Source organism: Ovis aries, chromosome 2 (genome assembly GCF_016772045.2).
Source record: "Ovis aries strain OAR_USU_Benz2616 breed Rambouillet chromosome 2, ARS-UI_Ramb_v3.0, whole genome shotgun sequence".
NCBI classification, from domain to species: domain Eukaryota; kingdom Metazoa; phylum Chordata; class Mammalia; order Artiodactyla; family Bovidae; genus Ovis; species Ovis aries.
Window position 1 is genome coordinate 9,050,545 of NC_056055.1, and position 121,896 is coordinate 9,172,440.

The 121,896-nt window shown below is 44.7% G+C and overlaps 2 protein-coding genes and 1 long non-coding RNA gene across 9 annotated transcripts; 2 read left to right on the forward strand and 1 right to left on the reverse strand.

Annotated features, from left to right (window-relative positions):
- Positions 1 to 17,600: 17,600 nt before the first annotated feature.
- Positions 17,601 to 121,275, reverse strand: TMEM268 (transmembrane protein 268). 7 transcript variants are annotated; one of them, XM_060408846.1, is made up of 11 exons: positions 120,969 to 121,067; positions 119,800 to 119,886; positions 117,798 to 117,984; positions 112,466 to 112,575; positions 110,126 to 110,233; positions 109,243 to 109,392; positions 105,643 to 105,753; positions 103,600 to 103,680; positions 102,534 to 102,719; positions 95,687 to 95,905; positions 17,601 to 17,669 (listed from the first exon to the last, which is right to left on the reverse strand). In XM_060408846.1, exons 3-10 carry the CDS (start codon positions 117,904 to 117,906, stop codon positions 95,726 to 95,728), a joined length of 1,035 nt encoding a protein of 344 aa, XP_060264829.1. In that variant the 5' UTR covers positions 117,907 to 117,984; positions 119,800 to 119,886; positions 120,969 to 121,067; the 3' UTR covers positions 17,601 to 17,669; positions 95,687 to 95,725. The 7 variants fall into 7 exon arrangements, with proteins under 7 accessions (XP_060264829.1, XP_060264828.1, XP_042098756.1 ...); XM_060408845.1 differs by lacking the exons at positions 17,601 to 17,669; positions 120,969 to 121,067 and adding exons at positions 92,644 to 95,158; positions 121,227 to 121,275; XM_042242822.2 differs by lacking the exons at positions 17,601 to 17,669; positions 120,969 to 121,067 and adding exons at positions 92,644 to 95,578; positions 121,227 to 121,275.
- Positions 78,911 to 81,008, forward strand: TEX48 (testis expressed 48). Its single transcript, XM_060410774.1, has 3 exons — positions 78,911 to 79,013; positions 79,242 to 79,364; positions 80,456 to 81,008. Exons 1-3 carry the CDS (start codon positions 79,010 to 79,012, stop codon positions 80,713 to 80,715), a joined length of 387 nt encoding a protein of 128 aa, XP_060266757.1. The 5' UTR covers positions 78,911 to 79,009; the 3' UTR covers positions 80,716 to 81,008.
- Positions 83,483 to 86,229, forward strand: LOC105606607 (uncharacterized). The gene is made up of 2 exons (XR_003588053.2): positions 83,483 to 83,697; positions 85,898 to 86,229. It is a non-coding gene; the product is annotated as an uncharacterized LOC105606607 (long non-coding RNA).
- Positions 121,276 to 121,896: the final 621 nt, after the last annotated feature.

Here is a 121,896-nt window from a genome sequence, read left to right on the forward strand (position 1 = left end):
TGTCATTCCCCTTCTCCTCCTACCATCAATCTTTCCCAGCATCAGAGTCTTTTCAAATGAGTCACATCAGGTGGCCAAAGTATTGGACTTTCAGCTTCAGCATCAGTCCTATCAATGAACACCCAGGACTGATCTCCTTTAGGATGGACTGGTTGGATCTCCTTGTAGTCAAAGGGACTCTCAAGAGTCTTCTCCAACACCACAGTTCAAAACCATCAATTCTTTGGCACTCAGCTGACTAAAAGAGCTCCCAAGGCCAAAGTTGGAACATTCAGCTGCAAAATAGGAAAGTTAGTATTGGAGTTGCCTCAAAATATAAGCTAATATATATGAGTACATACTGATATGAATAAGTAAATAAACAAATGCAGGAAGATAGACATATCTCCCATAGTAAGAAATTCCAGATGACCCACATGGATACTGTGCCCTCAAGGAAAGTGAAAGTGAAAAGTGAAGTCGCTCAGTCGTGTCCGACTCTTTGCAACCCGTGGACTGTAGCCCACCAACCTCCTCCGTCCAAGGGATTCTCCAGGCAAGAATACTGGAGTGGGTTGCCATTTCCTTCTCCACAAGTACAAGTGGAGCCCTCAAGGAAGTAGAGCATAATTCCATAACACTTTGAGTGTGGGCTGAGCAAAGCAGCTTCCTTCTGGACAGCAGAGTATCAAAATGGGGGGAAATGGTTAACTTTATAGGAAGCAATCTGACAAGCATTATCTCAGCCAAGTGATCAAGCTTAGGGTCATCAGTGATAAGTCACACTGATAAAAGGTACCCTTGATATAATGAGAACAGTGTATCACCTCTACAGTTTTCCTCTCAAAACCTATAACCCCAGTCTAATTACAGAAAAACAGATAAATCCCAACTGAAGGAATATCTATGAAAAAAACCTGACCTCAGAACTATCTATGTCATCAAAACTGAGGAAAGTCAGAAACTGTCACAGGAGAGAGGAGCCTTAAAAAACAAAACCAAAAAGAAAAACCACGAAATGTAATGTGGTATCCTGAATGGGGTCCTTGAACAACAACAAAAAGTCCTTAGGGGAAAACAGAAGAATTCAAATTATAGAGGACTTTACTTAATATTGTTTCAATACTCTTTCATAGTTGCAATAAATGTACCATACTAAATCAGGAAAACTGTACTATCTTTGCAACTTCTCTGTTAATCTTAACAAAAGAGGTTATTTTTCAAATTGAATAGGAAAAGAGAGCAACTGTGATATATTCATGCAATTAAATACTATTCAACAATTAAAAGAAACAGATTAATAATAACTGTTATAACATAGCTGTATCTTAAGGATATTGTACTAAGTAAAACAAGCAAAACACACCAAAATTACATACTGTATAATTCCATTTACAAGGGATTCTAGTATAGGCAAAAATAGCCTGTGGCAGTAGATGTGAAATCAGTGGTTATTTGGGGAATACCAGGCAGGCAAGAATTGACTAGGAGGAGACATGAGGAAATTTTCTGGGTTGATGGAAATGTTTGGTGTCTTGATGTATATTTATCAAAATGTCTTGAATGGGATACTTAAGATCTGAATTTAAAATATATATTAAATATATACTATAAGTTTTAAATATATATTGTAAATACATTATTTATATAATACATATTCTATAATACAGATTTTCTATATCTATCTATAATATAGATGTATAATAAAATAATATATTTTAATTTATAAAATATTATAAATTAAAATATATAAAATATTTTAAAATTTAAAGTATACTAAATCAATTTTAAAATACATTACAATTTAAAATATATAAACATAATTAAAATTTTAAAGTATATAAAACCAATTTTAACTATTAAATTGTGGAAGGCAGGAAAAAAGAAAGTGAGAGAGGGAGAGATGAAAAAAAAGGAGAGAGGGAAAAGATATTTTTGAAGCCTAGGACATTTGCATTATAAGAAAAATTAAAATTGTGTAAAAATTGTGTTTAATTCATTCATTTAGACAAAAATATTTGTTTTTAACCTTCCAGACACAAACATAACAAAAATGGGATCATATTGCTCATATTAGTTTGTAGTCATTTCCTAAATTAACCATATAGCTTCTAATTTTCCTTCAATAACACAACACCTACTGGAATATAAACATTGTACAATACAATTTTATCATATAACCTTGTAGAGATATGTGGCAAAACCTGCTGGCTCCGTCGTTAGTGATATTTCAAGGGGCCCTTGGGCAGGAATAGTTTTAAAGAAATCAATGACTAGATAAATCCATGTCCACGTGGATTCTTTCCTAAAACGGACTCGCTTGAGAATGCATCTTCAGTCAAGGCAACGCTCTGGGCTTATCTTTTGGGTCCCCGCTTTCCCTTTCAAAGTCACTCTTTTCTCTCTGTCAATAGAAAGACACAATTTTCATCCATCCTGAGTATGGTGATGATGATAATGGTGGTGGTGTTAATGATGCAGGTTGTCAAAAGAGAAAATTCTAAATGTTGGAGTCAACTTTGCAATAATCAATGGAGCTAATAAGTGCATAACAAATCCCTTTACAAGTCAAGTGGTTTCAAATTCTTGTTTTCAACAAAACTGAGAGTGAGTTGTCAACTGAGAGATGATTAAAAATAAGGTTTGATGGTAGACTGTAATTTTTCACATTCCCTCAAAAGAGTCCAGGGAATTGAGTAACATCGCTCTAAAATAATTCCCTCCATTTCCATTTATTTATGGAACAAGGTTTTTCAGTGCCTGAATCTATGAAAATAAAATCAGAAATACAATTGATGTTATGCTTATACTTCCTATCACTAATAGTCATACACAGATACAGAAATTAATTTTTTAAAAGCTTCATCCTTCTTGTTAAAAGATACATTTTTGTTTCATATTTGCCAAAATTTATGCTATGCTTTTACTATTTTAATTAATTGTATAGCACCAATAGCTACAACGATAATTCAAAGAAACATTTTAATACTTAAATTAAAATTTCTATTTCTATAAATGTTATTTATAGAGACACAATAAAGTAAAAAATCTTTAGAGGAAGTAGAATGAGAAAAGGAATGATAGAAAATCTCCAGCTGTTTAAAAACTTGTTTACTTTTTAGATGGAGGATGGTGGCTATCATTTTGCAATGGTATTTACATTCCATTGGGCCTATCTTAATAGGTAACACAAGAGTTTTATTTTTTACAACAACATTTACAGAAAGCCAGAAATTTTATTCTTAATATTCCTATATGACTGTGATAAAAAATAAAAGCTAAAAATTTCAGGGACAATGTAGAACTGTACAAAGTAGTCTATAATTTTTCAAAATTCTTTTAAAGGATATGTGAGCAAAAATGTTTGAAGACCTTATGCCTGCCCAACACATATTCACTCATTCTTCCTTTTATTCCTTATACCAGAACTGCTGGCAATATGTCCAGCTGGAAATCCACCGTTCCAAGTCTCCCGGCAAATATGTATGGACAAGTGACTGAATGCCAGCTAATGACACATGAAACTTTGCCATTCCCTCTTTTCACATGAGGTGTGGATACAATGGCTGGAGCTCCAGCAGCCACTTTTGACCTTGCACTAAGAACTGTAGCATTGAAAGACAGAAGGAACCTGGGTTCCAGATGACCGTCACTCCTCTTTACCAACACCAAACTCCCTACATCCAAGCTTCTTGTAGGAGAGAAAAATCCATACATGCCTAAGACACTATTATTTGAGGATTCCTGTTATAAACAGCCAAATACGGTCCTGCCTGGTAGAGAGGCTACAGCATGTTTCATATAATCAATCAATTATTAAACATTCAGGTTTTTCAGATTTTTCTATTTATTATAAACCATACTGTGATCCTTCTTAGATATATCTTCAGACACATACATAGTAATATTTCTAGGAGACAGTCTCAAAAAGTAAATTCTGGGTCAAAAATGTCTTGATACACACTGCATTTTTCTTCACAAAGGTTAATTTACACCCCATCAATGGTGCAGGAAATGCCAAGAATTCAGCATAGCTTCATTATCATTGGATGGTCTTTTCTCTTAAATATTGCAATGTGATAGAGAAGAAAAAGTTTATGTGTACTCTTTGTTAATAAAGTTATGCTCTTTTCTAGTGGCATTTCTTAATGACATTTTTTTTTTTAATTTAGAAACAGAGTTTAAACTATTTTGCTCCAAATTAAGTTAACGTTGGGTAACTAGAGGTAAGGCTGCCTTTGAGGTATCCATTTATATAAAGCTCCACGGCAACGGAGTAGTTGTCTGTCTTCTACTGTGTTCTGTGCCTGACACATAGTAGGCACTCACTAAATAATCGCCGGATATACAAAAGCTGCCCTGTCACTCTGTGACTCTGAGCAGTTAATTTTCTGCTCTGAGCCTCAGTTTTCTGTTTAATAAACTAATGGGATTAGATTAGTCAGCATCATGGTCTTTTCCAACGATTCTTTATTCGAAGAAAGTCACATCCAAGTAATGCCTACAGGGTGTCAAGTGGAAAATACTCCCTTCCTTCAGGGCTATTTATATTTGTTGGAAAGACCCAGAGGCACAAGGGGATAAAATAAATAGAAACTAAGAATTTGCATTCTTTTTTGTTCCTCTTCCATGGTTCAGTTCAGTTCAGTTCAGTCGCTCAGTCGTGTCCGACTCTTTGCAACCCCATGAATTACAGCACACCAGGCCTCCCTGTCCATCACCAACTCCCAGAGTTCACCCAATCTCACGTCCATCGAGTCAGTGATGCCATCCAGCCATCTCATCCTCTGTCGTCCCCTTCTCCTGCCCCCAATCCCTCCCAGTATCAGAGTCTTTTCCAATGAGTCGACTCTTTGCATCAGGTGGCCAAAGTACTGGAGTTCCAGCTTCAGCATCAGTCCTTCCAAAGAACACCCAGGACTGATCTCCTTTAGAATGGACTGGTTGGATCTCCTTGCAGTCCAAGGGACTCAAGAGTCTTCTCCAACACCACAGTTCAAAAGCATCAATTCTTTGGCGCTCAGCTTTCTTCACAGTCCAACTCTCACATCCATACATGACCACTGGAAAAACCATAGCCTTGACTAGACAGACTTTTCTTGGCAAAGTAATGTCTCTGCTTTTGAATATGCTATCTAGGTTGGTCATAACTTTCCTTCTACGGAGTAAGCATCTTTTAATTTCATGGCTGCAATCACCACCTGCAGTGATTTTGGAGCCCCCAAAAATAAATTCCCTGGTGGCCCAGACAGTAAAGCGTCTGCCTACAATGCAGGATACCCGGGTTCAATCCCTGGGTCGGGAAGATCTCCTGGAGAAGGGAATGGTAACCCACTCCAGTATTCTTGCCTCCCCCCTGCCAAAAAAAAGGGGGTTCAAAGAAATATTTATTAGGAGCAACCCCACGTCCAAGGAGCAATGGATGCACAGGCGCAGGAGGGCCAAGAGGAGCTACTCCACGATCAAGGTCAGGAGGGGCGGCGGTGAGGAGATACCCTAGTCCAAGGTAAGGAGCAGCGGCTGCACTTTGCTAGAGCAGCCATGAAGAGATACCCCACGTCCAAGGTAAGAGAAACCCAAGTAGGATTGTAGGTGTTGCGAGAAGGCATCAGAGGGCAGACACTCTGAATCCATACTCACAGAAAACTAGTCAATCTAATCACACAGACCACAGCCTTGTCTAACTCTTCCATGGTGGTAGAAAACAAAAGCATTACAAAGGCAGTAAGAAACATCAGGAATAGCCCTCTTCTCCTGAAATCCTCTCAGGACTGGGAGTAGACCCAAACTCCAGCCTAATCTCATTCTGCTGGAGTCCAGGCTTTGAGAAGCCTGGGTTTAATTGGGCAAGTATGAGTACATGAGAGGTAATGATCCAAGTCCCGCAGGACCAGTTGAGATAAGGTATATGCCCTGCACATAGAAGCAGCTCAGTCAGTGGTAATCCCCGCAGTGGGACCCAGCCCCAAACACCATAAGCGCCAAGCAGTGGTGGCAGTTGGTTTTTTCCTAGAAAAGCCCCCACAGTGGGACTGGTCAGGATTCTGGCTTCATACATTTCAGATTCCTGTTCTCAGCGCTCCTGGAGAGTCTGAGAGTTTCCTAAAACCCTTTCAAAAATTCCTTTGCTACTTAAATGAGCCCGAGTAGATTCTGCCATCTACAACTTAGAACCAGGACCACGAGAGCTCCTGTTGGCTGCTAGTTTTAGTCTAAATCTCCAAAGTGAAAAGAGAAAGTGAGAGCCGCTCAGTTGTGTCCGACTCTTCGTGACCCCGTGGACTATAGAGTCCATGAAATCTTCTAGGTCAGAACACTGGAGTGGGTAGCCTTTCCCTTCTCCAGGGGATCTTCCCAACCCAGGGATCAAACCCGGGTCTCCCTCATTGCAGGCAGATCCTTTACCAGCTGAGCCGCCAGGGAAGCCCAAAATCTCCAAAGGAGAGCTTTATTGAAAAGAAGCTCTGGTCTACATGCTGTTCAGCTCCTATCCCAATTCTATCGAATACAGATTCAAACTCTGCCCTAGTCAATACCTGTGTAAATTGTCCTTTCATAAACCCGTTAGAAACAGAGGCAGTCTGTTGAAGCCCAGTGAAAGATGACCAAAGGAATGAGTGGGGAGGAGGAGATGAGGTCCGAGGCCACCACTGGAAATCCAAGTAGCCTGAGACCCATCGTTTCACTACTGTGAGCCTGGGTTCCCCAGCCTGCGAAATGGGAGGACAGCATCTGGCACAGGGAACTGATGTGAGATCAAAAGAGCAGTAGATATGAAGATCCCTTGTCTAACTGTAGCTCTAAGGAACAACTTAAATAGTGTCCTTTCCCATCTCTCTCCCACAAAAGGCAGGCACTGGATCTTCGCGATCAGGTCTCTCAGACTGGGGGAGGGGGAGGCGGGGGTGGGAGGAGGGGCTGCAGGGCCAAAACATGGGTCATATCGCCCTCTGGTGGATTTAAATGGAAAGGATATGGTTTTCAAATGGGCGACAAAGCTACAAAAACAGAACTCACCGAATCCTAAAATTCCAGAAGTGAAAGGGATCTTTGAGACCACTGAATCTAACATGCCCATTTAAATATGGGACAATAATAAAATTCCGAGAGGAAAAATTCCTTTCCTGAGGTCTTACCAAGAACAAAGCTCAGAGCCAGGGCCAGGCCCCAGCCCCTAATGCACATTCAAAGCGAGAACATTCTCTCTGACAGAAACACAGAAACCCTGAGTGGTCAGGGTCCGCATGACCTTGAACTCTCGGCACAGCTCAACGATGTTGTCAGCAAGTAGCACTTTAGTTGAACTCTGCCCAAGATTGGGTAATTTCCCCACCCAGTTTTATTGTCCAAAAGTTGTCACTTCTTTTTAAAACCTACCATGTCAATGTTTTGATTTCAGTACAAACAGACCAAGCTATAGCTATGGCAACTTCTTAGAAACTTAGAAAATATTCTCAAGCATGACTGGGTAATTCTAAGAGAAAAGAACAACAGAATGTCTAACTTCTCCAGGAACTACAGAAACCTTTTTTTTTTCCAGACCAATCTCTCCCATAGGTGGTTATCTATGAAGATTGAACAGTCCAAAGAAATTAAACACAAATTACCTTCACCTTAACACAACTGCCAGCCTAAGTCTGACTCATATAAGTCCCCACATTCTTCAGTTCAGTTCAGTTCAGTCACTCAGTCGTGTCCGACTCTTTGGGTCCCCATGAACCGCAGCACACCAGGCCTCCCTGTGCGTCACCAACTACCGGAGTTCACTCAAACCCATGTCCATCAAGTGGATGATACCATCCAGCCATCTCATCCTCTGTCATCCCTTCTCCTCCTGCCCTCAATCTTTCCCAGCATCAGGGTCTTTTCCAGTCAGCTCTTCCCATCTGGTGGCCAAAGTATTGGACTTTCAGCTTCAGCATCAGTCCTTCCCATGAACACCCAGGACTGATCTCCTTTAGGATGGACTGGGTGGATCTCCTTGCAGTCCAAGGGACTCTCAAGAGTCTTCTCCAACATCACAGTTCAAAAGCATCAATTCTTCAGCACTCAGCTTTCTTTATAGTCCAACTCTTACATCCATACATGACCACTGGAAAAACCACAGTCAAGCCTTGACTAGACGGACCTTTGTTGACAAAGTAATGTCTCTGCTTTTTAATATGCTGTCTAGGTTGGTCATAACTTTCCTTCCAAGAAGTAAGCGTCTTTTAATTTCATGGCTGCAATCACCATCTGCAGTGATTTTGGAGCCCAGAAAAATAAAGTCAGCCACTGTTTCCACTGTTTCCCCATCCATTTGCCATGTAATGATGGGACCGGATGCCATGATCTTAGTTTTCTGAAAGCTGAGTCCTAAAGCCAACTTTTTCACTCTTCTCTTTCACTTTCATCAAGAGGCCCTTTAGTTCTTCTTCACTTTCTGCCTTAACGTTGGTGTCATCTGCATTTCTGACGTTATTGATATTTCTCCCAGTGTTCTAATGGTGCCCAATTAGCCATCTTAATAAATGCTAAAAATATGCAGGCCGTGTTGGATCTTTGCCATGGAGAAGCATTCCATTGAAGGCAATTCTTAGAAGTCTCTCTCTCTCTTTGTTTTTTTAACCTCTAAATCCCTTTGGGATCTGAAGACTTTGTTGAAGACAGGGCTCAAATAAGCCCCCAGAGCTCTGTTCCCAGAGAGAGCAAGTGGGTCTTTGAATGACTCACCCACCCCTACCCCCAGCAGTCTCATGGGTAGCAAGGGAGCTTGGCCAGCAAGTCCTGTCAGTCTTTCAGGGTTAGGGAGAGAATCTAGTGGACTTCATCCCAGATCACACATTTTAATCCCCCACAATGCAATAGCCTGGGTATTCCTACCATGCCTAGACAGGGTCCTGAAGTTTAATCTGATTCAATCTTCTATTTTTACTCAGCAATAGCAATATCTGGTATTGAGTGTTTACAGTAATGCTGTTCTAAGAGGTTTACACGGCTTAACCCAGCTCCCACTAAAACTCTATACAGAAGGTGCTATTGATTATCCCCATTTTAGAGAAAGAAAAACTGTGACTCACAGAAGTTAACTCATCTGAGATCAAACAGCTAATAAGTGAGAGTCAGAATTTGAAGCCAAATTCAAATTCACTTGATTTCATAGCCCATTCTTTTAAATCCAGCCCCACTTGGAAGATAATCTTTACCATCTCTTAGCTAACTCATAGCAGGGAGTGGACCTCAATCCAAAATTGAAGGTGAGAATCACAAAAGCTCTGTGTGAGTTTGAGCCCAGTCCTCCCAAAGGCGCTTCTAAACTGAATTTTCCAGCTCCTTTCCAGCATTTTCATCCTCACTCTGCTTCCTTCCAGCAACACAGGTGTGTACCTGTGATCACAGTCAGATAGAAAGTGATACCATGTTGTGAGCACACTTAGTGTCTCCTCTTTCTGAAGGCAGTATGATATTTTTAGGAAAAATGGAGGTTTTGCAGTCAGACAGACCAGGATTTGAGACCCAACTCTGCCATCTCTACTACCTGCTTGTCCTTGGATATTTACAGGAATCCCCCCGTATCCATGGGGGGATGCCTGACACCACAGACAGAAACCTGTTTTCTGCTCAGGTCTTCCACCCACAAATTCAATGCCTTTTCAATCTTAACTAAGCACTCACCACACACTCTGGCTCTAACCCTTTGCAGTCTGAGGTGCAACAACAAAACTAGCACAAGTTTCTTTTTCCTTCCTCACAGTATCAGAGATGGGAGGCTCTTTCCTTCCATGGATCTTAGCAGTGTCAGCATATGATTTCTTTTTTCCTTACTAAGCAAGGAACTTTCTCCTTTCACCTGTATGTAGTACTTCATCGCTTCTCTTTGGCAGATCCAAATGGCTGGCATTACTCCTCTTACACTTTGGGGCCATTATTAAGTAATATAAGGGTTCCTTGAAATAAGCATTATGACATCGTTGACAGTCAATCTGATAACCAAGAGGGCTACTAAGTGACTAATGGGTGGGAATGGAAAAGGTTGGACAAAAAGATGAATCACCGTCTGGGTGGATTTACCTCCTAGGTAGGTCAGGGCTGACAGCTCGAGTTTTTATCACATTACAGTTTAAAACTTATGAATTGTTTACTTTTGGAATTTTCCATTTAACATTCTTGGATCATGGTTGATCCATGGGTAACTGAAACGTCTGAAAGCAAAACTACAGATAAAGTGGGGACTACCGTATTCCCTCTAAGTCTCATTCTTCTCATCTTGGAAAACATGAATAATAATATCAACACTATACTGCTGATTTGAGAATTAGTTCAAACCTATCTATAGTACCTAGCAGTGTCTGGCAGGTATATAGTAAGCATAGAAGACACAGTAGCAATTAGCAATTAATTAGCAGGCAATCAGCCCACCCAGTTGTTGTTCAGTTGCTCAGTTGTGTCCAACTTTCTGCAACCCCATGGACTGCAGCACGCCAGGCTTCCCTGTCCTGCACTAGCTCCTTGAATTTATTCAAATCAACGTCTATTGATTCGATCATGCCATCCAATCATTTCGTCTTTTGTTCCCCCCTTCTCTCCCTGCCCTCAATCTTTCCCAGCATCAGGGTCTTTTCCAATGAACTGGCTCTTCACATCAGGTAGCCAAAATTTTGGAGCTTCAGCATCAGTCTTTCCAGTGAATATTCAGGGTTAATTTTCTTTAGGATGGACTGGTTGGATCTTCTTGCAGTCCAAGGGACTCTCAAGAGTCTTCTCCAACATCACAGTTCAAAAGCATCAATTCTTCGGCGCTCAGCTTTCTTTATGTTCCAACTCTCACACCCATACATGGCTACTGGAAAAACCGCAGCTTTGACTATATGGACTTTTGTAGGCAAAGTGATGTCTCTGCTTTTTAATATGCTGTCTAGGTGGGTCATAGCTTTTCTTCCAAGGAGTGAGTGTCTTTTAATTTCTTGGCCTGCCCAATGCAGACACTTATTTTCTTCCTTTGCCAACCCCGGTAGCCATAGAGGTGGTGATGGACCTCAGGATAGGAGGGGACACACCCCAGGGGCAAGAGGCATTACACAATGAAAAGTGCATGGGCTTTAGACTGATTCCCAATTCTGCCATTTTAGCCTTGATTTTGCTCAGTCGCATTTCCTTCGCTATAAACAGAGGCAATAAATCTTCATTATATATTATGTGTCCCTGGGATACTTACTATCCAGTCAGGAAACCAGGAAACAGACATAAAAACAAAAGGAAGATTGGAGCATCTCAAATAAAAATTTTAAAGGTGCTTCGATGACATAAGTTACTGAGCTAAATATTCTAAACTGCTTTTATCTATTTTAAGCAATGAGATATTTATCAGAAACACTAATAATACAGTAAAATATAAGCCCTCTGGATGTCCTAAAATTGGGGGGTTAGTTAAGATATCTAGATTACTTCAAACCAAAAAAATCCACTTTAATTTTAATCAAATAATGTAGAATTATTTTCAAGTATATTTTACATCACTATACATTCTTTACGGAGAAGGCAATGGCACCCCACTCCAGTACTCTTGCCTGGAAAATCCCATGGACAAAGGAGCCTGGTAGGCTGCAGTCCATGGGGTCGTGAAGAGTCGGGCACAGCTGAAGCGACTTAGCAGCAGCAGCAGCACACATTCTGTAAGTTTTTTATATTGTAAAAGCATTCTACATACATACCTTTGCAATAAACATGGAGAGGCATGTTTGAACAAAGAATGTTCAAAGTAACATTGTTTGTAACAGAAACTGTAAAGGATTCAAGTGTCTACCAAACGAGAAGGATTAAATTTAACAGTTTTTATACAATAAAAATACTACATAGAAGAAAAAATGAAATTATAGCTATTAGCAACATGGATGAATCCTCAAAGCATAATATGGAATGAAAAATGGCCAACTCATGGAACAATATAGGGAACAATACATGTAAGCATAATGCCACCTTTATAAAACTCAAATCAAGCAACCCTAATGTTTAGGGATATATACAGAAGGAGTGAAACATATTTTTTAAAAAATTTTTTTTAATTTTATAGTAGTGATTACTGCTGAGAGAAGGTTGAAGGAATAGAATTAGGAATAAATGTATGGGTTAATCCAATAGTTTTAAATTGGGTGGGGGTCACCCATTTGAATATGACACTTATTAATTTATAATTATAAATTATAATTCATAATTATATGTAACTAGGACTTTCCGGTGACTCAGACGGTAAAGCATCTGGTTCCAATGCGGGAGACCCGAGTTCAAACCCTGGGTCAGGAAGAAAACCCTGGAGAAGGAAATGGCAACCCACTCCAGTACTCTTGCCTGGAAAATCCCATGGGTGGAGGAGCCTGGTAGGCTACAGTCCATGGGGTCGCAAAGAGTCGGACACGACTGAGCAACTTCACTTCACTTCACTTCATATATAACTAAATTTATATTTATAGATATATGCCTGTATATATAATATTAGATATAATAATGTTATATAATAACACTTTTAAACCCATGGTATTCGATGTTGGACTAGCAATCTGATTCCTGTGCCCCTGATCCTGTATTGTTGACACTTTAGGAATTTTTTTTTTTCTTATGTCTATTCCATGAGTAGATTGTAAAACTCAGTTACATCTTTAAAAAGATATCCACTGGCTAAGAGGAAGGCCATAAACTAAATTACAGGAAGAAAGCAATCCACAAAGGTGACTCTATCCATCCCTCAAAGGTCAAGTGACAGAGGGTGGAGAACCGAACGGCACTGGAGACCAGCGATGACAAATCAGTGCCCAGAAGGAGACTCTGAGTTAACACCCACGCCAGGGCTATCAAAACTAGTGTATCTCCACTGGCCACAACTGGACAGAACTGCATCCTCAAAGAGTTTAATGCACCCTCCTGTGCTATATGCAGATCAAAGAAAAGTCGTTGAATTCATTTGCCAAGGCTATCATTGAAAGAAAGAAACTACTACAAATGCATCATAGACTGGGTAGCTTAAACATAAGTCTATTCTCTCACAATCCTGCAGACTAGGAGTCCAAGAGGAAGGTGCTGGCAGAGGTGTTTCTTCTGAGGCCTCACTGCATGGCTGAAGATTGGTATCTTTACCCTATTTCCATAGCCTTCCTCTGTATGTATGTGTTCTAATCTCTTTTTATAAGGGAACCAGTCCTAATGAGATTAGGGCCCACTTCAATGACCTAAATTAGCTTTAATTACCTCTTTAAATATCCTATAGGCAAATATGGTCACATTCTGAAGTAGTGAGGATTAGGACTTCAATATACGAAGCTGGGGAGGATGCAGTCACCAGGGGTTCTTTGGAAAACTGTTGCTATTGTTCAGTCGCTAAGTCGCGTTCAACTCTCTACGACCCCTACACTGCAGCCCGCCAGACTTCCCTGTCTTTCACTATCTCCTGGAGTTTGTTCAGACTCATGTTGATGATGCCATCCAACCATCTCAACCTCTGTCACCCCTTCTCCTGATGACGGGCTTCATTATATTTCAGATCAGGCCAGTGTTGTCCAGGAATACTTCGCATAGTGATGAAAATGCTTTTTCTCTGTGCTGTCCAGAAAGGTAGATTTGTGTAGTTTGCTCCTGAACACTTGAAATGTGGTGAGTGTTACGGAGGAACTAAATATTCTATCTTGTTAACTTTCAGTTCAGTTCAGTTCAGTCGATCAGTCGTGTCCAACCCTTTGTGACCCCATGAATCACAGCATACCAGGCCTCCCTGTCCAACACCATCTCCCGGAGTCCACCCAAACCCATGTCCATCGAGTCGGTGATGCCATCCAGCCATCTCATCCTCTGTTGTCCCCTTCTCCTCCTGCCCCCAGTCCCTCCCAGCATCAGAGTCTTTTCCAATGAGTCAACTCTTCGCATCAGGTGGCCAAAGTATTGGACTTTCAGCTTCAGCATCAGTCCTTCCAATGAACACCCAGGACTGATCTCCTTTAGGATGGACTGGTTGGATCTCCTTGCAGTCCAAGGGACTCTCAAGAGTCTCCTCCAACACCACCGCTCAAAACCATCAATTCTTCAGTGCTCAGCTTTCTTCACAGTCCAACTCTCACATCCATACATGACCACTGGAAAAACCATAGCCTTGACTAGACGGACCTTTGTTGGCAAAGTAATGTCTCTGCTTTTGAATATGCTGTCTAGGTTGGTCATAACTTTCCTTCCAAGAAGTAAGCGTCTTTTAATTTCATGGCTGCAATCACCATCTGCACTGTTAACTTTAATCAACATTAATTTTAATTTTACTTGTCATGTGTGGCTAGAGCTACCATTTTGTACCTTTTCAGAATTGGACCAAGCATGAGTGCAGGGGAGGCATACATCCGACAGGCTAGAAAAGATCAAAATATCAGATCATAGGGGCTTTTTAGAGACCATTTAGGCAACCCACCCACAGCCCAGAGACCTGTACCCCAGAGAGAAACCGCATTTGGTCCAGGGTCCTAGAGGAGCATGAGAATCCTTGTGGCAGATGCATCTGGTGTTCTCTCTTCTCTTCATTCAAATTCTCCTTTGACATCCTCAGAGCATTAGTTCCAGACGCTTGTTGTTTGTCCCCTTACCAATATCTAGCAGCCCTCGGGGCATCCTGCAAAACACCAGCTCCTTCTCATCTGAAGATCTTTACACTTGCTATGGCTTCTACTTGAGGCTTAACCCCCCCCCCACACAAATCTTTGTGCAATGACCTCCTTCTTGCCAACCAGGCCTCAAACCAAATGTCACCTTCCTTGAACACCCTGTCCAGATTAGCAGCCCCCTCAATCCTATTGCGAAGTTTTATTTCTATCATGATACTTCACTCCATATTATATCATCTTGTTTATTGATTTTTGTTTGTTTGTTTATTGCCATTTCTTGCTCCCCACTCCCACCATACTCTTGGCTTTATAAGATTAAGAACCCTGTCTGTCTTGCTCACTGCTTTTACCCCCAATTCTTAGACAAGGGATAGATGCTCAATAAATATCCCATGAAGGATGGACAATGGATGAACAGATGGATCTTTGTCCTCCTAAGAGAAGGCCCCTGCCATGCTTTAAGTCCTATGAAGCAATAAAGATCTGCATAACTATGCTGTCATCCTCTGCCCCCTAGAAATCCAGCCAACAGGATTGAGGAGACCATGTTGCACCCAGAACATCCAATAAGCCATTCACAGGGTAACTGATTATTTGTATAGAGCCCTGCTCTTTGCTCACTTGCACAGACTCATTCCAACTGACAGCATCTTCATGAAAGCTCCTCCTCTCTGGAGCACAGAGGGGGTGACCATGAATGGTTCAGAACCTAACAGTGTAGGGGGCACAGCTTGGTGCCAGGCCCAAGAACTATAAAACTGCTCTTTCTTACTGATAAAATATTTCCACTCTGATAGTGTTCCCAAGGAAATAATCCCAAAGTGAGCAGGGCTTGGTGAAGAGAGACACTATACATGACAGTATACAGAATTAAAAACATCTCAAACACTCAGCAACAAGGAAACAGCCATGCAGTCCCTGTGGCACATCGTACAGGTGCACAATCCCTTACCCAAAGCCCTTACAGCCTGATATATTTTGGAAATAAAATGGTTCCAATTTTAGAAAAACTATAGATTGCTTCTACTCAATTGCATATACCACCCAGCCAAGTACGGGGCAGCCCACACTCAAACACACTAACACTGTAGCAAAACAGATGCATAGTCACCCTGAGTGGAATAAATGATGAATCCAGAGAGCCTCAGACCAATTAAGGTGCAGTTAGGAAAAGAATTTTCCCAGCAGAAGAATTTCTGGTTTATGGAGTATCGTAGACTTCTGAGAATACACAGAACTATACAAACACGATCTTCATGACCCAGATAATCACGATAGTGTCATCACTCACCTATAGCCAGACATCCAGGAATGTGAAGTCAAGTGGGCCTTAGGAAGCATCATTACAAACAAAGCTAGTGGAGGTGATGGAATTCCAGTTGAGCTATTTCAAATCCTGAAAGATGATGCTGTGAAAGTGCTGCGCTCAATATGCCAGCAGATTTGGAAAATTCAGCAGTGGCCACAGGACTGGAAAAGGTCAGTTTTCACTGCAATCCCAAAGAAAGGCATTGCCAAAGAATATTCAAACTACAACACAATTGCACTCATCTCACACACTAGCAAAGTAATGCTCAAAATTTTCCAAGCCAGGCTTCTACAGTATGTGAACCATGGACTTCCAGATGTTCAAGCTGGATTTAGAAAAGGCAGAGGAACCAGAGATTAAACTGCCAACATCCGCTGGATCATGGAAAAAGTAAGAGTTCCACAAAAACATCTGCTTTATTGATTATGCCAAAGCCTTTGACTGTGGATCACAACAAACTGTGGAAAATTCTGAAAGAGACGGGAATAACAGACCACCTGACCCGCCTCTTGAGAACTCTGTATGCAGGTCAAGAAGCAACGGTTAGAGCTGGACGTGGAACAACAGACTGGTTCCAAATCGGGAAAGGAGTATGTCAAGGCTGTATATTATCACCCTGCTTATTTAACTTATATGCAGAGTACATCATGAGAAATGCTGGACTGGATGAAGCACAGCTGGAATCAAGACTGCAGGAAGAAATATCAATAACCTCAGATATGCAGATGACACCACCCTTATGGCAGAAGTGAAGAACTAAAGAGCCTCTTGATGAAAGTGAAAAGGAGAGTGAAAAAGTTAGCTTAAAATTCAACATTCAGAAAACTAAGATCATGGCATCTAGTCCCATCACTTCATGGCAAATAGATGGGGAAACAGTGGAAACAGTGAGAGACTTTATTTTGGGGGATACAAAATCACTACAGGTGGTGATTACAGCCATGAAATTAAAAGACGTTTGCTCCTTGGAAGAAAAGCTTTCATCAACCTAGACAGCATATTAAAAAGCAGAGACATTACTTTGCCAACAAAGGTCCATCTAGTCAAAGCTATGGTTTTCCAGTAGTCATGTATGGAAGTGAGAGTTGGACTATAAAGAAAGCTCAACGCCAAAGAATTGATGCTTTTGAACTGTGGTGTTGGAGAAGACTCTTGAGAGTCCCTTCCTTGGGCTGCAAGGAGATCCAACCAGTCCATCCTAGAGGAAATCAGTCCTGAATATTCACTGGAAGGATTGATGTTGAAGCTGAAACTCCAATACTTTGGCCACCTGATGGGAAGAGCTGACTCATTGGAAAAGACCCTGAGGCTGGGAGGGATTGGGGGCAGAAGGAAAAGGGACAACAGAGGATGAGATGGCTGGATGGCGTCACTGACTCAATGGAAATGAGTTTGAGGAAATTCTGGGAGTTGGTGATGGACAGGGAAGCCTGGTGTGCTGCAGTCCATGGGGCCGCAGAGTCCGACACGACTGAGCGACTGAACTGAACTGAACAGCAGTAGATGAAGAGTCCAGAGCGCAGCAGAGGATGCGCACTACAAACCACGTGCCAAGAGTGTTAGCGGACCCCTGCTGAACATCAAAAAGATGTTCTCAACAGGGCCCATATTCTTTCTCAGAGGCTTTATCCCTCCTGAAGTAAGAACTCCAGGGCCTCCATTCATGAGGTCAGAAGCCCTGTTGGACATATCACTGACCTGTGATTTTTTTTCTGGTGCAGATGGAGCGGCCAGAAGCAAATGATGCTGAGAAAGTTGTTCTGATCTGGAATCTGGAAAACAGGAACATTCTTCCTGGTTAGGTTTTTCAAACCATCCTTTCAAAATGCATGGGCTTCCATGTATTTCTCTCAGCCTCCCCTTTTCTCAAGAAAGTGAAATTCCACAAGCTTATTTTCCCTGTTGCTGTAGTTTTCCTGTTTAACAAAATTTTAAGTGTACAACAGGTCTGTACAGCAGATCTCCAGAATTTATTCATCTTGTATAACTGAACTGCATACCACTGAATGCCATGTTTATTCCTTTCCCTGGCCCCTGGCAATCTCCTTTCTACTCTGTGCTTCAGTGATTGACTATTTTAGATACTTCATATAAGTGGAATCATGCAAAATGTAACCTTTGACTGACTAATTTCATTTAGTAAAGAATCCTCCACCCTCATTATTACATATGTCAGGATTTCTTTCTTTTTCAAGGATGAGTTATAGTCCATTGTGTGTATATATCCCTCATTTCTTTCTTTTTTCATTCATAGATAAACACTGATTTTTTTTCCCATAGCTTGGTCATAGCGAACAAAGCTGCAGTGAACATCAGAGTACAGATATTTCTTTGAGGTCCTGATTTCAATTCATTTGGATATATAACGAGAAGCGTATTGGTAAATCATATGCTAGTTCTATTTTTAAAATTTTAAGGAACTTTCATACTGTTTTCCACAATGATTGCACCAGTATACATTCCCACCAACACTGGACAAGAATTCCAACATTTCCATATTCTTCCCAACACTTATCCTTTGTTTGGGCTTTCTTTTGATAAGCACCTTCCTCACTGGTGTGAAAGGATATCTCATCGTGGTAATGATTTGCATTTCCCTGATGACTAGTCATTTTGAACATGTTTTCATACACCATTTATTCATTTGTATGTCTTCTTTGGATAAATGTCTATTCAAGTCCTTTGTCCATTTTTTTTTTAATTTTTTAATTTTTTTATTTTTTTTTAAATTTTAGTTTTTTATTTTTTAAATTTTAAAATCTTTAATTCTTACATGCATTCCCAAACATGAACCCCCCTCCCACCTCCCTCCCCATAAGATCTTTCTGGGTCATCCCCATGCACCAGCCCCAAGCATGCTGCATCCTGCATCAGACATAGACTGGCGATTCAATTCACATGATAGTATACATGTTAGAATGTCATTGTCCCAAATCATCCCACCCTCTCCCTTTCTCTCTGAGTCCAAAAGTCCGTTATACACATCTGTGTCTCTTTCCCTGTCTTGCATACAGGGTCGTCATTGCCATCTTCCTAAATTCCATATATATGTGTTAGTATACTGTATTGGTGTTTTTCTTTCTGGCTTACTTCACTCTGTATAATCGGCTCCAGTTTCATCCATCTCATCAGAACTGATTCAAATGAATTCTTTTTAACGGCTGAGTAATACTCCATTGTGTATATGTACCACAGCTTTCTTATCCATTCATCTGCTGATGGACATCTAGGTTGTTTCCATGTCCTGGCTATTATAAACAGTGCTGCGATGAACATTGGGGTACATGTGTCTCTTTCCATTCTGGTTTCCTTGGTGTGTATGCCCAGAAGTGGGATTGCTGGGTCATAAGGTAGTTCTATTTGCAATATTTTAAGGAATCTCCACACTGTTCTCCATAGTGGCTGTACTAGTTTGCATTCCCACCAACAGTGTAGGAGGGTTCCCTTTTCTCCACACCCTCTCCAGCATTTGTTGCTTGCAGATTTTTGGATTGCAGCCATTCTGACTGGTGTGAAGTGGTACCTCATTGTGGTTTTGATTTGCATTTCTCTAATAATGAGTGATGTTGAGCATCTTTTCATGTGTTTGTTAGCCATCCGTATGTCTTCTTTGGAGAAATGTCTATTTAATTCTTTGGCCCATTTTTTGATTGGGTCGTTTATTTTTCTGGAATTGAGCTGCATAAGTTGCTTGTATATTTTTGAGATTAGTTGTTTGTCAGTTGCTTCATTTGCTATTATTTTCTCCCATTCAGAAGGCTGTCTTTTCACCTTGCTTATATTTTCCTTTGTTGTGCAGAAGCTTTTAATTTTAATTAGATCCCATTTGTTTATTTTTGCTTTTATTTCCAGAATTCTGGGAGGTGGATCATAGAGGATCCTGCTGTGATTTATGTCGGAGAGGGTTTTGCCTATGTTCTCCTCTAGGAGTTTTATAGTTTCTGATCTTACATTTAGATCTTTAATCCATTTTGAGTTTATTTTTGTGTGCGGTGTTAGAAAGTGATCTAGTTTCATTCTTTTACAAGTGGTTGACCAGTTTTCCCAGCACTACTTGTTAAAGAGATTGTCTTTACTCCATTGTATATTCTTGCCTCCTTTGTCAAAGATAAGGTGTCCATATGTGTGTGGATTTATCTGTGGGCTTTCTATTTTGTTCCATTGATCTATATGTCTGTCTTTGTGCCAGTACCATACTGTCTTGATGACTGTGGCTTTGTAGTAGAGCCTGAAGTCAGGCAAGTTGATTCCCTATCAAGCTACCAGCCACATTTTTCACAGAACTAGAACAAATAATTTCAAGATTTGTATGGAAATACAAAAACCTCGAATAGCCAAAAGCAATCTTGAGAAAGAAGAATGGAACGGGAGGAATCAACTTGCCTGACTTCAGGCTCTACTACAATGTCCATTTTTAAATTGTGAGTATTTCTGGTCTTCTTGCTATTGAATCAGAGGAGTTCTTGGGCTTCCAAGGTGGTGCGGCTGGGAAAGAATCCACCTGCCAGTGCAGGAGATGTAAGAGACGTGGGTTCGATCCCTGGGTAGGAAGATCCCCTGGAGTAGGAAATGGCAAACCAATCCAGTATTCTTGCCTGGAGAATCCCGTGGACAGAGGAGCCTGGAGGGCTACAGTCTGTGGAGTCACAAAGTCAGACGCGACTAAAGTGACTTAGCATGCATGCAGAGGAGTTCCTTACATATTCTTGATATTAACCATTGTCAGATATAGGGTTTGCAAACACATTCTCTCGTTACATAGGCTGCCTGTTTATTGCTTCCTCTGCAGAGGCTGTTTTGCCTGATATAATCCCTCTGCTTATTTTTGCTTCTGTGGCCTGTGCTTTTCCTGTCACATTGAGGAAAGCATTGCCAAGACCAGAAATTGCCATGAAATCAAGAAACTTTTTCCTTATTTTGTGCTTTTAGGAGTGTCACAGTTTCAGATCTAAGACTCTGATTCATTTTGAGCTGATTTTTGTGCATGGTGTAAAATAAAGGTCTAATTTCCTCCTTTTACACGCAGATATCCAGTTTTCCCAACAACATTTGTTGAAGAGCCTATCCTTTCTCCATTACGTATTGTTAGCACTCTTGTCAGTTAGTTCCATTGATCTATTTGTCTGTCTTTACACAAATCACTGACATACTGTGCTCATGGATCAGGAGACAACACTGTTAGTGTCCATTCTACCCAAAGCAATGTATTTAAGTTCAGTATTCTTCCCAAGAAAATCCCAATGGCACATTTCACAGAAAAAGAAAAAACAATCCTAAAATTCATATGATACCAAAAAAAAAAAGAAAAAGACTCTGAATAGACAAAGCAACTGCCATTGGTAGGAAAAGTTATTTTAGAAACATACAATAGATAGTTGAGCTCAAGATTGGCAAGTGAGGTAGAAATCTGACCTTGAAATAGCTAAACAGGTTTTGGGATCTTGGACAAAACTTGTTGCCAAACTAGGCCTGTTTCCTCATCTATAAAGTGAGCTTGTTGGATAACGTGACCTTGAAGGGAACTTCAGGAAAAGTCTGAGTAATAGAAACCCCAGTGGTATTATGTTTGCTGCTGGATATATGAGTTTAGCTAGGTTTTGTTGAAATTATAGTTAACTTTATTGCATAGGTGCTTCTGAAACAACAAGGATGATCACTTTATTTTACAGAGAAAAAGAACAGGACCCAGAGAGGCATTAAATCTTTTGGAGGAAAAACAAACTCCAACCATCTCTTGCCTTATCTCCAGAGATACTCTAAATTTGTTTGTTCAGCGACATAATCGGTAACATCTAAAATTAGCACCTTCGCTTCTTCCCTCTCCCTCTTCATCATCTCTGAGAGGTCCCACAGATTGGAGAATTGCTTGTAATGATGATGGAATAACTCATTTAAAACATCACAAACTGAGAAAACAAGTTTACTGCCTTATCTTTGAATGGTTTGGGTGTGAAAGGAAAATTATGTCTTCCACCAAAGAGGGGAAAAAAGCAATTATCTGAGATGAAAACCCTCAGCCCATCAGTATGCATCTGGAAGATGGAATTCATAGATCAGAGTCAAAGTTCCAGGTCTAGATGGAAAAAAATAATGTCCCTGCATCATTAATTTCAATAGAATCTAAAATAATGGAATGCAGCCAGGCAGAAATACAGTGAAATCTAATGTTCCCGTTCCCTAAGTCACCTGCTCTCAGAGTGCAGTGAGGCAAAAGACGCACTCGCATTGACAGCTGCCCAGAAACTGTTTTCAAAGCCTCTGGGCTTTTTTCTCTTTTGACCAAGATATATTTCAAACATTCAGAAAAATGCCGAGAACTACAAAATAATACTCAAATACTAACCCAACTTTCATAAAATTTGACATTTTGCCATATACACTTCCAGGGCATTTTAAGGCAATAAAATGTTACAGACACAATTGAGACCCTTCCCTCCCATCCTCCTTCAACCATCCCCAAGTTAATCACTGTCCCAATACTGCTATAGACAGTTCCATGCGTATTTTTTGTATACACTACATGTGTGCTGTTTTGTATGTTTTGTCTTATTGTGATAAAACACTCATAGTAAAATTTACCATTTTAATCATTTTTAAAGAGTAACCCCCAGTGCCACTTAGTATGACCCAGTGTTATACAACCATCACATTATCTAACTTCAGGACATTTTCATCAGCCCATAAGGCACATTGTGGCTTTTAAGCAATCACTCTCTCCTCTTCCAGTCCCTAGCAAACATGAATCTCACTCACACCTCTACAGATTTGCCTATTCTGGACATTTCCTACAAATCGAATCATACAATGTACGATCTTTGGTCTTTTGAGTCTGGTTTCTCCCACTTAGCATGATGTTTTCCATGGATCGGTACTTCATTCTTTTTATGGCCAAATAATATTCCATTTGTGGATATGCTGTAATTGTTTATCCACTCATCTACTGATGGGCATTTAGATTGCTTCTGCTTTTGGGCTATTATGAATAATGCTTCTCTGAATATTCATATGCTAGTTATTGTGTGGACAACTGTTTTCAGTTCTCTTGGTAGACACCTAGAAGTGAAATTGCATATGGCAAGCCTATGTTTAACATTTTGACGAATCGCCTGTTTCCAAAACTCTACATGTTTTTATGTTGGTATCATCCCGCATCTACTTTTTTCATTCACTGTTACGTTTTGGAGAGTCTTCCGATGTAATATTTAGCTATGGTTCCTTTGCCAGTACCCTCTTGCTGGGCATTTAGGCTGCTCCCAGTTACCCTACATAACACTGCCGTAAGGAAGTTTCAAAGGTTTCAGGCTATGGACCCACCTGCAGAGCAAAAGACTCTCACAGATGACTCACTGTATCTGTTCTTAGTTGACAGCCCCCCAAGTCTTCCAGAGCCATGTTTCTGTGTTGTGAGCAGAGAATCAGGGTGAGCAAACTGAAGGGATGCATCAGAACATGCCCCCCAAATGACTGAAGCTCTCAGATCAGAGGGTGGTCAGCGTATTATCAGTCCCAGTTATTGGCCGCCTTCCCTGGAGGCAGATTACCCTTCCCACTCATTGCCCTGCGGCCTGTAGTGCATCCTTTGAGGAGGCTGGTACAGTTCCTGTCCCCTCCCCACCCCAGAAATCAGGCGTGGCCATGTGATTGGTGTACCTGGGCGTGTGAGCAGTAATGGTGTAAGTGACATAGGAGCAGGAGCTTTGGGAGCCATCCCCTGCCTCTTCCCCCGACCAGAACAACGGCATATCACAAATGAGGAAACTCACTTTCTTCATCTGCAAAATGGGGGTGAGGGCCCCACAATCTAGCAGAGGCAGCCACCTCTATGATTCTGCTTCTCTGTTGACGCACTCACATGGCCTCTGCCTATCACCCTTCCATAGGCAATTGTTTCCTGAAAAAGGGAGAACAGGAGCAGAGAGTAGAAACAGAAGCCCTCACCACCTGCTATGCAGGGAGCTTCCTGAACCCCATCAGTCCCATTTCTGTTATAGTTCAGGAAGCCAGCAAGGTGCATTCTGAGGCCTCTCTGTCCTTCCCTGGGCACCCAACCCTGCTCCTCTGCCAGACTCACAGACTTCTGAGGAGACTGGAGCAGGGGTTCCCTGAAGCCTCCACAGAAGGAGGCATGCTTTTGCCAGTCCCCTTGCCTGACAGAAAGGTCCTTCACTGAGTTGAAATCTGCTTCTTGGAAAATCCACCCTTGACCTTTACTTTTCCCCAGAGAACCCTTCACTTCTCTGGAAGAAAGCACAGAACTTGGGGTCACAAACTTGTATCTGCAACAGACCTCAAAAGCTTAAATGACCTAATTCTCTGTGCCATGTAACACGAAGATGATAATGCTGTTATCATTATTTTATTATTTCAGATCATGACTACTGGAAATTTACTGTATACCAGACAACATTTTAAGCACTTGAAAGTAAAGTGAAACTTGCTCAGTTGTATCCGACTCTTTGTGACTCCATGGGCTATATATAGTCCATGGGATTCTCTGGGCCAGAATACTGGAGTGAGTAGCCTTTCCCTTCTCCAGGGGATCTTCCCAACCTAGGGATCGAACCCAGGTCTCTCGCATTGCAGGAGGATTCTTTACCAGCTGAGCCACAAGGGAAAACCAGGAATACTAGAGTGGGTAGCCTATCCCCACCCAGGGATCGAACTGTGGTCTCCTGCATTGCAGTCAGATTCTTTACCAACTGAGCTATCAGGGAAGCCCTTAATTTAAGCACTTGATTAGAAATAATTCACTTAATCATCAAAAACAATACTATAAGATAGATGCTATTATCCCCCACTATACAGAGTAGGGGATCAGAGATGTTAAGTGACCAGCCCAAGGGCACACACCATGGATGTGACAGAAAGCAGGCAGGATACCAGTGTCCGTCTCTCCAAGTCATTAATGAGATTAACAAGGGTAATCTTTACCAACCAGCTTAACCTGGTGGCTCAGACAGTAAAGAGTCCACCTGCAATGTGGGAGACCTGGGTTCAGTCCCAGGTTGTAAAGATCCCCTGGAGAAGGAAATGGCAACCCACTCTAGTATTCTTGCCTGGAAAATCCCATGGTTGGAGGAGCCTGGCAGGCTACAGTCCATGGGGTTGCAAACAGTCAGACTTCACTTCACTTAATCAACCTTTACCGAGCCCCTATTGGGCTCAGCACTTGTGATATGCAGATTAATAGCCCCTCAGAGATATCCTGCCTTAATCCCTAGAACCTATGTATATATATATCATCTTACCTGGCAAAAGGGACTTTGCAGATGTGCTTAAGGACCTTGATATGGGAAGATTATCCTGGATGGTCTGGGTCTAAACTGTATCATCGGTCTAACCACACGGGCTCTTGAAGGCCAAGAATCTTTCCCAGATGAGGTCAGAAAGAGATGTGACCATGGAAGAAAAGGTTCTCAATAAATGGAATCTCCCCTCCCCCTTTATAATCTTTAGAGTTTTCTTTTTAATGCTTTGTCATCTCCACTGGCAGTCATTTCTTGGAAGCCTCGCCAGCAGCCCAAGCTACAGAGATTCTAAAGTCATTGGTCTGGAGTGCAACCACGACACTGACATTTTTAAAACTGCTCCGGGATTCTAACTGGCAGCCAAGTTTGCAAACCCTAGGTCTGCAGCAGTATCATCCAAGACACAGACGGCTGACTTTCATTCCAATCCTGAATTCTCCGAAATCAGACACAGACAGGGCTTCCTCCAAAATACATTAATGAGCAAAAAGGCTTTGTGTGTGGCATTCTCTCTCTCTCTCTCCTCTCTCTCTCCCCCAAGTCTTGCATAGTACCTCTTAGAGTCAGCAATTCCCAAATTCTTACAAGTAAGAAATTCGTGGTGCCACGTTCCTATATGAACAAGAGCGTGCACTTTCACTGTTGCCTCTTCTACACGAGGCTCTTTACACTTGCCTTCCATAACTGTACCCCACTGCTGGCTCAAGGCACCCAGGTTTCCATTTTCCAGACCAAAATACCTGGACTCAGAGGGACAAGCACAAGCATGCTGGAAGTCAGGTCTCAACCCCCAAACCTGACTTGTTCAGTCCACTGATGTCTCCTGAGCAAGTTCCTTACCTCTCTGAGACTCACTTTCTCTGTCAAACAGAGGCTGTTGGCAGTACCTCGAGGTTAGAAGGAAGCAAATGCCACCAAGAGCCTGCAAGTAAGTGGGACCAGCACTTGGCCCTGCTGCTCGACCCGAAGCCTAGCTCTTCACACGGGGGCTCTCCCCCCGACGGAGCCCAAGAGCAGCTCTACAGAGCAACAGAAAAAGGTAGACGGTGGTACTGGGTTGTCCTGCAGTCGGTTCCCAAACTTTACTGTGAGTCAGAATCCCCCAGAGGGCTTGTCAAAGTGTAGATTGCTGAGTCCACCCACAGGGTTTCTGATTCAACAGGTCCAGGGCGGAGCCAGAGAATCTGCATTTTTGACAACTGCTGGGTGATGGAACTGCTGGTTCTGTTCTGAAGGCCTTTTGAGGGTGTCGAGGAGGGAGGGAGTCAGCGCCTCTCAAACACAAAATTCCTCCAACTCCTCCTTCAGCGCTCCTCTCTCTGTAGAGCTCTGTCCTTCGTGAACCTGCTCAGATCTCTGCCCTCTTTCCTACTCATTCTCATTTTGCTCAAATCCTAGAAGTGGAGAGTCACACTCCTGTCCCTTCGCCAGCCCCTCAAGTAGCGCAGCCTGGCCCGGGGGACTTCCGCCTTGCTCCTCTCCACTCCGCACAAGGAGCGGCACCGGCCAAGGGCGCTCCTTGTAACAGACAAGGGGCAAGCAGGGCCAGCCGTGTGGTTTTTATTGCTTTTGACCTCACGTATACCACCACCGCTCAGTCAGTTAAAATGTGTGGTGCAAATATTGTGTCAGACACTCACTGTGGATCCAGCAGTGCACGGGAGGGCCTGCTTCTGTCCTTGATGAACTCACAGTACAGTGGGGCTGGGGAAGGCGCAGGGAGAGACCACTGCGAGGAAGGAGCAATGGCAGGGGCCATTTCTATAATAGGATCTGTGGGAGCCCAGAAGCCAGAATCAAAGCAGGGTGGGCTTCTCAGGGGAGGTAGCATTTAAGCTGACACCCGAAGGATAAATAGGAGTTGATCAAAGAGGCAGGAGGAGAAGTTTCCAAGCAAAGAGAAATGCATGTACAAAGGCCCAGAAGCAAGAGAAAGAGACAGAATATTCATGTCACCAAATCCACCCATGAAGGAAGAGATGAGCCGCCTGTGAGGATGAGAAGAATGTGTGTGTAAACAACTGGCTCTCCAAAGCACAAGGGAAGATGACCTGCCTTGTGCTGTCATCTGTCAACTGAGTCCTGTTTGGAAGACAGTAATACACAAAACAAGCCTCCCTGGTGGCTCAGTGGTAAAGAATCTGCCTATTAATGCAGGAGATTCTGGTTCAATCCCTGGGTTGGGAAGATCCCCTGGAGAAGGCAAACCACTCCAGTATTGTTGCCTGGGAAATCCCTTGGAGAGGGGAGCCTGGCAGTTGCAAAGAGTTGACATGACTTAGCAACTAAATAACAATACACAAAATGGTATCCATCAATATGGACCACTGTCAATGAATGTGTGTCCTCTCCTCACCTCACCAGAAAGGGAAGCCTGTGGAGGCTTTAGACACACAGATATACTGGTCCTCCCTGCAGCCCAAGAGGGCCTTTGTGAGCACAACTTTCTATGCTTCCTGAATGAGGAGACCAAGGCTCCAGAAGGTCACACAGTTTGTCCTGGGTCACACCCAGGCAAGTGAGGAGCTGAGGTTTGAATCTACACAGGCTGGCCCAAGTTGTTTTCACTTAGCCTCTATGCCTTACTGGCTCAAGAGAATAAAAAGCACAGGCACGTTTTCTCCTTCTCCTCACTTCAATTCCACCATCACCGAGAATGCTGACAAGCAAGGCCGCGGGGAATGGAACACCACCCCAGGCCCCCAGAGACACCCGGACCACACGGGGCTGCGTCTGCACTGGGACCGATCCCTCGGCATCAGGTACACGTAAGGGCATCATTCTTCCTGAGGTGGCTGGTGTCACTCTGAGTTCTGGTATGGGACAAAACTAGGTTCACATTCTACTTCCAGTCCCTACAAGCTGCATGCTCTCTTCTTCATAAACCTCCATGTCCCACCTATGAAGAGATACCACGCTCGCCCCAGGGGTATCTGCTGGGAGGAAGCAAGCAGGCTTATGTGCACCGAGCATGTGCCCAGCACAGAAGCAGAGCCCAGGCAAGGACACGCGGGAGGCTTTCATCCTCAGGGGTTGACTGACCCAGGGGTGTCTGAACTCACCGAGCTGAAGGCCGCCAGTCCCCACTATGGAGACGTCACCAGGATAACCACCACTCTGTGGGCACCAGTCTGGTTATCAACTGGTGTCGCAAACAATCCCATGAGACCTGTTCCCATCTCATTCCTGCCTTATTCAGGCTCCTTATTTCAAATAATGCCGGTTAGAACATAGTAAGGTCAGGTGTTCATCAGAACTGCCATAACAAAGTACCAGAGACTGGTACTGGGTGAAACAGCAGAAACGTATTTCCTTACAGTTCCAGTAGCCGTAAAGCCAAGGTGAAGTTGTGGTAAGCTGGTTTTCCTGAGGCCTCTCTACTTGACTTACAGAGGGTCTTCTTCTCCATGTGTTCGTATTGTCTTCCCTCTGCATGCATTATTACGTAAATATGTGCAAATATTTTTTTTTAATTTTTTTAAATATGTGCAAATATTATGTGAATGTCATAATGTCCTCTTCTTATAAAGATAGCAGTCATATGGAATTACAGCCCACCCTGATGACCTCATTTAAATTAATTATCTCTTAAAGACACTGTCTTTAAATACAGTCATAATCTGATGTACCAGGGCTTAGAACGTTAACACATGAGTTACATACGTGCATCTGGTACAGTGCTTAGCATACAGGAAGCACTCAGTAAGTGGTGCCAAAGGTGAGGGTGATGCCAGAGATGATGACACTCTCCTGACTGGGAACTGCTCCAACAGGATGACAAGCCATCAGTGCCCATTAGGAAGCCCCTCTGAGTTTGACTGGGACTGATCCTTCGGTATCAGGATCTGGGAAGACCTGGATTTGGGAAGCCATGCACCGAATGAATTTGCACATCCACTGACTTTGTATTCAGAGTCATGTGGCTTCACACCCTCATGATAACATTCACTAGCTGGAGACTCTGAGCAAACCCACTTAGTTGAGTCTCAACTTCTCTCACGCAACAAGGTAACAACTGCCAAGGGCCTGGCAGTGAGAGAGCCCCAATGCATGCTCTTTCCTCCATCTGTGAGCAGGAAGACCAGTTTTGAGTGGCATTTGAGCTGTCTACCAGTGATGACTTTGGTGAAGCCACACCCAGGTGCTCAGATGCTTCAGCTCTTGCCTGGGAATGACCATCCCAATCCCAAGAGTTGTCATAAGGTGGGAATGAATCAAGGTAAATGAAAGTGCTTTGCTACCTGCAGAGCATCCTGTACAGGTGAGATGTCAGCCCCCTTTTGAGACACAAGTCTTCAAAGGTCTTTGTGAGAGGGTGCTCACACCCACACACCCGATTCCAAGAAAAACACAAGAGGTGGGGGCCGTGTGGTTTCATCCTTCATGACTCACAGAGGCCACTCCTGCTGGGTATTCAAATTCTGTGGCTAGAGGAGCTGTGCTTTTTGACTATTCACCCACACCCACTCCTCTCTTGTCCACAGGGAGGGAGTGGAAGGCCAATGTGACTTGGAAATTTATCCCAAGGCTGTGAGATTCTTTGGGGAGGCAGGTGTTGGATGTAAATAAGGAAGTCAGGAGGGGGCATGAATTTTCTGGTCAGTAAAGGAGGAGACTGATGCTGAAGCTGAAGCTCTTATACTCTGGCCACCTGATGCAAAGAGCTGACTCACTGGAAAAGACCCTGATGCTGGGAAAGATTGAAGGCAGGAGGAGAAGGGGATGACAGAGGATGAGACAGTTGGACGGCATCACCAACTCGATGGACATAAGTTTGAGCAAGCTCTGGGAGTTAGTAATGGACAGGGAAGCCTGGCGTACTACAGTCCATGGGGTCACAGAGAGTCAGACACGACTGAATGACTGAAATGAACTGAAAAGAGGAGAGGATGTTGACAGCAGGAAATCCAAGTAGAAAAATCCAGGAGATGGCAGGAGATACTAGGTTGGGGTCAGGAGATAAATAATAAAGAAAGATGTTACCTACAGTAAGGCTAGAATTGCAGATAGGAGAGGGGGGAGAAGAAGAAAGGAAACAGGAGGAAAGGAGCGGAAGGAGAGAGAGTAAAGGGCAAAGCCTCAGAGAATGCCAATATTTAGGATCTTAGGGAAAATAGGAGCTAAAGGATTAGACAGATAAAGCTGTCAGAGAGAAAGAAATCCACGCCAGGGTTGGGAGATGTCTCAGTCAGCATAGGTTGCCAGAACAAAAGACCATAGCCTGGGAGGCTTAAATGATAGAAGTTTATTTTCTCACAATTCTAGAATCTGGAAGTCTGGGATCAGGGTGCCAGCATGGTTGGGTTCTGCTAAGGACTTTCTCCCAGGCTTGAAGACAGAACCTTCTAGTTGTGTCCCCACAGAGTAGAGAAAGAGCACTAGTTCTCTAGTCTCTCTTCTTTAAGGGCACTAAACATATTGGAACAGTGCCCCACCCACGACTTCGTTTAACTTTAAGTACGGCCTTAAAGGTTCTATCTCCAGATGTAGTCACACTGGGGCTAGGGCTTCAGCATATGAATTTAGGAGGGAACCCCATTCAGTCTGGGCTTCCCAGGTAGCACTAGTAAAGAACCGCCTGCCAATGCAGGAGATGTAAGAGATGGGATTTTGATCCCTAGGTTGGGAAGATTCCCTGGAAGGGGAAATGACAACCTGATCCAGTATTCTTGCCTGGAGAATCCCAGGGACAGAGGAGCCTGGTGGGCTACAGTCCATAGGGTCACAAAGAGTCAGGGATGGCTGAAGCAACTTAACATGCACCATTCAGTCTATTGTAAGAGAGCAGAGGGGACATGGACTAGGGAAGACAGCAGCCCAGCCAGGGGGCATCCTGGCATCAAACCGGGCCTAGAAACCACACTACTAAGAGTCTTCACCTGGTAGCAAGAACCCTGTGTGCAGACCTGCCTGGGCCATCCTGGAGGTGGACTGGACAAGCCCCTTTCCCTGTCTGGTCCCAGTTTCCCTGTGTTTACAGTACTGGAGGGGATGCTAGTCTCCTAGAAGGCTCTCAGTGCAAGGGGTGAATGCCCCTAGGGCTCAAAGAAGAGTCAGATACTCTTTAAACAGGCCCATTCAAGGTAAAAATAAGGGTTGGGGGATGATACAAAGGTCAGCGGCTTGAGACCCTCCCTAAAAGCAAGGGACTCTTGACTCAGCCTACCTAGAAGCAACATTAGAAGTAGTTGCCTCCAGCAGACTTTGTGCTTGAAGAAAAGAAAGAGGGGGTTGCATTTCTCCCACCCACCCAACTCCATCTCACTCTGAAACAAGAAGCGGAGTAGTGTTTAACTTCAGATTAAATTTGAGAGCCATCATTTTTAAAAAGCTGACTCCTATTTATATGCATGTTTAGCTAAGAGACTGGCTGTTTCATGATGTGATTCTGTGGGTCTCAGATTGTCATCCATCCAGCAGAGTCTGTCTTGGTGCCCACAACTATAGACTCAGGTCATGGAAGGGCTCCCTGCAATAGGAGAGAGAGGGTAGGAAGAGCTGAAGTTGGGAGAAGCATAAAGGGCAGGAGGAGCACAGAAGAGGGTTATATAATTGAGCCTGGATGTTGGCAGGGGAGAGGTCTGGGAAGCCTCATGGAGGACGTGATTTCTGAGCTGGGAACTGGAAGAGTTCTACAGGTGAAACAGGGGGCAGAGGGAGGGCAACATTCTAAGGAAAAAGCCTAGGAGTAAGATCAAAGAAGATGCCTTTGAACCTGTTCCAAGTTCAGGAAGGAAAAAGGACAGGCCAACAGAGCCAGAACACGAAGAACCTAGAAGGCTGTGCTGAAGAGTGCACTCCTTCCTGAGGGCAATGGAGAGTCAGCAAGGAATCTAAGCAGGAGAGTGACAATCTGACTTGATTCGTTCTCTCTTTGTATTTTCTGAGGAAGTGGAATTGCACCTTGGATGCAGAAAATATGCTCATGGTATTCATCATCCACTTTCCCTCTTCTGTTTCCACCTTTGATTTGCTTTTTGTTGAGACAGTGGAATTTTACAGTTCAGTTTCCGCAAATCTGCAAGGCGCACATAAAATGAGGTTACAGCAGTTGTTTTATAGAACAGAATGAAGAGCAAAAATCACCTATCTCACTTTATAAAGCTACTATAACCCTGATACTGAAACCTGACAAGGATGGTGTCGTAAGATAAAGTATAAGACAAATTTCAGTATGGCCACAGAGTTTTTTAACTGTTATACAAAATGGTGTCAATTTTAACTCACCAAGCAATGTGTAAAATATATCATATTCAAGTATTACAAGAATATTCCTTCAGACAACCTGTTAATGTGCTATACCGGGAATGGACTGAAATGTGTTCCCCTAAAATGCATCATATAGTGAAGTCTTGACTCTCAGCATCTCATAATATGACTATATTTAAGACAGAGTCTTCAAAGAGACAATTCAGTTAAAATGAGGTCATTAGGGTGGGCCCTAATCTAATAGGCTTCCCAGGTAGTTTGAACAGTAAAGAATCTGCCTCCAACACGGGAAATCTGCATTTGAACTCTGGGTCAGGAAGATCCCCTGGAGGAGGAAGTGGCAACGCACTCATCAGTTCTTACCTGGAGAATCCCATGGACAGAGGAGCCTGGTGGGCTATAGTCTATGGGGTCACAAAAAGTTGGACATGCCTGAATGACCAACATTTTCACAATCCAATAGGACTGGTATCTTTATACAATCTGGATATCTGGACACAGATACAGAGGGAAGAGGCTATGAAGACACATGGATAAGAAGGCCATCTGTAAGCCAAAAAGAGAGGCCTCAGAAGAAACCAACCCTTAAACTGAAGAAAGCAGGGAAAACCACTAGACCATTCAGGTATGACCTAAATCAAATCCCTTACGATTACACAGTGGAAGTGACAAATAGATTCAAGGGATTAGATCTGATAGACAGAGTACCTGAAGAACTATGGACGAAAGTTCGTGACATTGTACATGAGGCAGTGATCAAAACCATCCCCAAGAAAAGAAATGCAAAAAGTCGAAATGGTTGTCCGAGGAAGCCTTACAAATAGCTGTGAAAAGAAGAGAAGTGAAAGGCAAAGGAGAAAAGGAAAGATATACCCATTTGAATGCAGAGTTCCAAAGATTAGCAAGGAGATATAAGAAAGCCTTCCTCAGTGATCAATGCAAAGAAACAGAGGGAAACAATAGAATGGGAAAGAATAGAGGTCTCTTCAAGAAAATTCGAGATACCAAGGGAATATTTCATGCAAAGATGGGCTCAATAAAGGTCAGAAAGCGGTATGGACCTAACAGAAGCAGGAAGTATTAAGAAGAGAAGTTAGGAATACACAGAAGAACTATGCCAAAAAGATCATGACACAGACAACCATGATGGTGTGATAACCAACCTAGAGTCAGACATCCTGGAATGCGAAGTCAAGTGGGCCTTCGGAAGCATCACTACGAACAAAGCTAGTGGAGGTGATAAAATTCCAGCTAAGGTATTTTAAGTACTGAAAGATGATGCTGTGAAAGTGCTGCACTCAATATGCCAACAGATTTGGAAAACTCAGCAGTGGCCACGGGACTGGAAATGGTCAGTTTTCATTGCAATCCCAAAGAAAGGCCATGCAAAGACTGTTCAAACTACTGAAAAACTGCATGCATCTCACACACCAGCAAAGTAATGCTCAAAATTCTCTAAGCCAGGCTTCAACAGTATGTGAACCTGAACTTCCAGATGTTCAAGCTGGATTTAGACAAGGCAGGGGGAACCAGAGATCAAATTGCCAACATCCGCAGGATCATGGAAAAAGCAAGGAGTTCCAGAAAACATCTATTTCTGCTTTATTGACTATGCCAAAGCCTTTGACTGTGTGGATCACAATAAACTGTGGAAAATTCTGAAAGAGATGGGAATACCAGACCACCTGGCCTGCCTCTTGAGAAATCTGTATGCAAGTCAGGAAGCAATAGTTAGAACTGGACATGGAACAATGGACTGATTCCAAAATTGGAAAGGAGTACGTCAAGGTTAAATATTGTCACCCCATATATTTAACATATATGCAGAGTACATCATGCAAAATGCTGGGCTGGATGAAGCACAAGCTGGAATTAAGATATCTGGGAGAAATATCAATAACCTCAGATATGTAGATGACACCACCCTTATGGCAGAAAGCGAAGAAGAACTAAAGAGCCTCTTGATGAAAGTGGAAGAGGAGAGTGAAAATGTAGGTTTGAAACTCAACATTCAAAAAACAAGATCATGGCATTCAGTCCCATCACTTCATGGCAAATATATGGAGAAACAATGGAAACAGTGACAGACTTTATTTTCTTGGACTTCAAAATCACTGCAGATGGTGACTTCAGCCATGAAATTAAAAGATACTTGCTCCTTGGAAGAAAAGCTATGACAAACCGAGACAGCATATTAAAAAGCAGAGACATTACTTTGCCAACAAAGGTCCCTCTAGTCAAAGCTATGGTTTTTCCAGTAGTCATGTATGGACATGAGGGTTAGACCATAAAGAAAGCTGAGTGCTGAAGAATTGATGCTTCTGAACTGTGGTGTTGGAGAAGGCTCTTGAGAGTTTCTTGGACTGAAAGCATATCAAACCAGTCAATCCTTAAGGAAATCAGTCCTGAATATCCATTGGAAGGACTGATCCTGAAACTGAAAACTCCAATACTTGGGCTACCTGATGTGAATAATTGACTCACTGGAAAAGACCCTGATGCTGGGAAAGATTGAAGGCAGGAGGAGAAGGGGACGACAGAGAATGAGATGGTTGGATGGCATCACGGACTCGCAGACATGAGTTTGAGAAAGCTCCAGGAGTTGGTGATGGACAGGGAAGCCTGGCATGCTGCAGTCCATGGGGTCGCAAAGAGTCAGACATGACTGAGCAACTGAACTGAACTGAATTATACCTTTTTAAAAAATGTACAAATCATAAGTGTCATTCAAAGAATTTTCACCAAATAAACATATCTGTGTAAGCAGCACCATCCCAGAGGCCTCATGACCCCTTTAAAATCAATAGTCTTGTTATGGTCGAATTACACTGCCCCCGTACCCACCCCTGCAAAGGTGGCTCAGATGGTAAAGAATCTGCCTGCAATGTGGGAGACCTGGGTTCAATCCCTGGGTTGGGAAGATGGCTACCCACTCCAGTATTCTTACCTGAAGAATTCTATTGACAGAGGAGCCTGGCGGGCTACAGCCCATTGGATCACAAAGAGTCAGACACAACTGAGAGTCTAACATTTTCACTTTGCAAATTCATATGTTGAAGCCTTAATTTCCAATATTACTGTAGGGAATAAGACCTTTAAGAAGGTAATTAATGTTAAATGGGGTCAAAAAGTAGGGCCCTAGTCAAACAGGACTGGGGTCTCTGTAAGAAGAGGCAGAGGTGACTTCCCTGGTGGTCCCATTGTTAAGACTTCGAGCTTCCAATGCAGGGGGCACAGGTTTGATCCTTAGTCAGGGAAATAAAATCCCACATGTTGTGAGGTGCAGCCAAATAAAGAAGAAGAGCCAGAGATACCAGGGAGGCATGACAATGAGAAAAAGACATGTAAGGATACAGCAAGAGGCAGCCACCTGCAAGCCAAGGAGAAAGGCCTCAGCAGAAACAAACCTGCCAATGCCTTGATCTTGGACTGCCAGCCTCCAGACCTGTAGGAAAATAAACTTCTGTGGTTTAGTCCACCCTGTCTGTGGTGTCTTATTATGGCAGCCTAAGAAGATTAATACAAACTTCTCTCCTAGTTTTATTACTTTTTTATTACCCACACTCGGTATATATCAAAGTCCTTAAAATAATTACCTACCAGGGCATGAGGAGGAAAGTAACAAAAAATTGTCTGGCACAAAGTACATAATACTGAGCAAAACAAGACACAGAATGAATTTAACTAAACGTACAACACAGGCGCCCGAGCTCTGATCAAATCTATACGCGCACGTGTTTTAATTTCATCTAAGTGGCACATGCAAAAATATTATTCAAAGCTGTGTGTCAGGCACAGTTCCACTTTATTTCATTTAATTCTTACAACTGTTTGAAATCTACCCTTGTTGCCATATATATATGCCATCTGTGGACTCTGATTAATGCGTAGGGCTTTATAGTGTGCCGACACTCTGTTTTACTTTCCTGTTCCCACAGTGTACCCCAAGGACCTCCCGGTCACCTTGTTACCAAAAGCAATGCTGTGATGAACACATTTGAATATGTTCCCTGAGGGACCTGTGTAGAAACCTGGGATGCTCACCAGTAACAATGCTGAGTCCATCCGAGCTGATACATTATCTTGGCTAAATTCTGTCTGATGGCTCTCCAAAATCACTGCCTCGGTCTACACCCACACTAGTGGTGCGCAAGAGTCCCTAGATCCTCATATCCCTGTAAATGCTTGGCATTATCCAATTATTTCATCTTTTCCAGTGAGTGTAAAAGTTTACCGTTGTATTAACTCTTACCTCCAATTATTAATGAATATACTCGCAACCTTCTCTTGCTGTGGATTGCTTATTTGTACATATTGCCCAATATGCCAGCAAATATATAAAACTCAGCAGTGGCCACAGGACTAGAAAAGGTCAGTTTTCATTCCAATCCCAAAGAAATGCCAAAGAATGTTCAAATTACTAGACAATCGCACTCATTTCATAAGCTAGCAAGATTATGCTCAAAATCCTTCAAGCCAGGCTTAAGCAGTATGTGAATCAAGAACTCCCAGATGTGCAAGCTGGATTTAGAAAAGGCAAAGGAACCAGTGATCATACTGGCAACATCCACTAGATCAAAGAAAAAGCGGGAATTCCAAAAAAACTATCTACTTCTGTTTCACTGACTACACTAAAGCCTTTGACTGTGTGGATTATAACAAACTGTGGAAAATTCTTAAAGAGATGGGAGTACCAGACCACTTTATCTGCTTACTGAGAAACCTGTATGCAGGACAAGAAACAACAGTTAGTCCTGGACATGAAACAATGAACTGGTTCAAAATTGGTAAAGGAGTACATCAAGGCTGTATATTGTCACTTATATGCCACTGCTTACTTAACATATATGCAGAGTACATCATGTGAAATGCTGGGCTGGATGAATCACAAGCTGGAATCAAGATTGCCAGGAGAAACAGCAAAAACTTCAGATATGATACTACTTTAATGGAAGAAAGCTAAGAGGAAGTAAAGAACCTCTGGATGAAGGTGAAAGAGAGTGAAAAGGTTGTCTTAAAACTCAGCATTCAAAAAACTAACATCATGGCATTCAGTCCCATCACTTCATGCCAAACAGATGCGGGGGGGGGGGGGGATGGAAACTGTGACAGGTTTTATTTTCTTGGGCTCCAAAATCACCATGGACAGTGACTGCAGCCATGAAATTAAAAGACACTTGCTCCTTGGAAGAAAAGCTATGACAAACCTAGACAGCATATTCAAAAGCAGAGATAACACTTTACCAACAAAGGTCCATATAGTCAAAGCTATGGTTTTTCTAGTAGTCATATATGGATGTGAGAGTTGGACCATAAAGCTGAGTGCTGAAGAACTGATGCTTTTGAACTGTGGTGCTGGAGAAGACTCTTGAGAGTCCTCTGGACAGCAAGGAGATCAAACCAGTCAACCCTAAAGGATATCAACGCTGAATATTCATTGGAAAGATTAATGCTGAAGCTGGAGCTCCAATACTTTGACCACTTGATGTGAAGACTCACTTCACTGGAAAAGACCCTGATGCTGGGAAAGATTGAGAGCAAGAGGGTAAGGTGTGACAGAGGATAAGATGGTTAGGTGGCATCATTGACTCAATGGACATGAGTTTGAGCAAACTCAGGGAGATGGTGAAGGACAGAGAAGCCTGGCGTGCTGCAGTCCACGGGGTCACAGAGAGCTGGACACATCTTCGTGACTGAACAACAGCAGCAACATTTTGCCCAACTTTCCATTGGGCTCCCCATTTTTTCTTAAAATTTTATATAATGTCTTATATACTCCAGGTTTTAGATGCGGCATCTGTGTGTGACATCTGTTTATAGGAGTGTCTCAGTCCCGGCGCTGTTCGCATTTTGTCCTGAGTCCTTCACTGAGGCACTGGAGCACGCTTAGTAGCATCCCTGGCCTCTGTGCACTAGATGCCAGTAGTGCCTCCAGCTCTGTTGTGATATCAAAACCATCTCCAAACATTGTCAGTGTCCTGGGATGGCGGGCAAAATCAACCCTAGCTGAGAACCACTGATCTATAAGTCATCTTCCCACTGGGTTATGACTATCTAATCCCACTGATTAAAAATCCAAAATTTTGACTAAAAATAAACTAATTTTTCACATTAGACTTTGCATTTGGGGATCCTGTTTGAGAAGACTTCCTTATGCCTAGGTTTAAAGAAATATTCCCTTACATTTTCTTCAATCTGTTTTATTGACATTTGAATCTTCAATTTATCTGGAGTCTACTTGTGTGCTCTGGGTAGGAATCCAGTTCTACCATGATACATATAATCAACCAGTTTTCAAAGGCATCTGCAAGTCTGTGAGATCTTCCCCATTGCTCTGTGGTGCCGTATTTATCGTGTATCAAGTTCCCATATATGTGTGCTTTGCTCCTGAGCTCTCCATCCTCTTCCATGGATCTACTGACTTTCCTTCTGTGGAAACCACATAGCTCTCTATTACTCTGACTTTTTAAAATACACTCCCAGAGATACTGCATTTTTTAAATTTTTTGACGTGTACCACTGCTATATTTCCACTCCAGTGTTCTTGCCTGGAGAATCCCAGGGACAGGGGAGCCTGGTGGGCTGCCGTCTATGGGGTCGCACAGAGTCGGACGTGACTGAAGTGACTTAGCTTAGCAGCAACTGCTATATTTATGTATGCATGTATTTTTGGCTGAGCTGGGTCTTTCCTTGTTGCACGCAGGCTTCCTCTAGTTGTGGGGGAGAAGGGGGACCCCGCCACTCTCTAGCTGGGCATGGGCTCCCCGCGGTGGTGGTTTCTCTTGTCGTGGAGCACCTGCTCTAGGCACACAGATTTCAGTAGTTGTGGCACAGGGATCTCAGTGGCTGTGGCGCACGGGCTTCATTGCTCCACAGCATGTGGAATCTTCCTGGACCAGGGATGGAACCCATGTCCCTTGCCCTGGCAGGCAGATTCTTATCTGCTATACCATCAGGGAAGTCCTACTACAACTTTTTTTAATATTTTAATATCTGGAAGACACGTCCCTCCTCTTTTTAAAAGTTGCCTCAGCTGTTTGCAGACCTTTATATTTATTAATTTGAGAAGTTTAAGTTTCTCAACATATATGGAATTTTAATTGCAACTGCATTTTTAAATTTTTAAATTAATTTGAAGTAGCTGACATGTATACAATGTTATTTTATCACGAACCTGGAGTATCTCTCCATTTATTTAAAACTTTCTTTTATGTCCTTTAATTGAATTTAATTTTTTTCCATAGAGAACTCTTTTATTCCTTGATAAACTAATTCCTAGGAATCGTTTTTGTAGCTACTATGAGTGGCAGCAAATTTTCTTTTATGTGTTTTATGGCTGGTGTTTGCTAGAGTGGAAACAAGCTGTCGGCTTTTAGTAGCTGGTCTTGTGTCTGACAGTCTTGCTGAATCCTCGTTAGTTTTATTCAGTTGGCTTTCTTTGTCAATGATCACAGCACTTGTGAATAATGAGCACTTTATCTTTTCCCTTCAATCTTCACACCTCTGTATTAGTTTGCTGGGGAATCTATAACAAAGTGCCATAGGCTGAAGAGCTTAAACAGCAGAAATTTATTTTCTCACAACTCTAGAGGCCAGCAGTCCAAAATCAGGCATCAGTAGGGCTGGTTTCTCAGCTTGTCAACAGCCGTCTGCTCCCTGTTGTCACATGGTCTTATCTCTGTACCTGTGTCCCAGTTTCCTCTTTTTATAAGGACACCTGTCCTACCGGATTAGGGCCTGCTCTAATGGCCCCATTTTAACTTCATTATATTTTTAAAGACTTTTTCTCCAAATACAGTCACAATCCAAGGCCTGGGGGTTAGCACCTTAACATATAAATTTGGGGGAACACAACTTCTCATTTCTTATTCTTGGTATCAGCTGCAGGGAAAAACCAAGGTGCCCCCATAGTTCTCTGCATCATAGCCTAGTTGTACCAGGCAGGCACTGGGGCTCTGAGGCAATGAGTGGGAGAGAGGAAAGAGCAGAAGTCACATCTGTGTGGTGAGACTTTGCATCCCCGTCTGCCTCTGGCTCATAGTCCCTCCACATGCCAAGTCAGGATGTCCTCCCCGGAGCGTCTCACAGATTTAGACTAGTTCTTAAGTGCCTCCACGCTTCCCTCTCCTTCCATAGTGTCCCCAGAGTTCAGGTTGTAGGGCAGGGGTTAGGATACAAGGGCCAGTGGGAGTGGTGTGAACCATCCAACCAGAAATCCCTGTGATCTGATCCGGCTTTAGAAAGATCTCTTTGGCTAGTTTAAAAACTGAATTAGAAATGGGGAATCTCAGAGACTGAGAAACTAGATAAAGGGCTATTGCAATAAATGAGCTGTCAACTCCTAGACAGAGGTAGGGTGCTGGGAATGGAGATGGTGTTGATAAGACTTGGTAATTCTTTACATGTAGGATAAAAGGCAAGAAAGAAGTCATGAATGAGTCCTAGGTTTCTGGCTTGGGCAACTGAGTGGATGGTGGTAACTTACACTGTGTATCACAAGACAGTCTGGGGTCAGGGAAAGGACTCAAGGAGGACTCAAGGAGATTGACATGCCCACAAGACATTCAAATTGAGATGTTTAACACAGAGTTGGGGCTATAGGGCTCGTGGTCAGGAGAGAAATATGGACTGGATGGCCTTGGATGTCATTAGCCCATGAGCGGGAATTGAAGCCATTAGACTAGATGAGCGGGGTGAACTTCCAGGGATGGTGTGAGGAGGGAAGAGAATAGAGGGTCAAGGACCTACCCTTGAGTATTACAAGTAAGGGCAGGTCTGAAGAAGAGATAGCAAGAGGCTGAAGAAAAAGCTGCCAGAGAAATAGATGCTTTTGTCCCCCTTGGCAGTCAAGGAAAGAGCACGTGTTAAGAAATGTGGCCAGGTGAGAAATCAGGTCAGATGAGGCCTAAAAGGTATTTAGGGGCATGAAAGTCATCAGTGACCTCTGCCCTCGATAGAGGAGGTTATCATCCTCATCACAGTGATAACAATAAAGGATCTTATTAACAATGATATCACTCTAGAACTATATGGCCTTTTTATACTTCTACAAGTAGTTTATATTCAACAACTTCCTTTTGTTTTAGGAAAACTGTGTCCCATAATATAATTTTTGAAGGAACTGGGGAAGATTTTCTAGAGAAGAAAAGACTAGGGATAGGGAAGGATGTTTGGACCACGAGCTGTCTTAGAATTCACAAAAGGCTGTCGAGAGCCTGCTCTGGGGAAGCCAGAACCAATTCACACATTTGCAAAGCCAGAGCTGTTCAACAACAGAATGTGCTGCTCCCAAGCTGGAGAGAACACACCCCCCACCCTTCACCCCACCCATTCCAGCCTCTCAAGCCCTCTCAAGTTTGTGGTCTTATTTTGCCCTCACAGCAGTTCTCTGCCAAGAGAAGTGAGTTTCCCTGTGCTTATAAATAGGGAGGCTGAGTTTCAGAGACGTTCAGCACAGTTCAGTTCAGTCGCTCAGTCGTGTCCGACTCTTTGCAACCCCATGAATTGCAGCACGCCAGGCCTCCCATCCATCCCAGGCCTCCCTGTCCATCACCACCTTCCGGAGTTCACTCAAACTCACATCCATCGAGTCAGTGATGCCATCCAGCCATCTCATCCTCTGTAGTCCCCTTCTCCTCCTGCCCCCAATCCCTCCCAGCATCAGGGTCTTTTCCAATGAGCCAACTCTGCATGAGGTGGCCAAAGTATTGGAGTTTCAACTTTAGCATCAGTCCTTCCAAAGAACACCCAGGACTGATCTCCTTCAGAATGGACTGGTTGGATCTCCTTGCAGTCCAAAGGACTCTCAAGAGTCTTCTCCAACACCACAGTTCAAAAGCATCAATTCTTTATCGCTCAGCTTTCTTCACAGTCCAACTCTCACATCCACACATGACCACTGGAAAAACCACAGCCTTGACTAGATGGACCTTTGTTGGCAAAGTAATGTCTCTGCTTTTCAATATGCTATCTAGGTTGGCCATAACTTTCCTTCCAAGGAGTAAGTGTCTTTTAATTTCATGGCTGCAGTCACCATCTGCAGTGATTCTGGAGCCCCCAAAAATAAAGTCTGACACTGTTTCCAGAACCAGATGCCATGATCTTCATTTTCAGAATGTTGAGCTTTAAGCCAACTCTCCTCTTTCACTTTCATCAAGAGGCTTTTTAGTTCCTCTTCACTTTCTGCATAAGAGTGGTGCCATCTGCATATCTGAGGTTATTGATATTTCTCCCGGCAATCCTGATTCCAGCTTGTGCTTCTTCCAGCCCAGCGTTTCTCATGATGTACTCTGCATGTAAGTTAAATAAGCAGGGTGACAATATACAGCCTTGATGTACTCCTTTTCCTATTTGGAATCAGTCTTTTGTTCCATGTCCAGTTCTACAGAGAGGTTAAGTGATATTAAAAAGATCACACAGCTAGAATGTGGATGGAGTGGGACCTACACCAGGTCCTCTCATTCCAAGAGCAGCATTCTGGCCATGCCGGACTTAAGTGGCCTCTCAACAGGGAAGCCCAGAGAAGAGTCAATGCCCTTGGGAAGGAGGAGGGCATGTCAGGGCTAGGGCCCCTACTAGACGAGGGTATTTCTAGCTGAGCAATCAGTGACTATGATTTTCTGCATTGGATGGGATAATGCACTCTTGACAGATGAGAAACTAAAACACAGAGGCTAAGAGACTGATGTTTAAAACTGAAGATGTGTCTCCTGTTAATGCAGACCAACAAAAGGCTGTGGGCTCCCCATGGGGTGCAGGAAGTGCAGGAGATGGGGTTCCATCCTTGGGTCAGGAAGGTCCCCTGGAGGGAGAAATGGCAACCCACTCCGGTATTCTTGCCTGGGAAATCCCATAGATAGAGAAGCCTGGTGGGCTACAATCCATTGGATCACAAAGAGTCAGACACGACTGAGCACACACACATACATATGTACAAAAGGCTGTGCTTCTAGAGGCCTCAGCAGGAAAATTCCAACCTCAAAAGGTGACTATTGCCATGGTTACTGATCAGTTTATCTTGATCAGTGCTCTCAGTGAGGTCCTGGTTATTGTCCTCGTCCCCATGGCTTGCTGCAGAAAACAGCCTTGTGCACAGAACTAGCAGTGGCCCAGGCTCACACTCCAGGTCTGGGCTCTTTGGTTCATACTCATCTGCTCAGCTCTTCTCCTGCAGATGCTACCATATTGAGCATTAAGGACACCAAGGACTACGAGGAACAAGTTTTGAGCATTGACACCATCTAACTACCAAAAAGCAAGGGCAGATATAATGGTCATTTGAATTAAATTCACCCATTCCAGTCCATTTTAGTTCACTGATTCCTAAAATGCTGATGTTCACTCTTGCCATCTCCTGTTTGACCACTTCTAATTTACCTTGATTCATGGACCTAACATTCCAGGTTCCTATGCAATATTGTTCTTTACAGCATCGGACTTTACTTCCATCACCAATCACATCCACAACTGGGCTGGCTTTGGCTCTGTCTCTTCATTCTGGAGTTGTTTCTTCACTCTTCTGCAGTAGCATATTGGGCACCTACCAACCTGTGGAGTTCATCTTTCAGTGTCATATCTTTTTGCCTTTTCATACTGTTCATGGGGTTCTCAAGGCAAGAATACTGAAGTGGTCTGCCATTCCCTTCTCCAGTGGACCACGTTTTGTCAGAACTCTCCACCATGACCCATCCATCTTGGTGGCTCTAGACAGCACGGCTCATACTTTCACTGAGTTCGTGATGAGTGGACATGAGTTTGAGCAAGCTCCGGGAGTTGGTGCTGGACAGGGAAGCCTGGCATGCTGCAGTCCATGGGGTCACAGAGAGTTGGACACAACTCAGTGACTGAACTGAACTGAGGCAAAGGCAGCCAATGGACAGATTCAGCTCTTGAGAAGAGCTTATCCCTTAAGCTTAAGAAAGTCACTAAGATTCCTATTCATTTTGGGGGCTATCGTAGGATCTCAACGGGGTGATAGGGAACATTCTGTTAATTGTGGCAGGGAGAACTCTGGCAATTAATTTGAAAGAAATTATAAAAACCCAGGTTATCCATCAACAAGAGCATGAATAAAAAAGTTACAGCATGGCCACACAGTGTAACACTGCTGCTGCTGCTAAGTCACTTCAGTCGTGTCCGACTCTGTGCGACCCCACAGATGGCAGCCCACCAGGCTCCCCCGTCCCTGGGATTCTCCAGGCAAGAGCACTGGCGTGGGTTGCTATTTCCTTCTCCAATGCATGAAAGTGAAAAGTGAAAGTGAAGTCGCTTAGTCGTATCCGACTCTTAGCGACCCCATGGACTGCAGCCTACCAGGCTCCTCCGTCCATAGGATTTTCCAGGCAAGAGTACTGGAGTGGGGTGCCATTGCCTTCTCCGACAGTGTAACACTATACAGCAGCAAAAACTGGATGAACAAGGGTATTCACCTGTAGGATGCTGGATGAAGCAAATACCTTGCAGAAAAAAGCACACGCACTATGACAAAATTCAGTGTAACTTGAAAGTCTGCAAAGCAATGCTACGATACGCACACTGGTGCAGTAAAAGTATAGGAGAACTGATGGGGACTGAGAAAGACTTCATTCAGTTACCATTTGGATGAAGAGATGGTGGGAATATGCAACAGGAAAGGTATGCCCAGGTGGTGCTAGTGGTAAAGAATCCACCCGCCAATGTAGGAGATACAAGAGAGGTGGGTTCAATCCCTGGGTTGGGAAGATCCCCTGGAGGAGGAAATTGGCAACCTGCTCCAGTATTCTTGCCTGGAGAATCCCATGGACAGAGAAGCCTAGTGGGCTTACAGTCCATGGGGTCACAAAGATTTGGATATGACCAAAGCAACTTAGCAAGGACCTGAAAGGTATACCCAGGAGTTTCTACAGGATTGGAAATGTTTGTTTCTTAGGATAGGTAGAGAGTACACCCATCTTACAAGTTTCTTTAGGGCTTTTTGCTTTTAAAATACATTTCCTAACAATTTCTTGTGACTGTGTTTATACTCAAAGCTAGTAACACAAATCATAACATTCATGTGTGTTAATGAATCTGTCTCCTCTGCTGAGACATGAGGTCACACCCTCTTGAAGCCAGAATCACTCAGCTAAGCTGCTCCCAAATTTTTGACCCACTAGGTTTGGGGGTAATTTTGTTACACACAAGTAGAAAACTATTATGAGGAGTCACCGGGTATTCTCGAGCAAAGCAGTAACACTATGAAAGTGGTTATTTACCAGGCTATCGTGTAGCCTCCAAAGACCAAATAGCTAAATTTGCTATTTTGCAAAGCCCCAGGTGGTTAGCACAAACCCGGAAGAGCCTGCAGCCCAGAACTCGTGGGCGGGGTAGGCATCATGTTGGTACTTTCAGTACGGCCTCAGACCAATGTTAATCAACTCTGAACTTTTTCCAATCAAATCTACTTGCCTCAACAGTTCACCCCCTGAGGACAAAAAGTAGACCTTCAGACTTCTCTGCAAACCTCCAGAACTCAGCTAAACATAGAGCAGGGGCAGCTGGTTTATGATGCTTCACAGGTGATGAGAAAAAATATCCCCAACCTGGCCGGGAGATGCCGCGCAGCCCTAAGGGACAGAGCACTGAGAACGGAACCGGAGACTCCTGCCCTTGCAGCTCTCCTTGCAGCCTGGTAAGACACTATTCCAGGTTTCATGTCCTGTTCGCCATCCTAGACCCATGCTTCCAGTGAGCACAGAGGTGAGGGTGGGATAGTGACGGGCAAAAGGAAGGAAGCTCATGAAACAACTGTAAAGGGAAAAGCAAAAACATTTAGCTAAGCAAAGGGAACAATCTTTCTCTCTAGGCTGCAGTTCCCAAAGCTGATTCAAAAAGTAAACTCTGCAGTCAGGGTATCTCCTTAAAACAAGCTCTTGCAATTGCCTAAGAATTGAGCTCTCAGTGAAAGGGAGAGGGATGAGGTTGCTGACAAAAGTAGATATGGTCCCCTGGGCGGAAAACGTGTCATCATCCTGATGTGCTGTTAGGGGCTCAGCTTGTGACTTTGATTATGGCAGGAAGACTTTGTGCTGGGTTGGAAGTAGTCATCTCAAAGCTAAATTCCATTTCTTGGAGGTGGAGTAGAGAAAAATGATCAATTAGATTTGGGCAAAGTTCACATTACAAGAAGAAAAACATGATGTCCCCACAAAAACAGCAGCAAATGTAAAAAAAGTTTTGAGAGAGTTGTTGTTTGGTTATAAGATTAAATAAAAGTTATTTAGCATAGATCAAAATTTAAAAAACAAAGGAGACAATTTTACATAGAAGCCAAAGACCTCAGATTTGTCCCTTGGCAGCTTTCTAAGGGGGCTTCCCTGGTGGCTCAGATGGTAGAGTCCACCTGCAATGCCGGAGCCCTGGGTTCTGTCCCTGGGTTGGGAAGATATCCTGGAGGATAGCATGGCAGCCCACTCTAGTATTCTTGCCTGGAGAATCCCATGGACAGAGGAGCCTGGTGGGCTACAGTCCATGGGGTCACAAAGAGTCGGACACAACTGAGCGGCTAAGCACACACACAGCTTTCCAAGGATCTCTTTCACTTGCAGATGGAAAAGCTGAGGTCCAGATAAGGGAAGGCATGGAGCCAGGGTCACAAAAAGATTGTTGGCCAAGGTTAGAGCAGGACCCAGGAACCCAGGAAGTGGGCGACATTCATGAAATATTTGAGCCTTCCCAGTTCAGATGAGGAACAAACTTGAGCGTAAAGACCTGGGCATCTGTGAGCTACTAGTGCCATTAATTCTCCTGGGGACAGCCTCTCAGTCACTCACATTGTTAGTGAGGGAACAAGGACTGGAAAACAGGAGCTCACTGACCCAGCAGAGTGTATACACAGGGGCAGCATCTGAGTCTCTGGGAATTGCTTTCTCTCGCTTAGGCCCAGCATGGACTTCTCCAGAAGCTGGAACTGAGGACAAATGAGATTAGAAATATAGTAGACAGTGCTTCTTGAAAAAGAAGGGGTCCAGGACTGAATGAAAAGACAGACAAAGGCAGCAGGTAGACAGTCTTAATGCCAGAGAGACCTAGGTGTCAATCCCAGCTCAGCCCTTCTAGCCATGTGATCTCAAATGAGTCACAGAACACCTCTCAGCCTGTTTCCTCCTCTGTAAAATGGGCATCATACACGCTTGCAGTGAACTCAAGATATCTAAGAGAGCCTTAATCAATGTTATGAACTCCTGAATCCTTAGCTAGACAAGAGAAAGAGAGGAGACATCCAGACAGGTACGAAGTTCACCTGCCCAAGCTGACAAGACTTGCTGCTTTTAGACCAGTCTCTCAGCTGCCTTTGTACAGACTCGTTGCCTTCCAAGGAGGCCAGGACACACCTTGCTGGCTCACCACCAGACTTATGTTAAGGTCACTCGCCAGATGTACTCATGGGCTCTCCAAAGGGCCAGATAAAATCCCAGTGGGTTTTGGAGGTATCCTATAGTCTCCCTTCTGCCTCTTTTAAACCTTCTCTGGCCGTGCCAATAATGGCAGAGAAGACAGGTGGCAAGAGAGTGGTTCTGGAGTCAGGCGGAGCTGGATTCAAATCCTGCCTCTTCTTTTATTTGGCTGAGTAAACTTGAACAAATACTCACCTCTCTAAGTCTTGGTTTCCTCATTTGAAAAACTCCAATGATAATAAATATCTATTTTGTAGGATTGTCATGAATCAATGTAATGAATTTAATGAGGTAATTAGTTAACGATGAAATTAATAAAATAATGCAATGAATTTAATAAATTAATGTAATAAATTTTAAAATACAATGTAAAAATATACTATAATACTATGACATATATAGCAGAATACACTATAATTGTGATTGATTTAATAAATATTTATTATAAATATCACAATCACATATCATTATAATCATCATATATCATGATAATATGATATAATACTGTTATATATGGCATAATAATGTACTATAATATGCATAGTATATTATGGCATATTATAATCTATATAGTATAATAATATACTATAATATTATAGTATAAGATAAATAAATAAATTTAATAAATTAATGTGATAAATTTAATGAGGAAATGTAATTAAAGCATAATCAGCCAATATTTGGATAGCTCAGATGGTAAAGAATCCACCTACAATGCAGGAGACCCCAGATCAATTCCTAGGTGGGGAAGATCCCTTGGAGAAGGGATAGCTACCCAACCCAGTATCACTGGGCTTCCCTGGTGGCTCAGACAGTAAAGAATCCGCCTGCAATGTGGGAGCCCTGGGTTCGATCCCTGGGTTGGGAAGATCCCCTGGAGGAGGGCATGGCAGCCCACTCCAGTATTCTTGCCTGGAGCATCCCATGGGAAGAGGAGCCTGGCGGGCTACAGTCCATAGAGGCAACTAAGCACACGTGCACAGCCAGTATCGGCAGTGGTTGAACACACAGTGAAATCAGGGTAGGCTGCCTTGCCCAGAGGAGGTGGGCAGATATGGTAAGTCTTAGAAATTCTGCCTCTGCTGTGGAGTAGGTGTGTGATTCTAGGTAAGTCACTTAAGCTCCCTGCGCCTCTGCTTCCTCTCATGGACAACAGACATCATGCTTTCCAGAACTCAGAAGGTGTCTGTAAAATTCAACTGATTTATTGGAAATAAAAGTGGTTAGAAAACTCTGTAGCATGACTCCATAAAAGGATAATAATTATTCAGATATGACTGGATATCTGTAATTCTAAAATGTTTCCATATCAAAATTATCCAGAATGCAAGCAGAAAAGAAAAGAATTAGTGGTAGGAGAGGTAAGATAAAACTCAAAGACTTTTGAAACTTCTAATGGCACAAAATTCATTCAAACATTGAAATTTCACCTTAACTGGTTTTCCATTGCTATTATTATTTTATTTGGGGATGAGATTTTTGGGTGTTTGTTTCCAGAGAATATTATTTTTCCTCTTTTCTCTAAAGTTACTAAAGAGTATAAATACTCCAACTGAGAGCTTTAATAAGGGCAATCATCCATGTGATCTGTCAGAAGCCAAAATAAAATTCTATGAGACAAAAAATAGGCCAGTCTAAAGCAATGTTGGCCATTCCCACGAATGGAACAAGGAATCCTCAGAGCTACTTAAAAGTGTCAATTCTAGAAGTTCCTGGTCTTTCCAGATATTGAAAAGTGGTTAAGAACAAGGAAATTGCTCACTCACACCTGGGACTGAATCCCAGTGCTGCAGCTTCAAAGGCATGTGACCCAGAGTCACCCTCTCCATAAACAGGGATAGCATAGTATCCCATGGCATTAGCAGTACATGTCCCAGAGGGTCGTTTTGAGGGTTAAATGGATAAACCATGTAAAGAGCTTACCCAAGTGCCTGGCACATAGTTAAGCTCCCCTTGAACCTTTGGGGCCTTGTACTTTCCCGCTTATAACCGTTTTTCCATCCTTTTGCCCTCTCAACAGCCCAAGAAGCTCTGTAGATTGGGATTCATTAGTGCCATCTTACTATTGAGAAACTGAGTCTCAGTGAAGCTAAGTGACTTGCATGCGATCTCCCTGGGGATGAACAGCAGTGAAGACTTGGGTTCCTTCGAAATCCTGCACTAACGTGAGGGTTTCCCAGACCTCCGAGAGAGAAAGGCTGAGGGTAGCAGTCCCTGTTACAAAGTCTGTACCAGAGTGGAATTCAAGACCTCAGGGCCTTGTGAGGCAATAAATGTGACTCAGTTCTCCCACCCTGACTCCTCCACCTCTGACCTTGCCCCCCGCATCCACACAGCTTGGTGCCAGAGCTGTCCAGCCGACCGCAGTCGGAGCTGCTGACATCTGTTACAGATGGGCAGGCCTGGCTGTGGCTAGAAAGCCGGAATGTTCTGCCCCACAGTTTCCAGTATCTGACGTGCACGCCTGCTGCTCACCTGCTGAGGGAAATCTCTCTTCATGCACCACGTCAGCAGGTTTCCCGTAAAGTCATCCTCTGGGGCTTCCAGCCCCAGCCCCTGATTAGTCATGCCCCTCCCATTTTCCTTTCTGATACGGAATGGAAAGACCCCAGAGATGACGGAAACCACTGTCATTAATTGAGCCCCACGAAATCTTGGACTTAACACATGTTGAATCACCTAGGCTACCAAGATCCCAGACATTCAGACCTTGAGAGTTGGAAAAATTCTCAGAGGCCATCTAATCCAGGGTAGGGTGAACTTTTCCTGTGAAGGGTCAAACAGCATATATGTTAGGCTTAGGAGGTCACATCCAATCTTTATTTTATAACAAGCTCCTGAGCTAAAAACAGTGTTTCCATTCTGAAATGGCAGAATTTGGCTTGAAGACCATGGTCCATGGATTGCTGATTCATCCAACCATCTAGTTTAAGTATATTTGTCCAAGGTTACTCAACCATCAGGACTGTCACTGATATTCAGATCTGATTTATGGGCCACTCTGCCTCCAAAATTAAGATTAGTTTATTCTGGTTCTTAAAAAAATCTCAATCTCTACTTCTTAACCAAAATGCTTGGCTAATTGTATTTTCAACATTCAATAATGAAGATGCTGTGGATGAGTGCAATAGAACAACAAATGTTATTTAAAATCAAAACTAGCTGTGGTTGTTTCTGCCTTGCAAAGACAAGAGAAATTATTTCCATCGGCGTGAAGGTACATCTTTAGTCTGGCAGAGCTGGTAGGGAGAGGGAAAGGAATAGATGGACAATTTCAAAACCTTTTCCTGGTTCTCTCGCACTAGTGGAAAGGCAGGAGGCTGGGGGGAGGGAGGATAAAGAAGACTGCATTGTTTTGCAGCTTTCTTTATTGGGCGAAGGGAGGCCACCATCCCCACCCCCACCCCACCACTAGGCCACGTGGCAAGCACTATCAGCCTAAACTGCTCTACTTAATAAAAGGAGGTGAAGCAGATGGCCCAAGGGATGGTGCTCCTAATGATGAGTACATAGATGGGAAAAACAGGATAGCATGACAGTGTGATACACAAACCGATTGGTAAAACCAAGAATGCCCAGTGTTAGTGCTAAGTGATTTGCATAAATAGGACCTAAGCTCCCTTCAAGTCCCTGGACTCTGCTAGAGTTGACTTTTACGAGCACCTGTATTGCTGTTTTTTGTGCAAATTGAAGAAGAGGTGCTAGGGAAAGTGGGGTAGACTTTGTGTGCGTGGCAGCATACACAGAAGCAACCCAAGGACTTAGAACACATTAAGCAGAGACAGGATCTCAGAGGAGATGTAACCAGGAAAAAATAAGCCTGCCCAACATCCTCCCCCCGTCTTCTTGCTATCAGAAACTCCCTCTGGCAGCTGGGAAGGGCCCTGGACATTGTCAGGAAGACACTGACAGAAGTCTTGTGGGAATTCTGGAAAAGTTTTATTCTTGACAAAAAGGAAAAACGTGGTAGCACCATCATGTTCTACCTTTCCCCTCTCTTTGTCCATGCACTCCTGGACTGCAGGGAACATCCCACTGCTGTCCAATAGAACTTTCTGCATTGATGGAAATGTGCTGTACCTGTACTAGCCCAATGCAGTAGGCACCGACCACTTGAGATGTTGCTAGTATGACTGAGGAACTGCATTCTTTTTAACTTTTATTAAATTTTAATTAATCTAAACTTAAATAGCCACACGTGGCTGGAGGCTACCTTATCAGACAGTTAAGACTAGAGAATCATAGGAGCTCTGACTCTGATGCTGAGCCATCTATCTTCAAGCTGCCCATTATTCTGGAGAAACTTCTAGTTTTTAAGTTACTGTAAATCGAGTTTTCTGGTGCATGCATGCATGCTAAGATGCTTCAGTTGTGTCCAACTCTTTGCGACCCCATGGACTGTAGCCCACCAGGCTCCTCTGTCCCTGGGATTCTCTAGGCAAGAATACTGGAGTGGTTTGCCACGCCCTCCTCCAGGGGATCTTCCCAGCACTAGGACGGAACCTGCATCTCTTCCATCTCCTGCATAGGCAGACGGGTTCTTTACCACTAACCACCTGACTGGGGCCAAAAGCATTCTAACTGATCCTCCCAGGGAGAGAAACTAGGACAGCCCCAGAGCCTCCACTGCCTAGGGGATAATATTCAAGCCATCAACCCTATCTTATTTGCATCTCAAAGAACAGTTAAGTAGCTAACAGGGTAGAGGAATAGCCCAAGCGGAGGGTCCTCCCCTCCCTCACTCAGACATCTCTTTGGTCAAAGACACAAAAGTCTAAGACAGCTAAGCCTCAGGAATGCTGGCAGCCTAGGGTCAAAATGAAGTGTCAAGACAGTGGTCTGGGGCCTGCCATGTCCTGGCTTGGGTTTTTCCCTATCACACTCACCTTCAGCAAGTCACTTCCTCTCGCTGAAGTTCATGTCTTACATATATAAAGTGGGGAACAATCAAACTCTTCCAGCCTAGCTCAAGGAGCTATTCTAGGGCTCGGCTCAAAACGGATGGAAATAACATATAGTCAATAGGAAAGTGCTGGTAAGGAAATCTTGGAGAAAGTCATTCCTAGAAAGACTGGAGGCTTTAGAAGGTCCTGTCACCTGGTCTGAGAAGCACCTCACATCCAGATCTGGTCAGCTGTTCAGGTCCCGATTTCACCTCTAATGGCAGAGAGTTCCATCAACCTTGCTAAGGGCCTGATGCGGGGAGAGGGGTGGCCTGGAGCTTAGGGAGCCCAATTCTCATGAACAAACTTGGGGCAGGCACAAGACATGGATCCCTTGAGTGGCCAGCTCAATTGGTACCTGAAATGACTGCAGATCAGTACCCTCAGACATATACAGCCTAACCTAGTCCTCATCTCTGCTCCAGGGGAAGTATTTCTATCACTCCCTAGTCATGACGGGTCAAATCCAAACACAGAAGTAGGTAGTAGGTTAGCAAGCCTTCTAGAGTAGCTTTGAAGTAGGGAGTCAGGAAGAATGGGTCCCTTTGCAGGAAATACAAAAAGAAAAACTCAAGGGGCCAGAGTTTTATAGGAAATAGTTTGGACCAGAAAAACAGCCTCTAGCCTGGAAGTACAAAGGTTTACATACCTACACCTTCAACCCTTTACCCATCAACAATGCTAAACAGATTTGTGTTGCAGCTGCCATATATTGTTAAAGGATAGTTTATTTAAAATTGGGTATAATCACGACCCTCATAGAAATATAAAATAAATGTGTATCAGAGATTTTATTTAGATCATTAGTTAGCAAGGGAACCAGTAAGATGTTTAAAGAATCACATATACACAAACAATAAGAAGTTTTGAAATGAAACTACAAATAGATGCTCCAGTGGCTTATTCCACAGGGGTGTGCTAAAGCAGTTGTACTTCCACTGGAAAAAAAATCATTTGGGTATCTGTGAACATGAACCATCTGCATTGCTCTCAGTTATCTACAACTTACAGAGTTCTGCAGTAGCTTAGAGGCAATGAAAATCACAACAGCCCCATAGAAACACCTAGTTTTCCACTGACGACATCCAGGAATCTTTTCAGTCCACTTCACAGCCGTTCACCGTCTTCCCTACAACATCTGGGCAGGTACTTCTATCACCTTAAATACTAGACCCACACCTGTCTGTGGGACCACTCCTTGAAATGGATGCCAACATCCCGGGAAGTTATCCAGTCCGCTCTGGAGCTAAGGAGAACTGAGAGAAGTGCTGAGAGGGCATGGAATATAGCATTCTTGAGCTCAAAGAGGTCTAATGTCAAGGACTGTATTTTACATGAGCCTAAACGGAAACCTGGAGAGAAAAGGGCTTTTTCTAAAGACACAGAACAGAATGGAATAACACCTTATTCTTCTCCACAGCACACACTTTTTAAGGCAGAGAGGCTGCAAAAGGAGGTGCCGAGGGGCTACTTATTTCCCCATAGATATGTTCTTTTCCTCCCTGAGTCACATCTGCAAAACAGGAGTAATAATACCTCCCTCCCTGTGCTGTGGGCTGAGAGGTTTACATAGGAAAAAATGCCTCATAGCCAGTGCTCCACGGAAACCGTTCTCCTCACTGTCCTGAGTGGTCCTGTGACTCCGGGACAGCCACAAGGTCACTCTGCTTTCACTCCCCCAGAGGGTGGCAACGAAACAAAGACCAATGCTTCTCCCCTGAAATGAGTCAGGAGCTTCTTTCTGGCCCAGATTCAATTAGAATGGAATGGTATCAGGCCACAGCCACGTTTCCGGTGCCATGTTGGCCCCTTTATAACAAATTTTGAGGAAAATACAGCAAAGACGAGGACGGTTCAAAAATAATTAAGTTGAAAATTCACCAGGAGGGCTCTGGGGCAGAGGCCAGAGGCTGGGGGGTAGAGACGACCGGGCAGGAGTAGCAACAGGGGAGGCAGAGCCCCAGCGAACTGTGCCCTCAGCATAGAGAACCCGCAAACAGACACACTGAATTCGTTTCCCAGCAGGGCCGAGTCGGTGTGACCTTCAAACAGCCCGCAGGGCAGGGCTCTGCGCATCTCCTGGGTCCTGATATGACTGAGCATCCGTCACATAACCCTGCTGTGAGCAATTTGGTCTCAGTTCTCTGCCACATTCTCAATTTCGGGGCATCCCTGATTTCTCTCTGCAGAGAGATTCAGAAGAGGCCCAGGCTAGAAAGCGGTGGGGTTTTGTTTTGTTTTTTTCCAACATGCACACTCACTAGCATGGAACAAAGCCTTTCCCCTTCTCTGAAAGGAAAGTTTGCAAAAGCATCCAGGTCAGGCAGGAAGGGACCCTCAAAGCTTCTGGGACCCCATCCTCTGCCTTCTACCAGGTCAACTGAAAAAAGCCACTGCAGGGAGAATCCTGGCTCTTCCAGGACTGATCAAGTAGCCCCTTGGATGAAAGCCCTTCACGTTCCTCTAACACTTCGGAACTGACAGGTCACTTTCTTGTCCCAGTTATTGAAGAACATTTGACCCTACTTTACCAGATGAGAAAAATAGGATTGTGAAAGCCCAGATGAGTTGACTGGGGCCATGCAGCTGAGTCAGGACTAAAACCCACGACTTTCATCACAGGTATCAATGAGCAATGGGGAAACTGAGGTGAGAGCAGGGGAAACCATTTGCCTAAGGTCACACAAAAGGTCACCTGCAGGGCTGGGGCTAGAACCTGAGTCCCTCATAAATCACAGCTCTTTTCATTCCACCTCTCTGCCTCTCTCCATGGCAATCTCTCAGAACAAATGCTCTCTGGGGCATCATGGGCCTTTCCTTTTAGGGAAAGATGCCAAATCCTTTTCCTGCCAGGCAGACGTATAGACAGTGAGTTCGTGGAGCTCTTTGTTACAAGACTGAGGGTGCCCATGAGCTCAGCAGGAGAGAGGACCTTTGTTTATCATGTCTGCATGAGTGCTGTAGGTAGACTGGTCACTTTCGATTTCCTATCTTTGTCTGAATTCTATTTTCACTGCCTTTTCTCCTATGTTGAGTAGCATTACTGTAGGCAGAATATGAAAGTGACAGAAACAGTCAAATCTAGAACCCTGAGAATGAAAATAAGACAAATGGACATAAAACTCATGAGAGCTGCCATCTTTACAAAAATTCAGATTTTTTTTTTTTTTTTGAAATGCCAAAGTTCATAGATCGAGTGTGGATTCAGTTGGAACTTGGTGCTACCAACCCAGCAGTACAGTGCGTAGAGATGCCATGTGGTGGGAAGCAGCTCACCTGAAAATCAGTACCTATACTTATCTACCTGCTTATCACTGTGGTTTTCAACGTGGAGCTCATGTTTGAAACCACTGCTTGCTGTCTTATGGGAGAGACTGTAAAGGTTAGCATAATATGGGATCTCACTATAACCCATTTTAACTCCTCTGGGAGGTGAATGACTGTATCTTTCAACTGCTCCCCAGTGCCCCCCACTAAGTGAACTTAACATAAACCTCTGCAGTAGTCTGTCTATGCGCAGTCGCTCAGTTGTATCTGACTCTTCTGAACCCCAAGGACTGTACAGCATGCCAGGCTCCTCTGTCCATGGAATTTTCCAGGCAAGAATACTATAGTAGACTGAATTACTATTCCCAGTTCTTTCCTGCCCTGTAATTATTATTCGGACTATATCTCCTTTTTGCCTTGTGAGTTGGCAATCTACTGAATTCTCTCTGAATAGAGGAGATAAAGTGTATATCCAAGCCCATCAACACTGGACTCAGCCATAAGACTTGTTTTAGCCAGTGGAACATGGGTGGAAGTGACAAAGTGCCAGTTCTGACAATGACTTTAAGAGGCAGCACATGCTTCTGCTCACCTCTCCTGTACTCCGGCTATTTGCCATAATAAACGTTTCCCCCGAATAGTTCCTCTCCCTTCAGTTCAGGTCTTAAAGCGCAGATACGTGAGGTTAAGTCTGACCTGACCCTCATCCTAGAGCCAAGCTCTGCTGATCCAAGCTAAGCCCAGTAGAAACACATTTTCCTGACCAGAAAATCTGAGTAAGAAAGACACATGTTATCATAAATCACTGATACGAGGGTAAGTAGGTGGGATTAGTTGTTATGCAGCATTATCAAGCAAAAAAACAAAAAAAATTAATACAGACACAGAAACTTAGGTTATTCCATTAAAAAGCAAAACCTCTAAGTTCAATCAGTATTTTCATATCATATAATAACAGGCAAACGGACAGCTTTTTTATTTATACATGCTGTAAATTGATAGTGTGACATCCAGTTTATACATCAGTGTCTTGGACCAGATGAACCCACTCTCAAAGCTAATCACTAGTCAGGAGGATTCAGGGGTTCGATTCAGGGCTAACAATCAGAGATATGAAGAAAGTATTCACACGAAAGAGGACCAAAAAAAAAAAAAAAACATATGCAAAAGTCTGCTCAGTGCTGAGGTGTTAAAGATAATGTAGAGTTTGTGGAAGTATGTTTCCTTACTGCCACCCACCTTGTCCCGGGAGCATTTAAAACAGACGTTCTCAGATGTCAAGCAGGGGTCTGTGAAAGAGGTGAGGAAGTGCTCAAACCTCTTTTACAATAGCCGAGCCCTTTGTTTAAACACCAACTCACAGGTAGCCTCAGTCTATGAAATAGTTAAGAATGAAAGTGCTCTGTCTGAACCCTATGTAAGCAGTCAGGGTCCTTTCTGCTCAGCTTTTCCTTAATTCCCTGGGGTGATCTCTACACAGATATCAATTGTGATGGCAGGGAAACTGAGATCAGAGAAGGGAAAATGACGCTACAGACTCCAATGAGAAAGCCATGGGATTTTAGGGTCTCTGAAGACCCACTCAAAACTCTAGGACCCCGGGTGCCTTCCAAGCCAATAGTCTGGAGGTGGTCATTTTCATCCTATTTGGAACAACACAAAATGTAAAAAAGTAGCTATGAATCTTGATACCAGAGGCTTGCTGAATTCTGGCCACTGTCAGCAAGGGAGGCGGTGACTGTTGCTGCTATCTAAAGAAGTAAGATTCCAGCTGCAAGGTTTTGACTCAAGGGATCAGCAAATAAATCTCAAGACCATCTCCTGTATTACAGCCATCATTCTGCACACAGGCATCATCATGCCGCATGAATCAAAGTGGCAGGAGCAGAAGCCCTTCTAAGATCTATATGGCTTTTGACTGAGGGAAACGTGAGACGCCCCCGGGACCCCTTGCATCTCACAGCTGTCAGTGCCTGGTGCTGGTGCCTTCAATCTCCTGCCTATCCTGAATTCCTAACGAAGTGAAATCACACGCACCAGGAAAAAGAAGGCATTTCTTCTATATTTCAGTGCAAGCCAAGGAGGAAAGGGATAAAAAGGATTGAGACGGGCCCTGGATCTACTTAACAAACTTGTGGGGTTTAGGCTGAGTATGCTCAAGTAATGAGGAAATGAAATAGCTACTGCTTCTTGTTCTTCTAGGGCAACATTATATAACGTTGCTTGGACTCTTCTGAAAGCAGAGAAACATGTTTTGAATTTGTGCATCTGGGAACCGGCAAGTCACCATTTAAAGGGACACAAGCTGTGTAGGATGGAAGGACATGATCTTAGCGAATGTGACGAGAACCAACATGAAGATCCAGTATCCTAGTGGCCCTCTGAAACTCACATAGGCAAATATCTTTCCCCTTCCAGGTCTCATGATGCCCTGGAATTTCAAGGTAGGGGAAGGATCAAAAAGAGGATGAGAAAGACCTGACTCAGGCCTCCAGAATTCAGCCCCTTACAAAGTGACCTTCTTTGCTGCTCTTGACACTGACCCTGAAAAGCCAGCAGGATCTGCAGTTGCCAAGGAATTGGAGCTAGTTTTCCTTTCATTTAAGCTGAGTAAGCAAACAAAGCATTTATTTTGTGTTGAAGATGCAGGAAAATTGCCAGAATCACTTTCATTTCTAAAACAGAAGGAAAATGACCAAGTGAATTGCTCATCCTACCACTGTCAAAACCGACTGAATTTTTTTTCCCCATCTTTGAGGAACACTCGGTTACATTTGCTACTAAATCTCTCACATCAACTGTTATGAAACTTAGAATTGTTATTGATTTCCACATTAGTAATGTTTAATTTTCATACCACCCAACACTTTATGATTTAATGTTTACCCTAGTCATCATTTTATGGCATATAACTATTTAAGCATTTAAATATCTTAATATTTTGAATGTATTTGAAACAACAAATGAAAAAGGATCTTCAATATATGGGTTGGCCACAACGAATGTTCAGGTTTTTCCAAAAATGTTACAGGAAAACGCAAACGAACCTTATGGCCAACTCAATATACAACAGAAAACTAAATTATCAAATTTATTAGCACTAGAGAATGTTCCTCTTCCTAAATAATATTATTTATAGGAACTCAACCATGAAGACTGCGGAAAATATATTCTTTGAAACTTCTTTTTTTTTTTTAGCTTTTCATCTTTCTAACAAGAACTATAGTACTTAGAAGTTGCCCAAGAGAAGCTCATATTTATGGTGTTTTTCTCCTTGACTTGGCAGAGGCAGGACTGAAACTAAGGCCCCTTGCTTCCCAGTTCAGTTCTCAGGCCACAACACAACAGTGTTCGTGTTATGAATTAGTTCTCTCTGAAAGTGCCTTGTCTCCAAAATAGACTCTTCCCAAGCACCGGGTGAAGCTTCTGAAGCCTTTCATAATTACTCAGAAGCAAAGATTCCCCAGCTCAGATGTAAGTCATAATATAAACACCCCTCAGCGTGGGTCTGTGCCAAAGGTCCAGACCCTGTGTGCCATGGGCAGTCCCCAAACCCAGAGCGGCTAACCCCCGAGACTTGAAAAACTGCCCCCCAGTGCCTCCCTTGCCCTTGTATTTTGGACTCAGTAAACAGAACGTCCTATCCCATCGGCCTTTTTTTCTCCCTCTCTCCACCTATCCCTCCATCCATCTAGTCATCCACCTGTAGTAGGCTGGATCCACTAAGGCCCTAGTTCTCGTTTCACTCTGTACCAGTGCATTTGCTGTGGAACAGTCAAGCGTCTTCTCACTTTCTCTCTGGGTCCAGCCACGGGATTTGCTTTGGCCAATGGGACGTCAGTAGATATGACACAGCAGAGGCGAGAAAAATTACCTGGATGTTCTACTCTTCATTTGCGGCCTCTTCGACTGGCACAGGCTAGCTAGCTAGGATATAACAGGCACGTGAAGCAGAGCCAAGTCACGCCAGTCATCCCAGCCATGGCCACCCTAGATCATCCAGTAGCCAGCCAGTTCCACCAGATGGGTGATCAGCTCCAGCCAAGTTCAGTAGAGGTGCCCAGGTGACCACCCCAGACACACGAGCAATACATAGACATTGTCATAAGATACCAAGGTCTTATGGTTGTTACTCAGCATTATTTTGGCAACAAATAACTGATGTAAGATCCAACAACGTTTACCAGTGTCTTCTATGTCCTACACTGAATCCTGAATCACAAAGAAAATTCAGTCATGGTCCTCCCTCATAGGGATCCCATCTTCTGAAACAGATACACAGAATATCTCTTTCTTTGTGTAGGACAATCTTGCCTCACCATCCCCCTGCAGAACTCCCAAGACCTAACTTCTATCCTCTAACAACAAGAAAATTTATCTGGAGGCAAAATGAGGTAGTAGAGTATCAGTAAAGATTAGCTCCAGATGCAAATGAAATATTAAAAAACAATTCAGTCATATAAAAAGGCCAGGGATGGGCATTTCAGAGCTGGTATAGTGTTCAGTAAAGTTAGGCATCCAAGGTTCTGCTATCTAGATGTTCCCCCATGCTCCACACACGGCTTTCACCTCATCATCCAAGATAAGCTGCTCAAGCTCCAGCATCACTTCCACAGTACAACCAGTAAGGTGGAGGAAGAACAAAGTACTGTCTCCAGAAGACGTACAGGATTTGTTACTGGCCAGAACTTAGTTTCTTGACTACTTGACTAGTCTACTGCAAAGAAGACTGGAAAATAAATCTTTATTCCAGAAAGTTATATGCTCAGCCACAAACTGGAGGTTCTGTTAACAAGGGAAAGTAGCAGATGGAAATTGGAAAACAATTGGTAATTTCTGCTGCAAATCCAAACAGGTTTTGGATCAAACAGACCTAATTTGATCCATAGTTCAGCCAGGAAGAGCTCAACTTATAAAGTTGGGAAAATTCTTTCCTTCTTCAGGCCTTAGTGTTCCTGTCTACAGAATGAGGGCAAAGGAGAGAGTTGGTCTATATGGTCTCTTAACCTCTTTCTGCCTCTTCCCTTTCCTGAATCATAGACTGAAGGTTCTGAACAGCTTGGCCTTCCATCCTCAGGTTAGCCATCCATTTATAAATAGGTATATAAATATATTTAAATATATATAATTATATATATATTATATATATATAAATATACCTATTTACAAACCTGGGTGACATTTCCTCTTGGGTCTGAAAGCATTTAGTGAGCAAAAGGACAAATGCCAAATATAAACCTGTGTTGGATAAAAAGGGAGATCTACCTAAGCGCTCTCATTGCTGCTTTCCAAGTTGCATAGAAGTGGCTTTCTCAGGAGCCTAGAAGCTTCTAAGTCTGACCTTAGCTATAACCCTCAGACACCTAGTAGTGGCCAGAGAACAAAGATCAATTTATACCACTCAACTCCTGCCCCATATCCAGGGCAAGGAAGCTATATGATCCAAAAGGATTTGAGACAGGAGCAGTCAGATATTCAAAAGCCAGCCAGGCAACATTTATGTGACTCTGTTTAGAGCAGGAAGAGAGAACAAACATATTTTAATTTACCGCCATCTAATGGTGATGGACGGAGAGGCCTGGCATGCTGCAATTCATGGGGTCGCACGACTGAGTGACTGAACTGAACTGATACGCACTTTATAAAGAGACAGTAAACCTTTGCTCAGAGTCTAATTTCTTCACATCTTTTAAAGCCTTACAATTCTGTGATGAAAGAAACTATCCACTTCCCTCTGGGTTAGGACAATATCATAAAGTTTTCAAATCTTAGAGTAAAAGCCTCTTCCATCTGACAGGTATAAGAACCTTCTTCCAAAATAAGCCTACTAATCTCTATATGCCTGGGGAGTTGGCAAACTGTCTTGAAATCGGTTATAAGGCTAAGCGAAAAATCAGCAAGGACAGAGTCTTAAGTTTATACCTTCCAAACTTTCTGTATAAGGAGCAACCTCTAATTTATCCAGGTGAAGAGACACCTGATGGAGCTCAGGTGGTCAGGTGTCAGAAATGGACGAGTTGCTGTATGTTGCACACGGATGTATTGCCACTTCCAGTGGTGCAAATGTGCCCATCAGTAGACCAGAGAAAATACTGGAAGAAGGTATGTGGATACACCAGTAGACTGTCCAAATCCGCTGATTTAGAAAACTTGAATCTCTCTTTCTCAGTTCGATGTTTTTCTCTGTAAGACTTTGTTCTTTGCCTTGTAACATGCTTCTTTTCTATCCCCCTACCGCTTAACACTATACATTTTTTGATATCTCCTCTGTTTCTTTCAAGCATCAAGGCAACAATACATATAGTTTCTTGCGTGCATGCATGCTCAGTCGTGTCCAACTCTTTGCAACTCCATGAACTGTGGCCTTTCAGCTCCTCTGTCCATTGGATTTCCCAGGCAAGAATACTGGAGTGGGTTGCCAATTCCTCCTTCAGGGGATCTTCCTGACCTAGGGATCCAACCTATGTCTCCTGCAGCTCCTGCACTGGCAGATAGATTCTTCACCACTGAGCCACCTGCGAAGCCCCATATAGTTTCTTACTCAAATGCAATTAAAGTGTATTTATACACCATCCTCCATGTATAAATGGCACTCTGCTGGGATCTGTACTATAAAGAGACACAATAAACAACATTGATATTCAGAAGTTGAGGGGTTGGGAAAAGGTGAGGTCTCAAGCTTGCCTTTATCATCCAGTTACTCCATCCTCATCTGGATCAGGTGCTTTGTGAGCACACTGGTGCTTTGTGAGCACAAAAGCTCAAGAAGAGAGCACAGAGAAGTGGGTGGCCACATAAAGGCAGGCCGGTAAGACCCTGGGGAAGGTACAGTGTCCTTCCAAAATACACCACACAGCGTGGTTCAACAAGCACTTTTATCGAAGCTCATTCTTTTTGCCTTGGCCAAGGTGGGAATTGTGGGTCCCACTTCAGAGATGAGCAAATGAGACTCAAAGGTGAATGACTTGCCGTGAGTGGAAAGGCAGAAAGCTGAATCCACATAAGGGTAAGTAATCTTTCAGACCACGGACCTAGCAAATGACTTGGTACAACAGGAAAACACCCTTGAATGAATAGGGAAAGCCCACATTTTAACCCTGGATTAGACGCCATCCTATGCTGCCTATGGCTCCTTCTTTTCTAGACACTGTTTCAAAAGAGGAGGAAGGACAAAATTCAGCACTAAGAGGGAGTTCTCGAAAACTGGCCTACACTGCAGCACTGTCCCGTGGACTGCGCTCAGGTAGGAGGGACATGTGTAGGAGTATCCATCGCCTCTTTGGAAGCCGGTCCTTTTCAGTCGCTGCCCAAGAAGTCCCAAAAGGAAGCCCTCGGGTTCTGCTCCACAGCAAATAGTGTCACTGTGAAGTTTCAGTGTAATAAAGAGATGATTCAGGCATTACTCAGAGAAACCATAGCATTTCAAAGATGTACTCCTGGACCACAGCATGTACAGTGATGCGAGCTTCGTCTTCCTGCCACAGCCTTTGCATTTAGTGTCAGATCTGAGTAATAAGTGACACGTTAAATGACTGGTGACAATGTTTACCCTTCCTCCCTCCCCACCCCCACTGCACTCAGAAGTCAGCCAACATGACAAAATTTCAGTGCCAAAAACTTCACCGAGAACAGTGAAACTTTGAGCCTCTCCATTTTCCCACAAGTCTCAAAGCGATACTGGAAATTTTTTTTCTTTGTCCCCAGTGTAATCGAAAAATATGTTTTTATTTAGAAGCAATACAAAAGTCAAGCCTATTTTTAGAATGTGAGATTACAGAGGAGGATTTTTCCAAAAGGTTCCGAAGTAACAATTATGTAAGAGCCACAAAAGGATTTTATTTGTGACCATCACCTTGGGGCTCTGAAGGAAGTCTAGCGGTAGAGATTCCTGGAAATTGAGAAGCCCAAATATTTTGAAAGAATAAGCCCAATTTTGGGCTCAAATAGTACGGGCAAGAGATGAGTTTACATCTAAAATGATGCGCTTCTACAAGCTGCTTAGAAAATAAACATAAATCCATTTCTTAATATTTATTATATAGGCCACAGACATCATGATGTACATCAAATCAGTATTTCCTAGACTCCATTTATTCACATATCATTGTTGGATCTGCCTATTATCCCTTTATATTTTTCCTTAAGCCATCTCATTATTTTACACTAAAACAAATGTACCATAAGAGGATAAGTCAACATAAAAAGTTGAAAAAAAACAAAATAATAAGCTGAGATTCTGGTATGATGCTGTCACCTGCAAAAACTCTGAGGGTGTCATTTTCCTTTTGTTATTAAAGGGAGATTGTCAACTTTCCGTAGGCATTACAGAGTGGGTAACATCTAGCTGAAACTCAAAATGAATCAAAGATCTACATGTAAGAGTTAAAACTATACAATTCTTAGAAGAAAATATGAGAGTAAATCCTTATGACCTTAGGTTAGGTAATTGATTAAATATGACATCAAAAACATAAAAAGAAGACATACAGATGGCTAACAAACACATGAAAAGATGCTCAACATCACTCATTATCAGAGAAATGCAAATCAAAACCACAATGAAGTACCATTTCACGCCAGTCAGAATGGCTGCTATCCAAAAGTCTACAAGCAATAAATGCTAGAGAGGGTGTAGAGAAAAGGGAACCCTCTTACACTGTTGGTGGGAATGCAAACCAGTACAGCCACTATGGAGAACAGTGTGGAGATTCCTTCAAAAACTGGAAATAGAACCACCGTATGACCCAGCAATCCCACTCCTGGGCATACACACCGAGGAAACCAGAATTGAAAGAGACACGTGTACCCCAATGTTCATCGCAGCACTGTTTATAATAGCCAGGACATGGAAGCAACCTAGATGCCCATCAGCAGATGAATGGATAAGAAAGTACATATACACAGTGGAGTACTCAGTTCAGTTCAGTCGCTCAGTCGTATCCAACTCTTTGAAACCCCATGAATCGCAGCACGCCAGGCCTAACTGTCCATCACCAACTCCCAGAGTTCACTCAGACTCACATCCATCAAGTCAGTGATACCATCCAGCCATCTCATCCTCTGTCGTCCTCTTCTCCTCCTACCCCCAATCTCTCCCAGCATCAGAGTCTTTTCCAATGAGTCAACTCTTCGCATGAGGTGGCCAAAGTACTGGAGTTTCAGCTTCAGCATCATTCCTTCCAAAGAAACCCCAGGGCTGATCTCCTTCCGAATGGACTGGTTGGATCTCCTTGCAGTCCAAGGGACGCTCAAGAGTCTTCTCCAACACCACAGTTCAAAAGCATCAATTCTTTGTCGCTCAGCTTTCTTCACAGTCCAACACTCACATCCATACATGACTACTGGAAAAACCATAGCCTTGACTAGACGGACCTTTGTTGGCAAAGTAATATCTCTGCTTTTTAATATGCCATCTAGGTGGGTCATAACCTATTACTCAGCCATAAAACGAATACATTTGAATCAGTTCTAATGAGCTGGATGAAACTGGAGCCTATTATACAGAGTGAAGTAAGCCAGAAAGAAAAACACCAATACAGTATACTAACACATATATATGGAATTTAGAAAGATAGTAACGATAACTCTGTAAGAGAGAGCAAAAGAGACACAGATGTATAGAACAGTCTTTTGGACTCTGTGAGAGAGGGAGAGGGTGGGATGATTTGGGAGAATGGCATTGAAACATGTATAATATCATATATGAAATGAATCACCAGTCCAGGTTCGATGCACGATACAGGATGCTCAGGGCTGGTGCACTGGGATGACGCAGAGGGATGGTATAGGGAGGGATGTGGGAGGGGGTTCAGGATGGGGAACACGTGTATACCCATGACGGATTCATGTTGATGTATGGCAAAACCAATACAATATGGTAAAATAATTAACCTCCAATTAAAATGAATAAATTTATATTTAAAAAACATAAGCAACAAAAGAAAAACTGGTTAAGTGAACTTTATCAAAATTTAAAACTTTTGTGCTTCAAAGGACACCATCGAGAATGTGAAAAGACAATCAAAAGAATGCAAGAAATATTTGCAAACCATATATCTGAGAATGGTCTAATATCCAGGATATGTAAATAGCTCTTAAAATTCAACCATAAAAAGGCAATCCAATTTTTAAATGGGTAAAGGAGCTTAATAGACATATCTACAAACAAGATATACAAATGGCCAACACATACATGAAAAGATGCTCAATATCGTTAGTCATTAGGACACAAATCAAAATCACAATGAGATACTATTTATACTCACTAAGATGGTTAAAAAAAAGACAATAACAAGTGTGTTCAGAATGTAAAGCAAATGAAATCTTCATACATTGCTAAGAATAGCACCACTTTGGAAACAGTTTGGCTATTTCTGAAAGGTTAAAACTAATTTACTATATGACTCAGCAAATTCACTTCCAGGTACCCAAGAGAAAAGAAAACACATGTCCACACAAAAAATAACCTGCGTATATTCATGGCAATATTTTCCATAGAGCTAAAAACTGGAGACAACCAAAACGTCATCAATAGACGAGTAGATAAACAAATATGGTATATCTTTATAATGGAATATTATTTGACAACACAAAGGAATGAGGAACTGATACATGTCACAACCCGGATGAACCTTAAAAAGATAAATCACATTATATGATTTAATTTATATGAAATCTCCAGAATAGGTAAATCCATAGAGACAGAAAGCAGATTAGTGGTTACCAGGGGCTACAAAGTAGGAGGGATGGAGAGTGACTGCAAATGGGTATGGAGTTTCCTTTTGGGATGATGCAAATATTGAAAATTAGACAATGTCGCACAGTTCTGTGAACATACTGAAACTACTGACTTGTACATCACATAAGTACAAATTTTGTAGCATGTGAATTATATCTCAATAAGCTATCACTTTGAAAACTGAATTTTAAAAATAATCCAATCAGAAAGTGGGTAAAGAACATGAAGACATTTCACTAAAGAGGATATGTGGGTGACTAACAAGCATGTGAAAAGATGTTCAACATTAGTAGCTATTAAGAAAATGAACATTAAAATCACAATGAGATACCAGGTCACACCTATTAGAATGGCTAAAATTAAAAAACAGTGAGGGGGGAAAAAAAAAAAAAAAACCTGGAGAAGAGGCGAGAAATATAAACTGACACAGTCTCTCTGGAAAACCATTTGGTCACCAGCAAAGCCCATTCACAATTCCCAAGAAATAAAAATAGAATCTGGGTAGCCACTTCCCTTTGACTTTTCACTTTCATGCACTGGAGAGGAAATAGCAACCCACTCCAGTGTTCTTGCCTGGACAATCCAGGGACGGGGGAGCCTGGTGGGCTGCCGTCTGTGGGGTCGCACGGAGTCGGACACGACTGAAGCGACTTAGCAGCAGCAACAAAATAAAATCTAACCTTTTTTCCTTTTCCTTTGTGCTTCATGGAGCTTTTCTTTCTCACAAGCTACCACTGACAGAGGCCTCCACCTGGCACTTCACAGCAGAGTTCCTAGTGAGAAACCATCGCAGCACCCAACACTGCAGCTTGGGGCCACGTGCAGAAGCACTGCACACGGCACTGCAATTCAAGATGGCGGCAGTGGGCCGTGTGCACGCTCTGGAGCATGAGCAGTAAAGCTGTGCTGGACCCTCCCCCACAGATCAGCGATTCCCTACAAAGCAGCGCATCCTGATGGCCTGTGAGGGCGGGGCGGGGTGGGGCGGGGCGGGGCGGGGGCGGAGCGGGGCGGGGCACCCACAGAGCCTGGACTCCCAAGCGGGAGCTGGCACTTCTGGTGGTGTTATTGCTGCTGTTGTTTATTTTTTGGCCACCATGGCATGCAGGATTTTACTTCCCTGATCAGGATGGGACCTGCACCCCTTGAAGTGGACGTGCAGGCATTCTTTGTTCAAGAATAAAACTTTCACAGACTTCCCTGGTGGCTCGATGGCTAAAAGCCCATGCTTCTGCTGCTTGAGGCACCAGCACACGTTTGATCCCTGGTCAGGGAACTAAGATCCAACATACCATGCCTGAGGTGTGGTGGCAAGAGGGACCTTTCCTTTGCTTCTGAACTCAAGTCAGTCTCATTCTATTGGAGGCAGGAGGACCCTTGTTTGGGGACCAACTTGGGAAAGTTGGTAACAATTGGACACTTTTCTTGTAGAACTAAAAATGGATTTACCATACAATCCAGAAATTTTACTCTTGGGCTTTTACCCAACAGAAGTAAAAAACCTTATCTTCACCCAGAAACTAGTTTATGAACGTTGACAGTAGTTTCACTTGTAATGGCCAAGAACTAGAAGCCATTCAAATGTTTCTCAGTTGGTGACTGGCTAAACTGTGGCACATTCACACTGTGGATTATGAGTCAGCAATGAAAAGGAATAAACTATTGATACACGCTAAAACTTAGATGAATCTCAAGGAAATTATGCTGAGTGAAAAAAAAACTAACAAAGATACATGCATACTCTGTGTTTCCATTTGTGAAAACTCATGAAATGACATAATTCTAGAAATGGGGCACAGATCAGTTGTTTCCAGGAGTTAGAGATGGTGGAGAGGGAGCGTCGTGTCTATAAAGAGGAAGCACAAGGGAACTTGGTGGTGTTGGTAGTTACGTGAAGCTGTACGTGATAAAATTGCATGCAGGTGTACACATACGTACACATATGAATATATACAAAACTGATGAACGTCAACTGAGCTTAGTGGATTGCACCAATGTTAATTTCCCGGTTTTCATATCATTCGTAATACTAGATGTTAACATTAGGAAAGTCTGAGTAAAGCATTCATGGAAACTCTGCTCTTTTCTTTGCAACTTCCTGTGAATTTGTAATTATTTCAAAATAGTTAAGCTGCTCAGTCGTGTCCGACTCTTTGCGACCCCATGAATCGCAGCATGCCAGGCCTCCCTGTCCATCACCAACTCCCAGAGTTCACTCAGACTCACGTCCATCAAGTCAGTGATGCCATCCAGCCATCTCATCCTCTGTCATCCTCTTCTCCTCCTGACCCCAATCCCTCCCAGCATCAGAGTCTTTTCCAATGAGTCAACTCTTCGCATGAGGTGGCCAAAGTACTGGAGCTTCAGCTTTAGCATCATTCCTTCCAAAGAAATCCCAGGGCTGATCTCCTTCAGAATGGACTGGTTGGATCTCCTTGCAGTCCAGGGGACTCTCAAGAGTCTTCTCCAACACCACAGTTCAAAAGCATCAATTCTTCAGTGCTCAGCCTTCTTCACGGTCCAACTCTCACATAATAAAGTTGTTTTAAAACCTAAATTTATCCTTACCCAAAATATAGCCTTCCTGAATTCTGTAATTCTACATCCACAGCTGTGACACCATCAGCCCAGACTCAACCTTCACTCTCCATACCCAATAATAATAAAAACAGGCCACGTTTATTGAATGCTGCTTCTCTACCAGACACTACAGTTGGCTTTCCATATCCAAGGGTTTCACATCCACAGATTCAAGCAATCATAATAGAAAAAGAGGAAAAAAAATCTGAAAAGTTCCAAAAAGCGAAACTTAAATTTGGTTAGCAACTATTTACATGGCATTTACATTGTTTTGGGTATTACAAGTAATCTAGAAATGATTTAAAGTATACAGAAGGACATAGCTGCCTAGTCAAGGCTATGGTTTTTCCTGTGGTCATGTATGGATGTGAGAGTTGGACTTACAACATTCCATGCCTGGTCTAAGGTACTCCTCACATCAACACTCTTATAATTCCCATTTTCAAGGTAAAGGAACTGAGGATGAGGGAGTAGATGACATTGGTTAAGGTCATACAGAAATTTACCATGGCAGGTTTCTCATGCAGGCAGCCCAACTCCAGAGCCCATACCCTCTGGAATCATCAGATTCAAAATCCACCCATTCATCTTAGGTCATTGCCTTAGTCCAAGAGTTCATTATTCTCTACCTGGACCAGGAAGTAGTACAGGAGCCTGCTGATTAGACTCCTACCTCAGATCCAAGAGGAAAGAAGCAACCATACCATATATTCTTGAATGATAAACCATCCCAAACAGAAGACAATCTCCCAATTTATCCGTGCAAAGATTTTTTTAAAGTATTTTGGGCAACTCGAATATATAAACATTTAGTGCTATGGGTGAAAAAACCAAGCATTTATTTAACGTCTTATGGAAAAACCCAAATGAAATTTTTGCCCAACTCATTACAAGGATTCAATATGGGATGTGTGTGTACAATGGCATATAATATAAAATCTATTAACTTGGAAATACTGCTATCCTCATTCTCCCATTTTCTGAAACGATTTCATTCAAATGCTTCTCACATATCTCTAACATTAGTATCCTTAAAATTTTCATAAAATGTTCATCTAACAGGTTTCCAGAGTATACTGTCTTCATTTCTAAGCTATTTTAAAAATAATCCTTTAACTCCATCAATAATACTGTCCTTGAAAAACTAAAAGATACATTTATACAAGCATCAACAAAAGTTAGGGTTTTTTTCAGATTTTATTTTCTTTTATTTTTTTACTTTACAATATTGTATTGGTTTTGCCATACATCAACATGAATCTGCCATGGGTGTACACGTGTTCCCAATCCTTAACCCCCCTCCCACCTCCCTCCCATACCATCTCTCTGGGTCATCCCAGTGCACCAGCCCCAAGCATCCTGTATCCTGCGTCAAACCTAGACTGGCGATTCGTTTTTTACATGACATTATACGTGTTTCAATGCCATTCTCCCAAATCATCCCAAAATTTGTTCAGTAGTTTCAGTGCTGGCTGCAACTTAAAAGTCATACTATATTATAAATTTCAAGGTTGGTAAGAGGCTACATCTTAATTGTTCTCAACAGGAAAAGGAAATAATTATGTGAAGTGATAAATGGGTTAGCTAACACTATCCTAGTAATCATATTGTGGTATATAAATATATCAAACCAACACTGTTGTACATCTCAAACTTGCTGCTGCTGCTGCTAAGTCGCTTCAGTTGTGTCCAACTCTGTGCGACCCCATAGACGGCAGCCCACCAGGCTCCCCGTCCCTGAGATTCTCCAGGCAAGAACACTGGAGTGGGTTGCCACTGCCTTCTCCAATGCATGAAAGTGAAAAGTGAAAATGAAGTCGCTCAGTCGTGTCCGACTCCCAGCGACCCCATGGACTGCAGCCCATCAGGCTCCTCCGTCCATGGGATTTTCCAGGCAAGAGTACTGGAGTGGGGTGCCATTGCCTTCTCCGACATCTCAAACTTATACAACCTTATTTGTCAATTATATCTCAAATTTTAAAGGGCGGTGGGGAGAAGTTATCTGGGGAGTTTCCAAAATTCCCATTGCCCAGAAATAGTGATTTTATCGGCCTGTAAAGTGGGCACTGGGCGTGGCATTGTTCTTTTGGCCACTCTGCACAGTGGGTGAGATCTTAGTTCCCCGCTAGAGACTGAACCCACACCCCCTGCAATGAAAGCTCAGTGTCTTAACTACCTGATCACCAAGGAATTCCCAAGCTTGACATTTTTAAAACTTCTGCAGCCTTTGCAAGAATCAGCACTTCCATGTATAATGAACAATCCCCACAATGTAATTTAGTAGTTCTCAAGTCTTGATTACATATGAGAATCACCTGGAAAGTTTTTTAAAAATACTTATGCCAGGGTCCACCCAGCTGCTCCATTCCCCCCACCCAACCAGGATTCTAAGTTATCTGGAATTAAGCCCCAGGGTGTTTCTACATTTTAAAAATACCTCAAAAAATAATAAAAAAATAAAAATATCTCAGATGAATCTCACTTACAGCCAGAGTTGAGAACCCTCAACATTACCACTTAGGAGGATTTCTTTACAAATGAGGTTTAAAAGTCTGTTTCCCCCACCATCACATACTATGGGTTAGAGCACCTCCCACTCCCACAGCAACCTCTAGCCACCCCTCCACCAGGACATCAAAAAATGAGCAGAATCTTTGCTCCTTTCTGTTCCTTTTGTTTCAGGTGGCTTCCAGAAGCATCAAAAGATAGCACTGAGTGAGAACATTTTAACCTAATTTGGCTTCCCCAAATAGAGCTTAGTTGTCCCAAATAAAGGAATTGAGAGTGCCCCTCAAAGGTGAGAGATTTTCTCAGGACTCAAATATAAAATATGCCTTTTCCTAGAAGATAGATTGGGAAGAGAATGCCACTTTATTTTTGCACCTATCATTAACAACAACCATTTCTTGAATGTTTACTATACCTAGGCACTGTGTTACATGTTTACCTGATCCCATTTAATCCTAAAACTATAATTTCCAATTAAATAATAATAAGTATTATTATTGCCATTTTAAAACCGAGATGCACAGTGCTTTCGCCTAAGGTTGCCACCCGGCTGGGTGTGAGACAGAACCTGGACCCAGGCCTTCTGCATCCAGTTCTCTACTGCCCCCTTCTGCCCAGCCATCCTCAGGAAGCTTTCACAAGAGGCACCAAGACTTCCATCCCAAGTGCCCCAAAGGACAGCATGGCATTGTGGATGGAGGGAAGGACCACTAGAGAGAGGATCAGCAGACACCTTCGCCCTCCCTGCACTGACCATCAGCCCAAACCCCTCTGTGCCCAACATTCCCTGGTTCCCAGGCTCTGTGACATCACAGACAGCTCCATCTCTGCTCTGCCAGCTGCAGGTGAGTGAGGCTCAAGAGTTAGATCTGAGAGCAGGATGGGTATTTTTTCTCTATCTAAAGGGACATCATTTCCATCATGCCTGTTCACTTTGCTCCAGGAAGCAGAGGCCATCTCTCTTACCATAATCCCACTGCTTCTCTCTCTGGGTCCCAGACTGACCCGCCTCCCCCATCACAGGGCTCCTCCAGCTCCAGAAGTCTTCCTCATCACACACAAGTGTGACCTCATCGATCTTTCCTGTTCTGGTCAAAGTGCTCCAGGGTCACTGGAGACCTGAAGTTCACAGCAGGGAGGGGCGGGGGTGGCAGGCTGGGTAACCTGAGGGCCCTTTTCTTTAGCTGCTTCCACCTAGAGGAGGGCATCGGCAGTGCAAGAAACACCACACCCAGCCCACCGAGCCAAATCAAGCCCACGTTTTCATCAGCGTTTACACTTACTGAGCCTTTCCAATGTGCCAGACAGCTGTGCTAAGCACTTCCCATCACTATTTAATCCTCAAGACCACATTCAAGGGTAGATACTATTATCATTCCCAGCTTACAGATATGAAAACAGAGGTTCAGGAGAGTTAAATTCTTTAAAATTTCCTAACTAATAAGTAGTGAGTCCTTAGGAATTATACCCCCAAATATGTGCTTGTATTGCTACACTGCCCTCCCTAAGAGCCTCTCCATTTTTGAAGAGGGTTCAAAAATTCAAAACTCTTAGTTACAAACACTTAGAGGAGAAAGTGGTTCTACCTGTCTCTTCAGTGAACTGCTGGGGAGTACAAATATGAGAATCTTCAGTGCTAGATTCAGATAAATTTATATTTTAAAATTTCTGCTGAGCTGCTACTACAGACAGATGCTCAAGACACTGGTTATGTATAAGCTGCTTTAGCAGAAGATATTTCCATTTTGTTCCATTCAATATGTGGAACAAAATCTGAATTTAGTTACACAAGGGAGATCTACGCTTTTATGACAACATCTATGAGCAAAGCTAATGGCTGGTGTTTTAAGGGTTTGTGAAGCCGCTGAGTTTGTGGTCAGGTGGTACTTCAGAGGCAGCAGTCCCTGGGGATGGCAGACCATCAGACATGAAGGTGTTAACTACTGCCTGTTACTTTCAGGAGAATGGTCATTGAGGTAAAAGTTCATTAACAGATTGAAGGGTTTAAACAGGTCCTGGTAATTATCTGTCACCAAGGTTACAGAGCAATTGGTCTTCACTCAGGAGTGTAGGAACGCCCCTTTTGGCCCTCCCTAAACCAAAATTGCAGGAGATATTGATATCTTGAGGATTGTACAGATCTTCACCACTGTTGCTGACTTTCCTTGAAGACACGGTTCCAGTTTTCCACTTAGAGGGATCTGGTGTTCAGTCTGAGCATCAACCAGCCTGATGTCTTCTTGTTTCTATCCTTAAATTATCTGCAGAACCATATGTCGGGCCAGTTGCTGCATAGAAGTATTCAACTCTCTGGACAAGAGGCAATGGATGACTAAGACAATCCAAACCTGTGAGCTATGGATTTTCAACTGGTTGTTTGTGCCCTAGGGTGTGAGCTGTTTTGTACTATGTCAGTGAACGGGAAGGAAAATGAGCACTTTGTGTTGTCCACAGCCTTTGGAGGGCTCACTGTCCTCAAAAGTCTAGGGTATAGATAACCCCATAAAGACGTTTTTTCCTTTCCAACACTGTGTAAGTCCACAGAGGTTACCGGGGAACTGGACACTTGGAAAGGTCCATGTAGGCATCAAAAAAAAAAAAAAATTAGTCGCAGTTAGTATTGAAGACTCTGACGTTCCTACAAGAAATAAACCATGTCACCAGTCAAGCAGTATCACTGTCCACCTTCATCAACTTTCTTTGAAAGTTTAGAGGAAGAACAAGCAGGTGTTGAGTGCTAAAGCTCCTTAGAATGGCATCACTAGACAAGTCTGGACATTTGACCTTTGGCCATAATGGAACATGAGTTCTTCTAATAGTCTTTCTGCTCAAAGTATTGCAAGTATCTTCATCCATAGGATCCATATTCTCTAAGAACAGAGGAAATTTTGGTCCTATTTTTATTTCAGAAACCAACTGTTTTATCTAGGAGGTCTTAAGTCATTTTGATTTCTAGTTAATATTTTAGGACTATTTGAAAATAACCTGGAGATCAAAGTTGACATTTCTCATTCCAATTTATTGTCTCTAAGTCCACATTTCAGGTCTAAGTCCTTTGCAAGGAGAGAAGAAAAGTTTCCCTTAAGCTGTTGGTTTACCCCAGAGTATCCTGAAGTTTATTCCGTTTCCTGTTGATTCATCTTGCTTTCGTTTGCAATTCTCAATCTTTGTCCAATCTACCTTTCCCTTAAGAGAAAGGTTTTTATTTTTTTTAATAGCTTCTGAAATAATTTTATGTGGTATATTTTCTGTTTCTACACTTCTCAAGCCCTTGATTCTTTTCGGAATTATGCATGTGTGCTAAGTTGCTTCAGTTGTGTCCAACTGTTTGTGACCTCATGAACTGTAGCCCACCAGGCTCCTCTGTCCATGGGAGTCTCCAGGCAAGAATACTGAAGTGGGTAGCCATTTCCTTCCTCAGGGGATTTTCCCAAGCCATCAATCGAACCTGCATTTCTTACGTCTCCTGCAGTGGCAGGCGAGTTTTTTACCACTAGTGGCACCTGGGGAGCCCCAGGAATTATGCATAGATGGGTTGTTTAAATCTTCTGATCTTTTCCATCCTGCTGCTTTTTAACATTTTCCCCCATGTTGCTGCTGCTGCTGCTAAGTCGCTCAGTCGTGTCTGACTCTTAGCGACCCCATGGACTGCAGCCCACCAGGCTCCTCCGTCCCTGGGATTTTCCAGGCAAGAGTACTGGAGTGGGTCGCCAGTGCTTTCTCCCTCCCTCATGTTGAAGGTTAACAATTGAGTGAACTAATTGATACAAGTGTGATAATTCAGGGCAATAGTAACTGAATACAGAACCCTGAATTGGACTGCAACTTTCTATTCTGAAATTTGGCATGATTCTAAATATTTCTCCTCAACTCAGCTCTCATCAGATTTTAAATTCAACCTCTATGGACCCACCTTCTTGTACAGGAGTTTTAGAGGAATATTGTGCAATGTTGACTGTTCATTTCTATAGAAATGCCCCGTAAAGAAAGTTTATGTAGGCAGTTAGGGAAAGGAACAAGAGAAGTTTAAGTGGGTGATAAAGATAAACCTGGGCTTCCCTGGTTGCTCAGACAGTAAAGAATCTGCCCAAACAGCAGAAGACCTGGGTTCGATCCCTGGGTCAGGAAGATCCCCTGGAGGAAGAAGGCATGGCAACCCACTCGTCTTCTTGCCTGGAGAATTCCATGGACACAGGAGCCTGGTAGGCAACGGTCCATGGGGTTGCAAAGAGTCGGACACTACTGAATGATTAACACGTGCATAAAGATAATGCTTTGTGGAGGAAGAGTGAGAGATGAAGTAAGTCTTAGGTTTGAGAAGGAATAAGATCTTTTTTTTTACTTTTTTCTGGGGTCAGAGTATATCAATCAAAGAAGCCTGCTATTGAATGTTTGAGTTTTTGTCTTCTCTCTTTTCTACTGTGCCTCTTGAATCTATTATTTTTGACACTGAAAGTTTGCCATAATGGACACTGTCATTTTAAGTCATCTAGCAAAATTTTTGTCATTAAGATAAACACATCAGAGTACACTGAATGAGAGTCTATACACAAAGCAAGAATGTTTCTGGAAAGGGGCAGCAATTTTATATAGACGAGACCATGAGAAACAGGAAGGAATACACTGAGCTCTGCTTAGTCGCTCAGTAGTGTCTGACTCTCTGCAACCCCATAGACTGTGGCCCGCCAGGCTCCTCTGTCCATGGGGATTTTCAAGGCAAGAATACTAGAGTCTGTTGCCATGCCCTCCTCCGGGGGATCTTCCCAACCCAGGGATGGAACCCAGGTCTCTCCAATTGCAAGCGAATTCTTTGCCATCTAAGCTACCAGAGAAGCCCAAGAATACCGAAGTGGGTAGCCTATCCCTTCTTCAGGGGATCTTCCCAACCCAGGAATCAAACCAAGGTCTCCTGCATTGCAGGCAGATTCTTTTATCAGCTGAGCTACCAGGGAAGCCCAAAGAATACCCTGCTGCTGCTAAGTCGCTTCAGTTGTGTCCAACTCTGTGCGACCCCATAGACGGAAGCCCATCAGGCTCCCATGTCCCTGAGATTCTCCAGGCAAGAACACTGGAGTGGGTTGCCATTGCCTTCTCCAATGCATGAAAGTGAAAAATGAAAGTGAACTCCCTCAGTCGTGTCCAACTCTTCACGACCCCATGGACTGCAGCCCACCAGGCTCCTCCGCCCATGGGATTTTCCAGGCAAGCGTACTGGAGCGGGGTGCCATTGCCAGTTAGTCAAAAGTTTATACTTTGCATGGCGTCTTTAATTTCTTGGCCAAGGAGAACCTGAAAGAGTTCATATGACCTATGCCCTGGAAATCACTAACTCCAGAATACAGCCTGAGAAAAGTGACCACTCATAGACGCTTTAACCTCTGAGCCACCAGGGAAGCCCCTTTAACAAGACAGACATGTGCCTATGAAAGTTTGGAGACACCCGAGGCAAAACTTTAGCAATTCCCTTCCTACAAACTGACCACCAGTCTAACAGACCTCCAACCATTAGATCCCAGGGCTGCCTGGTGGGGCGGTGAGGGACAGGGAGGTGGGAGAGGGGATGGCTGGCTAGACTTAAAGCCTTCATTCCCTCCTATGAAGCACTGCCTTCTACACTCACATACATGAGGTAATCCAGAACAGAGAAAACCCCCATGAAGCAAGAGTTTATACAAGCAGATGAAGAGAACTGGAACTACAGCAAGCAGCAGCAGAATCTGTATTAAAGGCAAGTGCATTTGCTAAATGATGCATCTCCAAAACAAAAGATCTGATTGACTCATAATAACTTCCATTTGTTTATAAATCCTAAGAAAATAAATTCATTAAAGAGTCAGTGAAATACGTCACAGCTCAAATTATGAGAGAAAACTCGCTTGGCAATAGATCCAAAGGACTATCAGAGATTGAGGCTGCTGCTGCTGCTGCTAAGTTGCTTCAGTCGTGTCCGACTCTGTGTGACCCCATAGATGGCAGCCCACCAGGCTCCGCCATCCCTGAGATTCTCCAGGCAAGAACACTGGAGTCTACATGGGCCCAGAAAGTACCCTTCTTGGTCCAAGGATCCCACATAGTGGAGACATCTGTATGTGTTTCGTCTGCTGAGGGTATCTAGCCACAATATATAAAGGGTGCTATCAACATACTGAATAGCTTATGTGCAGGAAGTTAAAGATTTTTGGATTCATTATTAAGAAGTCAGTTGTGACTCACCTGGTAGAGAATCCGCCTGTACTGCAGGAGACCTGGCTTCGATCCCTGGATTAGGAAGATCCCCCGGAGAAGGGAAAGGCTACCCACTCCAGTATTCTGGCCTGGAGAATTCACTGGACTGTATAGTCCATGGGGTTGCAAAGAGTCAGACACAACTGAGCAACTTTCACTTTCACTTTCCTAATAGAAAGCTATTACCATAATTCAGGGTGGCTTGTTTGGTATCACAGTGGAGAAATGCCTACGAATGAGACAACTCATCTACTGAATTGAGTATTGTGAGGGACATCCAACCAATACCATGAGACGAATTTTCTACAGGGGGATTTTACCACTGAAAGGTAAAGGAGAACAGGAAGGATTCAGAAACCTGGAAAAGTCGGTACATAATGAAAGAACTTTAAAACAAGGCCTTTTTCTGGACTGTCCAAACTAGGAAGATGCTTGAAGTGATCATGCAACCTAACTTCCTCTTATTACTGGTGAGGAGCCTGAGACAGAGAAGCAGGGACTTACTCAAAGCCACACAGCAGGCTGGTAAGAGTGTGTTTCATCACCACGTTCTCCTGCGACCCGGACGGACAGAATAGTTTTGTAGCCAACGAGCAACATGATGGGAATGACCATTGACTAGGCACTTTGAGTACCCAGAGCCACAGAGGTCACTTTGTGTATGTTTAAACCTTTACATGTGCAAAGCAGGCACTGCGATTCCCATTTCCCACAGGATAAAAGTGAGGCTCTAGAAAGTTAAGGAACCCACACCTAGAAACAGAATAGAATACAGGTCTGCAAACACGTTTCTGTGCATCTCTGCATGGCCCAGCATTTTGCTGCAGTGAGGTCCAACCTGGAGCATGAGCACTTTTCACCCACAGTCTTCTGTTTATTTAGGAAAAAGCCCTGCCCAAGGAACTGGGCTCAAAGATCAGCTGATTCAATAAGGCAGCCCTGCAAGCAAAGCTGAAAGAATAGAGGCTTCAACTCCTTTCCATGGGTAAGAAAATTTTGTATAAAATAGGGAAAATTACTTTAAGAGAATCACTATGCTCCCCACTGTAGCTCCATGGGGGAGCTACAGAAGATTTGGGAAAGGAGAAGGCTATTATACCTTGGGGGAGGCTGAGCCTATACGACCCCCACCCCATCACAGTGAATTTCTAACAGGGCATCTGGAATTCAGGCCCTGGAACCCAAGGGTCCCCATTCCTTTTCTTCATATTAGCAGCTCACCAAAACCTGGCCTCGAAGATCTTCTCTTTATGCTGCAAATGCTGTGAGAAACCCGATGTTGCAGATGACTCCAAGATCCCCAGTCAAACCCAAGAGCTTCAGCTGTCAAAGCATGGTAAGTACCAGGCAAGAATGCCCTGCCCAGCCTCAGGAGACCTCATATTGCTCATCCCCCTCTTGCCGAGATGCCCTCAGATTTCCTTCAGCTTTTGAGTGAATAATGCCAACCTAAAATGAGGTGAAGACTGACCAGCTAAGTAACCAAACTGATAAACAAAAGCGCTTAAAATCTTGATACTTACAGCGGGATGCTTGGACTAGCAACATCAGCATACCGGGGAGTTTGAGAACTGAACTTTTAGACCCTACCCCAGACCTGCCAATGAATACGTGGCTCCCTTGATGCACACAGACACTGTGCCCGGGAGACCTCACATAGCTCACAACCACCCCATCCGGCTGGCTGTTGAGAGGTCCTGCAGCCCAGTCACTTCAGAGGGATTCGCAACAGGGACTTCCCTGGCGGTCTAGTGGTTAAGATGCCGCATGTCCAATGCAGGGGGCACAGGTTTGATCCCTGGTCAGGAAACTAAGATCCCACATGCCACACACATGCCACAGGGCACAGTCAAAACAACAATGAAAAGGCTACCAACCCCTTCTCAGAGTAATGTATTTATATGCATTTAATAAAATACATAGAATTATAAAGGACATCAATTACATATCAAGATTCCACTTTGAAACAAACAAAAAAAATTCTCATAACAGCTAAACCCTCCTTGCAACCAAAATCTCAAAGTCCAATTTCTATAAAAAATCAGAGAGGTCCTGCTGTACTTGAATTGGGCATGAGTGTCTGGGTTCCCCACTAGCTCCCCTCCCCGAACAGGGCTCCATGATGCATAGTTTAAAAACCCATCTCTGATTGTATAGAGGAGGCTTCAGTCCCGAGTGGGAAGGGGCTTTCCCAAAGCTCAGCAGCTACTGCTGCTGCTAAGTCGCTTCAGTCGTGTCCAACTCTGTCCGACCCCATAGACAGCAGCCCACCAGGTTCCGCCGTCCCTGGGATTCTCCAGGTAAGAACACTGGAGTGGGTAAGCTCAGCAGAGTGGTGGTAATGTCAGAACCAGGATGGGCCCAGTTCTATTTTCCAGGCCACTGCATTTCACAAGACAAACTGCTGTCACTGAATGCTCCGATAAGAGTACCAACACGTCCCAGACGGGGGATGGGGGCGGCACATGACTCACAGACTATTCCAGAATCTGATACCGACCGGGGATAGTGGTGACCGAAACAGTCCATCCAGGCCCAAAGCAGGGGCTTCGCTCAGGGTTCTTCTTCCCTTCCTCCTTTCAGATGTAAATTTGCAAGCTTCCAAAAGAGGGTTTCACAAGAGAAGGCTCAGCCGCTACTCCCAGGATCGCTGGCCGTACCAACCATGCCTCATCGGGAGGCCCTGATCATTCTAGATGGCAGCCCCTTCGCAGGTCTTGGAGCCTGCGCAGCTGCGGAGAGTTTCCAGGAGTAAGAGGGCGGTGCACTGAGGCCATGAAGACTGATTCGGAAACTCCCTTCCAGGAGGAGAAGACGTCTGAGCCAACGCTGCGCCGCCAGCAAGAGTCACTTCAGACCCCCAAAAGCCACTTGGGAGGAGCTGCCTCCAATTAAAGTCTTTGGTGACGTCACAGGACTGTGTACCTCCTCTTTCCCCTCCCCCTTACCGGTACCTTCAGTTTATAGAGGAGTTCATCTATGTTTGTTACATGTTGTGTGCCTTTATTTCTTACGTCTAAATCCTTGTTCCGTTTCATATTTCTCATTATATATATTAGGTATGGATCCATATCTTTTCGGACATTTATTTGAAAGACCATCTTTGGCCCAATCATTTGCGATAACTCCTTTATCCTCGTGTACAAAAATTCCATATGTATTTTGGTTTCTTTCTTAAATTTCTATTTTATTCCACTGTAAGTCGGTCTGGTACCACCTTGTCTTATTCCTCCATTTTTTAAAATTTATTTTTTAGTTGAAGGATAATTGCTTTACAGAATGTTGTTTCCTGTCAAACCTCAACATGAATCAGCCATTGGTAAACACATATCCCCTCCCTTTTGAACCTCCCTCCCATCTCCTTCCCCACATTCCTCCATTTTTTAAAAATATAAACACTAGTATCTGTCTAGATCCATTAAAAAAAATATTCATATTTTGGGGGCATTGTCTGGCAGTCCGGTGGTTAGAACTGTGCTTCCCAAGCAGGGGACACGTTTGATCTCTGGTTGGGGAACTAAGACCCCCACATGCTGTGCAGTGCAGCCAAAAAAAAGAAAAAAATTGATATTTTATTGTGACTGTACTAAATTTTAAAATTAACCTAGGAAAAAAATATAAATTAACATATGGAAAGCTGACACCTCTATAATTTTGACTCCTCCCATCCACATACAAATGGCTTTTCATTTGTTCAAACCTACTTTTGTGTTTCTCAGGGCTATTTTTCAATGTTCTTCATATAAATTTTGCAAATTTCTTGTTAAATTGGTTACTGCCGTGATAGCACAGAGGCCAAGACAGGAGGGGAAGCAGCAGCAGCATTGCCACCCCAGCAGAGAAGGAACTAAAATGGTACAACCCATTTGTAAAGCAATTTGAACCTTTAAAAATTCCACCTCTGATCACTTCATTTGCCAATTACTAGTGGCGTCACTTTAGCCAAGATACCTAATAAATTTTGTGCCTCAGTTTCTTCATCTGTAAAATGGGTACAGCAATGGCATCTACCTGTGGCACAGCAAACTATTAGCCAGTTCTTCACCTTTCTCAGCCAAGTCTTCTTGGGTGAAGTGTCCTTTCCTCCCCCTTGACTTTGAACTTCATCATATGACCTGCTTTAACCAATGGAAACCTAGTAGATGGGATACCAATAGAAGCTTAGAAATGTGTTTTCACAGCGGGGCTTGCTGTCTCGTGCCTCTAGAATCCCCCTGAGAAGAACATGCCCCAGCAACCTATTCCAAGGAAGGAGCTACATGAGGCAGAACTGCCCCAGCCAGCCTGATGAACATGGCAGACGACATCGCATCGTGAACCGAGGGAAGGACAACGGGAGAGAGGGTCAGTAAACCTCCTCCCCCTTCTTTAACGCTGTGGTCCAGTCAAACCCTTCTGTCCCCAACATTCCCTGGTTCTCAGGCTCTGTGACATCACAGACAGTCCCATCTCTGCTCTGCCAGCTGCAGGTGAGAGGGGCTCAAAGGTTGGGCCTGAGAGCAGGAAGAGTACTTTTCTGTATTTAAAGGGACAACATTTCCGTCACTCCTAGGCACCTATCCACTTTGCTCCGGAAGCAGACGCCATTACTCTTCCCATGACCCCACTGTTTCTCTCTCTGGGTCCCAATCTCCCCACCTGTGTTGAATGACCCCTAAGGGCTCCTCCAGCTCTAGCAGCCTTCCTCTCTGACCTCACTGATCTTTCTCGTTCTGGTTGAAGTGCTATGGGGTCACGGGAGACCTGAAGTTCACAGCCCACTGAGGGCAAACCAAGGGCCCTTTTCTTTAGCTCCTGCTTCCATCTAGAGGCTGTCATTGGTAGTGAAAGGAACACCACACCCACCCCACCCCAGCCAGCATTTCCCCTGGGAAGAAGCCCATGCAGATAAACTCTAGGATGTGTGGGAATGCACCAAGGGCTCTGCAGAAGAATGAACAGGGAACACCAGGGGAGGGGGGAGGGCCATTTAAAAGGGTAAATAATTCAGGTGACTTAGCCAGAAGACCTCACTAGAAAGATGACCTTTAAGCACAGCCTTGAAGGAGGGAGGGGTGAGCTTGTGGATCTCTAAGGAAGGGCGTTGCAGGCCAAAGGTGGAGCATGGAGCATGTGCAAACGCAGTCGTGGCAGGGTGCTGGGTGCAGCTGGATAAAGGAAGGATGGGAGGAGACCACAGGGGTAGCAGTGAGACTGAATTTTTTAGTGAAGTCCCAGAGAAGGACTTCAGCCTTTCCTCTGCCTGACATGAGAAGCCAAGGAGCAGAGGAGTGACATGATCAGACACTCTCAGCTGTGTTGACACGAATGGAGACTGGGCTGGAAGAGGCCAGGAGGCCATTGCCATAATCCAGGTGAGAGATGGTGCTGGCTGGGAGGGGTGGGGAGCCGGTGCTCATGGGTGAGGCCAGGAAATGAAGCCAGTGTGACGTTAGTGAAGACAGCCACCAAGACGGAAATTCCCAGAGTGGGGCTTTGGCCAGAGGGAAATTCCCAGAGGGAGCAAGGGCAGGAGACGACCAGGCATCTGGGAGGAAGAAAGGAGAAACTGGGACTGAGAAAAGGACTCGCAGCCTGTGTCATCAGAGCCGGAGGGATCCTTGGAGAGAAAGTGCAACCCAAGTACCTCCTGTTACAGACAGGAGCCTGGACTCAGAGCTGCTGAGCAGGTGAGTGAGGGAAGCAAGAGCTGAAGGAGCAAGGCTGAGCTGTGTTTCCCATTCCAGAGGGGCTGGGAAAAGAATGTGCACTGAGCCCGCATCTATACGCACCTGCCACCCCAGTGGTCACTGTGCAGAGTTAATCACTTACTCCTTTAAGGTGGGCACTACTCAACACTGGTATTTTCCAGGCAGGAAAGTGAGGGTCAAAGAGATTACAGAATCCACCCAAGAGCACAGACCTAGAAAGCAGAAGACAGATCTGACCCCTAAGCATGGGCTGGCCTGTGGGCGCTGCCACAAGTCCTGGCAGAGAAGGGACTGGCTTTCTCTGGCTGTAGTCTTCTATTCATTTAGGAAACAGCCTTGTCCAGAGAACTGCGCCAGACTCTAAGATCTGCGCCAGACTCTAAGATCTGCTGATTTCAATAAGGCAACCCTGGGGTAAAGACTGGGCTTCCCAGGTGGCGCTAGTGGTAAAGAGCTCGCCTGCCAATACAGGGGAAGCAGAAGCACAAGGGTTCCCTCCCTGGGTCAGGAAGATGCCCTGGAGGAGGGCATGGCAACCTACTCTAGTATTCTTGCCTAGAGAATCCCCATGGAGAGAGGAGCCTGGCGGGCTACAGGCCATGGGGTCTCAAAGAGTTGGACTCGACTGAAGCCACTGAGCGCACACACACGTGGTAAAGACTGGCAGAGCAGAGGTAGTATTTCCCACAATTACGTGAATTTGGGGCAGAAGAGGGCCTGGATCTGCTGGAGCCACGGGAGGTTTGGGACAGAAGAGGGGCATGATATCTTGGGGGAAGCTAGTCCAGTATGACCCACTGCTTAAATAACAATGGGCTTCTGGGATTGAGGCCCAGAGCCAGACACCACAGTGCCCTTTCCTCTTCCCACCGCCCACCAAAGCATGGTGTCAAGGATCTTCTGTTGCTGCTGCCCCGACGAGGCGGCTTCCACCACAGGCAGCTGCCACAGTCAAAATGCCTGCCCACAGCGTCACCCACGGACCTTCGGTAGGTTCCACGCATGGGTGTTGTGGTACTTTGAAAAACACCGAATCATTTCTCTAGACTTCTGACTCCCCACCCAGCTTCTGCTCTGGGTCATTCCAGATTTCTTTCAAGCCTTTTGGGGGTATGGTAGGGGATTTTTTGTTTTTTACTCAAACATGTAACAGCATAGCTAAAAACTATGTCAGTTATTAAATAGACGCTTACTCCTTGGAAGGAAAGTTATGACCAACCTAGACAGCATATTCAAAAGCAGAGACATTACTTTGCCAACAAAGGTCAGTCTAGTCAAGGTTATGGTTTTTCCAGTGGCCATGTATGGATGTGAGAGTTGGACTGTGAAGAAAGCTGAGCACTGAAGCATTGATGCTTTTGAACTGTGGTGTTGGAGAAGGCTCTTGAGAGTCCCTTGGACTGCAAGGAGATCCAACCAGTCCATCCTAAAGAAGATCAGTCCTGGGTGTTCATTGGAAGGACTAATGTTAAGGCTGAAACTCCAGTACTTTGCCCACCTGATGAGAAGAGCTGACTCATTGGAAAAGACCCTGATGCTGGGAGGGAATGGGGGCAGAAGGAGAAGGGGACGACAGAGGATGAGATGGTTGGATGGTATCATCGACTCAATGGACATGGGTTTGGGTGGACTCCAGGAGTTGGTGATGGACAGGGAGGCCTGGCATGCTGCGGTTCATGGGGTTGCAAGGGGTTGGACACGACTGAGCGACTGAACTGAACTGAACTGAACTGATGACCGATTTAAGCCCTACACACCAGTCCGAGCTCAGTCTCAGCTATTTACTGTGCATGTCTCTGAATCTCTCTCAGCTTCAGCATCTTCTCTGCAAAATGAGGATCATGACAATACACCACCTGCTTTTCAGGCTGTTAGGAAGATGAAATGAAGCAACATATATAAATGTCTAGACTACGGCCCCACCCAGGCACTCAATAGATGGTAATCGTGTATACATCAGAGTCAGGGCCAGACAGGCTGTGCTGAAGTGGCAACGAAATTTTAAGATCTCAATTCCTTAACCCAGTTTGAGGTTATCTGTAGCTCGAGAAAGCAGAATATTTTTTTAAAGTCACTAATAATATGCAAATATCCCAAGGAGGATATGACCAAGACCATTACCATTCACACGTAATTCAAAGCCTTTACCCGGGATAAATATTTTCCTTCACTCTTTCAGATCTGAATGCAGACCCTCAAAGAAATAATATGTCAACGAGATACCAACGTAGTCATCAACGTCACTTCAACAATTTTGTGTTGAAGAAGTGTGTTCCTGGGAGACCCTGATTTGTATAGATGGCAGCCCCTCGAGTGCGTGTGAGGCTGCATGGTCACTAGAGTGTCTCCAGGAGGAAGAGGGTGGCAAACAGGGACCATGAAGACTGATTCAGAAACTCCTGGAGGAGGAGGCGATGTCTGAGCCATCCCTGTGCCACCAGCAAGAATCGCCTCAGCTCCTGGAAAAACCACTAGGAGCCACCTCCAATTAAAGTCCTTAGTTGCATCGTAGGCCTGTGTTCTTCCTCTTTTTTTTTCCCCCTCTCCCAGCCCTGCTTCTGAGATCTCCTTGAGTAGGGGACAATTAGAATCTGGCATCCCTGATTACAAAGTGAGGTTTGATAAATGTCCATCGACAGAGGAATGGATAAAGACGATGCGGTGCACATATATGCAAGGGAACATGACTCAGCCATTAAAAAGAACGAAACAATGCCATGTGCAGCAGCATGGATGGATCCAGAGACTGTCACACCGGGTGAAGTCAGACAGAGAAGGAAAAGTTGCATGCCATCCCTTAAATGTGGAATCTGAAGAGAAATTATACAAATGAACTTACTTACAAAACAGAGACTCACGGTCTCAGAGAACGAACTTATGGTTGCTGGGACAGAGGAAGGATGAGGCGAAGGGATAGTTAGGGAGTTTGGGATGGACATGTACACGTTGCTGTATTTTAAATGGATAACCATCAAAGACCTACTGTATATTATTTAAAAAAAAAACTAAGTAAAAAAGAAAACAACAAAGAAATGAGGCTTGATTCTAAAGCACTTTCGGTCACTCCTCACCCACCTGACGAAGGGCTTGGGAGAGGCTGGTCAGCGTAACGGGCAGCTCTAAATAGACGTGGCAATAACTGTCTGGTGCTGGAAGGCGCAATACTGCTCGCCTACGCGGGACTCGATTTGGTGCTCCGGGCCCTGGTGAACAGCGGGGCAGGAAGCGCAAAGCTCTGTAGGCAGCAGCCCCAGAGAGTGCAGTGCACAGCCCATGCACGTGTAGGGAGCTGTGCTGAAGCACAGGGCGTGCCAACAGGAGTCACACACAAGAGACCCCAAGTGGCTCCAACTTTAGCCAGGGAGCCAGGCACGGGAGCACATCGCTTCACACAGCAGACAATGATTTGCAAACAATGACACTGGGGAATCTGGCAACCACCCTGGGGGTGTGGTGGAAGGCTTCCTGGTGCTTGAGCTTCCTGAAAGTCAAAAAAGAAAGAGGAGGGGGGAATGGTATTCCAGAAAAGGGGAGCAAAATAGGCAAATTTGGGAAATAGAGACACAAGCTGATAGGAATATAAGGTAGTGAACTTCGTGTTTAGAAAGATGAAAGTGAAGACCTGAGCCAGGGCATGGGGGGAGGTGAGGGGAACAGAGCATTAAGAATCTTAAATCCAGGAAAAGAAAGTTAGACGCTGTCTGGAAGGTAATGGGGAGTCAAGACAGGTAATGTTTAGGCAATAGTTACAGAGCCATATTTCTAGTTTTTGCAGTGTGAACATGGTGAGTTGCTAAGGCAACATTTACTCCTTGTGTCTGCCCCCAGCACAGAAGAATAAAGGAAGAGGATGTCTTACACCAGGATATCATAGGTTACAATTCATACCTACAACAGGTAGGTATCAAAAGGTCATCCTGGCTGCAATTTGAAGGATGTGCTATTTGAAAAGGAGTGTGAGCAATCCTGGTAATGTATAAATCTGGTATATTGCTTACTTTTCTAAGTACTTTATAAGTATCAACTCACTTAGCATAACAATCCAACAAGGACAGTACTGTTATTACTCTGTTTTTACAAGTCAGGAAACTGAGATACAGTGCGTAAGTCTCTGAAAATTACACTAATAGTAAGTATCAGAGCTGATATTTGAACCCAGGACTCCTGGTTCCAGATTCAATACTCTTAACCAACCGGTTATGCTGCCCTTCACAATGATGGTAGAATGACAGTCAGTGGTTGCTTTTGGCTCCCAGCTGACTATTTGTTGCCTGCTCTTCAAACCTGGTGCTGGCCCCTTTGAAATCTTTTTCCCTCGGCAGTTAGTGCAATGTCATGCTTTGTCGCTACGGGGTGCTACAGATAGTGGTAGACACGGGGCTCTCCTTCTGCTCTGGGGAGCTCCTCTTAAGAAGGCTCCTGTAGCAGCTTCTTGGGTATCTGGCTCTGGCAGTTCACATGGCTTCTCCCGCACCCAGATCCGGAAGCATGTGGTGGTGGTCAGTAGCACTTAGCAGCCAGCAGCTTCTCCGGTGCCTTCCCCCAGCAAATGGAGCAGTGCCTCCATCTCTCTGGACAGCTAGAGATATCTAGCTATCTATCTAGCACCCTAGAGGGCATATTTCTAAAACATTCTGTCAACATGGCATCTCAGAGACTTCTCTGCATCCAGGGGGCCACAGCCATGTCATTTCCAAGATCCATACTTCAGCTGGGGATGGAGCGGGGGCGGGAGGGGGTCTCTTCCTTGGGGGCTCTATCTCAGCCCTTTGGTGGTGGCTATGCCTTAGATCTGCTATTTCTATATTCTTTATAGGAGATTACTTCTTATTAACTAATCCATTATTTCGACCTCCCCATTAAAGTTAGTAATTCTCTATATTAAATGCCTTATATTCAAATGACTGTGTGCTTTCTGTCTTCTGATTGGCCCCTGACTGATACATCCAAAAAGAGGCTGCCTAAGCAATCAGGACAGACAGTGACATAGGTATGCACTAGGTCAGCAGCTCTAGGATGGAGAAGAGAGTCCCAAGTTACAATATATATCTCAGGTAAAGCCACGCTCTAACTCAGAACTGTATAGGGAAGAACATTCTGTACAATGAGGTTCTTGACTTCGTTTGCAAAACACAGAACTGAGAAAAGGGTGGCAGTGAGGCCAAGTTGACCGCGCATGGGCGATCATGTCATCTTGGGCTATCTCAAGCTAGAGGAGCCTATGGGATATCTCAGTGGTCACATCCAGAAGAGTTTTAGAAATGCGTATCAGGAAAAGGTAAAAGAACAATGGTGGGAAGGGAACCTCCAGCAAGCCCTAGGCTCCTCATGTCTTGGAACTGTTTCTTGCAACAGATACAGTGCGCGATCTGCACATAAAAGATGCTCCGTAAATGCCATCTCCTGCCTTGAGAAGCCACGTCACAGAACCTGTCAAATGGCTCCTGGCCTCAGGATGATATCTTTCTCTAGAGGATTTTCAAATAATGAAAATAATAAGGAAGCCACAGTTGGGCCTCACCTCTGAATATGGCAGACTCACTGGTATCAGACTAACCCTCCTGCTTGAGAGTAGCTTAAAAGCCTGTGGTTTCTTTTTCCTTAAATCTGTCTGAATGTATCAGAGAGCTACCAAGGCAGTGAGGACCTGAGGGGCCAAGATCCTGGAGAGAAATGAAGTCCAGAGAGATGAAATGGACATCAAGGTCTTCTCACCTACTCCAGGCACTTGCCAATTCCTAAAGAGTCTAGAAGGCTGAAGAAGTGGGCAGAGCTTCCAGCAGAATCACAGCTTAGAGGCTGGGGGCTCACCCTGGAGGAAAAGGATTGGCTGTTAAAACCTTTTATAAAATAGGTTTCTAGTTAAAGTTCCTGAAGAGCGAGGACCTGAAAATCAATGCTAACCAGAAACAGACTAAATCTAACTAGGACTAAAACCCAGAGTCAAACTATTTCAACTTTACCTTTCTCAGAAGCAAAAATAAATCTTTTCTGAAGGAATATCCAGAGTCTTGTACATTTTTTCAATCCTTCATTTTTTTTAAGAGTCTAGCATTCAATGAAAAATTACCAGGCATACTAGAAGATCAGATCAACTGACCAAAAACAAAAGGAACATATTTACAGAAGAACCAGATATTGGAATGAGCAGATGTGGACTACTGAAGAAAAAAAAATTTAATTTTGAAAAAAAATATTGAAGAAAATAGATGATAGGATGGAAAATTATATCTGAGAACTCTAAACTATTTTAAAAATCAGTTAAAACCTATAGGACTGAATATTACAATAGCTGAAATTAAGAACTCAATTGAAAGGACTTCCCTGGTGGTCCAGTGGTTAAGACTCTTCATTTCCTGTGCAGGGGGCTGCAGGTTCAATCCCAGGTCTGGGAACTAAGATCCCCACATGCTGCATGATGTGGCCAAGAAAACAACAACAAAATCAAACAAACAAAAAGCAAAAGAGAGTAAAAGTAATGGGGCAAAGATAGTTCAGTAAAAAAAAAAACTCATACTAAAGCTCGAAGAACCAAAAGAACAGAAAGCACAAAGTCTTAGAGATACAGTGATAAGACTTTAACACACATATCCTTAGAGTCCCAGAAGGAGACAAGAAAAAAAAAGGTAGAAGCTATGATGAAAAATACTATGTCCCAGATTTCAAGTTGTGCTCTGAACCCCAAGCAGGATGAATATAAAGAAATTTACATCTAGGCAGATCAAAATACAATTGCTGGAACCCAAAGCGGAGAGAAAACTGTAAGAACAGCACAGAGCTGACAAGTAGTGAAAGCCAATGACATCTTCCAAAGGTTGGGGGCAGAGGGAGCGGGGGGAGCTGTAGTTCTCTGGAATTCCTGACTTCCCAAAAATTCCTTTCAAAAATAAAAACACAATAGAGACCTCTCAGCAAACCAAAACTCATTCTGTCACCAGAAGATCTGTACTGGAAGGAAAATACTCAAGGTACTTTTAAATACAGTTAACACTATTCTACAGAACAATTCCAAAGGTAGTTTTCTGGAGAAGGTGAATGAACCTAGATTAATGTGTAGAAATGCAGGAAGGGACAAAGGGTAACAACAAAGTAAGAAATGAAGAATAACAAGAAGTAAAGATATGGATAAACCTAATGGACACCGACTATATAAAACATTAACAATGATGTCTGTTGTGGTTTACCATACAGCAAGAATTGAAACTCATTATAGAGAGCATCACAGGCAGAAAAGGTGAGAGAGTTCTAAACTCTTTGGATTGTCCAGAAAGTGGCAGAAGGATTCTCTTATAACAGACTTGAGTGAGTCAAGAATGTATCTTGTAATTTAGGGTAACCACTAAGGGAAAAGAATGCATACCTCACAAGCTAGTAATACACAAATCACAAAACCTTAATGCAAATGAAGGCAAAAGAGTACAGAAAAAAGGACACAGAAAGGGAGAACCAGTGGAAAGTAAATAGTAAGATGGACTATTTAAGCTCAAATCTATTTAACATATCAGGAAACACACTAGGCATAGCATAGTAAATATTCTAGCTAAAAAACAAAGACTGAAAAATTAAAAAAATAAAAATTAAAAAAAAAACAAAGACTGAATATTTTTAATCCCATGTTTATAAGGGGCGTATCTTAAATATAGGGATAGAGATAAATTGAGAGTAAAATTACGAAGAGATATACTATATAATCAGTAATCAAAAGAAAGCTAATGTATCAAAGTAGATTTTCAAGGCAAAAATCTAGTAGAGATAAGGAGGGACATTTCATAAAGATAAAAGGGTCAGATCAGGCAGTTTTAATGATTCTAAATGTGCATGCATGGAAGAAGAACAAAATTTGTCAGAAGTGAATTAAAATACATGTTCACACAAAAACCTGTACACAATCGCTTATAGCAGCATTATTCATAATAGGCAAGAAGTAGGTTCATTACCCCAAATGATGAATGGATAGACAAAATGTGGTGTATAAAAGAAATGGAATATTACTGAGTCATTAAAAAGGAGTAAAGCACTGATACATGCTACAATGTGGATGAATCTTGAAAATATTGTTTTGTGAAAAAACAGTCAGACCTAAAAAGCCACAAACTGTGTGATTCCCTTTATAGGAAACGTCCAGAACTGGAAAATCCATAGAGAGAAAAAGTAGATCAGTCATTGTCAAGTGCTGGGGAGAAGTCAAGGGGGTGACTGAATGGGTAGGGGGCTTTTTTTGGTGGGGAAAGCAGAGGTGATGAAAATGTTCTAGAATTAATTAGTGGTAATGTTTGTGTAATTTTGTGAATATATGAAATACAACTGAATTTTATTCTTTAACATGGTGAATTTTATGGCATATTAATTACATCTCAATATTTTAAACTCTGGAATTAAAACAAGAAAACTTGTCAAAAGTAAAAGGAGAAAACATAAAATCTACAATCCTAGTTGGAAATTTTCCTCTCTTGATAGAACCAACCAACCAAATTCCGTAAGGATATAGATTTGAATAACGTTAAGTAAAATCTTACCAAATAGACACAGGTAGAAAACAGCATGTAGCAGCTAAAGAAAAGACAGCGTCGGATGACGGAGCCCTTACTACAGACCACACTGTGAACCAGCCTTGTGCTTTACACGCATCACCTCAACTCATCTCCCTGTCATCACACACTCCCTTAACAGATGAGAAGGAACAGAGGGTGAGCATCTGGTCCAAAATCTCCCACCAGCTGTTCTTAAAACCCCGCCAGGCTTCTTCCGGTACTGAATTTCAGAGAGATCAGACTGGAATCTTTATTCACATAAGGACATCTCATGGTGCTGGGGTAACTGAGCTCTGATGCAGAATGAATAAACATGAACTGTTAAGGAACCATGTCATCCACATGAACATACCTGGGGCACCTACAGCAACAAGACATAGTGAGAGATCAAAAATAATCATGACAGCCACAATTTATTGAGATTTTACTCAAGTTTGCAACTCACAGTTGTAAGCACTTAACAGTATTTTTCCTATCATTTAATTTTCACAATCAGTTGCCAGGTAGACACACTTATCCCCACTCCACCCTTGAGGACTGAGACCCAAGGATGGGAGGCACCTTCCCTAAAGTGTCAGTCCTTGGATTTGAATACATGCGGCTCTGGAATCCAAGCCATCCACTCCCACTTCACAACACAGCACCATCTTCACCGGCACATACTTATCATTAACACAGAACCCCAAAACAGCCCACATGTTCTTTTATGGAATCTCATCTTCACAGCAACCTTGTAAGGTCTAGGCAAGACAGAGATCACAGAACTTTCTAAAAGAAGAAATGAGACTTGAATGCAAAGAAACGTATCTTGTGGGCATACCTGAATGGCCCATCTGCCCAGTGAGACCACCAGAAACTCTACAGAGAGGGAAAGGCAGGAAAGAACACATCAAGGGCCCTTTAAGGAGAAACTGCTGTTTTCTCAAAACACACACATTTTTATTCTCTGTTATTATATTTACCAGGGCTTTGTAGCTGGATGATAAACGTGGGCTTCTGCTGATCAGGCAGTGATCACGTTTATGAATAAATCTCATTAAGCAAAGCAGGCCACAGCATTGGCCAAAGAGAAATGCTTAAAGCAGCCATTTCCAAGAGCTGGTCTATGCTCATGCTTTCTCTTTTCTGGCCCAGAGAAAATGAACAGTCAGATTCATCTCTTACATGGTAAGTCAGCCACATAATTACATTTCATGTTCACTAGAGTCATTTATAGAGTGAACTGACATTCAGAGAGGTTAACCTAGCCAAAGTCACACTGCTAAGCAGAAGTAGATCTGGGATGAGAATCCAGGTTTCCTGCAACCCCATCCAAATGATTATCAAGTCTGGGGTACCTTATCTGTGTGAAGCTATAAAACCTTTCTACATGTAGACAAAGGCATAACAGACAGAAAGGCCAAGGGCAGGAATGGAACAGAAAATGCTGGAACTTTCCACATATTTGACTTTGAAAGGGCCAATTAAAAAAAAGGAAAAATCCAAGCTACCCTTTATACAGATGTGTAAACTGAGGACCAGCCAAAACTTACATAGCTAAAAGTGGCAGTTCAAGACCAGAACCCCAGTCTGTGCCAACTCTACTCATCATTCAACTGAGTACAGAGAGTGTTTTGCAAAAGCTACTATTGAGATGACAAGCACTCGACCCACAAGAATTTCTTTTCCTTAGCAGGTCTAGGTCATACACAAAAAGTATAAGTCTTTGTCCTTGAGGGGTTTATGGTCTAGCTAGAAAAACAGGCCTGTGCACAGGAAATCAGAATCAATAACAAAACGGCAGTAAAGGCAGCAGCTACATCAAGAACTCAAAGGAAATTCCCAGGGGCCCAGTGGTTAAGTCTGGAACTTTCACTGTAGAGGCCCAGGTTTAGTCCCTGGGCAGGGAACCATCCAGCATGCCATGTGACACAGCCTGAAGGCAAAATAATAATAGTAATTTTTTAAAAAGAGAGAGAGAGAATTTAAGGGAGGCAGAGTCAGGAATTCCCTGGAGACCCAGTGGTTAGGACCCAGTACTTTCACTGCCAAGGGCCTGGTTTCAAGCCCTGGTCAGGGACCTAAGATATGCAAGTCCTGTGGTATGGCCAAAAAAACCAAGGTGAGATGATTTGGATTAATAGATTAAAGAGGTAATTTTTAAAAATAAAAAAATAGAAGTGGCAGAGATGTTGGAAGGCTTCCTGAAGGAGGGGTAAGGGCAGCTAGGCTTTAAAACATGCAAGGAGGAGGGGCAATATGGGGGAGGGGACTAAGAGGTACAGACTCCCATGTATAAAATAAATAAGCTACAAAGATATACTGTACAACACAGGGAATACAGCCAATATTTTATAATAACTATAAATGGAGCATAGCCCTTAAAGATGAGGAATCACTACATTGTACACCTGAAACTTACATAGTACATCTTACAGCAACTATACCTCAATTTTAAACATCTTTTTTTAAAGAAAGCATGCATAGGAATCCAACAGACGAAAAAGAATAGCTACGTCAGTTCAGGAAACATTTTCAACCTATGAAGTATTTTTATGAGCGATGAAGCCAAAATTGCAGATGATGGCCAGGTCTTCGGCACGGGGGAGCCTTTAAGTGCCAGGCTGGGGTCTTTAGATTTGGGCCCAGGGAACAATGGGTCTTCGTATTTTTTCAGAAGCAGAGCACCTGGAAGCCTCTGAGCTCTTCATGGAATTCCACGAGGGAGAGGTTTCGCTTCACTGCAGGACAGCATTAGTGTGAGGGAACAGGACTGCCGTTCTCCGTCTGCGGTGAGACCACACCCACAGACACGTGTGTCTTGGAACGAAGTAAGTCCTCTGATCAGACAGGATCAGTCTCTTCCAAATCTTCTCATTAGGAGTTACATGCTGTTCATTCCCTCCTTCTGTCTCCTGAAGGCCTGCGTGCTAGCAGACAAGCCCAAGTGACATCGTTTTTCACAAAATGTAGGGCAAGAACAACTTAAAAGTGGAGAACATTCTGAGAATTTACTTCTTTGCTTCAGATTGGGAAGGGGGCATCTTATAATTTAAGAGGCTCAAGGCAACGCCGCAAAGAGCAGAGTCCTCCCTGAGTCTCCATCTGACACGAAGCGGGTGAGGACCGGAGCATCGCCTGAAAGCAAGCTTTGGGCCCACTTTCAGCCCCATCTGGTCATCTTCACATTTTCAGGGCTCACCAGACAATGAAAGGGATGGGCGAGGGGCCCCTTCCACTCATGCCAACGGTTCTAAGCAGCACAGAAAGTAGGTCAGAGTGGGACCATCGGCTTCTGCAAAGGCCAGGGGTCAGCGTGGACTGTCGACAAGCCATTTTGGTGCAGGGTCCTGGAGTGAACACCAGATCCCCAGTGCTGACATGACTGACAGCCTCAAGGCAACCCAGAGCCTCACCATCAGCCACCCCGGGGCTCCAAGGCCTCCCTGTCCTCTCACCTTCAGTCCTGGAGGAAGAGGAGTACCTTCGTTCCAAGGTCACCTGGTCAGGAATGGGCAGCACCCCGTGCCCAGGATGTAGGCTTCTATGAGCTGGCAGGGGCATGGAATCCTTGGAGAGTCCATGTGTCGTGTCCCCAGTGCCTGGGGAAGCTGAGAGGTCACGAGGAGCCGGATGTAGTAGCCACCAAACACTGCCAGCAGCTGCTGGGCCATTTCCTGGAAGAGGCAAGGGGGCAGAGTGAGCACCACAGAGAAGTAGCTAAAGAGTGAGGAGAAGGCCAAGTGGTCCTTGGCTTTGACACTGGTCCAGCAGTGATACTCACTAAGAAGAACCTGGCCAGGCCCTCAGCCAGGGTTCTTGCAAGATGCCTGAATGGGTCCGGAACTCCAGCTCTCAAGCTCTGTGGGGCTACTGCAGTCTCAATTTCCTCATCTCCAAGGTGGGTAACCTAACTGCTGATAGGCGATAATACGCACAAAAAAGCTTCCCTAGTGGCTCAGACGGTAAAGCATCTGCCTGCAATGTGGGAGACCTGGGTTCGATCCCTGGGTCGGGAAGATCCCCTGGAGAAGGAAATGGCAACCCATTCCAGTACTCTTGCCTAGAAAATCCCATGGATGGAGGAGCCTGGCAGGCTATATAGTCCATGGGGTTACAAAGAGTCGGACACGACTGAGCAGCTTCACTTTCACTTTCATGCACAAAAAAGCTAGGGAGCACTACAGAAATTACCATCAGCTTATAACAGCCAACTGCACACACACACACAGACACGCTGTCTCTTTCTCTCTCTTCTTCCAGTTTCAAGTGATTTTGTAAAGTACACGAGGTCAAGGCAATGCACCTGAAGAGAAGCACCAGAAAACGGAGGCAGGGTTGGGAGAATATCCCTATGACGGCAGATTCTTCAATTTACACAGGGTAGTACCTGCTGTATTACTTCAAACTAGTACTCCTATATTAAAAGTGCTTATCAAGGCTACCAGATCACGCCTCTCTCCTCTATGCTGTGTGAGCCCCCTAGAGAAAATAAAGGATGCTCTGATCCAGGGAAAGTGGGGTTTAGGGCCTGACTCAGTTGGATATTTAGGGGCAAAAAAAAGCTGAGCCTAAGAGCGTCAGGGGACCGTCCCCGTCCCACTGGGAACCTGCCTTCACTTCCTGCCCTCATGCATGTGAGAGGAGCAGGTTTCTCTCCAAGAAACTACAATGCATCATTTCACCTTGGTCACGTATTTGTGCTGGTTTGCTGGCTGAGGCCAAAGGCCTGTTCAAGCAGAGGTGTGTGTACAAAGGATCTGACATAAGACAAACACAGTATGATTCCATTTAAAAGAGGCACATACAGCAATAAATTCAGGAAGGCCAGGTGGCTCCGTGCTAAAGAATCCACCTGCTGATGCAGGAGACCCAGGTTCAGTCCGAGTCAGGAAGATCCCCTGGAGCAGGAAATGACAGTCCACTCCAGTATTCTTGACTAGGAAATTCCATAGACAGAGGAGCCTGGTGAGCTACCGTCCATGGGGTTGCAAAGCGTCAGATAAGACTGAGTGACCGAGCACATGTGCGTGTGTGTGTCTGCTAGTTGCTCAGTCATGTCCGACGCTATGGACTGTAGCCCATCAGGCTCCACTGTCCATGGAACTCTCCAGGCAAGAATACTGGAGTGGGTTGCCATGTCCTTCTCCAGGAGATCTTCCCGACCCAGGTACTGAACCCGGGTCTCCTGCGTTGCAGACAGATTTTTTACCACTGAGCATGCACACAGAGCAATAAATTCATAGAGACAGAAAGTAGAATGGTGGCTCCCAGGGGCAGGGGAAGGTAAGAGAGTTGGTATTTTAATGGGTATGTGGTTTCAATGGTGAACAATGAAGATAAAAAGGTTTACGAGGAGGATGTTGTGATAGTTGCACAACAGTGTGAATGTACTTAGTTCAGTTCAGCTCAGTTCAGTCGCTCAGTCGTGTCCGACTCTTTGTGACCCCATGAACTGCAGCACGCCAGGCCTCCCTGTCCATCACCAACTCCAGGAGTTCATTCAGACTCACGTCCATTGAGTCAGGGATGCCATCCAGCCATCTCATCCTGGGTCGTCCCCTTCTCCTCCTGCCCCCAATCTCTCCTAGCATCAGAGTCTTTTCCATTGAGTCAACTCTTCACATGAGGTGTCCAAAGTACTGGAGCTTCAGCTTTAGCATCATTCCTTCCAAAGAAATTCCAGGGCTGATCTCCTTCAGAATGGACTGGTTGGATCTCTTGCAGGCCAAGGGACTGTCAAGAGTCTTCTCCAACACCACAGTTCAAAAGCATCAATTCTTCAGCGCTCAGCCTTCTTCACAGTCCAAATCTCACATCCATACATGACCACTGGAAAAACCATAGCCTTGACTAGACGGACCTTAGTAGGCAAAGTAATGTCTCTGCTTTTGAATATACTGTCTAGGTTGGTCATAACTTTTCTTCCAAGGAGTAAGTGTCTTTTAATTTCATGGCTGCAGTCACCATCTGCAGTGATTTTGGAGCCCCCAAAATAAAGACTGACACTGTTTCTACTGTTTCCCCATCTATTTCCCATGAAGTGATGGGACCAGATGCCATGATCTTTGTTTTCTGAATGTTGAGCTTTAAGCCAACTTTTTCACTCTCCTCTTTCACTTTCATCAAGAGGCTTTTAGTTCCTCTTCACTTTCTGCCATAAGGGTGGTGTCATCTGCATATCTGAGGTGATTGATATTTCTCCCGGCAATCTTGATTCCAGCTTGTGTTTCTTCCAGTCCAGAGTTTCTCATGATGTACTCTGCATAGAAGTTAAATAAGCAGGGTAACAAGATACAGCCTTGATGTACTCCTTTTCCTATTTGGAACCAGTCTGTTGTTCCATGTCCAGTTCTAACTGTTGCTTCCTGACCTGCACACAGATTTCTCAAGAGGCAGGTCAGGTGGTCTGGTATTTCCATTTCTTTCAGAATTTTCCACAGTTTATTGTGATCCACACAGTCAAAGGCTTTGGCATAGTCAATAAAGCAGAAATAGATATTTTTCTGGAACTCTCTTGCTTTTTCCATGATCCAGCGGATGTTGGCAATTTGATCTCTGGTTCCTCTGCCTTTTCTAAAACCAGCTTGAACATCAGGGATGTAACGGTTCACGTATTGCTGAAGTCTGGCTTGGAGAATTTTGAGCATTACTTTACTATGTGAAATGAGTGCAATTGTGCGGTAGTTTGAGCATTCTTTGTCATTGCCTTTCTTTGGGATTGGAATGAAAACTGACCTTTTCCAGTCTTCTGGCCACTGCTAAGTTTTCCAAATTTGCTGGTATATTGAGTGCAGCACTTTCACAGCATCATCTTTCAGGATTTGAAACAGCTCAACTGGAATGCCATCACCTCCACTAGCTTTGTTCGTAGTGATGCTTTCTAAGGCCCACTTGACTTCACATTCCAAGATGTCTGGCTCTAGATTAGTGATCACATCATCATGATTACCTGGGTCGTGAAGATCTTTTTTGTACAGTTCTTCCGTGTATTCTTGCCACCTCTTCTTAATATCTTCTGCTTCTGTTAGGTCCCTACCATTTCTGTCCTTTATCGAGCCCATCTTTGCATGAAATGTTCCCTTGGTATCTCTAATTTTCTTGAAGAGATCTCTAGTCTTTCCCATTCTGTTGTTTGCCTCTATTTCTTTGCATTGATCGCTGAAGAAGGCTTTCTTATCTCTTCTTGCTATTCTTTGGAACTCTGCATTCAGATGCTTATATCTTTCCTTTTCTCCTTTGCTTTTCGCCTCTCTTCTTTTCACAGCTATTTGTAAGGCTTCCCCAGACAGCCATTTTGCTTTTTTGCATTTTTTTTCCATGGGGATGGTCTTGATCCCTGTCTCCTGTACAATGTCATGAACCTCAGTCCATAGTTCATCAGGCACTATATCTATCAGATCTAGACCTTTAAATCTATTTCTCACTTCCACTGTATAATCATAAGGGATTTGATTTAGGTCATACCTGAATAGTCTAGTGGTTTTCCCTATTTTCTTCAATCTAAGTCTGAATTTGGCAATAAGGAGTTCATGATCTGAGCCACAGTCAGCTTCCGGTCTTGTTTTTGTTGACTGTATAGAGCTTCTCCATCTTTGGCTGCAAAGAATAGAATCAATCTGATTTCGGTGTTGACCATCTGGTGATGTCCATGTGTAGAGTCTTCTCTTGTGTTGTTGGAAGAGGGTGTTTGCTATGACCAGTGCATTTTCTTGGCAAAACTCTATTAGTCTTTGCCCTGCTTCATTCTGTATTCCAAGGCCAAATTTTCCTGTTACTCCAGGTGTTTCTTGACTTCCTACTTTTGCATTCCAGTTCCCTATAATGAAAAGGACATCTTTTTTGGGTGTTAGTTCTAAAAGATCTTGTAGGTCTTCATAAAACCGTTCAACTTCAGTTTCTTCAGCATTACTGGTTGGGGCATAGACTTGGATAACTGTGATATTGAATGGTTTGCCTTGGAGATGAACAGAGATCATTCTGTCGTTTCTGAGATTGCGTCCAAGTATGTACTTAAATGCCCTTGAATCATATACTTACAAAGAATTATGGTGGGAAATTTAATACTGGGTGTATTTTATTGCAGTGGAAAAAAATTTAAGTAAAAAAAAAAGAATTGGAAAAACTATGTTTACTGCATGCTCTTATTAACACATTTGGTCTCCAAAGTTCCATCCACCTGTCTAGGATTTCAGGGAAGATGCTCTAGCTCCTTACGTGCGGCACAGCTTAGGTGGTAGGACCCAATAGAACTTTGGAGCAGGAGGAAATGGAATTCAACAGAGATGCACATAAGATTTCAATATCCAACTGCAATTTAAGGAGATAGATTGATGACAGACTGGCTGATAAACAGATTTTCAAATGACCCAAATACTTATCAACGTGCTCATGTTGAGGTAGGCTTACCATCTATCGACACCAACTACACATCCCATGGGACTACACAAAAAAACATACCAAGATACATTTTAAATAGGGGGGTACCTAATAAGTATTTTTTATTTAAAATTTTATATTTATTTTCCTCTTTCAGAGATCTTTCACCTGCAGCCAGTCTGAAGGTAATGCAATTAAGGTGTGGGCTACACCCAGGCTGTTTATGTCGGTACAGTTAAGGATCAAGAATAGGCTTTTGAATTAAAAGGGCCAAGTGGGAATATAAGCTCAGCCACCATGGGACAGACCGGGAACAAGTCACTTCACTTTGCTGAGCCATTTCCTCAGCAGCAAAAGACAGAAAATCGAAACATCTCTCTGGTTGTGCTAGAGTGAGGACTTATTAAAGGAACTTATGGAAAGAAAGCCCAGTGTGCAGTAGTCAATAAATGCCATCAATATCACTATCATTATCATTATTCAAAAAGCAGAAACTAGCTCTGTTGGGTCAGTGTTTCCTTAGCGTTATCCTTTGTACTAGAAAAACGCTGAAAACATCAAATAGCCCACCACTTACTAATTCAGATTGAGCTTTGCACCCATTTACTTTAAAACTGATTAACATAAGCAAAGAAACTCAACAAGAAAATTTGCCTCCTGAAAATCATAGGCTGGTTTCCGCCCTGGATTCTGCCATATTCTCCCTTGTTATGTGACCTTGGGTAAGTCAGCTGACCCCTTGGAAGTTTATTTCACCCAACAGGAAAAAAGGGAAAATAACCCATATTTTAGAGGAAACACTAAAGAATTTTATGCATGACAAAAATCTATAAAAACGTAAGAGGTCATTATAACTATTTATCTGCCTTTCACACACACTGGGTTCCTCCTGAAATATGACAGTCTAGCCCAGGCCGAGACTTGGGCATTGATTGTATTTTCCCTCACTACATTGTAAGGGCAGCTACTTTAAAAACATGTGCACACGCACTGAGATTTGATATTCATGACAGGAAATTGTATTACTATTGGTTTGAATGAATTTGAAAAAAATCATTTAAAAGACCCATCATAGTTAATAGGGTATTTCACATAAACCCAGATATGCATGCACAAGAAAGAATGTGACCTTATATTTTCAGCTCTTTGAAGAGATTAATATATTTATCATTTTCTCTCATAATGGTCCTATTTGCAGGCTCCCCCCTCCCCATCCATGCAAAAGGGAAAGTCTGGACTGGGCTAGACTTTTCATCTCCAAATCTATCGGCAAAAAACCAAAGGCAAGTATTCTCCTGTATCACACCTGCCGGAGATCACCCCTCACTGCATGTCATCCAAACTGTCTGTTCTCATGATGAGAAGGGGGCTTCACAAGCTGCAAACCATATTAGCAGACTTCTGGTCTACCAGCTCTTAGCCATGCCAAACAAACAGCTTAGCTAGCAGGACCCAACAGAACTTTGGAGCAGGAGGAAATGGAATTCAACAGAGATGCACATAAGATTTCAATATCCAACTGCAATTTAAGGAGATAGATAAATTGATGATAGATTGGTTGATAAACAGATTTTAAAATGACCCAAATATTTATCAACATGCTCATGCTGAGGTAGGCTTACCATCCATCAACACACAACTACACATCCCATGGAACTATACAAAAAAATACCAAGATATTTTTTAAATGGAGGGGGGGTACCCAGTATTTTATATTTAAAAATTTATATTTATATTCCTCTAAGCTATCTTTTAAACTGGTGCAGTGAGGAAAAAAAATAGTAGGCTGGAAGAGGTGTATGGTCCTGACCAACTCAGTAAACGCACGTCCCCAGGAATCTACAGTAGAACTTGAGAGCCAGGCACAGACTCTATGCAAACACTCGGTGAAGGAGAGCAGCCCTGACTGGCCCAGGTGCTTGTTACCTCCGGCTCAGCCTCAGGAACAAGCTGGCGAAGTTCAGTCTGCAGGAGCGGCTTCTCCGTGGAACCTGGACGGTCAGGCAGGAGAGGAGTTTCCTCCAGCAGGTTCTCCGGCCCCTCGTCGGCTGTGGGGCTCACCCCAGTCTCCATGACAACACACAGCTGGCTCAATCTGCTTCTCAGCAAGGACTGCAAAGGAAACAGAGAGGGGCTCTGTGGTGTCCTCAGCTGGGTGGATGTAGGAGGCCAGGTGGCTAGCTAAGCATCAGACCCATAGAGGATGGGTGGACTGTCTACAGATTCAGATGCCGACCTCAGGAGACCCTGGAGCTGAGCCACATTGGAGAGATCAGATAATTCCTGCAAAAATACAGTCAGAAGCACTTTTCCTTCCATGCTCTCATCTGTTCCTCAGAATAGCCTGGGACATGAGAATCTTTACCCATATTTGCAGACGAGCAAACTTGAGCTCAAAGGCCTTCTCCTAAGCCACACAGGGATTAACTTCGCTGGATCAGGGCTCAGCCACAATCCTGACTTCAAGACCAACTGTAGCACTTTCGGGGCCCAGGAAATGGGTCCCACGAAAGAAGCACAGAGCTCGAGGATGGGAGGGCTGGGCTCTGAATCCAGCATTTCCAGCTGGCTCTGGGCCTTCTCAGAGCCTCAGTTTCTGATTCTGTGTATGTGAAGCAAAATCTCCTTGTTCTTCCTCAGAACACTGAAGATTCTGAACAAGGGAAAGTCAACTAAATATACGATATTTTCCTCTGCCAGAATCTTTATCATTGTTGTTGTGATAAATGAAATCTATTGTTATTTATTACTATTATTATAATTAAAATAAATGTTCACTATAAGAAATGTGGCAAATGCAACTAGTTTAAAAGGAAGAGAAAAATGGCCATAACATCCTAGGCAAAAACAGCCATGATTCCACAGAGGTATTCTCCCTTCCAAGTAACTTTTTCCTTAGACATTTTTCCAACACCGAGATAATGCAATCTATACAGTTTAGCCTCCTGGTTTATTTTCTTCTTTTGGTTTTTGCTTAAGGTATCTTACTTACCTCTTGTCTCATCTTCATCTCTCGAATGTGATCGGACAAAAACTGCACACAGGTCTCCAGGTCGAAATAGACAAACCAGAGCTGGGGAGAGAAGCAGTCGTGACTACAGAGGACAGAGCCTGCCGGACCTCGAGCTCTCCATCCCCAAGACGGGCCTCATCCCTGCCTCCTCCCCGCGGCCCGCCCTTCTGCAGATGACCAGATTCACCCTGGTCTCAGATGGGAGCCATTCTGCTGTCTCTCAGAGTTCCCCTACATGGCCGACCCCCTTTGGATGACTGGCAGACAAGTGGCTTTGTGTGCGAAATTCGGAAACTGTCAAACCCTGTCCCGAATGGCTGAAGTCCCATCTCTCTCAAGTCACTGAACATCCCAGGTAAACTCTGGACCATCTGGACCATCCTGGACACCACCTGGGATAAACACATGCATGTACCCCCTCTATCCTCAGTGGTTGGGATGCCCTTCTGTCTGGAATCTAACAATCAAATGAGTGAAACCCTTCAGAGCTCTCACCTCCACTGTCTGTGGCCAGGTCAGAGGTCATCAACCTGGGGGCTCCGGGGGCAGGAGCGGCTAAGAAGTCTGCCTGCCCCTCTCCATCACCTCCCCATCGCCATCACCTCCCCCTCGCCATCACCTCCCCCTCGCCATCACCTCCCCTTCCACCTCGACCTCCACAGTCCCCCAGAGGCCGGGGTAAACTCAGCCAGGTGGAAATCCTCCATGTTCACACATCACAACCCGAGTTCTGCAAGAAACCACTGGCGCCTGCCCCACGCCCCTGGGCACAGACCCACTCCTCTGGATCCTGGGCCTCCCTCTTCCTGGTGAGACCCAAGGTCACATCTCTCCCACTACCTCACCCCCAAGGGAACATTTGGATTCCTTTTTTACTTGTTATCATGAACACAGAAGAAGAGCACAGGAAGTCATTAACTTCCAGTTACCCATCATCTTGGTTCAGTGATTATCTCTTCATGCTACTCTTATTTCATCTCCACCCCCACCCATTACTCACCCTGGACCCCTCCATGCCCCACATTCCCCCCCCCCAAAAAAAAATCCAAAATATTATATCACCCTGTCTCAAGATGCTACTTTGCAACTGAAAGAACATGGTTTTTTAAAAGATGTGTCCACTCCTTAGTCAGTCCAGCCAGCCAGCCATATATTCAACTAACACTTGCCAAGTCGCTCCTCTGTACCAAATGATAAAAGAGAATTTAGAGATAAATGAGGCTGAAAGGACCCCCAGATTCAAGAAGCTCCTGATCTATACTATCACGCTTGACCTACCAGTATCAAGTTCACCCTTGGTGTCAAGCAAGATCCCTTTACATCCTACCCCAACTCGGGAGTGCTTCGTACACTCAGGATCTGCCTATGTCTGTTCTCTGCCATAGCCTCAGTACCTAGAACAGTGCCTGGCACATGCTGGGCTCTCGGTAAATATTTTGGGGGTGTACAGGTCATGTGCCCAATGGGCTTCCTGCCAAAGACACCTGTACCCCCACCCCGGGCTCCCACTGGGTGAGATGCAGGTGTGACACTGACTGGGGAGATGCACCAACCCCACCGGCAGAGCCCAGCCGGGATCAGGATCCGTGAGCCTCATCCAGCCTGGCTATGTCCCAGACGCACTGCGTGACCTCCTGCTCGCTTCAGATCTCACATTTCCCTGGAGCCAAGGAAACAACCAAGCCAGGGGCACACGGCCTTCAGGGTCTGACCTGCCTCTCCAGGGACCTCATCTGGACACTGAGGGCTGGAAACAGGGCAGGCCCCATCTCTCTGCTGAATAAATGGTGAAGGTGGAATGTAGCTTGGCTTCCTTCAAACTGTCCTTCCAGCCCTGCCTCGTGGAGGTTCTAGGCTGCTGCTGACCGCCCAGAGAGGAGTCTCCAGGAGGGGACACAGGAGCTGGGAGGAAGGAAGGGCTGCTGATGCCATCTCTGTTAGCAGACCCAGGCAGACACTGCACAGACCCGGGGAGCCCGGCCTCAAAGCTCCCACAGGAGGGGTCGCTCGATGACGCGGTACCTGAATCACACTCTGGCAGCCTTCCACCGTGTCCGTCACCCCCAGCAGCACCCGGTGTCTCAGGAGGGCTCCATTGACAGCTGCCAGCCTGAGGTCTGTGTTGGTGTTGGCCTAGAAGACAAATGCCAGCCTCACGGCCTGAACTTCATGTTGTCAGGGCGCTCCTGGGCCCAGGTAATAACCACACACTGTCCCAGCCTGAGACACCACGGGACAATCTTGGTCTTTAAGACACAGCCACTGTCTCCCCTATACAACAGACTGTGGGGTTGTTGGGACAATAAATTCAACAGTCTCCACAAGCCTGGGGTGAAGCCCAGCTCCGCTACTTCTGGGCAGTGTGGTCCTGGTCAACTGTGTCCCTTCTCTGAGTCTCGCTTTCTCCAGTTCTGAATAAGGGCAAAAAGTGTCCCCAGCCCTTAGGAAGGTGGTGAGATTGAACTGAGACTGTGTGTGTGAAGCACTTCACCCAGTGCCCAGGACACAGTCATACGCCACAGGAATCTGCAGGAAGAGGGGACTGAAGGGGCTCCTGCCTCTCCCACAGCGGGAAGCCAAAGCAGTGTGTACAAATGCTGCGGCTCTCAAGGACGTTGTCTGATGCAGGTTGAACACAAACAGTAAGAGTGACGACACTCAGGGAGGGGGATCTGCACGGTCCTGAGTGACAAGGGATTTGGGAAGAAAGAAGTCCTTGAGCTGAGGCTCAAAGGAAGACGTAAGGAAGGCTGTGTGACCAGAGACCAGTTACTTAACCTCTCTGAGTTTTGGTTTCCCCACTAGTGAAGAGTTATGTAATACCAGGTAGGATGATGCACTCCCCTTGTGGCTCAGATGGTAAAGAATCAGCTTGCAACAGGGGAGACCGAGGTTCAATCCCTGGGTTGGGAAGATCCCCTGGAGAAGGGAATGGCAACTCATTCCAATATTCTTGCCTGGAGAATTCCATGGGCAGAGGAGCCTGGCGGGCTATAGCCCATTGTCTCACAAAAAGTTGGACACAACTGATCAACTAACACACACACACACAAGTAGGATTACACTTGTGTGTGTGTGTAGGATTACATAAGCACGCTGCACGTTATTACATCATTTAGTTCTCCCGGCAATCCTATGAGGAGCTACAATTATCATCCCATTTTACAGATGAGAAAACTAAAGCCCCGAGAGGTTAAGCAATAAGTCACCCCAGGTTGTAGGGCTAGCAAATGGTAGGGGTATCCTGCCTCCTTGTCAGGCATAGATATCAGGCCCCAAATACAGAACACATAAAAAGTGCTCATTACATGATGGCCATATTAGAAAGTAAAGGATCCTGGAGGATCAAAAAACAGTGACGACAGAAGGGTCATTATGCACCTGGGGCCTCCATGCTGCACCTACGAGTGAAACACAGTTCTGTTCATCTCTCTGCCCTATGCCCAGCGCATCCTCTGGCCCTTGCTGAGCCTTCACAAATACCAGCTGAATAAGGAAGAAATGGAGGAAGGAGGCAGAAACCCACAGCAGGCCTCCCCGCACTGCCTCCCTGAAGCACCTGCCAGGCGCCAGATATTTTTCTTGCCCCTGATAAAGCAGAACACTTAGCGTTTTCCCGCTCCCCAAGAGAAGGTTCTTGTTGCAGAAGCAGCCAGTTCAATTTATTTTTTTATAGGCCAAACACAAGACCATAAAAGCATTAACGGAGCCCAAGGGCAGCATTATTTTGTCAGCCTCATCTTGAAGCTCAACCAAGATCCTTTCAGAATGATTGAGCCATCAAGTTCCTATTCGTCCCTGTGAGCACAGGCGCTAAATGGAATTCACACCCCAAACCCTGACTACATTTCCTCACATCCCGCCCTCTCCTCCTGAGTCAGGCAAGAGTAGAGTGTTTACTAAAGGTCTCAAAGTCCACCTCTGTGTCAGGTGCTGGGGAGCTTCCTAAAGTAGCTAGGAGAACAGTGGAGGGGCTTCCCTGGTGATCCAGGGGTTCAGAACCCACCTGCCAATGCAGGGGACATGGGTTCGATCTCTGCTCCAGGAAGATCCCACATGCTGCAAGGCAACTAAACCTAGGATCACAACTACTGAGCCCACCCTCTAGAGCCCGTACTCTGCAACAAGAGAAGCCGCCACAATGAGGACCTATGCACTGCAACTAGAGAGCAGCCCCTGCTCGCTGCAGCTAGAGAAAGCCACGTGGAGGCATGAAGACCCAGCACAGCCAAACATAAACAAATAAATATTTTTTTAAAAAAAGAAGAAAGAATGACGGTGGAGGTGTGGTAGGCAGAATAATGACCTCCCAAGGCTGCTTAAATCCTACCGCACAGAATCTGTGAATTTATGTTACATAACACAGAGGAATTAAGGTGGTAGATGGAATTAATGATGCTAATGAGTTAGTCTTAAAATAGGAAGACTGGCCCAGATGACCTAGACAGCCCAAAGACCCAGGGATCAAACCTGAGTCTCCTGCATTGCAGGCAAATTCTTTACCATCTGAGCCACCAGGGAAGCCCTAAAGTCATCACAAGGGGCCTTAAAAGTGGAAGAGGGAGGGAGAAGACTCAGAGTCAAGAATGTGAGAAGGACTCAGTCCACCACTGCTGGCCCTGAAGATGGAGGAAGGGGCCATGAGCCAAGAAACGCAGGAGGCCTCCAGAGCTAGAAAAGACAAGGAAACAGATTCCCCACTAGAGGTTCTAGAGAAGAGACAGCCCTGCCCTGTCAGAACTTTTAAACTACAGAACTGTAAAGCAAACCATTGTTTTAAGCCACTACATTTATGGTTATCTGGTACAGCCACAGAGCACCAGTGCACCTGGGTATTGGTCCAGAACAGGGCTTGGAATCTGAGCTCTTGGCTTTGAATTCCAGCTCTGCCATTTATCAGCAGCATGACCTTGGACTACTCCTCGGGCCTTTTGGAGCCTCAAGTACCTCACCTGTTACATGAATGTAAAAGACTCTACCCAGAGATTTACTGGGGGGTTCTGTGAGCTAAGGTCTGTAAAGCATTTAATAGATGACCTACCCCATATGATGTACTCAACAGTAACAAAAGACTGATGCTGAAGAAGCAGAAGACAGTTAGCCAACCATACATTAAGCCAGGAGGGATCAATCTCCTTTGTGAATGAAGTCACAGGAATCAGAGGGTTCAAGCTTTGAACTCCCAACTCTGCCAATCAGACTGGGATTGGCACAAGTTACCTAAACTCCCTGATCACCCACTCTTGGCCTCAGAGGTCGCTACTGAGATTAAATGACATGCAACCGTCAACTGAGGCTGGAGTCCACCCACGCACACGGCTATCGCAAGCACGCAGGCAAGGGAGGTGCACGGCAGGGCTCAGTCGCCTCAAAGGGCCGTCCTTGCCACTCCCAGACTCTCTCAAAACACAGCCCACTTCCAAAAAACAACACACAGGGATCAGAGGGAAAAACAGAAAGGACCTAATCACACGTGTGACTGGACTTCTTTGCACATGGGCCAGGGCAAAGCTTCACAGCTGCAGAAATTCTCTGAAGCAGGTGGAAGAAGTCTGACTTGGGGTTCCCCTGCTGGTACAGCCTCTCTGGAGGGAGCATGGCTGGGGTCCCCGGAGGGCTCACCTTCCTCTGGTGTCTCTCAAAGATGAGCACGAGAGTCAGGGTGAGGCTCGTGGCAGCCAGGGTCACGAGCAGCACGCCTGCCCAGTGGTTCCCCAGGGCAAACATCTGGCTGGTGGAGTAGATGTTGGCCCACACCACCACGTAGAACACCTGTGAGAAGCCAGAGAAAGGGCATGGTCAGGGACACCTGCCCTTGGGCGCAGCAGCTCCACTCCCAGGGCCACCTCCTGGCCACTCCGGACACCCTCCTCGGATTTAGAGAGCTCACAGTGCCAGACAGAGACCAATGCAGGTGTGGGGGCCTGTGAGAACGAGCCCTTGTTCCTTGTTCATAAGCAGACAGAGGGGCAAGGGGTTAGAACAGGTGTTCCAAATTCCTGCTTACTCTGATTTTAAACAAAACAGAAAAGGGCAGGGCTTGGGAGTGAGATGAATCTGAGTCAGAAGCCCGTGTTGATCCTTTAAATGCTAAGTGGACGTGACATGTTATAGCACCTCTCTGAGCTTCAGTTTCTTTATCCATAAAATGGGGATAATAATACCTCCCTCATGTAGCTATTACAAAGGTCAATAAAATAACCAAGTCCCAGAGAGCAGAAAGGTCTTCACAAGACCAGATGCTAAGACTAGGGCCTTGGGGGTGGGTCTGCAGATTCCCGGTCACCCAGCCTCTGTCCTTAGTAAACCTGCCGTCCACCCTTTACATGAGGAGCTGGTAACAACTCTCCCCCATAACCCCACTGCTACACCAAACCCAAGGCCGTAGGTACTGCTCTCTCCCAGGCGGCCCGGCCACCAGCCCCTAAAGCCGTTACCAGCACCCACAGGCTGCAGGGCATGGCACTGAATTCAGCAGCGTCTCAGGGGACCCCGCCCTCCTTACCACAGCGAAGGCCAGCCGCATGGGCCTCGAGTTGTAGATGATGTATCTCCTCACTTGGGGCTCTAAGAGGGCGCTCTCAGCCAGGCTCCTGTACTGGTCAGCTGGGACCTGTTTGGCCACCCAAGGGAAAGAGACTCGTTGCCCTCAGAGAACCACACCCCACTTCTTCCCACCAGCAAGCATGCTGGGTCCAGTTCACGTGGCTATCATGCGGGAGGGGGGTGAGTGCATCCTGGGCTGCCCGAGAAGGCAGAACAAGGCACACGGAGCCCCAAATGGCACCACAGGGTCAGAGAATGACGGGCCCTAGTGGGGAGATGGGACAGCTCAAGACCCAGGGGGACGTCCAGGAGAGGGACCCCCATAACCCCAGGCTCAGCACCTCACAACAGCCCCAGGAGAGCCTAATGGTTAAGGGGCAGGCCCTGGAGTTGACCAGCCCTGGGTCCAAACCTTGGCCCTGCCCCTCATGTGCTGCGTGACCCAGAGCAAGTAAACCCACTTCTCTGAGCCTCACTTTCCTCCTCTGGAAAATGAGGGTAATAACTGTACACTTTATAGAGGTGATGTGCATATTAAGATAATACATATAACACTTATATATGTATCACACAGTGAGTGAAAGTCGCTCAGTCATGTCTGACTCTGCGACCCCATGGATTTAGTTCATGGAACTCTCCAGGCCAGAATACTGGAGTGGGTAGCCTTTCCCTTCTCCAGGGGATCTCCCCAACCGAGGGATCAAACCCAGGACTCCCACATTGTAGGTGGATTCTTTACCAGCTGAGCCACAAGGGAAGCCCATATATTATACAGTAAATATATGTATAATATATATGTATACATATTATCTGGACATCCTTGGGAGTTTCTGTTCTCTTACTTGGGCCCCTCCCCAGATTATCTGGGCTTCCCTGGTGGCTCAGATGGTAAAGAATCTGCCTGCAATGCCGAAGACCTGGGTTCGATCTCTGGGTTGGGAAGATCCCCTGGAGGACAGCATTGCAACCCACCCCAGTATCTTGCCTGGAAAATCCCCATGGACAGAGTAACCAGGTAGGCTACAGTCGACGGGGTTGCAAAGAATCAGACACGACTGAGCGCCTAAGCACAGCACAGACCACACACAGAGTCGCTCTCTTACTTAGATGGATATCTGTATCTGACTATCTGCTTATACAAGCCCAGGGCCACTTCCAAAGTGAACACTTGATACATAAGCATTAGTATCAAACTATATCAACAACTATTAACACAGTCCAAGATACTGAAAACTCACATCTTTCTGCCCGAGCAAAACGCCCTAGAGCATAAAGGTCTTACGAGAACGGACTGCTTAAGAACACAGAATTTAATCATTAGAGACGATAGTTAGGAGCATGGTAGAACAATACGCAAACTGTTCACCAGTGAAGAAAACCCCATCTGAAGACAACTGTTTAAGGAAAATGTCCTTTTGTACAAAGGCTGAAAGGAAGCGTGGGAAGGAAAACCAGCTGTCATGCTGATGTGGGGTGAGTACTGTCAACTTGGAACGTTTCCCTTTAATGGTGCTAAAAAACCATAATACAATTCTGTGTTAACGGAGTAAATTCTCAGGTCTTCAGGGTAAAATTAGCATTGTAGCTTCCTTATCCATAAATAATCCATCCCGGGCAGTGATGGTCAAGACCTCATCACTCTAAAGGATATGAGAAGAGTGAGAATCACACCTGTGGGAACTTACAAGCCACAATTTATTGAACACTTACTATGTGCCAGAGCCAGTGCAAGTGTTCCTCAAGCATTGTGTCTTCTCATTTGCACAAAAACCCCAGTGTGTGACCCCAGGCATGGGGGACATAGTCACCTCTGTAGTAATCACTGAGCGGCTGTGATTAAGTGCCCAGCACAGGGCGGACACCCTCAAACACACATCTATTAAGCGAATTAATTAGCACAGGGTAGGTGCTTAAAAAAGATGTTGTGAATCACTGCTATGTTTAAAATGGATGACCAACAAGGACCTATTGTATCATACATGGAACTCTGCTCAATAACATGCGACAGCCTGGATGGGAGCGGAGTCTGGTGCGGGGGTGGGTGGGATAGATAAATGCTTGTGTCTGGCTGAGTCCCTTCACTGTTCACCTGAAACTATCACATTATTGTTAATTGACTATACCGCAATATAAGATTAAAAAATAAAAATAGAATTTTTAAAAAACAGTGAATGAACCAGTAAAAAAAAAAAAAATGTTGTAAATAATGAGATGATAGAATAGATGAGACAGAGAGATGGGTGGATTGATGGGTGGATGGGGGAAAAAGTAATAAGGATACAATACAGTCAGCACTCACCTGAATACCCCAGGTCTGCAGCTGCTCTTCAGCGGCTCCCAGGTCAAACGAGATGGGCGCACAGGTATTGTCGATCCGGAGCACCGTAAGGACCTGGCCACTGCGGAGCTCTGAAAGCACACAGACGCTTCATCTGGCTAAGCGACAAGGACTGGGGGTGAACCCAGACCTTGACGGCATCACCTCCTCCAGCCTTGAGAACATTCGCATGGCAAGGAAGGACTTGCCATCCTCAAACCTTCCAATGAAGGCTGCAGGTAAAAGTAAGCATCTAATAGGGCCCGAAATAGGGAGATTCCTAGGTTATCTGGGTGAAGTGGAAAGTGTTAGTTGCTCATTCATGTCCAACTTTTTGCAACCCCATGGGCTGTAGCCCACCAGGCTCCTCTGTCCATGAGATTCTCCAGGCAAGAATACTGGAGTGGGCAGCCATTCCCTTCTCCAGGGGAATCGTCCTAACCCAAGGATCAAACCCCAGGCTCCTGCATTGCAGGCAGATTCTTTACCTTCTGAGGCACCAGGGAAGCCCAGATAATCTGGGGAGGGGCCCACTGCAATCACAAAGATCATTAAAAGTGGAAGAGGGTGGCTGCAGAAGAGCCAGGAGGGCTGTGACTACGGAAGAAAAGTACAAAGAGATGGAACAACTCTGGCTTTAAAGCGGCAGAAGGCTTCAGGAGCCAAGGCATACGGGCAGCCTTTAGACGCTGGGAAAGGAAAGGAAACAGTCTCTCCTGGAGCTTCCTAACACAGCCCTGCTGATCTCATGATCTGAGCTCAGTGAGGCCAGTGTCAGACTCCTAACCTACATAACTGTAAGAGGATAACTGCATTTTCTAAGCCCCTGTTAGTGGTCACTGTTACAATAGCCACAGAAAACCAACCCACTAACTTATTGGCAAGCCCTCCCCAGTGTATCAGCACTCGTTTGACATTTTAAAAGCATAAATTGCGTGAAAGTAGTACCTCTAAAAGCACATCAACTCAGGCTTATCACAACTTCTCACTCTTGCCCTGCAACGCTGCAGGGAAGCCAGACCAGGAGCCAGAGTGAGGCAGTCCCCTCAGGCCCAGGGAAGAATGGCAGCAGAAAGAAGCCACACCCACTTCCCTTCTGAGCAGAGAAACGCTGAAGGAAAGGACTGAGCTCTTCTCTCACCATGAGGCCCCGGGAGCCACCGGTGAGCGGCCAGGGCAAAGCTGAAGCTAGCTGAGCCCTGAGATACTAGGATCCTAGAGTTTAGCGCTCGAGGATGGAAGCTGAATATTTCAGCACATTTTCTGTAGCTGTCGCTCAGAAGAGGAGCAGGACTGAAGGGGTTAAACCACAAACATGTTATCCACTGGCACAGAGCCCAGCTCTGGGCAATACTGGAGTCTTAAATCTCCACCTTCCTGGGGATTCCTGCCCACCCCCTCAATCGCTCCTCTACCCCCTCACCCAGTCCATCCCTGGGCCCTGCCAATTGAGCCCAACAAAATCTCTCCCAGCTCCATGCACCCCTCGGCATCTTCGCCACAACCCTCGCCCAGGCTCCCGTCACTTCTCCCTGTACCCCTGTCTCCTAACTGGCTTCTCCAACTGCTCTTCCTCTCGCAGTGCGTTCACACAGCAGCCAGGGAACAAATCAAACGGTGCGAATCCTCTGAGTAAAAGCATTCAATAGGGGCCTTCCCTGGTGGTCCAGTGAGGAAGCATCTGCCTGCCAATGCAGGGGTCTCGGGTTGGATCCCTGGTGTGGAGCAAGCAAGCCCGTGCACTGCGACTACTGAAGCCCACGTGCCCCAGGGCCCACGCTCTGCAACAAGAGAAGACGCTGCAATGAGAAGCCCGCGCGCCGCAGCTAGAGTAGCCCCCATTCTCTCAACTAGGGAAAGCCCGCACGCGGCAATGGACACCCAAGCTCAGCCAAAAATAAACAAACGAATAAATCTTTAAAAAAAAATAGTAACTGTCAATAGCTTCCCAGTGCTCTGAAGAAAACCAACATCGTGACCACACTCCCCCAGTCCTTAGAAGAACTAGCCTCCTGCCAAACTCAACTCGAAAGCTCAGCTGCATTCTGCATCCTGCCGCTGCAGCCTCCTTTGTTCCTTGGACATGCAGTGTTCTCTCCCACCCCAGGGCCTTTGCATATGCTCTTCCCGCTCTCTCCCTAGAACACATCCCCCTGGCATCACTCCCTTAGATCCCAGTCATCATTTGTGTTCCAGTTCATTAAGCCCTTTCCCAGCGAGTCTTCCTTGATGCTCTAAACTCTCGCCAGGTCAAATCTGTTTGATAAACCTGCCCATCACTGCCCTTCTCCTTTATGCTCACTGAAGATGAGTACATATGCACCCAGTTACTCAATCAGTCCACTGTCTCCATCTGAACAATATTACTCCCACATGGGTTTTACACATCACTGAATCCCCGTGAACTGGGTTCAGTGCCAAGTATACAGCAGGTACTAGATAAATGTTTCATGTATGAATGAAGTGGGGGAAGCACACGCTAGATGGTTTGGGGTTCAATTTGTAAGTGAGCCTCTCACTAACAGAGAAACCTTGAAGAAGCAATCTACTTCCTGGCCATCCCCTTAGAGGATGATGATATCCACTGCAGAAGATTCTGCAAATAATTAAGACAATGAAAATAAAGCGTTTAGTGTAAAATGGCTGCTGAATAACTGGCTGCTATGGTTGTCATCATTTAAAAGCTTGTCAGAGCGCCTAAGTCACCATAAAGCCACACTGGTTTAGTTGTATCGGTTTTTATCTTCCCACACCTTGTTCCAGAAAGGATTTCGTAAAAAAATATGAAAAGGCAAAATTATAAAATTAGATTTTAAAATAAGTAAATGAGGGAAAACAGATAAAAAGAAGATAAGGGCTGAAATAAAAATAGAATAATAAAATAAAATATGAATAGTTTCCGGGGACTGAGCCCTTCTTATGCAGTAGCCACAGTCTCAGGGTCACAGTCTTGATTCCACTTAATCCTCTAAGAGCCCTGCGCTTAGTCACTGAGTCATAGCTGACTTTGCAACTCCATAGACTGTGGCCCACCAGGCTCCTCTGTCCAGGGGGGTTCTTCAGGCAAGAATACTTGCCATGCCCTCCTCCAGGGGATCTTCCCAACCCAAGGATCAAACCTAGGTCTCTCGTATTGCAGGCGGACTCTTGACCATCTGAGCCACCAGGGAAGCCCAAGAATACTGGAGTGGGTAGCCTATCCCTTCTCCAGGGGATCTTCCCAATCCAGGAATCGAACCAGGGTCTCCCGCAAGAGCCCTAGAAAGTGGAAAACGATTACTATGGGAAAGGAAACAGGGCTTCTGAAAGGAGAACCAGCTTGGATGGTGCTACCAGGGGAAACGAAAGGAAGAAAGGGAAGTGAAAAGAAAGAGGAGCACAGGAAAGGCAGGCAGCTGTGCTGCAGGAGCCTCAGACCAGCCCTTCACCACACAGCGCAGGGTGCAAAACCCACCCTGATCTGGATCTCGGGCTTGGAGACTGTGAACTGCTCCCCTAGCCTGGCTCTTTGCACTGTATGGACAGTGTTTGCCTGAGAAATGCAAAGACTTTTCTCAGTGATGGTATCTCTGTTTCCCTTTCAAGCCATGAATTCCTGGATTCTTGGCAATAATCTCTCTCATCTCTTTCTTAAAGTGAGAACTCTAAGTCCTCCACTTAAAAATCCTTGTTTTCACACTTAAGCTAAAAAAAAGAATCTGAAAAGCTACCAAGAAACATGTGTGTGTACAAGTGTGTGTGTGTGCATGTGTATGTGTGTGTGTGCACATACAGAAAGCTATTTCCTATAAAGGGGCAAGAACTGGCTTGCCGAAAACCAGTGGAGCAATGTCTTCAAAGAGCTGAAGGCAAATTATTCCATTTTATTTCATTCTACCGGTATGCGTGTACGTGTGAATTGCTTTCCTAATAACAGTAGACATAAAAGGAACCCTTGTTTTTAAGTTTGAAATCACCTAAGAAACCAGCCACAATATAAAGTGCCATCTCCACTTGCCTATGCCCAGCCACTCATCCATTCATTAATTCATTCATTCAAAATACTTACTGAGTTATGACCAACCTAGACAGCATATTAAAAAGCAGAGACATTACTTTGCCAACAAAGGTCTGTCTAGTCAAGGCTATGGTTTTTCCAGTAGTCATGTATGGATGTGAGAGTTGGACTGTGAAGAAAGCTGAGCACTGAAGAATTGATGCTTTTGAACTGTGGTGCTGGAGAAAACTCTTGAGAGTCCCTTGAACTGCAAGGAGATCCAACCAGTCCATCCTAAAGGAGATCAGTCCTGGGTGTTCATTGGAGGAACTGATGTTGAAGCTGAAACTCCAATATTTTGGCCACCTGATGTGAAGAGCTGACTCATTTGAAAAGACCCTGATGCTGGGAAAGATTGAGGGCAGGAGGAGAAGGGGACACCAGAGGATGAGATGGCTGGATGGCATCACTGACACAGTAGACATGGGTTTGGGTAAATTCTGGGCGTTGGTGATGAACAGGGAGGCCTGGTGTGCTGCAGTTCATGGCATCACAAAGAGTTGGACACGACTGAGTGACTGAACTGAACTGACTATGTGCCAAGCTGTGTGCTAGGTACTATAGACACAGGGATGAACAAAGCAATACAGAGCCCCTGCCCTCATGCAGCTTACATTTTACTTAGGAAGCTGGACATTCAACATGTTATTACACAGGGAATTAGCTTAATTACAGACTGCTAAGTGTCATAGGGAGAAGCAGATATATCAGAGGGTCTGGCTTAGGCTGGGTCATCAGGGGAGGATTCCCCATGGAAGGGATATCTGAACTGAGCTCTGAAGGATGAAAGGAAATAAAGCAGGGGAACGGAGACAGGGAAAGGGCGTAACAGGTAAAAGGGACAGCAGGTGCAAAGGTCCTGGGGCAGGGCAGCATGGCCGGGGCAGCAGGAGCCTTTAAGGCAGGCCTTGCAAGCTGGTGAATGCTAGATCTTCACGCTCAGCCCAGTGGGAAACGCTGAAACAGAAACGGAAACAGAAAGGTTGTACGTTTTTAAAAACCTCTCTGAGACACCACGAAGAGACAATGGAAGAGGCAAGGAGAAGTGCTAGGGAGCTATAGCATCCTAGCAGGGGGCAAGCTAAGGAATTCGGTGACAGAGTAAGTAGCAATGACAGAAATGCCTGGAAACACATCCCCCAATGCCCACCCTTATCTCAGGCACTTCTGGGCCCTTCCACTCACCTCTCCTCAAGCATACTATCTGAGTCCAGCTCAGCATCCTAGGGGCAGGGGCAGGGGGGTAGAGGAGGAAGGAATTAAGGGTCATGACCCTACCTTGCCCCCAGCCAGGAGGGCTTCCGGCAGGCAAGGGACTCCAGCCAGGGGAGGAGGTGGGCAAGGGGCCAGCCGCCCCGCCAGGGTCCATCTGCGGTTCACACGCCATAGCAGCACCAGCAGGACTCCTACTTCCCCTTCTCGGAGCCGCGGTTCATCCTGGAGCAGCCAGCTCAGCTTCGCCTGCCTTCAGAAAACAACATCACGAGAAAAAACTTCAGGCCTGGTCCTGGGCTGGCCAGCTTCCTCAGACTCCCAAGGCCAAAGCCATCACCAGGCCGAGGAAAGCCACCCAGAGTCTTTCCTCGGACTGTGGTCCCGTTGATCAAGCTAAGAAACGTTCTCAGAGGGAATGAATAGGAGGCGCCAGAACCCTCCAAGGCCTGGGCTGAGAACTTCCCTCTGGTCTTGGATTTTCTCCAGCACAGACACATCCAGGAACCGCAGAGAACTCTCGAGCTGACCAGACCCCACTCTCAGGCATCTGGGATTTCCCTTCCTGACTGAGTAGAGGATAGGTCTGTTCATCACAGGGAGCCTTGTTTATACAAAGCAACAAAATGTTATAAAAAGAAAAGAGCAAGGACTTCAGCACCAAAGGACCTAGAGGTGAACCTTCACTTGACCCACACGTACTCTGGGATATCCACTGTTAAGGTTCTTAGCTCCCTGAGCCTTGCTGACCTCACCTGCAAAATGGGTGCAGGGAGGCCAGCCGGCATAGCTGCTGTGGGGCAACACAAAGAAATACAAGTGTGGCATCCAGTATCCTGCTCAGCATCAGGCCCATTTCCTCACAGCTTTTTCCCATTTCCCCGGAGACAGAACTGCAAGTCAAAGATGTGACGTGACCCGCCCAAAGTGGGGTGGCTGGGAGCTGTGGGGACTGGAGATGAACCAGGCCATCCAGCTCCAGAATCCAAGCCCGTCATTCCCACATCTCTGAACCTCAGAACCCAGGTCTGGCTATGGCTGAGCCTTTTCCTTAAACTGCCTTTAAAAAGAGTGGGTGGAAGGAGACTGCATTTCCCAAGTGTGATCTAGCAACACATTCGCATTGGCATCTGAGCTGCCAAGCTGTGGGAGGGCAGGGACCATCTCCCGCAAGCCTGGCGCACAGTAGGCACTCCCAAACACTGCTGAATATCAGTCAATCATATCGCCCCTTACTTCCTTCCTCTTCCCTGGTACCCCCAAGAGGCATGAAACCAACAGCCCAAGGATGTCTACCCTGCTTGCACTTGGCGATAAATGAGGTTCTGCTCCATCTGATTGGGTCCTAGGCCTATGAAACAAAGAGAATCCTTGGATCTATGCTCCAGACCAGGAACCCAGGGACATCCTAGCTAGGAACCTGTTTCCCAGAAAGGCTATACTGGAGTCTCAGAAACATTTGTGGGGCCCAGGAGCCCCTGTCCCTCCTCCAGGCAGAAGGGACCATCCACAAGCTGGAGCTGCCCAGACAGCCTTCCAGACAGCGTGGAAGGTTCATTAGCTGCAGAATCCCACAATTAGACAGTGTCTTTGGGAAGAAATCCCCATTACCCCAGTTGGCCCAATTAGCCTCCCACAAAGTCCCAACCAGGAGAAGTCATGCACCTGTAGGCTATTTAGTGTAATGGAGAAAAGCAACCTGCACAGTCCTGCCACTTCCCACGTGAATAACCTGGAGCAAGTGACTTGCACCGCCTCAGTTTCTTCACGTGTACATGGGAATAATGCAACCAGGTTGTTGTGAGGCTTAAAGAATTCAAACCTAAATCACTTGAGAGCATCACAGAGCAAAACAGAACATACCAATCATTATTTTTACTCCATAGACACTCCCTAAGAATCTTCTAGTGCCAGGCCCTGTCCTTTCTAGACTATAAAGCCAGCAATAAAATCTCGAGTCCTTGTTCGGCCCTCTCTGATGGGTACCACCATCTGGTAGAAAAGACAAACTCAGAGAAAGAGAAACAGACAATGATCAGAGAAGGCAGGCAGAGGGAGCGGGTAGTACCTTGGATTGAGGGAAGACTTCTTCTGGAGGCTTCTCAGAGCACGGAAGGAGGCTCCTGCCTTGGCAAAGGTGGAGGGAGAGAAGGAACTGCCAAGTAGGGAGAGATACAAACCAGAGGGTAGGATGGGGGCCGATCAAGGCGGCCTCCACTCTCACCCTGTAGCCTCTCATCCAAACTGGAGGCTGCAGAGGGCAGGAGGGGTGTTGGCAAGACTGGCCAAGGGCAGGTGCTGGCCCATCACCCATTAGTGTATTCTGAGCTGCCACCCCTGCCCGCCGCCCCCCCCATCCCTGCACTAGCCCTAAGGGGACAAGGAGGGGAAGGTCAGACACCAGGATGGAGGCAGGCAGGGAGTGAGCCCAGCCCTCAAGTTCCTCAAACTAACTGGCCATCCACTCCCCAGCTTCCTAACTCCCCTTGCTGATTCCATTTAACCAGACCTTCCAATTATCCATCTTTCTGAATTGGGTAGCAAACCTCTGCAAAAATCTCCGTTTCTGCAGACACTGAGTGCCTGCATCCCCAGAAGAGCCCCATGCGCCTCCCTAAGTTGTGTGTGTGTGTGTGTGTGTGTGCGCGTGCGTGCGTGTGTGTGTGTGTGTGTGTGTGTGTGTGTGTCTGCTGGGGGACGGGGGAATCCTACAGTTTTCACAAGTCAAGTTTTGTTTTATTAAACTGGAAAGTCCCAACAAGGGGCCATGATGGAGGGTCTGTCACAGAAGTTTTGGGGTGGAAAAGCCTTCAGAGACAATGGCTCCAAGCTCTCCATTTTACACGTGAGAAAATTAAGACCCAGAAACGAAAGTGAACCATCCAAGGTCAAGGAGCCAGACTGGGGATTGGAGCCACAGAGGAACCGAGCTCGCCTGGGCAGGGGATGTTCGGCCACCTCTGGCCTCTGGCCTTGGCCTGGGGCAGCTGAGTCTTGATCCAGGCTCTGCTGCCCCTGGGCCTCCCTCCACCCCCGAAATCAGCCCCTCGCCCCTCTCGCCCTCCCCCGGCCCCTCACACGCACAACGGGGGGAAATGGGGCCCAAACTCAGCCCTCGGCGCCCACACCAGGCCAGGACCGGGGCACCCAGGCGGCAGCGCGGCTGAAATCTGGACTCGCGGCCGCCCGCGCCCGCGCAGACACAGGAGCGCGCGCCCCGGGCCCGCGCACACTCACCCGTCCGCGCCACCGCCGCCGCCGGCCGCACCGCCGGCCCCCGGGGACGCGGAAGGTCGTGGGCACCGCCGCCCCGCCGCGCCGCAGCCTCCGGGCACCGCCGCCCGCGCCCCGCCTGCCGCCCGCGCCGCCCTCCCGAGTCCCGCCCCCGGGCCGGGCCGGCCCCGCGCGGTCACCCCACCGGGAGGAGCCGCCCGCCGGGCTCGCCTCCGGGCCTAGAGGGAAGCCGGTTCGCGTCGGAGCCGAGCTGGGAGCTACCTTTCATCAGCCTGCTCCCTCCCGGGACGCGGGGAAGCGCCTCCGCGCTCGCCGACCACGTGCGTTGCTTCTGGGGCTCTCGGGGAGGTGGGGTGGGGGGACCAGATCCCGGGCCGGGATGAGTTTCTGCCCAGCTCTGAGCCTCGCTCGGTCCCCGGATCCTGAGAGCAGCGGCTTGCCTCTGAGGTCCAGCCCGCGTCTGACAATCTTGGGACCCGATGGATGAAGCAATACTGGGAACCAGAAATTCCTCAGGGACTTGTTTTTTAATGAAAAATTACATGTGCATTGTATTAAGAGCATCGGTTTGGGGGATCAGGCTCCCTGAGCTCTCAGCCAAGTGTCTCCGATTTTTAGATCATCTTGAGTATAGAGTTTTCCCTCTCTGAGCCTTAGTTTTCTGTTAAAAACAAAAGCAAATTATACTGTTTCATGGGATTGTGTGAAGCTTTAACGAGATAATCTGTGTGAAAAGTACGTAACTGCAGGACCCATGACGGTGCCCACCACCCCCACCTCCATCACTCGGGATTTCAGGGGGTCTACAGTGAACAGCCAAAGAATCAATGCTTTTGAACTGTGGTGTTGGAGAGACTTGAGAGTCCCTTGGACTGTAAGGAGATCCAACCAGTCCATCCTAAAGGAGATCAGTCCTGGGTGTTCTTTGGAA

Bases quoted from the DNA above. Each gene is read 5' to 3' on its own strand.
- TEX48 (XM_060410774.1), top strand. The intron at 79,365-80,455 runs GTAAGTACCAGG...TGCTCCGATAAG, and splicing joins GCTTCAGCTGTCAAAGCATG to AGTACCAACACGTCCCAGAC.
- TMEM268 (XM_060408846.1), bottom strand. From the start codon at position 117,906: ATGGCGTGTGAACCGCAGATGGACCCTGGCGGGGCGGCTGGCCCCTTG. The intron at 103,681-105,642 runs GTACCGCGTCAT...TTCTCTCCCCAG, and splicing joins GCTGCCAGAGTGTGATTCAG to CTCTGGTTTGTCTATTTCGA. The intron at 95,906-102,533 runs GTAACAAGCACC...TGCCTCTTCCAG, and splicing joins TTCCTGAGGCTGAGCCGGAG to GAAATGGCCCAGCAGCTGCT.